The 144179-nt window shown below is 45.7% G+C and overlaps 1 protein-coding gene across 1 annotated transcript; it reads left to right on the forward strand.

Annotated features, from left to right (window-relative positions):
- Nucleotides 1-1580: 1580 nt before the first annotated feature.
- On the forward strand, nt 1581-105378 carry POLR3H (RNA polymerase III subunit H). The gene is made up of 8 exons (XM_086963501.1): nt 1581-1747; nt 22820-22935; nt 31640-31792; nt 32837-32933; nt 61925-62011; nt 78012-78075; nt 78694-78898; nt 103721-105378. The coding sequence occupies exons 3-8, from the start codon at nt 31682-31684 to the stop codon at nt 103772-103774; spliced, it is 618 nt and encodes a 205-aa protein (XP_086819627.1). The 5' UTR covers nt 1581-1747; nt 22820-22935; nt 31640-31681; the 3' UTR covers nt 103775-105378.
- Nucleotides 105379-144179: the final 38801 nt, after the last annotated feature.

A 144179-nucleotide genomic window follows, 5' to 3' on the forward strand; every position in this document is an offset into this window, starting at 1 on the left:
TATCACTCTCACTCTGTCGCCCTCACTCTATATGTCGCCCTCACTCTATATGTCGCCCTCACTCTATATGTCGCCCTCACTCTATCTGTCATCCTCACTCTATCGCCCTCACTCTATCTATCTATTGCCCTCACGCTATCTATCTATCGGCCTCCCTCTATCTATCAATCAATCTATCTATCTATCTATCGCCCTCACTCTATCGCCCTTACTCTATCTATCCATTGCCCTCACTCTATCTATCTATTGCCCTCACTATCTATCGCCCGCACTCTAACGCCCTCACTCCATCTGTCGCCCTCACTCTATATGTCGCCCTCACTCTATATGTCGCCCTCACTCTATATGTCGCCCTCACTCTATATGTCGCCCTCACTCTATCTATCTATTGCCCTCACGCTATCTATCGCCTTCACTCTATCTACCGATCTATCGCCCTCACTCTATCTATCTATCGCCCTCACCCTATCTATCGCCCTCACCTTATCTATCTATCGCCCTCACCCTATCTATCTATATATTGATCGCCATTACTCTATCTGTCTATCTATCGCCCTCACTCTATCTATCTCCCTCACTCTATCTTTCTATCTATCGCCCTCACTCTATCGCCCTCCCTCTATTTATCTATCGCCCTCACTCTATCTATGTATCACACTCACTCTATCTATTTATCACACTCACTCTATCGCATCACCACAGCATCACTCAGCACCACCACTGTATCAATCTGTGCAACCATTCAACAACAACTGGTTCAAATATGTTCTCTCAATGTTTCAAGCTTTAATAGAAATGTCACAAAAAGAGGTTAATATTTCACTTCTGTTCTTGGATTTTCGTCACAATAAAATGCACTGAACATAATCTTCACAAATGTTATTTGCAAAAGTTTAAGCTATTGCCATTATAAATTACAATAACTTTTATTTAAGTATTATTAAAAAAATTAAAAGCCATTGTTATTTGTAATATCAATACATCTAAGTCACATAAATACAACACATATTGCATTACATATGCTATAGGAGTCACATTTGCGAAAGTTATAACTATTGGCATTGTAAATGACAAAGCTATTAATTTTGCTATTTTCAAAACCAACACATAAATAAAAAATGTGTCATTTACAATACCAATAGCTCAAACTTTCCTAATGCGAGACCTATTGCATTGCAAATGCTTGTTGTAGGAAGTCATAGGTTAAACTGCCCAATGAGAGAGAGCGAATAGATAGTCTTTCTGAATGCAAAGGCAAACATGTCTGTTAATGGGCTAACATTAACACACATTCGAAAATTAGCATGCTATATAAAAACTAAAAAAAAAAAAAAGGTCGTAGTTACCAGAACACGCAGGCGGCTGAACATTTGTGAAGAATCATTAGAACATTTAAACGGTGCGGCCACCCCAAGTTCCATAGGGGTTTTGTTGGAATTAACTTGACATTTTTGCATCACAACTGTGACGCGCCCTGCCCTGAAGACTTACTGCTCTTCGAAGACCGCAAGTACGTCTAACTTTCCTCATATTAGTAACGATGTGACTGGCGTATTACATTTTTTTTCTCTTTTCCATTTCTACTGAACAGTCCGTCTTCTACGTCTAGTGGTGACCCTTATTGGCTGGTCCGCGCGCACAGTAGACGGAGACAACACAGATCCGCCCTTCGAATTTTACCAGCTCTGTCGTCCTGTATTTGTGCAGCACGTGGGGGATTTGTACCTAGTGTTACCCTTACGAAAAGGTAAGTCATTCCGTAAGTGCCTGCCTCGTGGTTAGAGGCAACGATCAGCGCTGACTCCCCATGCCTTTAGATGTTTCTAATGCGCATGCCCTTACTTTTGCATATTGCGCACGCGGAAACAGAAAACACTTTCTTTGGGCGGACAGTACTGGCTGATTTGCAGATATATACTGTGGCGATTAGATGTCGGTTAATAACATTCATGTTGCAATTTACTTTTGCCGCTAGATATTTTTTCTTCAAGAAAATTAAATAAACAGTAATTAATCTTACAATGCATTAGTTGGGGCATGCATGTTAAAGACACGATAGAATATATGTTACTTATTGTTAAGAAATAGTGTTCAGCCCATAATGCATCTGATCAGATTAATTTATTTTAGGGAGGCCTAGGTTCATTTTAACAACTTCACTAAACTTTAAACCCCCTTATGCCGCATTTCCTGCTTTGAGGTTGAAATTGAGTTAAGTTTGGACGTGATCTCTATTCCTGTTGTGTGTTAGTTTTAGCGAGGCATTTCTCAGATTTCTTTTTAGATTTATCTAGTGCAGTGCTTTAAATGGGAAAAAATAAGTGCAGGTACTCATTAAAATGAGCTAGAAGTGTGTCGAGGGGGCGGGGCTAAGGGCAGGACATGATGATACATATGATATAGAGCAGTAAATAAAAATTATAAATCATTCAATCACTTCAAAAGTGCCAAAGTATTTCCGTACAATACATTTATATATTCATAAACAATAATGAAAGTTAACAAGAAATACAGCAGATTTTGAACTCTGCACTAATTTGTGTTAAAATGTAATTTTTAAGCCCCAATTTCAGAACTGAACAACTATCTGATACTTTTAACTGGGAAAAAAGTGCCAATCCTAACTTCAGCTGTCACCTCACCTTTTTACATCCCTCCCCTCCCTTTTATGTTCATCATCTCGTCCCCCCCCAGCCAGATCCATTGCTAGTTATCACAGGAGCTCCTTTCTGGAGTTTTGCACTGTTCCCTGTTATGCTTTACTCTTTGGGCAGGGCTACTTTCACACCCACAGAACCCTCGCTGTTATGTAAATGCAGCGATTAGTTGATGGGGCACACAAAGGGAAGCAGCTTCTGTGATGTGAAAAACAAATATTAAAACAAAAGGTTGATGATTGTGTTGAACTGCCACTCACTTAAGTGTGGCCAGTGCAGCACTAGCCCAGGCGATTTCATGCACCTGACGGAGGGGGGGGGGGGGCTAAAGCATTTGTAGCTGATGGTCGCTACACGCTTAATCAACAGTGCAAGGTCTGGCTCTGTTAATCACAGCGTGTGAATCAAGCCCTCTCAAACCCCTGCAGTGTGAGGAATTGCAGGGGGCCGCCTCTGGACTTTGCCAGTCTCTCAGTGTGAATGTGAGATCTGGAAGCGGGCGGCATCTGTCCTACGTTGTAGGGGATACGGAACCGGAGCCTGCTGTGCCACCAATCAGGGTACCGGTACTCTCCCTGACAAAAGAAAAGTGCCGGCACTGAGGGCTAGAAAATTTGGAAGTGCCGGTACTCAGTACCGGTGAGTGCCGGCCCATTTAAAGCACTGATCTAGTGCGATCTCGACCCAAAGGTATTAGAGCACTTTATATGAGCACCAGTCACGTTACACAAGGACACGTTCACTTTTAGGTCTCGTCTGAGCCAATGCGTTTGCGCATTGCTCCGGCGAGATTATAGTAAGCGGAAAAGAAGATCGCATACAGTTCATGTGATCTATGCGCGTGCACACCATCGCCAGCCACATAACACACCACCATTTGTCTGTGCCTCGGCATCAGACTTCAAAGGCTGCCGCTCCTCCGCCCCCCGCGTGCACATAGCGCACCACCATTTGTCTGTGCCTCGGCATCAGACTTCAAAGCAAGCCGCTCACCCGGCCCCTCCCCCATTAGACTTATAGGAATGCGCTCCCGAACTTGCTGGCCTCGCTCTCGTGAACCTTTTATTTACTTTTTTTCATGGTCTGTTCTCTCTCTCTCTCTCTCTCTCCTTACCTCTGTTTTTTCCCCTCTCTCTCGCTTTCAACCTTGTTGTTTCATATTGTTTGCCCTGGCTCTTCTCTTCCATACAGGCTCCCTTCTGTTGCTCGCTGCTTTTGCTCCTATGAATTTTGGCCTATCTCCAACCTCCTCCCTCGCTGATCTTGGATCTCGGCCCCCTCCTCCTCTTTCCTCTCTCCCGCGCTTACTGTTCCTGTCTTCTATTTATTCATCTTCCTCTTCCAATTTACCACCCTCTCTTCATCTCGCAGACACTTCCATTCTTGGCTAAGAAAATCATTGCAGTATTGATCTGTGCCTACTCGTCTCTCTTCATAACACATCCCATGCTTTGTTAATCAATGTTATATACATAACAAGGGTTTTGTTTACAGGTCTATTAAGAGGATACTTCACTCTGGGACACCACCACATCACTCGGGGACACCACCACATCACTCGGGGACACCACCACATCACTCGGGGACGCCACCACATCACTCTGGGACACCACCACATCACTCTGGGACACCACCACATCACTCAGGGACACCACCACATCACTCAGGGACAGCACCACACCACTCAGGGACACCACCACATCACTCGGGGACACCACCACATTACTCGGGGACACCACCACATCACTCGGGGACACCACCACATCACTCGGGGGCACCACCACATCACTCGGGGGCACCACCACATCACTCGGGGGCACCACCACATCACTCGGGGACACCACCACATCACTCAGGGGCACCACCACATCACTCAGGGGCACCACCACATCACTCAGGGGCGGCACCACCACATCACTCAGGGGCGGCACCACCACATCACTCAGGGGCGGCACCACCACATCACTCAGGGGCGGGACCACCAAATCACTCAGGGGCGGCACCACCACATCACTCAGGGACACCACCACATCACTCAGGGGCGGCACCACCACATCACTCAGGGACACTACCACATCACTCAGGGACACCACTACATCATTCTAATATACCACCACATCACTCAGCCCAACCACATCATCACTCGACCCCACAACAGCACTGTCCTTTCTTGCTACCAACAAGCATTGCCATAGCCAATAGGACTCGCATTAGGAAAGTGTAAGGTATTGGCTTCGTGAATAACAATGTTATTAATTTAGATATTTTCAAAGCCAACACATAATAAAAAAATGTGTCATTTACAATACCAATAGCTCACACATTCCTAATGTGAGACCTATTGTATTGCAAATGCTTGTTTTGGTAGGCACAATGTGATTAAGTGATTTTCCCAGAATCACAGGATATGGAGAGGACCCCAAGGTTCGATCCTTGGTGTCCTAGCTTTAAAGTCGGCAGTCTAACCGTGAAACCACACCCTCTCCCTATGACACTGATTACGTTAGTACTGGACTGGGAATATGGTGCCTTAACCTTAAGTGTTATGAACTCGTCTGGTTATTTTACTGGCAGCAGAGTTATGAAATGGTCTTTCACATCAGTGTATACATACCAAGATTTGGGAACAGGAAAAGGTAAGATTTTGGGGAAAAAGTGGTAATTTATTTACCAGTTGATTTCCATTGAAGTAGATACACTACTTAGGCTGGAGACAGGTAAAATACAGCAGGTTTGGCTTAGAAAATCAGTAGTCGCCTGTCGGTAACAGCTGTTTTCTGATATATGTATCAAGTAGTGCACCTTTTTACTTTGAAGCTGCGAAGTGGCCACAGGTTCTGTTTGAAATGTTTTGGACTTTAGATTTTAAACCATCAGCATGTTGCATGTTGAGATCTGTAGTTTCGCTTTTAACCTTGTAAGTTTGGCCTAAAAAAATCACATTATGCAAAGTACTGTAATCAGACAGTCTTTACTTAGGACAGTTTGTAAAGTATTTATGCAGTAACAAAACGGGCGAAATGTTAAACAAAAATACCATACTGAATTACCAAAAGAGATAGAGTAAATTGTAATTAAAAAATGTACACCAAAACGCTAAAAACAATAAAGGGAACCAGAATGATCATTTTTTTAAACTAGAAATAGCGCCAAAAAGCACAAACAGCCAGTGATAGTCAGTGGTCATGGTAGACCAGGACATAGGTGCAGTTTGAGGCTGGCTGCCATGGAGCCCGGATCTACTTCTTCAGCCAGGGTCATCTGGGTCAAAAATGTTACCTTCTTACTTAGGGCCAATTTAGAGTTTGGCGGAAAGAGTATTCCGTAGCAAAAGTGAACCCTCTCTGCCAAACTGAAGGTCTACCCACGTCATTTAGAGATGGGCAAACCTTCATTGTGCTGGCAGAGCAGATTTCTCCATCTCCGCCACTGACATAAACCTCCCGACAGAGTAAGGGCTGTCGAAGATTTGGCTATGGGTCTACCCACCCAGTTCAGATCAGGCCAACACATGGCCATTTTTTAATTTTCATCACCGCCAAGAAAAACCTGGCAGCAAGAGGCATTGAAAAACGCAAATTGCCCCCCTCTTCATGGGAGAGAACTCCCATGCTGAGAGAGGCATTTTTTCCCAAAACAAAATCCCCCTTTGCGTTTTTTGCTTTGGAAGATAAAAAAACATTGTAAGTTAGCCATGCGGCTCTGTCCTGTTGACTGCGGATCCTGCCACTGCTCTGGGCTAGGGTACATCTCAGAATTTGGCAGACTGGGACACCGCCAGGGCGACAAAGTCCAGTCAAGGTCAATTAGTTGTTTGATAGAATATTGAAGCTAAAAATATTGTGTAGGTTCAAGTTTGTGTCAATTATTTCAAGGACCAAAATATCGATAAGTGCAAATAGTTAAGTATAGCTTTACTTACCTTGAAGATATGTAGTCAAGATATATATATATATATATATATATATATATATATATATATATATATATATATATATATATATATATATATAGTTAAGCATAGTAAAACTTTGCTTACTCATAAAAACTTACAGTCACTATTTTTTTGTCCTCGATTTTCTTGACTCGATATTTTGTCCACACTCTATTTTTAACTTAATATTTTGTCCAAACACTGATCCAGTAGCAACTGATTATCTGGATACTTCCAGGAAAAGGCCTATTGCAGCTTGTTGTCTCCATGTCCGACACAGAAGATCAGCCAATTTACCCTTGGAGTCCACTTCTTTGCAGATCCAGTTTTTCAGGTCACAGACAGCAGGTCCAGACCTCTTTTGATGTTCCACTAGTCCAGAAAGTGTTCTGAAGTGGTTGTCTAGGGATGCCAAATTTATGGCTGGCACGAGCTGGGGTGACACCTGGGTATGCGCTAACCAATGGGGTAAAAGTTACCAGGGCCAACCCGACTCCCTTTTTCTGTAGATCCTTTTTTGCCATACTGCTATCAAAAACAAAACACAAAATGTCTGGGCATTTTGAAGATGTTAAAAGTCTTTGGTTACACAAAAAATGGGCTCTGTGGGTTGGGCATGGTTGGCTCAATGTTCTATTGTAATTCTAGTGTTCTCCCACATCTAACATTATAAAATCAAGTTTGGAGGAGGTACTGTACCCAAAACAAACCGCAAGCCGTAAGTCTGGTAGGACAAAAGTTTAGTCCTACAGCAACTAGATAGTGGATACACAAGAATTTCCTTAGCATCCTGTTCTCTCCCTTTCAAGTGTGCCCCTGGTGTTATTTATGTACCCAGCAGATTAGTCAAGCAGAATTTGACACTTAAGCATGATGTGACACTGTAGTTTTAAACAGGATGCCCATACCCCCCACCCTGCATGTTGTGTAGGCTTAAGAGGCATTATCTCAGTCCATTTAGGTCAGCTTATTGCTCCTGGGTAGAATTTCCCACCTATTCAAGGATAATCACTCGGAGAAGCTAGAGAGCAAATGACTCCAGTCAAGGAAAAGGTAACTTTCTAAAAGTTAAGTTTCCTTAATATTTATTAACAACTTGACTTCACCATTAAATTGAATTTTTTTTTGGTAACTATAAAAAATGGTTGATTAATTATTTTTCTAGCTGATCGCATTCCCCAGATACATTATTAGTAATTTGATTGGTACTCTTATTCTCTACAAAGGGCAGCTAGGCCTGCCACACTGAAAATAACTTTTGTGTGCTAGTCACTGTGAGGCAATGTTAACATTAGATGTTTACAAGTCCTTCTTTTAAATGCCCTACCATCCGGGCTACAAGGCCTACATAAGGGTGACTTTAGTCAGGCTACAGTGGTAGCCCTGAATCCATGTTTGCACTGCTAGTGTAGTGGAAGGCACAATAAGTACAGTAGTCCACTAGTGACATTTAACTTCCAGGCTTTCGGTACACCTTGTACCACATACAAGAGACTTAAGTTAGTTAAATATATCAATTAGAATTATGCAAAATTCAACCTTGTTTAAAGGGGGAGTGTAGACACCTTACTACAATTAGCTGGAGTACAGTGCAGAGAGTTCTAAATCCAGCAAAAGGTAAAAAAAAACGGGGTGATTGAGCAGAAACTACTGGGTGTCTTTGCTCAATCTAATAAAAGACATAAGTGGAATTGCTCTCCCACTTGATCCATTCATAGTTCTGTTGGGCCACCAGGGTTAAGGATAGGATTTATCCCCTGTACTTACATATGGACACTTCATTGCAGGGTACTGTTTATCAGGAAAATGAATCGAGACCCACTGCTGGAGCAAAAAAAAAACACCACCTCTATAGGCTTCTGGTGGACAGAGTTCTAACACTTTCATGCCATGGAGAAACTGACTATGTTATTGGCAGATGAAATGTTCATATTTGAAAGGACTTGGAAGTTTTTCAAGACTTCTAAAAAAAACTCCTATTGGAGTTTGGAAAATGTCATAACACGCTCGATCTGGTGAATGAGGCCTGGTGCCATAGAATGTCTGGTTATTCAGAACATAATGTCAAAGATCCTGGCGACCAATAAAGAAAGACACCTATGATTCAAAGCCCCACACCTCGACCCCAGCTGTTGATGTTTAATATTTGCTTTCCCCTCTTGTGACGAGAAGACTCCTCCCTCCCCTCCCTTGTTCTTCCTCCGCATCCATTCTCATATGAACCCATCGCAGTGCACCAAAGCCAGATTGCACGTATTTTGTTATGTAACGCAAAACTTTGAGAAAAAAGAGTGGATAAAATATTACATTGCACAAAAGGAATTCATTTATATAATTTATCTCATAATGTGTACATAATTGTTGTGTAATACTTGGGGTAAAGTATCACTCTTAGGCCCTCTCTATGAGTGTTCTGTGTTGTATGTGAAATAACTCCTTTTACTGCACATATCAGAATTATGAGTTTTGGGCATTTTATCACACACTATAAATGCCAGATGCAATAAAATCCACATCCCCCACATAAATTTAAGCATGTCAAACCTGTCAATATTGACTGCCAGGAAATGCTTATGACTGTTTTAGCCACTGAGTACCTCATTCACACACTTTCTCATAGAAATATAGTTGGAAATGGTACATATGTGATCATCAAGGCAAAGGATCTACTCCCTGGAGAGGGTCACTAGGCTCTTTCATTCCTTGGAGGCGCCCGCGAGGCCTGCTCCGCTGCTGCTGGCAGTAGTGTACATATGTTACCGCAGGGCCTTATTCCTCACCCGACGGGTTCACACATATGCACCCGCGGTGCCTTTTGGAGGCTTTCATGGGCGGAGATGGAGTCCTTGCGCGGCCGGTTAGTCTGGTTCTGTTAAGGGATAAATGGGAGCATGACTTGGGCAGGCAGCTGTCAGATAAGGAATGGGAAAGGGTCCTTAGGAGTCCGGTGCGAATCCCCAGAAACCTTCGCTTTCGCCAGATACAATTCTATGTTGTCCACAGGACCTACTTCACACCTGCGCTCATTAACAGATATTTCCAGCGCGCAGATGCGTCTTGTCCCAGATGAGGAGAACTCGACGCGGGGGTCCTCCATATACTGTGGAGCTGCCCCAGGCTAGGCTTCTACTGGAGTGTGATTGGTGAGCTGCTACGCAAATTTACTGGGCGCACCAAACCCCTAGATTGGCCGGAGAATATTCTGCATTTATTTAGGAGGCCACCTAAAGATAAAGTGACGTCTAGATTCCTGGACCTAGGGATAGTGGTGGGTACTCGACTGCTCACGAGGCGCTGGAAGGCGTGTGACCCGCCGCATATACAGGCGTGGACCTCCTCCTTTCTGGTGTGGGCCCGAGCAGAGTGGACGGCCCTGCGCAGGGAGGAAACAGTGGGGCTCCGTCTGACACCAATGGCTGACCGCTGGGAAGTCATACTTAGAGCCTTGCGGCCGGTAGGCGAGACTAGGGACACAGGAGGGGTGGGAACCTAATCGGTGCCCACTGAGGGTGGGGTGTGCAATGTGGCGAGCTTCTACCTAACAGTTCTACAGACCGTTGTCGCTACACGTCCAAGATACACAGGCCCAGGGAATGGACCTAGCAATGTTTGGGGGGGTGTGATGCTGGGGGGGAGAGATCGGAACTGCACTATATGATATCTTTATTGGTGCTGATGCCGCTGCTGTTCCTAACGTGCTCACTTTACTGTTGATTTGTAGTTCTTGTATAAATGTCAAAGATGTGCATAACAGTGGTGTAGAGAAGATCCACCCTATATATTTTGCTAAAGTACACCAACTTGGCGTGTGGGCAGTCATGGACTTACCTTGTGGCAGGTTCCCGACAAACTATGATTTGCCAGCAATATGCTGGACAATTCTCCCTCACTTAGATCAGAAACTTGAACGCCTGCATGTATGGTGTATGGACTCTTGAAAGACGCCTGGCATACCTGCTTACTGTCTAATTACTGTTAAACCATAAAATACACTGTTTTGTCTTTATCAAAAAGGACAATAAACAGTTTTGACAAAAAATCAAGGCAAAGGATTGTCTGTCCATGTAATCTGAAAACCCGTAATAGTGAGAAACCAGTACCGTCTTCAGCCTGCCAAGTTATAAACGCCACCCGCAATCTGAAGTCACCCAGACACCTGGAGGTGACTCAGTTCGCCAAATGCCCTATACAACAATCATATGTTGCATGAAACAAAACAATTCAGCTAATACAAAATTATGTTAGATGTAAAATGTAAACAGGTACTGCATCACTGATGTGGATTACCTTGGGTTTTGAGAATTCCAACATTGGTCTTGTCTGTAAAATTAAGGACATCTGTACAGGGCCCAAGAAGGACAAATTTGAAACTCACTTTTTCATTACTGCTGGGTCTGAGAACCGACAGGACCGACTCCCACATAAAGTCCTTGCATGGTGTCTGGGAGCACAGAATTTGGAGCCAAGCCTCCTCGTTGCCACCAAACCCTCAGGTCGCCTTGAATGTATGAACACTTGAAGAAAGACATACAAATATGAGTACATAGGATACAACAAGGGTACTAGAATAGTAAGTCTGATACCAAAGACACAAGTTTGCTATTTTTCATAACGAAGATCTCAGAAATAAGTAGCCTATTTATCAATATGACCCCCCTTGCCACTGCAGTTTTTAAATCTATTTTCCAGCGACTAATTTTATTTAAATAAATAACACAGTTCGGAATTATTTGCCCAAATTTCTTAATTGCAGGGAATTGATATTAGTGGCTTCAGTCAGGTTTGTGTGAACTCGTGTTGGGAAGAGCATGGTGTGCTCAGAGGGGACTTTCAGTTCACCATGCATAAGGGATCTTTTCTGCATAACTGGATTAATTAAGAGCGACTAGCTTTGATGCAATGGAGGTCCCCAGTAGAAGGTGTAAATCTCAGTCTCCACTTCCATGTCACTCGTCCTGCATAGTAATAGTTTGAGAAATACAGTGGAAATGCTGTGGACCAATTACATCATGGATCTCTTAATTCTGGAATGAGGGATTCAGAATTGGTTGAGCATCCCATTGATATTAGTGGACACCTAGAGAAAGTTTAGCAGTGACAAAGAGTATGTGACTTTAGTGAGCTAGAATGAAACTGGCTTGGATATACTTACTGTGGTGAAATGATGACGCAGCCTCCAGAAATGGCAGTATGAAATCAAGGAATTCTAAGCACAGCTAGAAGATGTACAAAGAATTGATGCCACATTTAGAGTAACTGTTGAGACCGAAAGATCTGTCAGGTTATAACAAACTGATTAGTAGAGCGGTGGAGAGTATTCCAAACTGGTCTACAAATGAGATTTGAAACATAAAGAATAATGATCGCTGTGGCAAAAGAAATATTAGACATGGATGAAACAGAAAAGGATCTAAAAAATACAGTCTGTAGGTTAAACAGATGGAAGTTAGCGGGATAACAGTGAAATTAAGTCGGTATCACCATTGACAAATTTTTCAGGCAAAAGAACAAACTGAACGTATAATTTAGTGCAAATTCAAACATGTTTGGATTGAAAAAATTAGCATATCTTTTAAGGCTGTCTATCAAAGATTACAGAGACGGATAAATGAAAGGCTATACAATTGGAAGGAGGAGGGATAATTAGAAGAAGCGGAGTACAGATATCTGAGGGCAACCTATCCTACCTCCCCTTTTATATGCACTTTACCAAAGATCCACAAATCGAAGGTTTACCCACCGGGCAGGCCGATTGTTTCCAACATCGGTGGTCCCACGGAACATTTGTCCGAATTTGTGGACAGCTTCTTAAAACCACTTCCCTCATATATTCGTGACACTATGGAAATTTTAAATAAACTTCAGGATTTTAAATGGGAAGAGGGTATGTTGCTGGTAACATTTGATGTGGTAGGTTTATACACCTGCATCAACAACAACAGAGGCGTAGAGGCATTGAGACACTTCTTGAGTAGTCGTAGTGCGAGCTTAAGACAACATTCCAATATGCTTGTTGAGATGAGTAATTTAATATTAACCAATAATTTTTTCTTGTTTGAGGATAATTGGTATCATCAAATATGGGCTCCAGGTTTGCTCCCTCTTACGCCAACCTATTCATGGGTTGGTTTGAGAGGGAGCACGCCTGGGGTCGCACAGCTACAAAATGGACTGATCTGATCCTTTTTTGGGCAAGATTTATTGATGATATTGTGTTAATATGGAGAGGTTCTATGGCAGACCTACATGAATACTTGGATTTTCTGAACAGCAATGATTTTAATGTCACATTGACGATGAATTGCAGTAAGAAAGAAATTGAGTATCTCGATGTGGTACTGATGGCAGATGCGGATAGGATCACTAGCAGACTATTTAGAAAAACCACGGTCACTAATTCACGGGCTGATAGCTTTCATCCCTCTACCCTAATTTCTGGAATCCCGTACGGGGAAATGGTACGGGTACGAAGAAATTGTAGTGGTGAGGGAGATTTCAACAATGAAATAGGGAAACTGCAGGATAGGTTGAAAAAGAAAGGCTATCAAAATAACAAACTGAATGATGCAAGAGAGAGAATTTGAAATTGGATAGAGGGACAACTCTGATGCAAAAAAAGTAGAATCGAATCTGAACGGAAACTTACATTTGTGACAATTTATTGTTGTCAAAAAGACTTGCTAAGAAAAGCTCTCTTTGTAAAAACTGGAATCTCTTAAAGGGGGTACCAGGTTTGAATGGTCTGGTGTGAGACAAGCCCGTAATGACATACAAAAGGGGGAAGACGATTAAAGAGGAGGTCACTAGGAACTATGTTAGACCAATTAAATCAGCTTCACTAAACTGGCTACCATCACCCCCTAAAGGTTTTTACACTTGCGGATCTTGCAGTGTTTGTGAGATAGGAATGAACAAAACTAAAGAATTTCAATACAACAGCAGTAAACGATACTGGATAAATGACTTCATCAATTGTAAAAGCACTGGCGTGATCTATGCCATAGTCTGTAGCTGTGGGAAGGTATACATAGGCAGCACCAAACGGAATTTGAAAACAAGAATCCAGGAACAAGGGAGAGCAATAATCAATCAAGATAACAGATCGCCTCTTTTTGTACATATAGAGAAACACCATAGTGGAAATAAAGATTTCAGATTAAACAGAGGCCAGATTGATCTGTAGGTGTAGGACGGTAAAGGAGGGATTGAATACTGATTCAGAATTACACAGTTTCTTAATATAATGTCATGTGGCCGTGTTCTTTGTTTGGATATACTGTTATTTTGTGATTGCGACATGGAGGTACTGAATAGAAGACTAGTGGGGGGATACATTGTGTTTTCGCCATCACCTTTCTTGCAGAGGTTTTAATTTTATAGTACAATGTCATGATAAAGAGAGGAGACCCAGCCGACAAAACGGCTGGTAACATGATCCAGGATAGATGATATGAAGGGTGAATTGCCCTGGGTAGCACTTCTGTGAGTTTTTGATTTCAATTGGTGGGATATGATAAGAATTTTAGAAAATCAATCAGTAAGAGGAGTAGAAAATATCAGGAATAGTATTCGCTTGGAGTTTTAGATGATCGTTACTTTATTAGGAGTGCGTGACATTGGGTCAATCAATTATTGTTGATGGCATGTTAAGATATTTATATATGAATCATATGGTATCATATTTAAAATGCTATTCAGAAAAAATAGTAGCAAAAACATGTGGTATATGATTTGACTTGGAGGTAATCGCTATGGCATTAGGCTCAAGATAAGATATTCATTAGTTGTTCGAACAACATCGGGACAACACATATTACAATAATAAATAAAAATGTTTCGTATTTAGATAAGAGACATTTTTGTCCTGGGGCTGGAATACTAGTCACTTTTTATTAAGATTTGTTGAAATCGCATTATAGAAAAAAAATAGTAAAATATATTTTGCACGCAGACGGACCAACAGGGAACCGTGTGAGTATGGTTAATTTTGACGCCGAACCAATAACGAGGAGGTTTTTTATTTGGCAATAACAACGGGGACCAATACTATGTAGGCTAACAGATACATTGGACCAATAGAGCTTTTGGATATGCGTAGAACGGCTGTGACGAAACGGTGTGGAGGAACAGGAAGTGACCGGAAATAATTGATACGGGCGGACCAGAATGGAAGCAGCCCGGGTTATATACGCATAGGGAAAACAGTGAGCGAGGAGTGGTTCGAGTGGTATTAAAGCGGATGGACGGACCAAATGGAGAACCATTTGGTTTCAGTGTACGCAAACCACGTGGTTTTGTTAAGTTAAAAGGGATTGGCTAATTCTTAGTAGAAAAACGATGCTAACGTTTGGTCTGGCGCAGTCCGGATTTATCGGGCCGGGAGCCAGGACCGCAGTGACGATTTATGCAAGATTAAATTCTGGATTAGGTAAGGCCTTTTAGATTCTTTATGGATGATACAAGGGGAGGCCAGGGTGTAGGAATAAGTTAGAGTATGGCCCAGATTTATTTTAGATATATCTATTTTTCTCTCTTTAGTGAATTGGAAAACTAATCAAGGCTATGAACAGTGGACTAGAGATTGACATTTAGATATGAAGATTGACTGTGTATGATTGGACAAACAGCTCGGAATAAATATCATTGGTAAGATAGGATGACATAGATAAATTGAATGCAGGGGTTGGAGGAATCTGTTTGTAATATTGGAATTACATTGAAATATCGCTATTCTCTTTTAGATAGATTCGGGTCAGTACAATAGAGAAAATAAAGAAAAATCAAGTTTGTGCAGAGCTAGGAATAAAGAACTGCTGTGGACCACTATCTTGGTGAGATATTGAGAGGGGATATCAGTCGAAGGATTTATTTGGTTGGATTTATTTGGTCTGTAATGATATACAGAGATGAAACTTATGTGAACTTAGAATTATGTTTCTTTGAATATAGAGTGACTAAGGGGACATTCGTTACTGTGTGGACAGCGCACTACAAGGACGCGCTCACCGGCCTAGGAGACAGGCGACACCGGACCTCGCCGCACCCGCTTCGCGGGTGCCGCATCGTTGTTGGACGCTGCAAGGGGCATCCGCCCAAGTCTTTTGTTGGAAGTTTGCTGGTCAGTGGTAGAGGGCTGCAGGGCTGCGAGCGTCAGGGACTCCATTACCCAGGAGTCCCTGCCAGACCGGCATCAACTTCCGGTCCGCTCTCCCTGGCGGCCGCCCACTGAAGGACCTTTAAAAACTTCAACTTCCCCCAGCACCAGTGGGACATTCGTTACTGTGTGGACAGCGCACTACAAGGACGCGCTCACCGGCCTAGGAGACAGGCGACACCGGACCTCGCCGCACCCGCTTCGCGGGTGCCGCATCGTTGTTGGACGCTGCAAGGGGCATCCGCCCAAGTCTTTTGTTGGAAGTTTGCTGGTCAGTGGTAGAGGGCTGCAGGGCTGCGAGCGTCAGGGACTCCATTACCCAGGAGTCCCTGCCAGACCGGCATCAACTTCCGGTCCGCTCTCCCTGGCGGCCGCCCACTGAAGGACCTTTAAAAACTTCAACTTCCCCCAGCACCAGTGGGACATTCGTTACTGTGTGGACAGCGCACTACAAGGACGCGCTCACCGGCCTAGGAGACAGGCGACACCGGACCTCGCCGCACCCGCTTCGCGGGTGCCGCATCGTTGTTGGACGCTGCAAGGGGCATCCGCCCAAGTCTTTTGTTGGAAGTTTGCTGGTCAGTGGTAGAGGGCTGCAGGGCTGCGAGCGTCAGGGACTCCATTACCCAGGAGTCCTTGCCAGACCGGCATCAACTTCCGGTCCGCTCTCCCTGGCGGCCGCCCACTGAAGGACCTTTAAAAACTTCAACTTCCCCCAGCACCAGTGGGACATTCGTTACTGTGTGGACAGCGCACTACAAGGACGCGCTCACCGGCCTAGGAGACAGGCGACACCGGACCTCGCCGCACCCGCTTCGCGGGTGCCGCATCGTTGTTGGACGCTGCAAGGGGCATCCGCCCAAGTCTTTTGTTGGAAGTTTGCTGGTCAGTGGTAGAGGGCTGCAGGGCTGCGAGCGTCAGGGACTCCATTACCCAGGAGTCCCTGCCAGACCGGCATCAACTTCCGGTCCGCTCTCCCTGGCGGCCGCCCACTGAAGGACCTTTAAAAACTTCAACTTCCCCCAGCACCAGTGGGACATTCGTTACTGTGTGGACAGCGCACTACAAGGACGCGCTCACCGGCCTAGGAGACAGGCGACACCGGACCTCGCCGCACCCGCTTTGCGGGTGCCGCATCGTTGTTGGACGCTGCAAGGGGCATCCGCCCAAGTCTTTTGTTGGAAGTTTGCTGGTCAGTGGTAGAGGGCTGCAGGGCTGCGAGCGTCAGGGACTCCATTACCCAGGAGTCCCTGCCAGACCGGCATCAACTTCCGGTCCGCTCTCCCTGGCGGCCCGCCCACCTCCCAGTACGCGGGTATAACTACGCCCAACCTTCCCGCAGCGCGGGACGCAGCCCGGAGCAAAGACCGGGCTAAGAGCGGGCCGTTTGAGGCCGTTCGAGGACGGCAGCGGACGGCCCCGGCCCATAACCCCTGGACTGCCGTGTTACAAGTAAGATAGGCATAATTGTGTCTGGGTTTCTGAATACTCGTACTCTCTATCTGGGCGGATTATCTAGCGACAATCGCATTTGTATAAAGAGTGTACTCAGGTCCGACTATAGAAGTTGGTGTTAGCCCGGAAATCATGGCTTTGAGATCTGGTAAAACTCGTAATGTCCAAATCCAAACACCCACAGGAGTGGTATCAGGTCCATTAGACTCTTTTATCACACGAGCCACGGGTATCCTTGAAAAGGAAATTGCAATGGTGGAAAAGCGTCTTTCCTTAGATTTGGTCAGTGGAAAACGCTCTTCATTAGGTAGGTTGGCCAAGATCCCCAGCCCCGTGCCACCTGCACAAGCACACGCAGCTTTTAACTGTATACACCTAGACACCACGGAAGCTATTGTTCATATGGATAGCGAGGAGATAGATCCTCCCGCTCACACCACACTCTTTCCCAAACATCCCCTGGACGACCATGAAGTAACAGGAGAACTTGGAACTCAGGATAGTCATAACATCAAACAAAGCTCTGATTCTGTCGATTTATCCCCTGACTCTCCCAAAGTAGATTCTAATGTCCCAGTTCACACAGATTCTACAGGTATCGACAAGGGTTCTAGGAAAAGAAAACAAAACTCCAGTTATAAGGGAGGGAGAGAACCTAAGATGCTGAAACTAAAAGACCCCGTTGGCAATCCTATATTAGGATTAGACCATCCAAGCGGAAAACAATGCACAAATGCACTGACTAACACCTTATGCCCCTCCCTTATCTCTTTAGGTTCCTCAAACCCATGCCCAACATGTCTAAGCAGTGATGATTCCTTGCTGGCAAAGATGGAGGCTCTAATGAAAAACCTCCTTTCACCTGTCTTGGAGAGGACCAGATTAATGACACTGCAAATAAACTCTCTGGAGGCCGTAGTAAACGCGAACTCTGCTATATTATTGTCCTTATCAGACATAGATTCCGGGTCAGCTAAACCTTCCCTATCATCTTTAGCCCCAAAAACAACTAATATTCCATCTAGTCTCGTTGATAACAATCACAATCCACCAGGGCCAGTAATAGACAACCTTAACTCTAATAAAGGGGGTGCTTATAAAAATTCCCCAAATAAGGTATCAAAGGCTGTGCCCCAACGCTCCCATATGACAAAGCCTATGAATAAAACCCCCGCTAGACGTCAATCTACCAAACCACCCCCTCAGGTAAAACCCAATACTGTTTCCCAGAGCCTCCCTCCCCATAGGCCCCCAGCAAATCACGAAAATATTTTAAATCCCCCGGCAAAGAAGCAACCCAGGCTTCCTACGCCGCGGGTTGATATCCCCATAGAGGCAACACCTTATACCATGGTGCTGACTGGTGTTGCCCCACTGCCATCTGGTAAAAGGGAGACTCATGATGACCTGCGCAATAAGGTTATCTTTTGGTTGAATAAAAATAGACCCCTGCCTCCATCCTCGCCAACAGAAATCCTATTTGTAAGAAGGGTTGACTGGGTGGGCCAGAGTCCCAAGGATTTGGAGGGTGATTGCATCTTAATATCGTTCAGGGACTCCTGGGTGGTGGACACAATCTGTCGTGAAGCTAGGTTTGCCAGACAGGGGGACGTTCAAACTTTAGACCTTTCCTATTTCTATCCCCAAAGACAGGCTCACTCCCAAAAGGCCCCCAAACAGGGACGAACCATCACTAGGAACTACCCCATGACACCGCACCTACCAATCTTTCCACCACTACTCAACCGCTTTGGTCCACTGTCTGATTTGGAGGCCATTGATTGACTCCATAAATCACCCCAAACACCCGATCCCGTAGAAAAGGCCGCCCCTGGGGTTGGAGGTAAGAGGCAGGGTCAGGTGCCCACCCAACTTACAGTCATGGCAGAGGAGTGCAAAAGGGTCTCAGTTCCAACAGGGAGGGACACACCATCTTCAAGGGAAGGGGGAACCTCTTGGTTGTTGGTTGAACATAGTCTCATGGGGGGACCAGAAAATGGGCTGGAAGCTGGGATAGGACAGGACAGGCTTGCAGCCTCCGAGGTGGTGGCCTTCTCTAAGGTACCCACACCGGAAACTCTTGCCCTAGTGTCCTGGAACATTGCTGGGATTAAAAGTCGTATCCATTCTGGTGACTGGCTCGAGTTCATGGATAAATACGATGTCATCCTACTCCAGGAAACCTGGGCTGCCGACCCGTATTTTAAGCAGGGCTATGTAAATTTTTATAAAGCAGCCACTCGTAATGTTATTGGGAACACCAAAGGGCGAGCCTCCGGGGGGTTACTGATCTGGGTGAGACAATCCCTGGGTTATTGTATTACGGAGATAAGTGTATCAAACCCGGATCTCCTTATTGTTAGGCTGAGAAAGTCTGGCCATCGGGACTTGATTTTGCTAAACATATATGCACGAGGCCTGCCAGGTGGCCGTATGCCACCATTGTTGGAGGTATTAGAATCTGTTCTGGCAGCCCTTGACTGTACTAATGTTTGCCTGCTTGCTGGGGACCTAAATTGTTGCTTTGAACCCCTGTTAGACCCTGGGGACTGTTGGGGTTCTGTGGAGGACGCAGTTTGGGGCATACCTGAGCTGTTGATTGTTAAACCAGTACCTGCCACAGAGGCAGCGGTGAATTGGACGGCCTTTTGTCTTAACAGTGGCTTTCGGGCCTGTAATGGCCGAACCAAATCAGACCAGGGAGCCAACTGTACTTTTGACAACGGGCTAAGAAGAAGCCGTATCGATTACATCTTGTTGAAAGTAGAAGATTGGTCTCTGATGCTGGATATGGAGGTAATCCCCCGCCCAGAAAGCGACCATAATCCCTTGAGTTTGCAATTAAAGTTGCCAGGTCTAGCAAGATTAGAGGAACCCGGTATCACTCAGACAGGGGACACCTACCTAACTAATGATAGGAAGAGGGTAAAATGGTCCAAAATTGAGGGGGATGAGCTATTGAGAAACAAGATTACTAGTGTGGTTAACAATACTTTTAATAAAATGCTGACCCACGCAGAGTTGGGGGATAACACCAGAGAAGCTGACCTTATCTTAAATCTCCACAATCGTTGCTTTGAGGACTTAAAAATCCTGCTTTCGCAACCTTGCAGACAGGGAAACAATACAGCACCTACTCGTCCCCACAAATGGTATAACAAAAACTGCAGGGAAGCTCATACTGCCCTAGTTAAAGCTGTTAAGTCTCGGAATGCAAGCTTGGTGAAAGCCGCCAGATCATCTTACAGGAAAATACAAGGGGAAGCCAAAAGGGAGTGGGAGGACAAATACTGGTCCGACCTCTTGGAAGCCTCCATGTCTAATAACCCCATCAAATTTTGGGAAATAGTCAAGTGGGGGAAGGATCCGGACGGACGTATCCCCACAAACCACGTGCCCCCCAATGAATGGGTGATCTTCTATGCATCTCAGTTCTGTGCAGTTAACCCTATCCCTTCTATTACATCAGAAGAGACTCCTCACCCCACCACCCAAAGTGAGATTATCACCTTCACAGAAGGAGAGGTCGAGCTCGCATTAAATTGTACCACGCGAGGGAAAGCGCCAGGTATGGATCTTATACCTGCCGACTTGTTTAAAGCTAACCCTGCCCTGTGGATACCATACATTGTCACGGTGGCAAACTCCATAGCCGCAGGTGCAGGCATACCCAAATCTTGGAAGGGGGCGGAGATCCTGCCGATTTACAAAAAGGGCAATAGGTCTGATCCGGGTAATTATCGCCCGATTAGTCTTATTGACTCTATACAAAAACTTATCGCTCGCATGGTCTTGGGCAGGGTCCAAGGATGGATTGAGATGGAGGACATCTTATCCCCAATGCAGGCGGGCTTCGGATCGGGAACCAGCACCATCGACCAGGTGTTCAGATTTTGTCTGATCTACTGGAAGGTGGTGCTGCTTGGCGGCGGTACCATCTATGCAGCGTTCATCGATCTGAAGTCCGCCTTCGATCTCGTACCGAGGGAGAAAATGTGGGGAGTATTGAAGACTTTAGGGATGCCAACAGAACTGCTTGACTTGATAATCAAATTGCATAAGGACAACTTTGCAAGGGTAAGATGGGGTGGACAGGGCCAGGTGACAGAACCCTTCCCAGTCACCCGTGGTGTCCGCCAGGGCTGTGTTTTGGCACCCACTCTTTTCCTGTTGTTCATTGACCAAGTCGTAAAATTCTTTGAATTGACCCCAACTGACGCCCCCATGCTGGCAGGACAGCGATTCCCAATGCTCATCTTTGCTGATGACACTCTACTCCTCTCCAGAACACGCAGCGGACTACAGCGGGCCCTGGACCGCTTTGAGGAGTTCTGTGTCATCAGCGACCTTAAGGTGAATGTTGGGAAAACCAAATTCATGGTGTTAACCAAGAACCACCCTGTCCGGAGTACAGTTAGTATGGGAGGAGTTAAACTGGACCAAGTAGAGAACATGACATACTTGGGGGTTATGCTAGATAGTCGCCTGAAATGGAAATCACAAGTTGATGCTCAACATCTTAAACTTGCCCGACTTACTGGCTGCTTACTCAGTGAGCAAAGGAAATCTATTACAAAGCGGGTCACACCAGCCCTCAAAATCTACGACGCAAAAATCAACCCTGCAATTCTATATGGTGCAGATCTGTGGGGCCACAAGGATCTGACGGGTCTGTTTAAAACACAGTGCAAGTTCCTCCGCAACCTTGTAGGCTTGCCACAGTCGTCCCCCTCTATCCCCCTTTGCTTGGACTTAGGATGCCCTCCAATTAATGAGTTGGCCAGATTTCGACTGGTTGCCTTCTGGAGGCGCCTATGGACCTCGCCTGACCTCATCCTTTTTGCAAATGGGGTAGTAGAAGTAAGGGCAATTAGTGGATCGGAAAAAATTCCCTGGCTCCGAACGGTCAAATCCATCTTGACGGATATGGGCTTAGAGCACCTTTGGACATCCCCAGCAGCTAGTATTTTTCCAACTAAACTGGCATTTAAAGAATTTTACTGGTCCACGCTTCGCCTGAACAGGATAAATGCCTCCTGTTCTACTAGTCTTACTGGTAGGTTTCTCTGTTTTAAGCTGGACCCCATACGTGAACACTATTGGGACACGATTTCCAAATCCTTAGACAGGAAACTTTTCCACCAGTTCCGGGTGGGCACATTGCCGTTGAATACTTTCACGAAAAATTGGTCCTCTAACACCTTGGACCAATGTAAATGGTGCCCAGGCCAGAAGGAAACAGAGGGCCATTTTCTGTTTGCTTGTCCCAAATATCATGAACCAAGGGCCAAATGGCTAAAACCACTCTTTCAGAGCCTGCCCATAAGAAAATCAGAAGAGGCTATCCATGTACTAAAAACTAACACACTTGAAATCATCACTGTCTGTACTGCCAAATATCTGGGCTGGGCGTGGATACTCAGGGCAAAACAATAGCTTAAATCTGCACAGTATGAATTTACTTGAATTTATCTGTAATCTCATTCCCCTTAGGGGAATTTGTTTGTTTCAGGATTGTCTACAAACTATTTAATTCCTTTTTATGTATGTGTATTTATTGTTCATTAATTATTGCTTGTAATATTGTCTTTTATGATTTTTTTAACAATCGAAATAAAGACTTTAAAACCTGAACCTGAAACCTGACTAAGGAGAGTTGCAGAGTATAGGAAGATTTTGGATTCCTTTGAGGATATGAAGATTTTTTGATCAATAATCCCGGTGATTAATTTAAGGTGAGCATCCTTTAATCAATATAGAAGGTTTCACCCCATGGGTGACATATAACTGCTCTAAGTATAGATGAGGGTGAATGAGGGATATTCATGCAAATGATAAAAGTTCTCCATGTCGGAAGCAATATGTGGAATTCACCAATGACCTGTATATTATGATGAAACAACGTGGCTTAAATTTCATGCCAAGATCTATTTTACCAGTGTGTTAAATAGGTAGGGTGATGTCTTTATGTGGTCAATGTATTAGATTTATGAGTTTTTATGTTTACACTGTTTTCTCATTTTACAAAATTGTTATATATGATCAATGTCTTTTGAAAGTAGAATGAAATTGTATTGAGCTTTATTCATTATTTGTTCATTTCTTCTTGTTTACAGCGCTGATGATGTCCCGGATGGGGACGAAACGCGTTGGCTGTTAATTTGGCTGTGAATTTGTCAAAAATAATATTATTTGTACTGTTTATAAGATTGATTGCTACATCTTATGGAAGCTGATTGGATTGCATATACTCTTCAGTATAAAGAAAAAAACAATGATAAAGTTGTGGATTTGTTGAGATTAACATGTGTACAAACTATAGATATTTGCCAACTAAGAGTAGGCAAGAGATACATTAATACCTTAGATTGGACATACTCCCTTCAAGATTTAGGGGGTCATTATGATAGCGGATTTTCCGCATCCTCAGGGCCGGCGGAAGCCACCGCCGGCCCCGAGGATGCGGAAAATCCGCAGCGGACTGACCAAAGACCCACCGCCAGATTAGGATGGCTGGTGGGTCCTGGTTTCCGTCCGCAGCTTTTCCGCCGCGGTCGGCTTACAACCGCGGCGGAAAAGCTCTAATATGGTGACGGTGTCTTCCAGACACCGTCCACCATATTAGGATGGCCAGTAAAGTATGCTTTTCCGCGGCCGTGCAAATTCAAACATGTCTGGATTGAAAAAAATTAGCATATCTTTTAAGGCTGTATATCAAAGATTACAGAGAATTTGGTTCCTACAAAAGGTACTTTGGTCAGCTCTGAAATGTGGCGTAATGGCATAAAAGCCCCTTATGAAATTTATGAAGTTAGCCATTGTTAATTAGTCCTTGACGCTGCAAATTTTTAGCTTTTGATATGGAGTTGTACCATCAGGATGTAGAGGTGGTAGTGAATTGAATAGCTGCTTAAAATTCTCACACGCACAAGGTTCTGATTAGTAACCCATGTAAAATAAAGCAAAATGTGCTACTATGAACAAATGCATTGAAGACACTCCTTGTCTATTTCATATAGAAGTTTGCAATGCAACTGAATGGAAATAAATCCTCCTAAGCCCTATTTTTGTTTTAAAGTCTCTCTACGTTTGCTAAATAGTTACCAACTGATAGCATTATTTGATAGTGCAAGAAATTGTTTACCAAACCTCTCCGTGTGAATCTACACAAAAAAGTGGTTCCTTTGAACCGGTTTCCAGCTAAAGAAATCTAGATATTCAAAAGTAGCTTCTACATAAATAAATACCAAGTGTACTTTGCATTTATTGACTTAAGCAGTACCTTTGACAAAGTGGATACATCATTTCTTTGGCTCAGGTTAAAGGCAGTGGGAGGTCTCAGAACCCCTACTGAAGTTGGTAGTGGAGCAGCTCAAAGACTTGGGTCAGTATTAAAGTAGATACATTCTGTAATAACCTGAATGCACCCCAGCACTGCATTCTTGCCCCTTTACTATTTTCTCTTAAAGTAGCCAATCTGCTGTTTTTCCTGGTCACACTGAGATTTGTCACTTTAGCTTTTTTTATGTTTGTGAATTGCACTGTTTTGACTGACTTAATGTCAATAGGTTTACAATCAAAAGTACTATATATATATATATATATATATATATATATATATATATATATATATATATATATATATATATATATATATATATATATATATAAAACCTTTGAAACTTTTATCAGTCTTGGAAATAGCTGAGCAATGATATTTGTCAAAATGCCAGTTGCCCCCAGAGAAATATTTGTTTCTGAAAGATAAAATTACGGAAAATGTGTGACGTTGCCTTTCCTTGCAGCTGTATTTTGGCTGTTCATTGGTGTGGAAATTGCATGTGGAAAAATATCTGTTGTATCTATGTCTTTAAATATGTGCATTCTTTCTTGAGAATGCAGCCATGTCACCCTGGAATTCCTTATGCCTGTCAGTTGTTCTCCAGGTCTTGGATGTGGATGACTTGCCTCCCTGTTGGGCTAATAAACCTCTTCTAACCTGCTTCCTGTGTATTGCATCTTTACAATACTGGCGACGATGAGCCCAGCAGGCGATCATGAACCCAGCGCTATGAAGATCTCCTTTTAACTAAGATTTCCATTTTTTTTTTTTTTTTTTTATAAAAACCCTTGTTTTTCCCTTTCTACATTGTGCCCTACGAGGAGAATTTGATTGGCGGCGCCGGCACCCAGCGGAAGGTACAATTTCGTTACTTTTGCCAAAATTGGATTATTTGATGAAGTATCCCTACCTCCGTTGCTCGGCATCTTTTAAATCCTGCACGAGCTGTTCTGGTTCCATTGGAGCGTGCCTGCCACGTTTTCTCTTCAACGCAGATTCGTCAAGCCACACGTCACACGCAACGTGTTGCCGTGGTGATAAACAAACGCGTTCCTGCTTCCTAACGCGTAATTCTGTCACCTAGCAACCGCGTGTTTGCCGGCGCGACGCGTCTGTTTCTCGGCCATTTGTGAAACGCGTTGAAGATTTTCCGAAGTACGTTATGGACACGATTTCACATGCCTTTGTTCTTCATTTTACTAAATCTTACACGTCGGATTGAGGCAAGTCATATATTTGTTTAATGCAGTTTGACCTTGGATATATTTACCAGACTGATTGCAGTTTGACCTTTTGATGTGTATATCTGGCTGAAGCAGTTGAAAATCAATTTCGATAGTTGAACTTACCGTTTGGTGATTCAAGTTTAAATCTCCAAGTGGAAATAGCAGTACGCAGTGTGCAGCAGCTGCAGTGAAGTTATTAGAAGTACTCCAGTGAAAGAAAGTAAAGAAGTATTCCAGCTGCAGTGAAGTTATTAAAGAAGTATTCCAGTGAAGCGAAACAGGCATGGCACACTAAGGGAAGTTGTGGAATCTCTTTTGTTGTTATTTTAACTCTTTATTTTGGATTGTTATTTTAGATTGTTGTGTTAGCTTATTTAGTTAACTTGTTGTTTTAGTTTGTTTAGTTGTTTTCTTTCAGCATGTCGTCTTCTACAAGTGGTATGAATCGACCTCCCCAGTTTTTAAGTGAGCAGGGAGAACCTATTTTACTGTGGAAGAAATGGAAACCTATTTTTGATTCTTACTTACTTGCAATTGGCGGAGAGAAGTTTTCTGCTGTCAGGAAACAGGCTGTTTTGCTAAACAACCTTGGAATTGAGGGAAGAAACAATTATGACAGTTTAGATCCGATACCTATTGGCAGAGGTGCTGGTGAACCTTCGGATGTATATGAAATGAGTGTTCTTCTCCTTAAAAATCATTTTGGTGCACGCATTAACGCTGTCATGGAGAGACACACGTTTTTCATGCGTGTTCAAGCTAAGAGTGAGAGATTTGGGAATTACGTTGCAGCACTCAAATCCCTTACACAGACTTGTGAATTTGAACTTTCAACTGACTCCCTTATTCGTGATCAGCTCGTTCGTTGCACAAATGATCTCAAAATCCAAGAGAAACTGCTGTCCAAAAATCCCAATTTAAAAGAGGCTATACTTATTGTTGAGAGTGTTGAACATACCTCTACTTGGGTCAAGGAGATCAGAAAGGGCCCTTCTCAGAATGATCCTGTTTCCAGTGTCGGTCATGAGCATCGACAAATTCTCCAACCGGAGTGTAATGTTGCTGTTGTTAGTAAAATTTCTCCCAAACAAGAGAAAACCACGTTTAAGACTGAAAAGCCTAAACAAAACTATAGCGGTAATAGTTTTAATAGGGAAAATAAATTTAGATGCCCCAGATGTGGTAGTGAGAAACATGGACCGAACTATCCGAATTGTTTTGCTAAAAGTACTGTTTATAGAAATTGTGGGAGGAAGGGTCACTATGCAAGGATGTGTAAAAGTAACAAAGTTAATTGTATCGATGATGATGAAGCTTATTCCCAGGATTCCATTCATTGTATTACGGATGATGTTATCAATGGTGTGAGTCAAGTTGATGATGATATTGTAGTTATGCCCTCTTGTGACATTCAAATTGCCAACAAAGTTGTTCCCGTGCTAGCTGACTCTGGTTCTCTGTTTACCCTTATCAGTGATAAGTTTTGGTTTGCAAATTTTGACGGAGACAAGATTAAACTTATAGCTTCTGATATCAATCCTGTGGGGTATGCTAAACAGAAGATTGAGGTATTAGGATATTCCATCCAAACCATTGCATTCAAAGGCAGGGAAACTGTTGGTAAGGTTTATATTGCAAAGAGGGGAGATAATCTCCTTGGTTGGCGTCACCAAAGGAATCTGGGGATCACGTTGAATCCCAATGCACCGAGCAGGTTATGTTAGTATCTGATGTGGGTGATTTTTCAGATATTCTTGAGAAATTCCCTGAAGTTTTTACTGAATATCTGGGATTACTCAAAGGGTTCAAAGACAGGATAGTTTTGAAAGGTAATGTTAAGCCCGTGGTGCATAAGGTTCGGAAGGTGCCCAACCTCATGTTGAAACCTCTGCAAGTTGAGATTGACAGGCTATTGAAACTTGGTGTTGTTGAGGAGATAGAATCCTCAGAATGGCTTGCGCCGATTGTTTTGGCACCTAAGGACAAGGGCACCAAAATTAGGATGTGTGTGGACCTCAGGAGTCTAAACAGTTCTATTTGGGTGGACAGGCAGCCTTTGCCTAATATCAATGAGATTTTGACCAAGTTAGGTGGTGCTACTCTGTTTAGCGTTATGGATTTGTCAGCAGCTTACCACCAGGTTCTTTTGCATGAGGAGTCAAGACATTTGACTTCCTTTGTTACTCCCATCGGTGCATACAGGTTCATTAGGATGCCTTTCGGTTTAGCCAGCGCTGCTTCCTGCTTTCAGAGAATCATGAAAAATGTTCTTTCTGGTATTGATTGTGTCCTCTTTTTCCAGGATGACATTTTGGTCCACGGTGTTGATGTTAGCAGACATGATGTTGTCCTTTTTGCTGTTTTGTCTAGACTCAGGATGCCGGTCTGACCCTTAAACGAGAGAAATGCAAATTCAGGGTTAGATCGTGTCTTATTTGGGGCACAACATATCTGGGGAGGGCATCAGTCCAAAGATTGATCTTGCAGAGGCCATTCTTCAAGCTCAACCTCCTTCTAACAAGGATCACGTTAAGTCTTTTAATGGGTTATCGGAGTATTATTCAAAGTTTATTCCAAATTTTGCTAGCGTTATGCAACCTATCAGACTTCTCCTCAAAAAGGGTGCTGTTTTCGATTGGAACAATGAGTGTTCTATTGCTTTTGACACAGTCAAGTCAGAGATTGCTAAGATGCCTACTTTGGGGCATTTTGATGTGCACAAAAAAACCATCTTATCCACTGATGCCAGCTTACGTGGTTTGGGGGCTGTGTTGGCACAACTCGTGGATGGTTCGGAAAAAGTTATTGGTTTCGCGTCACGTTCTTTAAAGGGTGCAGAGGAGCATTATTCGGTCATTGAGCGTGAAGCTTTAGCTAGTTTTTGGGCCATCAAACACTTCAGATTTTATCTGTGGGGCCTACCGTTTGTAGTAAGGTCTGACCACAAACCTCTTGTGCAGCTGTTCTCTTGTAGGAATGTCGAATGTACTACCCCCAGAATTAAGAGATGGGTTGAAGGACTCATGGAGTACAATTTCTGTGTTGAGTATTTACCTGGTCCCAAGAATGTTCCCGCTGATTTTCTTTCTAGGTTGCCTGTTGATAAGTTGGTCACGTATGATCCTGATGCTTCCACTGTTTCATGGGTGAGAGAGTCTGCTTTAAATGAAGTAGAATGGAAAGGCTGTTTTCCTGATGATCCAGCTAGGGATTTTATTTTGGAAGCAACGGTCAATGGTTGGCCTGCTTTGAAGGAAGTTCCTGATCCTGCCAAAGTTTTTTGGAATGTAAGGGACGAGTTGAACATTGTTCAGGGTGAATTGTTTAGGGGCGACAGACTGATTCCCCCTTCTGGTATGAGGGAAAAGATAATCAACCTAGCTCATGAGGGACATCTAGGTCGTAGCCTCACCAAAGCAAGGGTTAGAGAATCCTATTGGTGGCCTGAGTTGGACCGTGAAGTTGAATCTGTTGTCAAAGACTGCCACATTTGTGCTGGTAACGACAAATCTAGGAAGGTGAACACCGCACCTCTTTCTCCTGTTGCCATTCCTGAACGACCTTGGTCCAAGGTTGCTATTGATATTGTTGGACCCTTTGTGAACCTCTGACTTTCTGAGAGATTCGTTGTTGTCCTTGTAGATTACACTTCTAAGTGGTTGTCTGCTGCCTGCATGGGAACTGTATTAAGTAGGAATATCATTGAGTTTCTTAAGGATGCTTTTACCTGTGAAGGGGTTCCGGACACTTTGGTTTCCGATAATGGTGTCCAGTTCACCTCCCAGGAAATGTCTGACTTTCTTAAAGATCTTTCCATCACCCATCATAGGACTGCCCTCTATTCTCCACAGGCGAATGGTTTGGTGGAAAGCATGAATAGATTGATTAGAGCGTGTGCCCAGACTGCCTTGGAGAGAGGACTTCCCCTGAAACCCATTCTCAGAGAAAAATTGTGGGCGCACAGGAACACTCCCAATAGTGTGACTGGTATTTCACCTTTCGAGAAACTCAGGGGCCGAGTTGCTGGTTCAAAGCTCAATCCCTTGTGGTTGTCTATTAAAGATAGAGGCGCTGTACTCAACGATTCCAGGTTAAGTAATTACCAGGACGGATACAAGCGCAGATATGATGTATTGAAGGGTGCGAAAGATCCTTTTTAGAAAGTAGGTGATTTTGTTTTTATCAAAAAGGGTGTTTGGTCCCCAAAGGGTGAGTCTAAGTTCTTTGGGCCAAGGCGCATTGTGAAAGTTATGAAGAATGTGGTTATGCTTGCGGGGGGAGATGTTTGGAGCATGTCACGTTTGTCGAGGTGTGTGGAGGGGGGTAATGGTGTTATGGAACCTGCAGCTCCAGTGAGTTTAGCTCCTGGTAAATGTATTAGGAACGAACAGGTTTGCCCATGCCCATCATCTCCCCAAGATGGTTGTGCCTCGTCTCGTGGGACAAACCCTAGAATCAGGAGACCACCCTTGTATCTCCAAGATTACTATTCTGGATAATTTTCTTCTTTTTCAGGTCTTTTGTTTATTGTTCTTGTTCTCTTTTCATTCTCCTTTTATTTTATTTCGGTATTATTATAAGGGAGATGTGTTGTATCTATGTCTTTAAATATGTGCATTCTTTCTTGAGAATGCAGCCATGTCACCCTGGAATTCCTTATGCCTGTCAGTTAATCTCCAGGTCTTGGATGTGGATGACTTGCCTCCCTGTTGGGCTAATAAACCTCTTCTAACCTGCTTCCTGTGTTTTGCATCTTTACAATAATATCGCTAAATTGTCAGTTACAAATAGGAATCTATGTTTGTTCTTTGATATGTACAAGCAAACAATTGATACAATTGCGAAATCTACTAGGCCAAATCTGTGTCATTTTTATTATGTGGGATAGAGAGCACTCTTGGTGATCTTGTCAAGTAAGTAAATGTGTTTGCTGATTTGTAAAAAAAAAATTTTTAAGCGAATTATGATAATGAGACCAAGTCTTGCAGTCGGAACTGGTACTTAATTATAGGCACCAATTACGCTATCAGACATTTAAGTGCTGGTATAACAGCTATATGTCTCCAGAAAATGATCAACTCACTTTGTTAGATGAACTTTTAGTGAATACAGAGAACAGTCTATACTTTCACCGATGGCTACTGAGAAGTTTTTACCCAGGAGGTAGTGTTTTCAAAGAAAGAGTTAATGAAACATCGGTTATGGCTAAACATGTAGGACAATTGTTTGGCAAGAGAGAGCATTGTATGAAAAAGTCTCGTGGTACAGTATCAGTCAAACTTTTTGGAATGCAATTTGTCTGCAGCTACTTTGGACCATACTATAAGATCATTGTTTAGAACTTTTAAAACAGTGTCTTTTGTTAGTAGAGGTCGGGATGTGGAGAAAAGGTTGTCAGCTACGTGGTAACGGTAGGGAGGATATTGCGCACAGCTTATTTGCTTGTAAAGCTTAAAATGTATTGAGTAGAAAACATGAGACCTATTTTTCGAAAGAATTGGGCATGGCCCTTTAATATTGCAATATGTGTGTTGCTTAAGGTGCAAACAGATAATTTATGCGATCATCTTTCTAAAATGTTAGTGTATTTTTTTGAATATCATATTTTTCGTTGTTTTTCTATCTGTACTTAAGTTTTCAGACGCAGCTTAACCTGTAATGCATACAGTGGTTTCATAGCCTCCATTTTCATGTTGAGTATATTGTGTGCGTAGACATTCCTTTGGCATCCATGTCACATTGTTGGCTTACTTTGGGGATCCTTGTAAAATGTATCTCTTGTTTTGTGAGTTGTAATTGCTCACTTGCACTGCTCCTTAGGTTTTGAGCTCCGATTTGATGATGCTGCATTGTGAACCCTTTGTTTTACAGCTCTTTACTTCATGTGTGTGTTCTGGGGGCTTGCTCGCCATCATGTTTGTACTGGTGGAAATGATAGACACTGTGCGAACCCCACCCTGGCAGTTTGAAAGGAGGCTAAATGACTCAATTGCTGAAGAACTCAACAAGAAGTTGGCTAACAAGGTAAGGACATGGTCCTCTCAGCTTGCATGTCTGTGCTTTTCGTTAGAAATGTTCTAAAACTGTTGTTGAAGAAAATCTAAACACATATTTTCGTATGCTCAAACAGAACAGCCACAATCTACTTTGAATCAGAAAAGTCTCTAGGGGCTTTAGTCTGCTGTCCGCTGGTGCATTGTGGAGCTGCAAATATACTGGTCCTCACAGTCCCCTCTGCAGGGCTGAGATGCCATTCTGTACCGTCTTGTGGTCAGACATGGAAGAGAAGGAACTGAAGGAACTGACATCTCAAAGCTCTGAATATATGGAAGTGTCACCGTCCAGTTTTCTTAGCTACATTTTAGGAGTGAGGGTCTGTGAGCATGTTACCATTGATTGCATCTTTCTCTTTAAGAGTGCGATACCTCACGGTGGGTGTTCTGGTTTATACTTCCAGCATGCCTAGGACAGATCTTAGCTAAGAATAGTTTATTAGGAGATGTAGCTATAGTTCTCGAACTGGCCCAAGACTCACAGAAATTGCCTGACCCTACTACTTTGCTTCCTTCAGGCAGACCAAAGATACACTGGTCACAGGGCCTGAAAAATGACATTAAGCCTAGCGGCTCTTAAAAGTCATAGTGCAAGACTGAGATCGATGCAGATGTAGCAGGTGTATTTCTGCAGGTCCTCCACGCTCAGATGGCTTCCAGTGAGAAAACATTGAGGCTTCATAAAGCTCTATACAAAGGATGAGTTGCAATGGTGGGCCATCTGCCATGGAAGTAAGCAGAATAATTTCTACCCTCTCGGACCTCCCTGCTCTGTATAGTTACATCAAAATCCATGGTGTTTTCGAGATCATGGTTGGGCGATCTGTAATGAGTACCGCTACCAACATATGCAGATGTTGATCTAGGTAGTGCAAATATTCTTATATTCTGCACTGGAGTGTTTCACTGGCATCAAATGATTGGATATAAGTACTTCTAATTTAAACTGAGGATCAACAGAGTTTGCGTGGAGTAGCACCTTCAGTCATTGAGATTTCCCTCTTTACCTTCACAGGTGGTGTACAATGTAGGGCTCTGTATCTGCTTATATGACATCACCCAATTGGAGGACTCCTACATCTTTCCTGGGGATGGAGCCTCACACACCAAAGGTAACCTTTCTCCCTCCAATTCATTCTGTACGCAATCCTGGCCACATTTCAAATACTCTGTTACATTCTCTCGCCTGTGATTTGATCTCAGGTACTCTCTGTGTGATATCTCTTTTTTCCTGTTCTCTTCAATTCTTTTGCTTCTGTCTCTCTTAAACTCTATAAGCACCTTTTTTTTTGCCCCTTCTCTTTTTCTCCTATCTTTGTTCCTAAAAGTCTCTTACCAAATGTGTACTTGGCCACGCTGAACTAGAACCAGTTCTAGATGTCTGTGAGTAGACCCTCCAAATCACCAACACATAACTTGGTTGATGTGCGAAGAAATAGCAGCTTCTTCTATATCCGATTCCCCAAGGTAAAAAAAACCTGACTGCCTCTCTACTCCAAAGCAGTTTCAAGCCAAAAGAACTTGTTTGAATTGCAAGATTTCACTGCCTTTACATAAACTATTCTCTAACTAGTTACATTACTTGCAGTTCAGCACTTTTACTGACAGTATGTGTACTCCTGCTAGAGTTACAAAAAAACTGGTAAGTGAGCTCCCAACCGACTCCTTTAAACAAACATCTGAGCCATGGGATCTGGTCAAAGTGCTTGACTTTTTCATGATCTTGTTGATCCTAAACCCTCCATGGGTGTACTGTTGAACCAAGTCACTTTAGAAGTTCCTTGCCTTTCTATGTTACCACTGATCCAAAGGAGATGGATCGTAGACAAGTGTGAAAACCTCCCCAAGGCCCAGGGGTGTAACACAGGCCACGCAGCCCCCGTGTTGCGGGGGGGGGGGGGTGCGGTCCAGGGGCCCCCTTCGCCAAGCAAACAAGCACACATCACTGTGCCCCTGATATTGATAGGTTTAGGTTACGTAACTTCCGCTACGCTTGCCATCATTACACCTCGCCGCGCCTTTTTCGTTAATTACATGGTGCATGGCACGCAGGTGCCTCCGCCCTCCACACACTTCACCCTTAGGGTGGGGCTGGTCATTGTCATGCGCTTTGCACAATTAAAAGTGCGCGCACGGACGGTGGGGCATCAATCAATCCAAGACGGCTGAGAGGGTGCGGTGACTGCATCCATGACTTAATTCTTGCTAGCCCCTGACTAGCTTTGCCTGGTCTTCTGATGCCCGTGCCTTCCACTGAAGCTGCAGGCAAGGCCTCAGGTGAGTCACAGAGGGTGGGGTGGGCTCTGTGCTGGGCAGCATACTGGACATCACATGCCTAATGGGGCAGGGCGTAAAACGTAATATAGGCCCGCAGCCCCCGTGTTCCAGCCTCAAAGTAATGGTAGGGGCCCCATCGGCGCAGTAATTGTAGCCCACACAGGCAGCAGTGCACTACACATGAGGTAAATGGTGCAGCCCACGCCAGCAAGAGACACAGTTGTTGGTTGCACCAGTTACCTCATAACAGTCCTGCCTCCTAAATTAAATGGTGTGCGATGCAGCGAGTGGTGGTTGCAGGTGACCTGAGCTCCCTGGCCCAGCAGCAAAGGGGTTGAAGCCAACTGCCTCGAGGCCAGAGATCTCTACTGAAAGAGGTCAATGTCATCATGTATGTCTTCTCACCACCCTGAGTTTTGCATGAGCCAATGTACAACTTTGGACGTTCGTTAAAATGACCACAAACGGGGTGCAAGACGGAGGCAAAGGCAAATGTACATCACGCTCCTTTCTTTTCCAGTTAGTCAGGGGGGATTTACAGTCTCTGTGCCCAGATTAATAATTCACAGGTGCAGATTAGTGCTACTGCAAGGGGTTTGTTCTGCACAATATTTGCCTTTAAGTCTGTCAAAACCCTGTTAACTTTTTTTAGGAGCAGCCCCATGGTTTTAATTTTGTCATCTTTATTTACCACTCATGTACTTGGTCTGTGTGTTTTTCAACCAGAGCTATTTTTTTTAATTGCCCCCATTTCTGTGGTAAGGTATGATGTGATAGACCGTGTTGCTTGGAGGGCATTTGAAGGAACACCTTTTGCAGAACCAGCTTTCCTTTTTCCATTCTCGCTCGTTGCTGACAGGGCTATTGCACTAAAGGTACACAGGTGAACATGATAGCCAGGGACCGCCTCCTGGGGCCCTGGGAATGTTGGTCTTGGCAGTCTGTCTCTCACAACACAGTCGCTGAGCTTCCTCATCTGAATGGATTTACTGAGAAACTACATCAGTGTTGGAGAGATGGATACTCCTAGAACCAGCTGTAGGAAAGACAGAGGACAACAGGTGAGTATGATATGCAGCTGGAGTGAAGTCATATAAAGTACAAGCTTTGAGAGGCTTACCAGTTTGGACAGTAGGTGTTGCTGTGCTGAGCCTTATGCAGAACGGAATACTAGCTGAGGGTCCCAAGAGCCAGTGCAAACCAAGGCAGTCCTCACCAGAAGCATGGGCGCAACAAAGGTCCCCGCAGTGCGGGAGGGGGCAAGCGCCAGGGGCTGCCCAGCGCACAGTCCCTCGGGCGGGCAGAGAAGGAAAACTGGTTATTTTTTCTGTCCTTCTTGTCCAAAGAAGACAATGGCAGTGTCCACTTCTCTTGCTCTGCTGCTGTCAGCTGCTCCCCTCCCTTTCTTCCCCTTCTTCTTATTCCCTCTCTTTCTGTCTCTGTCTCGCTCCTCCTTACTTGCTGAAAATCATTAATTCAACAAACGGCTTTTACCCTCTCTTTTCTCTCCCTTCCTATGTTTCTTCCCCTGTGAAATAAATAGATCCAAAAAAGAAAAACACTTGCTGGAAATGTCGTCTTTTTCTGACATTTTTCAATTCCAAAGTGCAGCCTCAGAACGGGGGGAAAAAAAGGTTCAAAATACAAAAAAGAAAAACCTAAATAAAGCAAGACATAATGGTCGCAAAGTGGCCAGATGTGGTTTTATTCACACTCGCACACTTTTGCGCCACTTTACAGTGTTTATCAGTGAAGCGCTACTTTCGTTTTCTCGTCTTTCTTTGAACAGCTTTGTTTTCCTTAGTTGGGGAAGTGCAGCATTCCTGAAGGTCCTGCAATACCTACTTAATGTGTTGAGTGGGAAAGTTTAATGTGATCATTATTACCTGTTTTCCTTTCTTTAGTTTATCTGCGTCCAGGGTTGTGGTCTTTATAAACCATACTGCTTATGTTTTGTAGAGATATAAGCAATTGACATTGAAACAGGTCCCTTCTGGGCCCTGTAATCACGTCCTTAACTTTTCTAGCAAAAACACAAATTGATTTCTGAATAATGATTGTATAAACGTTAAGGTAACCATGCTATTCCTGCTTACATTTCACTTGCTTTATTAAAGCTTACATCCCCCTATGAGTGTTTGCTTTTTCCAGGATATCGTTACTTATTTTTTCAGGCAGTATATTACTCTTGTGTTGAGCATTATTTGAATTGAGTCACATACAGGTGTTTATAGCATGGCACAATTTGATTGTAGCTGAAGGCAGTGCGAGTTTCTCTCAGTGGCGGAGTATGGTGTTCCGTGGGGGAGAAGATGTGGCACTATGGCCAGAGAAATTCTATTGATTTCAAATGAACTTTCTATTGGAAATGATGACAATTTCTAAAGACATGCTTTATGAATTAAAATAATTGCCATGTTCACAAAAACTTAGTGAAAACTTCTTCTTTTGAATAGGTTGATAAAACAGCTGAATTTGAAAAAACCAATAAGGTTGAAGTTGAAAGTGCGCGTCCTTTGTGTTCAAGAGACCACACTCTATCCACTATGGCCAGAGCTGCCAAATTTGGAACTGGGGAACCAGGTTCAGCCTTCATGACCAGTTCACCAGACCACTCTTCTGAGGGAGCACTTTCCCATGCTAGTCCTTAGAAGGCTCCGCAAGACCTTAGAGGCCGTGGTGTCATGGTACCAGCAGGTTGGCCCTAGTGCTAAGAAGTGTGCGTTAACCATGAAGACCCGGCCACCACAATCCATACTGAACTTCACCTTCAGTCTTGTGGGCAGGGATATGAAGCAGCACACCCTAGAGCAACAGTGACTCTGTCCTTGAGGTCACAGGACCACTAAAACCAGCCTGCATCACCCATTCGTACCTCCATTGGCCTTTTACAACAGTAGTAGCTGAAACTCAGCAGGGATCGGCAATGCAGGACTTGTACGTACATAAAACTAAGTTCGCAAACTTCACTCCCCCTCTGCTTCATGCAGAAGCACTTTTAACATGTGCTGCCTGCTTTGGGGCCACTGGAAATATATATAGCACTGGAGGACAGAATTGTGCCGCAGTGTTGACTAAATTATGCAACAAAAAAATGACTGCAGCGTAATGCGGTATATTTTTTGATACTTTATTATTTTGACTTTTTACACATACTAACAGTCTTTGCAAAGATTTTGTCTCATTAGTACCACTGTAACGTACAAAGAAGCAGTGAGAAAGATGACCAGTCAACCTTTGCAAAGGGCCCTCCACTTCGCTTCAACACCGGTCACATTTTTTAGTAACTTTTGATCCGTTTAAGCTACAAACAATTTATTTGTTAAAATTGTCAAATTATGCAGCAGATGATGTATTATGGGAAAAATATGGCAGAGCCATAATTATGTGAAATACATTTGCAAACTAGGATATTTCGCTATTCATGAAATGAAATACCAGCATTTGTAAAGCGCACAACTACCTCTGGAGAGGTGTCCTGGCGCTGGGGGCCGTCGGAAAGATTAAGCAAGCTATTGCCCAGAGTCACATGGTGTGGAGCTAACCTGCCGCCAGCATTGGGAATCGAACCGTGAACACCGTGGTCCGGAATTTAAACTGCTCTTGTGGAAAAGGGCAAGAGAAGTTTTGATGACAGATACTGCATGGCTTGAAGACAGATAGCTTGTGATTTCACTTTTGAGCATATGTGGGACATTCTGTGATTGGAAATATATCCCTCTTTGTGAATGTATTTTAATGTCAATAGCTCATATTAAACCTTTAATAACCATGTTCATCAATTGGTTGAATTAAATGTAATAAGCTGTAACTGGTCAGTGAAATGCCAAACAATACTAGAAGTTAAGATGTATTGCTCTTTCTGACTACACTTTTAACTCTGCGCTCTGACCCAATCCTCTGGTTATTCCCGCCCTCTGATTCTCCGCCCACAGTTCCCCTACATTTTTTTCCCCAACTTCAACCTCTGGTTGAGTTCAGTTATGTTCTCTCTTCAATTCTCTGCAGTGGGGGCTGCTTTTATTCAGGGCCCTGGGTTCGCTTGCATGCCGTTTGTGCAACTCTAGCCACCATGAGCCTTACACCCATCATAAAATACTTACTTTTGCAAAATTTTGCAATTGTCAGCCTGCGGCCCTGCCAGGGTATTTGATTTATTGGTGCTTACTTATTGGAGGGTCCGGTGTCTCCGGATGGGGTGTAACACAAGAAAACCTTGACAAATGGCTTTTTCAACAGCCATTCTCCCTTTCACCCTGGGTGGGAACTATGAAAGCCGGCAAACGCAAGACCCAAATGTCTTCAATCCCATGTTTCCTCTGGAAGAGCAGGGTTCTGTTAATATGGCAATGTTAATTTTTCATTGTGCTGAAAATACCCAATCGTGTAAACTGTGCATGCCCCTATTTCTTTTTTAGGTCTCGGCTACCATAGGCTGCGCATGCGCAGTCTCGCTTGCAAGATCTTATGTTTTTGGGTAGATTTCACTAGCAGTCTTTAAGCCCCGCCCCTCTTTTCCATTGGCCGGCATCACCGTTTAGGCGAAACGGTGGCCAGCCATTGGAAAAAGCTTCTAATGACGTATTCTTTTCTCTCTTTGAGCCATCCTACTTGGGGTGGCTCGCCTGACTTACTGCTGGCGTAAAAGGTTTCTTATGTTCTTTATGGGGTGAAAGAGATGGCCCCATAAAGAAGATCATAAACCTTTTACGCCTGCAGCCGAGCCCGTCCAAGTGGGACGGCTCAAAAAGAGAAAAGAACACGTCACACACAAATCCGTACATGCAAAGCGATGCTGGCTCGCGCTGAGCAGCAGCCAGGATGCTTTAAAAGTGCCTATGTATATCTAGTCTGAAAACAGAAAACAGAAGAGTGTCAGCAACTCGCACACACACGCCTCCGTGTGAGGTGAGGTATGCAGAGCTCACTAAAGGGTCAGGTCATTCCCACGCAGAGGAACGCACCATGAGGACTAAAGGGGTACAGCGAGCAGGCTGCGGAGTTCTCACTTATATATGCAGACCTTTCCTTTTAAAGACAGACGCACCCGAATATATACAAAGGCAATTTTTGTTTTTACTGGTTTACTTTCTCCTTCTTAAACTAATCCTCACTCCAATGCGATTTAATAGATCAAATAAATAAACAGTAGGCGCCAGTACAGCGGGCGCACACGGGTTCACTTGAACACGCGCAGCACCAAAAAGATCCAATACTGATTTCTGAGGCCTCACAAGGCACTGGGGGAAGGGGGGGGCTTATTTACAAGCCCCATCCACCGTCAATACGTCACTTGTCGAGATTTTTAAATCCGTTTTTTCGCCGCTAAATTAAGGAAATGTAGAAAATCTGAATACAAACGGGGATGTAAACATAATTTTAGATGTCATTCTTTATTTATCCGAGGTAGATGAGGCGAGCAAGGTTACTCAGAGCAGCAGTGATATGAGAAACAGGCCAGGTGGACAGAATGACGGGCCTCATGGCGCCTCTTGCAGGGTATCATAACTCATCCAGCTCAATGCGTTGTGGGACTCGTCCTGTAGGGAATACTGGCCAGTAACACCCGGCAATGGGCCTCTTCAATGAATTCTATGACTTGCAGTCCTACACTTACGCTCTGAGACTGAAGCTGTAGTTCACAAAGCACAAGTCTCAAGGGCCGGTTTTGCTGAACTTACGGCCACTCAAAATACCAATATTTCCCGAGGTTCTCCTTCACTTTCCACTCTCCCTAACCCAGGAAATGGTGCACTCGCTCGTATAACCTGTTAGCCCCGAGGCCCGGTGGGTGCCTGCGTCCTCCCAGGGAGGAATGCCTGCACACAGGGTCACAGCAGGTGCCTCTGCCCGCCGCCTTTTCCTCATTCCAGCTGCGTCGAGCACCCGCAGGAACCCCGCCGGCCTCACCCCCCAAGGAGGAAGAATGCGCTCAGCTCCGTGCCCGGGGTGGAGGGACGCTTTCTGACAGCTCAGCTCGGGGATCAGTGGGGAGAGACTGACTGCCACTGGGCCCAAAGGCTAGAGGCTGGGACCCGCGAAGAATAACCTGGCCACCCTCTGTCTGCTAAAGGGCAGGAGATGATATTTTCTAAAACAGAGTCCCACACTTGACTATACCGTGTGATCGTGAGCGATTACTAGGGGGAAATGCGGGAGGCCACGTCCATTCTGTTGAAATTGGAGAGACCCATATGACAGGCTCGACGCCAGCATACAGCTGTAGTGAAGTCATGGCTACTGGAGGCTGTCACTGTCTGATCTTGGGCAAAGTGCTTTATACCACCAAGATCAGGTAGCCAGTTGACTCACGGTGCAACGGTTTAGCCTCAAGGGCACACGTCTTAATCCTAGTGGGGACACGCAGATGTTTATCCCCTAACTGGGATGGGTATAAATAAACATCTGTTATTTGGTGCCCAGGTGTCCACGGGTGAATGTGCACTTTACAAGTACATGTTCTATTATAGCTTTCACAATTCAAAGCGTTTGAAAACCGTAATTGTAGTTAGGAAATAAAAAATAATTTATATTCAACCACTTCCTATTGATAGACTCTGGATTGGTTGCAGTTCCTTACAAGGATTCTGAAGGATGAAAAGGTCATCGGATTTGCAGCCGCTCTCGGCCTTTCCTCAAGGTGCGTCTAGGCCTCGGGCATGGGGGGCTCTCATTCTCCATCATTCTGATGACTGTCCCTCCCCGAGTGAGACACAGGGGGGCAGATTTACAAGCCCCTTGCGTCATACGCAGTAGCGTAAAAATGCGGGTCATTTGCAACGTGACGCATCTAGAGAGATGTGTCACTTTGTAAAGCTCTGCGTCTCATTATACCTCCGTCAGGTATAATGTATGCAGGGTGGGCGTTCAAAGCAAAAAAACCTTGTAGAAGTGACGCAGTGAAATTACAAGATTTCACTGCACCACTTCTAGGTCGCCACTGATCAAATTCTTACGCCTACTTCAAGCAGGCCAGGCATAAGGAGTGACGCAGCACAATGAGGATAGACCTCCCACTGTATTGCTGGAGCTGCGTCGTGCTTGGGTATTCACATTACTAAGACACATTACTGATTTTAAAGATTGCACTTTAATGTATTATCGTGAGCAAAACCAGTGCATTTACTTATTCTACAAACAGTGCACATACCTTTTTAACAAAATGTGCTATCCTTCCTACAGCATTTCATCAGCATACTAAAACCAATCTGAAAATGCGGTATACAGTCATAATATCGAATAAAAAATATCGACTGCCCAAAATATCGAGTTAAAAATATAGAATGGACACAATATCGAAAGGACAGAATATAGACTACAAAAATATCGAATAGAATAGCAAAATATTGAATAGAATTGCATTAATATCTAATCGAAAATATAGAATGGACAAAATATCGAATGGACAGAATATAGACAACAAAAATATCGAATTTGAGGTGAGTAAGTTAATATGAATTTTTTTGAGTGTTTTTCATGTTACTATATGTGTGAAAAGTGTATATTTATTTTATAATGCATTTTAATTAATTAATTTAATTGTATTAAATTTTTGCGTAGTATAATTCTGTAGCGGGTTGTGGGTTTATAGGGGAATAGGGTGGGTAGTAATTTAAATATAATTAATTGAATATGTTTATTTATTGCTATTTATTTTGAATTAATTGTTAATTATTAGTTGGTAATTCATTAAAATATAATTGGACAATAGTTTTAATTGATTAATTGATAATTATGTTAATTGTATTAATTTCTTTTCAGTAGTGGGTTGTGCGTTTGTAGGGGAATAGTGTGGGAAGTAATTGAATTATAAATTTAATTTTTAAATGTATTTATTGCTTATTTTTGTTATATTTAATTTTGTATTAATTGTTAAATAATTTAGTGTTAATTGGTAAATAATTTGTATTATTTAATTTTTTTAATAATTAAATTTCATTTGTATTTTTAATTGATTAATATATTATATAAAATTGTTAATTATTTTATATTATTTGTAATTGGTATTAATATTTAATTTAATTCATATACGAAGTATTTACTTTCCCTACTGTTGCACTCACTGGAGTGGAAATAGTAATTTTTACCCCTACGCTATCCAATGCGTTCCCTACTGTTGCACTCTCTGGAGTGGGAATAGTAATTTTTACCTCTACGGTCTACGCTATCCAATGCTTTCCCTACTGTTGCACTCACTGGAGTGGGAATAGTAATTTTTATCCTCCCGCTATCCAACGCTTTCCATACTGTTGCACTCACTGGAGTGGGAATAGTAATTTTTACCCCTACGCTATCCAACGCTTTCCCTACTGTTGCACTCTCTGGAGTGGGAATAGTAATTATTACCCCTACGCTATCCAACGCTTTCCCTACTGTTGCACTCTCTGGAGTTGGAATAGTAATTATTACCTCTACGCTATCCAATGCTTTCCCTACTGTTGCACTCTCTGGAGTTGGAATAGTAATTTTTACCCTCCCGCTATCCAATGCTTTCCCTAGTGTTGCACTCACTGGAGTGGGAATAGTAAATTGTATGCCTACGCTATCCAACGCTTTCCCTACTGTTGCACTCTCTGGAGTGGGAATAGTAATTTTTACCCCTACGCTATCCAATGCTTTCCCTACTGTTGCACTCACTGGAGTGGGAATAGTAATTTTTAATCTCCCGCTATCCAACGCTTTCCCTACTGTTGCACTCACTGGAGTGGGAATAGTAATTTTTACCCCTACGCTATCCAATGCCTTCCCCACTGTTGTACTCACTGGAGTGGGAATAGTAATTTTTACCCCTACGCTATCCAACGCTTTCCCTACTGTTGCACTCACTCGAGTGGGAATAGTAATTTTTACCTCTACGCTATCCAATGCTTTCCTTACTGTTGCACTCTCTGGAGTGGGAATAGTAATTTTTACCCCTACGCTATCCAATGTTTTCTCTACTGTTGCACTCACTGGAGTGGTAATAGTAAATTTAACCCTCTCGCTATCCTACGTTGAAAATATTGTATATGTTTTGTTAATAATATGTATATATTTATACTAGCAGCCCGTCCAGACGTTGTTCGGGTATGAATTGCTGCCGGCCAGTAGTATATTGTTTTGTAGGATTTCGTTTAGATAGCATTTCTTATCTGTGACAGGCCTGTGAAACGCTCCGATTCACAGTGCACTGCTGATGCACTTAAGAGTGCGCATTCAGTAGTGTGTGAACTCGAGTTTCCCTACTTTATTTTTCTTTGCAATATTATATAGCGCGAACTCGACAACATGGCATGAGCACAATTTACATTACAGAAGAACACATTCATTTGTGGTAGGCACGGGGAGACAAAGCGATTTGCCTGGAATCACAGGATGTTGAGCTGATGCCGAGATTCGAACGTAGCTCCCCATCTCTAAAGTTCGCAATTCTAGAACTTGTGGCGGGAGGTGTGTCTAAAAGTGTATGTCGGTGCTGGCCATCAATGAGAGAGACCTGTGCATTTTTCAAATGGGTGGTGAAAAAATATGAGTTAGTTGCTGGAGATGTGGGCCGCCGTGCCACCAATGAATTTACCAGGGGAGGGTAAAGACCCATTATTCCGCAACTTTCTTTCCGCATACCTTCACTCTGCATACTTTCATTACGAAAGAAACGTGACTCCGCAATGCCATTATAACGCTTGGCATTACATTTTAATATGCTTTCACCACGCAATAATTTACAACGAAATTCGTTGTAAATGCATGAATGGTTAAAGCATGTTATTTTTTAATGTTTGGATAAGGTAAGTATGGGTATAGGGGTATATGTTTTTGGGTACTGAGGTATATGTTTTGGGGTGTTTGGGTATTTTAATGGTTCAGATATAGTTTTGGGTTATGGGGTACAGGGGTAGTTTTAGGGTTTAGGGATAGGTATGGGTTTTAGGGTACAGGGGTATTTTTAGGGTTCAGGGCTAGGTTTGGGTTTTGGGGTATAGGGGTATTTTTAGGGTTCAGGGGTAGGTTTTGGGGTATAGGGGTATTTTAAGGGTTCAGGGGTAGGTTTGGGTTTTGAGGTACAGGGGTATTTATAGGGTTCAGGGCTAGGTTTGGGTTTTGGGGTATAGGGGTATTTTTAGGGTTTAGGGATAGGTTTGGGTTTTGGGGTACAGGGTATATTTATAGGGTTAAGATGGGTTAGTGTTTAAGGGTGTTGGGGTATTTTAAGGAGTAAGGGTGGGTTATGATTATGGGGTGCAGGGGCATTTAAAGGAAGCAGGGTGGGATTAGCACACGATATGAGACATGGCATGAAGGGCGGAACGTACAACACGCCCCCAGCGTTTGTCACGGCCCCAGCACACACCCACAGCACCACGCACACACGCCCACAAGGGACTATTTTGATGGCACGGTTCTTTTACCTTTTAAATGTATATGGTGGGCGTCTGCATAGTCAGTCAGTCAAATTATCTTTATTCGATTTAGTTAAAAATCATACAAAGAGCATAAAAACATATTATATACAAGTAAAATACAATTAAACAATTTCATTTCAATAGAATACATGTGACAGGGTGTTAAAGTAAAAACAAAATTTAAAAGATCTATAAAAGCAATTTATACAGGGAAGTTTACTAAATTCTTGCGTGTTCTTGATCTAGCTGCCGCCACTAAAAAATTTGCCATGCAAAATGTAATGCGGATATTTTTCAATGATTGTAGATAAAACATGGCTGGTCTCACCTGGGAGAAGCCAGCTTCTCTTAAAACAGGTAACAAATGTTTTTTTCTCTGTTCAGAAAAGAGATTGCAAAACATAATAAAGTGCTGGTATCTTGTGCAGAAAAATTATCACAAGTACAGGGTGGTGCTAACTCGGGTTTTGTCCAAGTATTAAAACTTCCCAAATAAAAGTGAATAAGATTAAACCTGAATTTCGTTAAAAGAAACCTGTGAAATGAATTGGTGACAAAACATAAGTAAGGTTCAAGTGCAGGTGAATTAACTAACAGATAATGACGTCTAACTGTAGGCTTTGACAATTCAGTTTCTTCTCTGCTCATTTTTGCCCTTAGCATAAATTGTTTTTTTATGGTATCTACGTCTTGGTTTGTTATGCCAGAAGGGTCAGTAAATAGATCTGGCCGTCCCAGGTCCATAAAGGTTTTTTTAAAATAGGCCAACCATGGGATTGCACTACTATGCTCCAAACACATGACATCTTTCATAATCAGATGGCTAAGGGTTAATTCTGTGTTTAACCATGTCTTGAGCCAGTATATTAGGGGCGCCAGTTTTAACCTATCATGGACATAGTCCATTCCTACCTCCACGTGAATGGAAAAAGTCGGTGTCGATTGGGGAAGGCACAAAAGAGAGCGTAAGAATCTATTTTCTGCCTTCTGGATGTTTTCCAAACGTACGTAACCCCATAAAGGCGCGCCATATAGTGCCACAGAGAAGCATTTGCTGTTATACACCTTTAAGATGGCTTCCATCGGTCTGTGGTCCAACCTTTTGGCAAAACCCAAGAGGGCCGTTGATGTCCTTGTCACCGCTAGGCTTTTGGCCCTTACCTGGGGTCCCCAGGTACCCTTATTGTCAAAGAGCACACCAAGGTAGGGAAAAACGGGTACTCTAGAGACTACTTCTCCTTTACATCTAAATGTTTTTACCATTTGCACCTGGAACCCAATCACCACTGAAGACACCATCCGCCTGATGAACTCCATCCACTCAGGCTCACCAACAGACCCATGTCCCCACCACATCTTCAACAAAGCTGACTCCATCCTCGCACCCCATCCGCGATGTCATCAACTGTTCCTTCAACACTGCTACCTTCCCGGAAAGCTGGAAACATGCCGAACTCAGCGCCCTTCTGAAGAAACCCACAGCAGACCGCTCTGAACTTAAGAACTACCGCCCCATCTCACTCCTTCCCTTCCCGGCCAAAGTCATCGAAAAAGCTGTCAATAGTCAACTCGCCACCTTCCTTGAATCCAACAACTCCCTCGACCCATTGTATTTATTTGTATTTGTATTTATTTTATTTGTAAAGCGCTAACATTCATCCTGAAAGGACATCACGGCGCTGAGGAAAAGTTGCAGGTGATTTGACGGCAGCACTAGTTGAGAATTATTGATCTGACCTGGGGAAGAGGAATGTTTTTAGTTGTTTCCTAAATGAGAGAAAGCAGTCAGTTGTTCTGAGTTTGGGGGGTAACTCATTCCACTTTGTTGCGGCAATGTGAGAGAAGGCCCGTTCTCCCATCCTGACACTCCGAGCTCGGGTGATGGATGCTCTTCCTGACGTCATAGATCGTAGGTTTCTAGAGGGTTTATGAAATCTGATCATGTCATGTAGGATGATGGGGCCTGTATCGTGGAGTACTTTGTGTGAAATACACATCAGTTTAAAAATGTCTCGTTGTCGCATTGGAAGCCAATGAAGCTCACGCATGCAGTTTTTGGCTGAGTCGTATTTTCTTTTATTACAGATGGCTTTGGCAGCGGCATTCTGAACCATCTGTAATTTGGAGAAGAGGTAATCTGCCATTCCCACAAACAGTGAATTACCGTAGTCCAACCTACTCATCAATAGTGATTGGACTAGTGTTTTCCTGCAATCTGTCGGAACCCAAGGGAAGACTCGTCTAAGCATCTTCAGAAGGCCGAAGCCTCTGCCGCAAACTATGGAAACATGGGATTTCATGGATAAGTCCCTATCCAGTGTTATTCCTAGATTATTGGCTTTTGCAGTAGGATTGGGAGGCAAGCCCAAGTCGCTCGGCCACCAGCTGTTGTCCCAGGCCTGTGTGCCTCTGCCGAACAATAGAATTTCTGATTTGTCAGCATTTAGTCTGAGACAGTGGTCCTGCATCCAAATTGCCAGCTCGGTCAAGCAGTTCGTCAATCTAGTTTTAGAGTCATCATTTTCATCAATGGTGACCATCAGCTGGGTGTCATCCGCATAGGAGCACATTTCGACACCCCACTTTTTGCCGATGGTTGCCAATGAGGAGACGAACACGTTGAACAGGGTTGGGCTCAACGACGCCCCCTGGGGAACTCCGTATTTTATAGGTCGCGGAGGGGATGTGTAGTCGCCCAGGCGAACTGATTTGGGTTCGATCCGCTAGGAACGATTGTAACCATCCTAATGCTTTGTCTTGAATTCCTTTCTCTGCCAGGGTGTTCAATAATTGATTGTGGGGTACGGTATCAAAAGCCGCTGATAAATCAAGGAGTATCAGAGCGACTGTTCTACCTTGATCCACCTTGGTTCTAATACAGTCTGTCACCGCTAAGAGTGTAGTTTCGGTGCTATTGTTTGTCCGGAACCCTGTCTGTGAAGCGTCCAGCAAACCGGTGACTTCCAAAAATGTGGAAAGTCGTCTGTTGACCAACTTCTCCAGGACCTTTGATAAATAAGGTAACTGGGATATTGGTCTGTAATTGGCCGGATTGTTTACGTCTGCTACAGCCTTCTTTACTAAAGGGGTAACTAGGGCCTGTTTCCATGATTTTGGGAATTCGGCAGAACTAAGGGAGAGATTAAGTGCTCTAGTGACTACTGGACATATTACAGGGGTTAGCTGGGAGAAAATGTGATGTGGGCATGGGTCAAGTGGTGAACCAGACTTGACCTCAAGCATGACTTTTTCTACCTCCTCTTCTGTAAAAGGGCCAAAACTGTGACAGATGGTATGTGCACAGTCACAGTCCGGATTCCGAGCCAAACACAGCACCGAAACCGCCCTCATCGCAGCTACAGACGACATTCAAACGTTACTGGACAACGGAGAAACAGTTGCCCTCATCCTACTTGACCTCTCCGCTGCCTTCGAAACAGTCTGTCATAGCACCCTTCTACAACGCCTCAGCAACGTTGGAATACAAGAAAAAGCTCTGGACTGGATCATCTCATTCCTCGCCGGAAGAACCCAGAGAGTCCTCCTCCCCCCATTCAAATCAGAGGCCACCGAAGTCATCTGCGGCGTACCACAAGGATCATCTCTCAGTCCCACCCTCTTCAACGTTTACATGAGTCCCCTTGCATCCATCGCGCGACAACACAACCTCAACATCATCTCCTACGCAGACGACACCCAGTTGATCCTCTCCCTCACCAAAGACCCAAACACCGCCAAAACCAATCTACACGAAGGAATGAAAGAAGTAGCCGAGTGGATGAAGAACAGCCATTTAAAACTAAACTCGGACAAAACGGAAGTCCTCATTTTAGGTTCATCCCCCTCTTCCTGGGACGACTCATGGTGGCCACCGGCCCTGAGTACAGCACCCATACCTACAGACCACGCACGGAACTTGGGCTTCATCCTAGACTCCTCCCTATCGATGACCAGTCAATGCCGTCTCATCTTCATGCTTCAACATTCTACGCTTGCTCAAAAAAATCTTCCATTGGATCCCCACCGAAACAAGAAAGACAGTCACCCACACACTGGGCACTAGCCGACTGGACTATGGAAATACCCTTTACGCCGGAACCACAGCCAAACTACAGAAAAAACTCCAACGCATCCAAAACGCCTCAGCCAGACTCATACTGGACATTCCCCGTCAAGCTCACATCTCCGGTCACCTGAAAGACCTCCACTGGCTCCCCGTCAACAAGAGAATAACGTTCCGTCTCCTCACCCACACACACAAGGCCCTCTACGACCTAGGACCCGAGTGCATCAACACAAGACTGTCCTTCTACACACCCACCCGCCAACTACGATCATCCAATCAAGACCTCGTCGCAATTCCGCGCATCCATAGATCCACCATGGGAGGAAGATCCTTCTATTACTTAGCGGCCAAAACCTGGAATTCTCTCCCCACTCACCTCCGCCTTATACAGAACCACCTCTATTCAGAAAGCAGCTTAAAACCTGGCTATTTGATAAGTAATGCTCCCACCCTCCCTCTAGCGCCTTGAGACCCTCTGGGTGAGTAGTGTGCTATACAAATTCCTGAACTTGAACATGGCTCTTTTCTTTTGCGGGCCAACAACCATAGTGTGTGATTTATTTGAATTAACCTTCAAGTCTAGGTGGTCCACGAAGGTACTGAATGCATCCAAAAGCTGTTGAAGACAGACGCCAGTACGAGCTATAAGCACTGCATCGTCCGCGTATAGGAGAGCAGGGATCTTAACTTCTCCTACACGCGGAACGTCTCTCGCAGCCTCCTCTAAGTGGTTACCTAGGCCATTGATGTAAATTGTGAATAGCAGGGGTGCTAGTATGCAACCCTGCCTGACACCCCGCTTCGAGTTAAGACGGGACGTACATCTACCTTCTTTTGTGACCCTCACCACGGCAAAGAGCTCTTGGTGGAGTGAGGCCATGAACCTGACCAGAGCCTCGTCAATCCCTATCCTCAAGAGGGTGTCCCAGAGCTTAGACCTATTGACCAAATCGAAGGCCGAGGAGAGGTCCATGAACGCTAGGTACAGTGACCCCTCCTTGGCCACCGTGTACTTTGAGATCAACAGGTGTAAGTTAGAGCACTGCTCAATCGTGCCTCTTTTCTCTCTGAAACCGTACTGGATGTCGGCCAAACCACCACAGCCTTCCAGACTATCCCTTAGCCTAGCCAAAAGGACTCTACCCAAGATTTTTATTGCAGAGTCCAAAAGGGATATAGGCCGGTAGCACCCCGGGTCGTCCCTTTGCCCCTTTTTAAATATAGGGACTATTGTGGAAGTCGCCCATGTGGTTGGGGGGGGAGTTCTGTTTGCAGCTGTAAATACATTTGCTAGAATACCGGCCCGTAGTTCTGGTGAGTGTATATAAAAGTCAGCCGGTACCCCATCCGGGCAGGGGCTTTATTCCTGGTAGTGGCACGGATTGCTTTCTCAACCGCGGCCCTGTTGAAGTGCATGGGAGTACCCTCAGGGAAGGTCGTGCTAAGTGGTTGGGTGATGGTACCATTATCTCCATAAACTGAACTAAAATGTGCCAACCACTTATCATCCGGGATGACACAGTCCGTATCTAAGTTAGGTGAGTCAGAGAAATAAGGCTGGTTGATTACGGACCAGAATTGCCTGCTGTCCCGCAAGATATCGATAGAGATTAGATTCTCCCAAGCCTCGTGTTTGATTTTATCCTGTCTGTTCTTAATGGCTCTTTTGAAATCTTTTCTTAGAATTGCAACCACTGCCCTGTCCCTAGGGTTTGCTTTAAACGCATGCGCGCTAGCGGGTTTTCCCACTGCGCGCTGAAATTTCAATAAACCTGCGTTACGTGACAAAGCCAGCTCGTCAAGCGCGCAGCGCAGGTAACGCCCATGACGAGCTGGCTTTGTCACCAGCATCGAAGGGGTTTAGAGCCAGTTTTAGGGATTTGTGGGCTTTTGAACAAGGAGCATCAAACCATCGGCAGTGTTTATTTTCTCCCTTCCTCAGTTTGACCATGAGTTTAGACAAAACTTTACTACAGATCGTTTGAAAGGCATCCACGATGTCATGTCCTTGCGAGGATGGATTGTGGCAAATCATGATCTGGTCATTTATTTTCGGACCAATGTCAGCATAAAAATCACTAGGGACCACATTTGCCCACTTCAGCCGTCTACCCTGGTCTATTGAGCGTAGGGCAGGTCCAGGAATGACCTGTCCCGGCTTAGGGCCTATAGAATCCCTCCATGCCACCACCAAGAGGACGGGATTATGGTCACTAAGGGGGGAAGGAACTGTGCAATAAGAAATAGTTCGGTTAAGAATGGCTGGAGTCACAAAAATGTAATCAATAATTGTTCCAGGCATTGTCCCCTTGAAGGTAGGTGTTCTGGACTCCCCCTTCCTAATCCCTAATTCAAAGAAGTTGAAATTGGCCAAAAATTCTTCCAGTTCTTCACCTGCTTTAGTGTGCTCAAAGTGAGGCTCCTCCTGTCCCGTAGTCTCCATACAATCAATTGGGCCACAACCATAATCACAGGGATGAATATTAAATCACCCATTAACACATATTCATAGTTAGTATGGGTATTATGACTGACTAGGTTTAAAAACGAATCCAGTGCGCCAATATTGTCGCCACCACAATCCTTATTACCGGAGTTATAAAAATTGATAAACAGGGTGCTCTTGGAAGGACTAATTTCCCTTTCTACAATCAGACAATTCGGGGAGTCATATTTAATCTGTTTCAGCGACCCTTTAAGATCAAGTGAAAAAAGAGTCAAAAGGCCCCCCCTAGCTCTACCTGCATGACTTGGACTTGCAGCTACAGCGAAACCTACGAAACCATCCAACCAAAAGCGGGATGAAGTGTCCCAGGTTTCCTGTAGAGCAATAACATTATGTTCTGAAATAAAGCTAACCCAATCAGTGTCGCTCATTTTAGATCTAATACCTGCGACATTCCAGCTAAGGATTTTACATCCTGCTGCTCCATTTGGCATAGCCTATGTCCTTCTGCTGCAACTGCCCTTTCCAACGCTGTATTGGGTGTTGTGATTGGTGCTGTGGTTCCTGAGATTACCCGCCTCAAAGGTTTGGGCTCTCTCATATATATATATATATATATATATATATATATATATATATATATATATATATATATATATATATATATATATATATATATTACATTAATTATTTAATAATTTTAAGTTTTTTAGGTATGTTTAAATTATATTTATTATATTAATTTTAAATGACTTTTAAGACATTAAAAAAAATCGATATTTTGACTGTCTATTTTTTTTACAACGCTATTTTGGAGTCGATATTTTTGTACTTACCTGTTTGAAGATAGAAAATCGATATTCTGGCATTCTATATTTTCTCCACGATATTTTGGCAGGTCGATATTTTGCTCCTCGATATTATGTCGATGATCCTGAAAATGCATTATGTTCTATTGAGTTTAAAATTCCTTGTGTCCGTAACACACTGAACAAGGATCTCTTCTTTGCTTATGTGCGTCTGACGGGTGTGAACAGGAAGCCTAAGGGGGTACAGAAAAGCCCTTTTTAAAGCTTCGCAGGCATCACACTTTTATTTTGGTGGCTGTAGCAGCACACAGAAGCATTCCTGAAATAATTTGAAAGGGGCAAGACTGAGTAGCTTTACAGGTTATACCTGAATGTTTTACCACCAGTCTTTCATTATCCTAATTTTGCTAAAAGGGGTTACTTTGGCTAGAAATACAATCTTATTAGTAAAGCCAACTCAAACCAATGTGGTGCATTTTTAATCCTGAGTTTGTCTTTCTCCAGACCAGACACTCTTAAAATATACTGCCTACTGGTTTAGATGGCACGTTATGCTCATGCCTACACCTTGTAATCCTCATTGTTTTATATAACATTTGCTAGACCTAATTACACACAAACAATTCATTATCTCTGTATAATGTGGGTGTGTTGTGAAGTGCTCTAACTCTCTGCACTGGTATGAGCAGTGCTATAAAACAATGTAACTGCATGTGAGAAAGGCCCCTTGAAGAAATGAGGGGTACTCATGGAGGGTGGTGGTAAGGGAATCCATTAAAAAGGAGGCCCTTGGGGAGCCAAAAAAAATGTTGCACTGAGAACCACCTATGCTAATGCTGGATCTGAAAGAGTGAGTCTGTGATGTCTGTCAATGTGCTGTTTGACGTTAATAGTTGTGTCCAGTTGGGAAGGTGTGGAACTCAGTCTTGACTGTATGGACCTATGGCCTTTAATAGTACATTGCTTATTTTACAATGTCAGTGCCAATCTGTTGCAGTTTGTATTTTTTTTAATGTAATTGTGTGTGTGTCTGCATCTACGCAAAACGCTAATAACGTACGGTCTCCGAAAGACGTGTTTGTTTAATATCATAATTACACAATTGTTTTACAGTACAATGAGATTATCAGGGCACTACCAAGTGCGTTTCCATTTGAGCTCCTTTGCAGCAGTGTCAAGATCTTAGAGTTTCTTGTTGCTCAAATGGGTGTGACTTCTGATATTTAACTGCACTAAGTCTCGCCTTTGATTAAGTTAAATCCATTTGCTTTGCTAATAGTATTGTATAGCAAAGCAAATGACTTTAACTTAATTAAAGGGGAGACCTATTTTAATGCTTGTCTGTAACGTTTGTATGTATATTAGGCAAAACTTCAGTGATTATTTTTCTTCAACAGTGGCGTAATATAAGTTTCCCCAGTTCAGGGGTGCAGAGCTCCAGGGGGCCCCCTCAGCAAAGGTGGCAGGTGGTGAGGAGGGGGCCCCCTCTGTGTACTTTGCAGGGGGCCTCCTCCAGTTTCGATACGCCTCAGCCCAGGCCACCTCCAAAAAATCTATGTGCATATAGGTCTTCCCACACACTCCTATGGAGATAATTTTCATTTATTAACAGGAACATATAGAAACAAAATACTGCTTGTAGCAACAAGATAACAGTGTTTACGTACATTGATATCGTCTGTTGCGGGTAACATCGAGAGAAAGTGACAGGTATGATATATGGTACCTGAACAATGATAAAACAATAAACACATGAATGTATTTTATACAGGAAGACATAATGTCGATAGTCATTCTTGCCGTTTTGTAAAAGGTTGTTTTAAGAGCAATTTTGAACATGTTGAACATTCAGAAGTGGGTGCCATTGGAGATGTCCGAGTATATTGAAGGATGGAACCTCGGTGCAACACAGATGTTTATTTGTGATTCAGAAATTCTACAGGCTGCATGAAAGGTGCTTGAAGAGACATATTGAATGAAGGTTTTAGAGGGATATTATGGGAGCTGCCAATAATGGTTTAATTCTTAGGATCACAGGTTGCATAGGACGACTCTGTTTGTCAAACAACGAGCCAACCCCGTGGTGATTGCACTGGGTTGGGGTGTTCTTAGCGAGCCTTATTATGCCATTTTCCCTGAAACAGAACCCTCGTCAAGGACAGTCAAATGGAAAAGTGTCTCCACTGCACAATGCACATTAACACACAGTTAAGTTTAATTGTGCTGGACATTCATTTCTATATCTGCATATCTGTGACCAGTGTACTGGGAAGGGAGAGGGTTAGATAAATGACCGTAGCTTAAAGAGGTTTGAGTACCTGGCTAGACCAGATCAGAGCACAAAACAAACTATGCATATACTAACTGCACTGGAGAAGTGCAGTGTTGCGCCGCTACCCCAGAAAACCCCCTTTTACATGTGCATTTCTACACTCCTTCCGACTGTTTTTTTTTGTGTAGGGAATGCCTCCCCGAATCCCAGAATAAAGGCAGCACCCTTTTAGCTATTCGGCTGACCTAGCTTTCAGTGAGTTTCAGCAGAGCTGTCATTTTTAAAAATGTGTCTGTGTGACATTTTTCTTTGTTTTCATTGAGTTTCCATGAGGCATTTCAGTGCTCTTATGTGTGGCACTGTGGCTTTCATTACAGGTGGCCTATTTTCTATGCTACATTTATTGCACTCAATCAAATCTGACAGCAAGGTGTTCATACTTTATTGGGTGCAATAATCATGGGCTAATATGAGCTTTGTCTGCAAAAAAGGGGAATAAAATGCAGATTGTAGTACATACTGAATCAAAATTCGCATTTTTTTTATTTTCCAGGCATCCCACTGCCCTTAGCAATATCGACCAGTGTGACCTGCTGAAATTTATATTGGGGATACTGATTTAATTACATCTGGCATTTACTGTGTGCGAACAAACTACCAAAGCTGATAATTCCAATGTTTGCAGTAACCGGAGTTGTCGCACATACTGTAATTATTCAGGTCACTCAAAGGCAGCCCCTTCACTGAGGCGAATGAGCGTCGCCCTACTGCTTTTTCGCAGTGAAATAAAGGAATAATAAAATGAAAATAACTTGACGTTATGATCCTTGTATTTGTTCCTGATGCGGTATCCTTGAAGCGTGGGGCCGAGCTACCCTGACGGCAGGAGCAGGGGGAGTGGTGAGAACACTTTGTAAGTGCGCATGAATTTGTACCCGGCCATCTCGGGCCGGCCAAACATTCATGCGCACTGTGCATGTTCTCCACCCAGCTCTTTTACAGCCTGGGTGGAGAACATGCCCAGGCTCCCACTGCCTATCTGAGCACCGAACCACAGCACTCGGACCAGTCACAATGCTTGTGATTGGCAAAAAACCAGATAGGTAGTAGTGTTCCCTGACTGGGAAATGTCCGCACATTCGTTAAACAGTCTACAGTAACAATGTAGTAGAAGCGTGAAATATAAGTATCCTACTTGGAGTATTGAGTACGGGTGCTAAATTCACCCTAAACACCTACTACCTAACGGTGTTGTGAGCATACCTAGATGTGCATCAATACAAGAAAAGAAATAGGGCTTTAACAGCACACCACTTATTGTTATTCAGTCATTTACATGTATGTTACGTCTATGGGTATGAATAACCCCATTAACTCAACTTTAGAGACATTTTCAACAATATTAATCCAAAATAGAAAATCCAGGACAGTTAGTCATCTTGCTGTTAGATAGCCTTTATTCCAAAATCATTTTCTCCGTAAATAAAACTCCCAGCACATGACTTGCCGACACGTGTTTCGTCTTATCAAAAGACTTTTTCAAGGCTGGAAATGTCAAGATATACACCAATAAATAAACTGTACATGCGCGTATATATATATCCGAACGTAGAACATGGCGAAATCCGAGCCACTTTCACGGCGGGCAGCACGGCAGGGACGCCCCTTCCAAAATACACCAACAAATCCAGCAATACGAATTTCAATAACTCACTGGAGCCGCGGCCACAATTCAAAAGGGTTTTTATTTTCGCAACAGGCACCCGTTGCGAAAATAAACACCCTTTTGAATTGTGGCCGCGGCTCCAGTGAGTTACTGAAATTCGTATTGCTGGATTTGTTGGTATATATATATATATATATTTTTTTACCAGGACCAACTTTTTCTTTAAGAGCATTGTGATACTCTACTAAGGCTTGTCTAAACTTACGCCTCCGCCAGAACAGGGCAACTGTAAACTGTGCTTTGTGGGTAATCAGTTTGTCACCCAGATCCCACAGTAAAGGTAGCAAGAGTATACTTTTCGGGCGACTTACCAAGGATCTTAAAAAGTTGTTTCAGCTATGCCCAAATTAGACAGTCCTGCTTAGCCCCACAGCTCTGCTCCATAGAGGACGCTAGCTTTAGCCTTCATGCTGTAAAACCTAAGTGCTGGGGGAAATCTGCCTAGTCTTCGAGTCCCATTGCATTCTCTAGAATGACATACATTCATACTGCTTTTCTTGACCTGGAAAGAATTATTCTACTCTGTCTAGGTTTCTCCCCTCAAGGGTGAAGAATCCCTGAAAGACTTATGTGGGTTGATGGTCATAGATTTCGTTTTTGCATGGCCTTCTGTCCACACAGAAGACTGCAAAACGATCAACCAAAGTCTGCAGATCATCAGGTCTTAGTTAGACATCAACAAGATGTCATCTGCAAACAAGAACAGGGGAATCTTCCTGCCCACAATCCTTGGTGCGCCTTTCCAAAATCCTGCAGGTAGGCCACCATATCCTTGAGATGCAGAGAAAATAAAGTTGGGGTGAGCACACGTTCCTGTCGCATCCCTTTGTGTATCTCTATACGTCTTGTTAGTTCCCCCAGAGAAACTTGTGCATATGTAACTTGGTGTAAATGTATCAAAATGCTCAATAGTTCAAGGGTAACTCCATTATGTTTAAAACCTCCTAGAGTTTGTTGCCAGGGACCAGGTCAAAGGCAGATTTAAAGTCCACAAAGACAAAATATAAATGGGATTCCTGGAGTACCACTGCCTTCCAGTAAATTGTCATAAATATGAAGACCTGGTCAATAGAATTTGTCACTCCGACAGCCTGCTTGAAGAATCGATAGGGCTTCATGCTCATCTATCCAATTGTTTAGCTTGTTTAGAATTTGCCTGCAAAAAATCTTCTGAATAACATCTATCAGGCTTGTTTGTCTGTAATTTAGGGGTGAGACCCTCAAGCCCTTTTTGTAAACATGGACAAACTCAGCTGCCTTCCCGCTAGGTAGGACCTCTGCGCCCTGAGTAGTGCATTCAACAGTTTGTAAATATATGTGACCCAATTCTCTGGGTTTGATGAGTGAACAAGATCTCCCGGGACCCCTTTCGGCCCTCCTCATTAGCCAGGGTGACGCAATTAATCGCTCTGAAGGTCTCACTCCATTCAAAGCTTAAACATAACAGTTCTATCCACGCGTGCTCTCGTTTGAAGAAATTTTGAATATTGATGATAAAAATTTTGGATTACTGTTGAAAATGTGGAAAAAAGGCTCGAATACAGGTACAGCCCACAATGGCGGTTTAGCTGTGCGTTTCTGGGGACTGGAGACAGTCCCACTTCTGACGATAAATTACAGAAGGCCATTACCTACTTGGTGCCGGGTGCGGTCATACTGCTGTGAGTATCCAAACTCAGCTTGTGCCCATCCACAGTCATCCAGACCCGATGAGACCTACTGGAGTCTCCACTGCTTAGCGAGAGCCCTTGGGGTGCGTGTGGGGGCTGATTGGCACCATTTGCCCTGCAGAAACATGGGCACTGGCCTCACTGACGAGACAGAGGTGGGACAGCCTGCATGTCTCCCCGGGTTACGACCTAGAGGCTACCCTGAGGAGACAGGAAGAAGGAAGGCGACTTGGGGATTGCTCCTGCGCTGGCTTGCAACTGCCACGAGAGAGGCAATGGTGAGGGGTTCTGATGGGTGGTAGGCCTTGGTGCCCTGTAGCAATGCCTGGACGGTAGTCTCTGCAGGCCTCTGGCCGTTGGACGAGCAGTGGCACCCTCGAGGCATCCTTGGGCTGTGCAGGCACCTCTGCAGGTTGAACGTACATGGAGGGGGCTCAGGATTTGGTAGCATCAAAACTGCGGCAACAATGAGCCACGACATACAGAGGACATACAGAGGCCCACATTGCTCTGACTAAGTCGTTGGAGTCTAGTGTTTGCTGAAGGTGCCTATTGAAACTTATGGCTGGCAAAAGTGTAGCACCCATTACACAACCCCTCCCACCACCGCGCAAACCTGCGGACTCCTGCTGTCTGTTCATGGTCCGACATAAGGACATTAAATCCGGCCCCAAAATCCATCATGGACATACTGACCACCTCCTCTACGCCGATGGACCTGATCCGCCTATGGAAACGTCCTTGGAGAGAAACACAGGGATGTGTGACAACATTTTACAAGCAATTCACAACTCAAACTGCCATGGAGCCCCAACTAGGGACGATACAAGTAGAAACTGGTCTGCTACAAGTGGCCCACGCCAAACTGGTGGATAGAATAGACGAAGCAGAAACCTCCTTGACATCATTGTGGCATGCCATGACTTCTATGCTGGACCACTACTTGAAAGACCATACAGGTGGGGATGCAGAAGCTAAAGGCTCAAGCAGAGGGTGCAGAAGGGCGCTCCTGGCGTAACAATATCCACTTTCTGGGTTTCCCTTAGAGGTTGGAGAGCTCTAATATGGAACTATATGTATAGGACTAACTAACTCCACGGTACTGGTGGATTTTGATGTGACCTACTTCCTTTCCACACCTGAGGAAGGCCTGGGTGTGGTTGAGATCCAAGTGTGTTGAGAATCTGCCTGGACCAGAAGAGAGCGATCTGCTGGGCTGGTGTAAGGGTGAGCTTTGTCGCCCTTGCCTTCTCTGTCTGCGGACTCGCCCCTCAGAAGAGCAGGCGGCTACAGAGCGGGCTCAGGTGGTGGCAGTGGTTTCCGTGCTTAGTACAAATCGATATGATATCCTAGCCTGAGAGACCGATCTGAAGTTGGTGGTGGGGACGCCCAGTACGCAGGCCTTGGAGGAGGAGAACTCTGTCACACCAGTAGGCTCGTCATGACAATAGCTGGCAGAACTGTGACTGAGCTTAGGTGGTGTGTGCCCAGGAGGAGCCCTTGCTTCATCTTGTTGGGGGCGGCTCGGGGGGACCCGGATAGAACCAAGAGAGGGACTCTACCAACCGTATTAGATCTTTCCGACATGGGCCTGGTGGAGCCTATCTTGTGACTTTGAATGGTTTTCTTGGCTTGCTCTCCATTAGACTTACCGAAAGGACACTGTTTGCGCACTTCGTCAATGTGTAATTGTTTGACACTCTCAGAAGGTTGTGGAACGATGCCAAGGGTGTGGAAGTTATTGTTCTTTTGCAGTTTAGTGTGTGTCTGTTGGCCTAAACAATGGTGTTGTTCTGAGATCAAACTTTAATCTAGTTTCTGTCCTATCACCAAACAAATGTCAGGATTGTCATGCAATGTGGGGACACCGAACTTTAAGGGTCTCACACAGCAAAACTATTCTAAAGCTTACACAGAACCACAAACTCTTGCTATACACAGCTGAACTCCGTCACAGGCTATACGGACTCAAAAGCTTTGTCTTAGTCACCAGGGCTTGGTTCAAGTCACCAAATGATACACACGTTAAACAGTCCAGCTATCTCTGAAGCTTCCGTTTTTTCTGGTGGTCGCATTAGACACAAAGTTACTCTGATCTTGCAGGCAATCACATTTTAACAATTGAACTGCAGCTAAGGTTTCACAAAACTGACAGGAAAAGTTATACTTCAAGTTGCACAGACCTGACGATCAGTGTCCTTGGACAGTAATACTGTTTTTAGGATAGGCTGCTTCTAAGTCATAATTGATTAAATGAAACTAATCAACCAGGTAAGTAACTCAGGTTAAAATTATTTGACAGTACAAACAAAGCAAGTCTCCACTTGCGTCCAGTGCCTGGTCTTCCCGCTGTCCTCTCCATTGGTTCTCCTGTGCCTCATTTGGGATTGTAGAGTGTTCACCAAAGTCAATCAATCAATCATTCAGTAATCTTATAAAATGCAACTATTTACCTGTGGGGTTTTCAAGGCGCTAAGTGTGGGGGAAAGTGGGTCTGCAGTTCAGTCGTATAGCCAGGTCTTGACGTGCTTCCTGAATTGCGGACATGATGGTGATTGCCTGAGTAATTTTCATTACTTGGATAATACTTTAGACTTGTTGTGGCAGGTGAGCCGAAAACCATCCATGCCCTAGTCATTCAGGCCATGTCAAACTCCACTGTCCATGCTCTTACTGAATCACCCCTTCCGGCCCCCAGGAGATACAGTGGAAGAGGTAAAGGGAGATAGAACTGAGAAGTTTGACTCCGTCATCCTTCTCTTCACAGTAATGCCTAAATTCTGATTGGATTCCCAAATACTTTCAATATGCAAACCAGACTGCAAAACAATTGCATTCTGTGAGATCAATATTATTCTGTACACACTCTGGGATTGCTATATGCTCTGTTTCCCAGTAATACAATTTGAGTAGGATTTATCCACTTTCTTGCGACTCATATGCGCTGCTACTTGCATTCCTCAACTTGCATCTCACCCTTGTTGATTTTGGTCATTCGCTTTCATAGCACAGGGCTGCAGATTTTGGAATTCAACAGGTATAGGAGCCGCAGGCACAGAGAAGTCAGGTGCCCTGCAAACACTCTGGTTTTGAGGTGCTGCAGAGCATACTACAGGATCAGGTCGTTTTATGAAATACTGCAGATTCATAGCAACAAAGGTGCTGCAGGATCCCAGGTGTTTAGTTGTGGCAGGGTTCTTTCATGTGTGTAAGAACCTGTGTTGTTGTTATTGTTACACCATGCACCTCTGCTTTGATCAGTACAGGGACACATTAAATTGAAGGCCATTGCGATGCTATGGGTTGGGTAAAGCCAAACCTCTCCAATGTAAGGGGGTGCTAGTGCTGTGACATTACCTGCTCATTTTCTCAGTGTTAAGGCATTGTTTGATTACAGTAACTATTGCTTAATTATATTAGGGTATGTTTATCTAACTGTGAAAATTGGATTACCATCCAAATTTACTTGGAAAATATATGAACAGTGAGCAGCAGTGACTACTGTAATTGTTTTCATCATGGTGGGCCAACCATCACTGCTCTGCAATGCACATCCACTGTATAGCCCCGTATTAGTGACATAGCAGTCAGGCCATGGGCAGTTGCACTTCTATACACTGCAGAGAAGCAACACATATTCAAGCATGATGATAAAGATCTATGTTTAGCATACTTTGACAGGCAGGGACTTGCATAAACTTTGTATCTTACTTACTTTGCTGGAAAAATTAAGTGCCTTTGTGGTGTGAGGTGATTCTGACAGCGGTTCTTGGGACGTGAAGAGAGTATTTTGCACCAACATTGAAAGGTTGCGGCATGTGTTGTAACAGACAGGAAAATTGGCAGAGGGATGCACTAGATCATCAGCAAGTGGGGTAAAAGTAGATTCACTCGAGCTTGAGTTACCCAATCAGGGCCAGAAAGAGAGCCAGCCACCAGCGCCCCCCCACCTCCACCCCCCCCCCCCCCCCGGTTAATTAGTAACGCCAGGAGAGTGAAGTTTAGTTCCTCAGAAACTGAGCTCTCAGTCATTGTGACAAAAAACCTACCACCTTGCAAACAGGCCCAGGAGCAGTCATTTTCCACTGCATGTGGCCAAGCGGAAGAAATTATTCCAGCAGCCAGAGCGAGGCAAAAAGACTCAACACACAGCTCAGATTTAATTGCATGACAAAGGTGGCTGCTTGCGATGGTGCAAAACAAATGTCCAAATGCATTAGTCCAAACTAAGAAGCATGGCACTTGGCATAGCTGGTCAACTTGTATGTATATCACGTTATAAAAGTGAAGGAAATCAAGTTTTAATATAGAAGAAATGTGACCAAGCGATATTCAAAGCATTGATAAAGTGTTGCAGGGAAGGTGCTGTTGTTGCATTCACTGGACGCATGCCTCTTTTTATCCTTGGATCTGTTAGGTCTTGTTCACCCATGACCTATATATTTTTTTTTGCAGTTCACTTTCGCTATGTGGTATTTCACCCATTTCTGGATGAGATTCTCATTGGGAAGATAAAGGGCTGCAGCCAGGATGGCGTACATGGTAGGTGACAAGTGGCCCACTACTTCCCTGTTCCTCTGTTCACCGGTGGCCCAGTCAGCACAGAAGAAAAAGGTACTTAGTTATGGTAACACTTTTTCTGGTAGCGACTCTAACCTCCGATTGTGAATTTCCTGGGCGCTAGACTAGATCTGAAAACTTTCATAGCAATTCCCCTGTATGTCAATAGGTGGCGTTGTGAGGCCCTGCGTCAGATCCGTCCCGGATACTTGCCTTGATGATGAGGAGACTGATTGATCAGCTGTGCATCAGTTCGAAGGGAGTGCACGTCAGGTAGGTACAAATCAGGTTTAAATTCCCACTGCAGTATCATGAAAGGAGTTGGTGGAACATGTTTTTCATGAAGGGACTGATCCAAATCACAACAGATAGTTGAAAAGTGATAGCTGATCTGGCAAACATAGGAAGGAAGAACGGTAACCATTAACTGTTGCCATATCAAGGTGTTGGTGGGTTAAAAATATATCCAACAACTGTGCGTTCTACGGATGGAACGCAAAACTTTTCCCAGTATCTTGCGTAAATGTATTTATTAGATGCACACCTGGCTTCCAAAATAACACTAATCCTTCAGGAGGCATGTTGAAGACCATCAACTGTCACTTTTCAATCTACACCCATAGTGGTGTAGGTTGTGCAGGTTCAGGTGTAGGTCTCAGCCCTGCTTCTGCGACAGGAGGTCCACCAGAAGGGGCAGCCTGATCAGAGGACAAATGCTCATGGCCAGAATTTCCCGGTACCATACTCTCCTCGCCCAGTCTGAGGCCACTATGATGACTTGCGCCCTGTTTTGATCTTTTCAGCACTCTGGTCATGAGAGATGGGTCAGAAAGGCAAATAGGAGTCCTGAGCTCCAGTTGAGCTGGGAAGTGTCTCCAAGGAAGTACTGCAGTGGGAACAGCAACACTCACAATTCTTGACACACTGCACTCTCTTCAGTGGTGAATAGATTGAACCAGGGTTCCCCACATTGCTGGAATATGCCCTATTCCACCTTCAGGTGTAACTGCCAATGCTGATCTGCTAGGCACTTGCAGCTAAGTTCTTCTGCCCTGACATTTAAAGATCCTGCAAGGTGCTGGGCAATCAGGGAAATGTCCCTTAATGTTCAGCCACTTCCAGAGACCCAGATCCTCCGGAAATAGGACCTGCTCTGCCCTGTTTGTTGCTGTACCACATACCAGTAGTGTTGTCATTGATGACCTGCACCTGTTCCCCCCTTGGAGGAACACCATAAATGGCAAGCAAATCGCTCACAGCTGCAGCAGGTTGATGTGGAGGTGAGTTTCCCTCAAAGACGAGTCCTTTGATCATCACCTTTCCCGGGTGGCCTCCTCCATCATGCAACGATGCATCCAGCAGGGGTGTTCCGTCTGGTTGGGGTAGAGAGAGAGGTCTGCCCCTGGATCAGTTGGGGACAAGCAGCCACCACTGCAGGTCTTTCTCAATCTCCTACAGCACCTGGATGGACTCCTATAGATTTCCATGGCGCTAAGCACACTTAAGAGCCCACTGCAGAGCCTGTGTGTGCCACCTGGTGTGGTTCAGGAGTAGGATGAAGGAGGCCAAAAGGCCCAGAAGCCTCAGAGCTGCTATCACTGAGACCCTGGCCAAAGGTTGAAACATCTGGATCATATTCCTAATGTCCCATACTCATTGAGGTATAAGAAAAGCTCTGAAAAGCACTGTGTCCACAACAGCTCAATTGAGAGAAGTGGTTGTGAAGGAGTCAGATGTTACTTTGGCTAGTTGGTGGAAAATCCTAACAATGTTACCAGGTCGTCTGGTGGTGACTTACGACTGCTTGAGGTAGGCACTGATAAGGCCAAAAGGGAGTATGGAGAATTAAAAATGCTCATGGCCTACTTGAAACCACAGGTAATGCCTCTATGATTGCATAATGGGAGTGTGAAAATAGGTGTCCAGCAGATCCAAGGCCACTTTCCAGTCTCCTGGATCAAGGGCCGACAAAACTTGGGCCGAGGTGAGATCTCAAACTTGTCCTTCCAGAGGAAAAAGTTCAGAGGGTGCAGATCTAGAATAGAACAAAGGCCTCAGTCCTTTTTCAGCACCAGAAAATAACGTGAGTAACTATCAGTCCCGCTGTCTGATGCCGGCATTCTCTCTATGGCTCCCTTGGCCAAGATAGTCTGAACTTTGCCGCATATTAGGACAAGAGGTACTCCGGGAGTTATTGTGGTGTGGGTGGCATGCCCTGGGGATATTAAAGGAAGTGTAAGGAGTAACTGTGTTCCAAGATCTGAAGCACCCTTTGGGCGAATGTGAAGCCGCTCCATCCAGGGAGGTAGAAGGTTATACGTCCTCCCACTAAGTGATCATGAGCTGCTGAGTGTGAATTAAAGGGGGTTTGCAGCAGCTGTGGGACAGGGGGCTGAGGTTTGGATAGATTGCTGCTCCACGGGGCCTGGATGCTGTCTGCTGGACCCCATGTCTACCCCGAAAGGGCTGAGATTCCTGTTGCTGCTGAATCTCGCATGGGTCGTGCCTCTGTTGGTGTCTCTGCTGAAGCATCGAGAGAGTGAAATTGCTGGTGGGACAGCCATACCGGCAGAGCTAGGCCTGGAGAGCAAGCAGTAGTCTTGCTCTCTTTGAACTCTTGTAGGGTTGTGTCCGCCTGCTCTCCAAACAGCCAAGATCCATCAAGGGGCATACCCAGCAAGGATTGTTGGGCGTCCTATGAGAAGCCCATGGGGTAAATTCATGCATAGCACCGAAGTACCACTCTGGTCTTGACTGCCCTACCCAAACTGTCAGCTGTGTCCAAGCCTGAGCGAATTGAGTATTTTCCTGTGTCCTCACCATCCGTGATAAGGCCCTGTCACTGTAGGCTTGGTCAAATGTAATCTAGGACAGCCAGCAAGATGTCAGCCACCCTGTCCCACAACGCATGTGAGTACCTGCCCAAGAGGCAGGTACTCACATTCAGACCTCGGTGCAAGGCTGGCAGAAGAAAGTATTCCCTTGGGAAATATCTCCATCTGTTTTGGGAATCGCAGGGAAGCTTTGGAGGACCTCAGTGAGGATATTCACTTTAACTTCCTGTGGGCAGAGTAAGGTTCAAAATCTTTGCCGACCTCCTAATCACCGGGGCGAAGGCGGCAGATTCATCTATTCACAGAGCTGAGTTTGGAGATGAAAGGCCAATATCTGTAGAGGTGTCCAGACCACTGGCATCCTGTAAGTCATCAAAGCTCTTGCCTTCATCATAAGTGGCATTGTCCTCTCCAGTGTCGTCCTCATCATCATATGGATTTTATGTCTCTGGGTGTGATGGTGTCATGTTTGGGTCCTTGGTATTAGTGGAAGATGGGTCCCAGGGTAACAGTATTGGCCCTCTTTCAGCATCAGTGATGTCGGTGCCAGCGTTGAGACATGTGCTTGTAGCATCAATCGCAGAGCTGAGCTTGGTTTGGGATGTTGTGCTGGGGCTGGTGTTGGGAGATCCGAGCTTGAAGCAGATGCCAGCCTCCGGTTGAGTTTGAGTAGCACAACCTGCAACAAATCTGCTGGCACTAACCCAACTGGGGACCACCTCGGACACTAAGGGCCCGAAGGTGCTCCAGATGGACCCAGAGGCGTACTGCCGATTTTATCCATGGCTTCTCTCCACTCGCAGAGCTGCTGTGGCATCACTGATCCAATGGTATCGGGAGAGATCAGGAGCTCAATCATTTCCGATGCGAGGAAACAACTGCAGCCTCAAGGTACCCAGGGCATTGCATGACTCCCAATGATGGCGGTATGACAACGGATACTCATGCTTGGATTACCTGTGGTTTTTATTTTAATTAACTTCCCTGACCCCTGGCGAATCCAATGGTGACCAGTCGTGAGATCGGCCTTAGGAGCCAGAGCGCGTCTGCACGCATTGACTTTGACTGGGACCCTTTTCTCTACTACTTGCAGAGTTCAGCGATTTTGGCTTTTCCAGTTGTGGATGGGCTTACAGTTCAACTTTGTGCAGCAGTCACTCAACACCAACTCATGTTTGGAGTTGAGGCACCAAAGAACAAGTGACTTGCCTTCAGTAACGCTTTTTCTGGTGGATACAGTATCTGCCAGTGGATTTCTCACCTTATGAATATCCCCTGCGCCAGCATTCCGTGGAAATTTTTACCCAGCTCTCCACGCCTACGAGGTCGTCACAATGCCATGGCTTCGCACGCGGCTGCACATGACGTCACCGGAGCCATAAGAGGACCACATCGGTGTGATGACGTCAGTTCCACCCATTTTTTTCCGTGCCACCGAGGCAAAACGGGCAGACCGACCATAGAGACAATGCATACATAGTACACAAAATCCACACTAATACACTCCGTGTAAATTGAAATAAGAAAGCAAAGAACGCTCACATCTCAAATAAGTCCACATATAGACATAATAATAAAGTATGACTACATAAAATCATCAAAATAACCAATAACTCCTTTTTAAGGTATAAAATGGTGGACAACGGGGAGGTGGGTGGGTCAGTGAGGAATCCACAGGCAGATACTGTATCCACCAGAAAAAGCGTTACCGAAGGTAAGTAACTTGTTCTTCTGATGGATACATCTGCCTGTGGATTCCGCACCTTATGAATAGATTCCCACAGCAGTCCAACACCCGGAGGAGGGTGTCCACCCTTCTATACCAAAAAGAATTGCACAACAGAGCGTGCAAAATGGCCGTCCCTCCTCACCTCCGAATTCAGGCAGTAATGCTTCGCGAAAGTGTGGAGAGAGGCCCAAGTTGCGGCTTTACAGATGTCCAACACAGGAACACCCTCGGACAAAGCAGAAGTAGATGAGTTAGCCCTGGTGGAATGAGCTTTAATGCCTACAGGAGGCTCCTTACCCGCCAGGGAGTAGCATAGCTTGATGTACAAGATGATCCACCTGGATAAAGTGGGCTTGTGCACTTCCTTGCCCTTCATACGACCAGCATATCGAACAAAGAGCTGATCATCTTGACGGAAGTCCTTTGTTCTATCCAAATAGAAACTAATCGCCCTCTTTGGATCCAAACTATGAAGCCTCTCCTCCTCCTTGGAAATGGGGAGGATAGAAAGTAGGAATGGTAATGGACTGATCTAGGTGGAAGGGAGTCACCAACTTAGGCAGAAAAGCAGCCCTGGTCCTGAGAACCATCCTTTCAGCATGTATGGTCAGAAAAGGAGGCTTTGAACTCAAAGCCTGGAGCTCACTCACCCTCCTAGCCGAAGTGATAGCCACTAGAAAGACCGTTTTGAATGTCAGTAGTCTCAAAGGACAACTATGCATAGGTTCAAAAGTGGAACCCATTAAAAAATGTAACACCAGATTTAAATCCCATTGGGGCCTAATAAAAGGAGTGGGTGGAAACATGTTAGTAAGTCCCTTGATGAACCTTAAGACTGTTGGAGACTTAAAAAGAGAAGGCTGGTCGGGCAAACAAAGAAATGCGGACAAAGCAGACAAATATCCGTTAACAGTGCACAACCCTGCTGGGCCAAATGAAGTGAAAAACAAAGAACATCAGAAAGATGCGCTTTCAAAGGATCAATAGATTTCTCTCCACACCATCTAACAAATTTCGACCACCTGTAGGAGTAGATGGACTTGGTGGAGTGTCGCCTGGCTGATAAAATAACATACACCACGTCAGGCGGGAGAGAAAATAAATTCAGGTTGCCCCGTTCAATCTCCAGGCATGAAGGTGCAGGCTCTGGAGGTGGGGGTGTAGACCCTGCCCCTCCATCTGAGAGAGGAGGTCTGCCCTGAGAGGGAGACGGAGCGGAGGGTGCGACGAGAGGTGAATAAGGTCCGTGTACCACACCCTTCTTAATCAATCCGGGGCGATCAATATAACTTGGGTCCGGTCTTGGCGGATCTTCCTCAGAACCCGAGGAATCAAGGGTATGGGAGGAAACGCTTAAAGGAGTTGCAAGCTCCAACTCAACTGAAACGCGTCCCCCAACGCTCCCTGCCTCTGAAACTGGAGACTGCAGAATGACTGGCAGTGCTCGTTCTTGAGAGTGGCAAACCGGTCCACCCGGGGAGTTCCCCACGTCTGGAAGATGTGTCTACCTCCGGTTGGAGCCTCCACTCGTGGTCGGCGGAGAACTGCCGACTGAGACTTTCTGCACACACGTTCAACACCCCGGCCAGATGATTTGCCAGCAAGCAACTCAGATTGTCCTGATCCCAGGACCAGAGCCGCAATGCCTCTTGGCAGAGACGGTACAACCCTACTCCTCCCTGCTTGTTGACATACCACATCACGGCAGTGTTGTCCGTCAGGACTTTAACCGACTGAACGCGGAGGGAAGGGAGAAAGGCCTTGTGCGCAAAACGTATCGCCCGCAATTCCAAAAGGTTGATGTGAAGCAACCCTTCCTCTGGAAACCAAAGACCCTTGATCTCCAGATCCTCCAGATGAGCACCCCACCCTAGGGTAGAGGCATCCGTAATCACTGTGGCCACCGAATGAGGAAGATGGAAGGGTTTTCCTTGAGACAGATTGGCCTCCACACTCCACCGAGACAGATCCCCTGCAGCCTCTCTGGAGATCCTGACTGACTCCCTCAGATCTCCGTTGTGTTGATACCACTGCCTGCGGAGACAACACTTTAGCGCCCTCATGTGCCAGCGTGCATGGTTAACCAATAGTATGCAGGAAGCGAACAGACCGAGCAGTCGGAGGACCTATAGAACCGGAACAACCGCTACATTGTAAAACAAGGGAATCATTTCCTGAATGTCGAGAATCCTTTGCAGAGGAGGGAATGCCTGACACACAGTGGTATCAAGTACTGCACCTATGAACAGGTTGCGCTGAGAGGGCACCAGGTGAAACTTGGGTACATTTATCGAAAAACCCAACTTGTACAACAACTGGGTTGTAACCTGCAGATGATGACTCACCATCTCTGGAGACTCTACCTTCAACAGCCAGTCGTCCAGGTAGGGGAAAACTGGAATCTCCGACCTCCCGAGATGGGCAGCCACCACTGCCATCACCTTGGTGACTCGAGATGCGGTAGCAAGACCAAACGGAAGGACCACAAACTGGTAGTGTTGCGACCCAACCATAAAACGGAGATACTTCCTGTGCGACTTCAGGATTGGGATGTGGAAATACGCATCCTGCATGTCGATGGAACCATCCAGTCCTCTTGCTGCAGCGCCTGAAGAACCTGCGCTAGAGTGAACATGTTGAACCTCTCCTGCTTGAGAAACAGATTCCAGATTCTGAGGTCCAGGATAAGACTTAACCTGCCATCCTTCTTGGGGATCAGGAAATACTGGGAGTAGCAACCCTGACCCCTATCCTGCTCCGGAACCACCTCTATTGCACCTTTTTGTAACATGGTAAGAACCTCCTTCTGAAGGAGAAGCAAATGATCCTCTGTGCAAAACCCCTGGCAAGGAGGGTAAGGAGGAGGTAATTCCCTGAAGGGAAGGGCACACCCATTTTCATCCAGATCTAGAACCCAAAGTTCCCGAAGTGATTAATTTCGAATCTTGTAGAAAATGGGTAAGCCGGCCTCCCTCGAGACCCATATGATCCAGGATATCGGATCTAAGGCTGCTCTCCTGCATTACCAGGAGGAGTTGGGGAGGAAGAGGAAGAAGGTTGACGCCCAGTTCCACGAAGGTGACCTCTGCCTTTACCCATGTAGCTCTTATACAAGGGGTTCTGCTGCTGCTGAGACTGTTTGGACCAACGAAAGGAAGACCTCCCAATGCCATGGTAACATTTATAGCCATAGCCTCTTGTCTGAGTCTGCAGACCCAAAGACCTTGCCGTTGCTTTACTGTCCTTAAATCTTTGTAGGGCAGAGTTTGCCTTTTCAACAAAAAGCTTGGACCCATCAAATGGCCAATCAATAAGAGCAGCCTACATGTCAGGAGAGAACCCAGAAGATCTTAACCATGCCTGCCTCCTTGTCGCAACGGATGAACCCATTACTCTGGCAACAGAATCCGCCGTATCCAGACCAGATTGGATAACCTGGCGAGCTGCAGCTTGAGAATCCACCAATACCTCACTCAGATTCCCTGTCCTCCTGAGACAACTTAGGAAGAAGCTGTTTCGAGACATATGGGCTGCAGATCACACACTAGTGCATAGATCGCCATCTGGTGGTGGGCCCGGATGATTACACTTTGTTGTTGTCCTGGAAGAGTCTTTGTGTGGTAGATGACTCCACCTCTGGAGCATAGTGCGCATGGGAATCGACTCCATCTTCAAAAAAAAATTTCCGCCATCAGGTTCAGATGTGTTTGTTGCTCAGTCTCGTTACCGATCTCCTATAGACGACCATTCTTTCATTTCTACCGTCGGTCTAGTCTTCGATCGCGCTTATCTTCATACTCGCGTCGAAGAATCCTGCACTTCTCGATTCCGGCGATCATTGGGCCCAACTCCGCCATTGGGCCTTTGGCTCATGGAAAGAACACCCATCAAGAAGTGCCCTCAGTGTGGACACAAATTTCCCCACACTGATCTACATGAGGTGTGCAGTCTGTGCTTGTCCCCAGAGCATGAGAGCCGAGATTGCCAGGCCTGCGCTTCGTTCTGGTCCAAGAAAACTATCAGGGACCGTCGAGCTCGAAGAGTCATGGCGCAATCCTCTTCATCAACCCCAGATCTCATCATAGACGTAACTCCAATCGATCTAGAGTCTGAAGAACAACAGCAGGAAGATGTCATCGTTTCCGAAGCAGAGGATTCAGCTTCCGGAGCCGAAGAACAAGCAGACGATGACGATCCCATTCCAGCTGGTCAACAGGTCGTGAGTACAAATGTCGACCCTTCTCACACCCCTATACTGGCCAGGCTTCGGTTCCACCTCCACCTTTGGGTCCAGGTGCACACCAATCATAAACTTTTGACGCCCCGCCTTCGGGTTCGGCAACGAAAAATACCAAGAAGCCTCTAGGCGACTCGTGCTCGAGTCAGCCTGTCAGTCCTGAAAAACAAAAAGTCCTTAAACCAAAACTAACTCCGGCACCGAAGCAAACCTCGGTACCCAAATCGGTCGAGCCGAAAACAAGCTCTGCACCGAAACCAATTTCCACACCGAAAACTGTCAAACCGAAACCGATCCAACCAAAGGCCACTTCGGCACCGAAACATACTTTGGCTCCTAAAGTCGTCAACCCAAAACACAGTTCAGAACCAATAACTCCTGATCCGAATAACATCCGATCCAAACAGAAAACATGAGCCGAAGAAAGCTTCTGAACACAAGTCTTCGGAACCAAAACCAAAATCTGCTCCAAAGACTGTAATAGACGCTGCTAAACCTTCTAAACAACTCGGCCCCAGGCAAGACAAGTCGGTGCCGAAAAAGGATGCTTCTACAGAAGAGCTTTTCCATCCAGATCCAAAACAAAAGACTCTTCTTATTCATCCAAAGACTGGACATGTCATTACTGTGCCTGCTAAAAGAAAATAGGACCCTCCCCCTCCCCCCCACACCTCCAGTCCCTCTCAAAAAGCATGCTCAAACTTCTCCTATCAGGGTAACTTCACCACTTTGACATTTCCCCTGCACATTCACCATTCATCCCACACAGCCCTGCACCAGCAGAGGATGGTGAGGATGATTACTCAGGGGGGATAGAAGATGAGCAACCCCTAGATGACCCAGATAATCTTCTTAGGCCATCCGAGGATCCTTGGGAGGATTACAATGCACCAGATGCCCCAGATCTACCGCAAGATGACGCATACCCTTCTAGGCCATCTCCTCCAGATGACACTATTGGGTTCACACAACTCATTCATAGAGCAGCAACTTTTCTTGGGGTCGATCTACACACTGACCCAGTGGAGGACGACTTCCTCATGGACACATTATTGCCTTCACATAAAACCACAACCATTTTACCAATGCTTAATGGGGTTGTAAAACATGCACCTGAGGTATTTAAAGACCCCTTTAGGGCCAGGGTAATTAATCCCAGGTTAGAGAAAAAGTATAAAGCTGTTTCAACGGAACCAGCCTATATTAAAGGCCAGTTACTTTTAGACTCATTAGTGGTCTCAAATGCCAGAAAAAGAGCTAATTCACAGACATCAGTGGATGCTCCACCCCCTGATAAAGGAGATGCTTCAGGTAAACGCATAACATCTCAGGCTGCCAATGTCTGGAGAATTGCCAACACCCAAGCTCTCTTGGCAAGATATGATAGGGCTCACTACGATGAGCTTGAAACCCTTATGCAACATTTGCCAGACAAATATAAGACCAGGGCTTCTGACTTAATACAAGAGGGTAAGGTAATCACTAATACTTCCATCCGTTGTGCTTTGGATGCTGCTGATACAGCCTCAAGGGCAATAAATACTGGCATACTGTTACGTAGACAAGCCTGGCTGCGCATTTCTGGTTTTAAACCAGGGGTACAAACCAGTATTCTTAATCAACCTTTTGACCAGCAACATCTTTTTGGTCCTACAGTTGATACTTCACTAGAAAGAATTAAGAAGGATACTGACACTGCAAAGTCCATGGGAGCTTTCTAAAGTCAAACTCCCAGAGCGTCCTTTCGTCGCTCCTCTTACAGGGGCGCCTCCAGAAATTTTCCAACGGATAACGCCTCCTCTTCTTACAAAGCACCCACCCAATCCTCCCCCAATAGAGGCTATTAGAGAGGGGGATACAGAGGCAACAACACTAAAGGTAGAGGCAACAACACCCGTACTGCCTCCACTCCCAAACAGTGATTTCCCTCCCCTTCCCCAAGACCATTTAACTCCCGTCGGGGGGAGATTACTACAGTTCCTACCTGTCATGAATTCCATCACAACAGACATGTGGGTGAGACAAATAGTTCAATCAGGTTATTGCCTGAAGCTCACTTCCACTCCTCCAACAATACCACCCAGACAGCGTCCTATGTCACAAGAACATCTCACACTCCTAAAACAAGAAGTGGCCACTCTAATGCAGAAAAATGCAATAGAACCAGTTCCAGTACACCATCAAAACACAGGAGTTTACTCCATATATTTCCTTATTCCCAAAAAGGACGGCTCCCTCAGACCTGAGACCCCTAAATCTTTACATACAGTCCGACCACTTCCATATGGTCACATTACAGCAGGTCCTTCCTCTGTTAAAACAAGGCGACTCCCTTGCTACCGTAGATCTCAAGGACGCCTACTTCCGCATTCTCATCCATCAAGCTCACAGGAAATACCTTCGATTTGTACTGGACGGGCAGCATTACCCATTCAAGGTCCTTCCTTTCGCAGTAACTACAGCACCTCGAGTTTTCACAAAGTGTCTTGCCTTAGTAGCAGCACACTTGAGAATGTAGATCATCTATGTCTTCCCATATCTCGACAACTGGCTAATAAAAGCCAAGTCATACTGCCAGTGCGTGCAGCACACGCACCAGACCATTCACTTGTTACACAAGCTCGGGGTCCGTGTAAACCACACAAAGTGACATCTCCAACCATTCCTGTCTCAACAGTATCTAGGTGCCACAATAGATACATCCAAAGCACTTGCATCCCCCGATCTAGCAAGAAAGCAAAGTATGCAAGCTCTTATACAAAAATTCCAACCGCAACACTCACTGCCAGCTCGAGTGTTAATGCAACTAACTGGAATGATGGGGTCTTGCATCTTCGTAGTACCGTATGTAAGACTCCAAATGCGCCCCCTGCAAGAGTGCTTAGCAAGCCAATGGAACCAGCCTCAAGGTCAATTAACAGATCTGGTGGTGGTGGACGGCCAGACATATCGCTCTCTGCAGTGGTGGAATACCAAAAACCTTTCCAAGGGTCGGACGTTCATAGAGCCAGTTCCACAGGTGGCGCTAACCACGGATGCATCCCTCACCGGCTGGGGAGCTCATTTGGCACAGCACAAAGTACAGGGCAGGTGGACACCGCAGCAAAAGCTACTCCACATAAACCATCTGATGTTGCTAGCCATTTTTCTAGCTCTAAAATCTTTCAAACATTACCTATCAGGCAAGGCTGTGTTAGTCCTCACCGACAATATGACAGGGAGGAACACACTCCTTACAGCTCTCCTGGCAGGTGCAGAGCCTATTGAGGTGGAATATTCCTAAAAAAAATCTTCATATTGGCAGAACATCTATCGGGAGTTCACAATCAGGTTGCGGATCTGTTAAGTCGTTCAGAGACAACAGATTCACGAGTGGGAACTTCACCTGCAAGTTCTTCAACCTTTCTTTAAACAGTGGGGACAGCCAGAAATTGATCTGTTCACCACACACCTCAACTCCAAATGCCCAAGGTTCACCGCCTGGTATCCACACCCATTGTCCAAAGGCAATGCAATATGGAAGAGTTGCTCTTTCTTGGAAAGTTGCTTTTTTAATTGCTATTACTTCACTCAGAAGAGTTAGTGAGTTCCAGGCATTAAGAGTTAGTGAGATCCAGGCATTAACAATTCAAGAACACTTGTTGAAACTCCATCACAACAAGGTTGTTCTAAAGACAAATCCCAAATTCCTTCCAAAAGTCACTTAAGCGTTCCATCTCAATCAGTCTATTGAGTTGCCAGTATTCTTCTCCCAACCTCGAACAGTTGCTGAAAGAGCCTTACATTAGATGTCAAAAGAGCCCTCCTCTATATTGATAGGACAAAGCCATTTCGTAAAACAAAACAGCTTTTTGTGTCCTTTTGTCCTCTACATAAGGGTAATCCCATTTCAAAAACTGGGATTGCAAGGTGGTTTGTTAAATGCATTCAAACCAAAAAGCAAAACACACTCTGTCCATTCCCCCTAGGGCTCACTCCACCCGTAAACTAGGGCCATCTACGGCATTTTTAGGGTACATTCCCTTAGATGATATCTGCAAAGCAGCTACATGGTCTACACCGCATACATTCACAAAACACTACTGTGTAGATGTGCAAGCAAAACAACAAGCTGCTGTGGGCCAGGCTGTACTCAAATCACTATTCCAAACCACTGTAACAGATACTGGGACTAGCTGCTAAGGGAGAGAACTGCTATGCAATCAATGCACTAGTGTGTGATCTGCAGCCTTTATGCCTCGAACGGAAAATGCTACTTACCAGTATGCACCTGTTCTTGGCATGTAGGGCTGCAGATTCACACACGCCCACCCGCCTCCCCGGCTACCTCTATCTGTTCCAGTATTCTCTTAATTACATACACCATACATGGACATCTCTTTCTGTTCTCACTCAACTCCATCATTTTCCCTAATGGCGAAAAACAATCTGAAGATGGAGTCGATGCCCATGCGCACTATGCTACTATACAAAGACTCTTCCAGGACAACAACGAAGTATAATCATCCGGGCCCACCACCAGATGCCAATTGTACTGGTGTGTGAATCTGCTGCCCTACATGCCAAGAACAGATGCATACTGGTAAGTAGCATTTTCCTTTTGCAGAGTCCATCAGGGCATGAATATACCTGCCCAAGAGACAAGTGGCGTTGGTAGACTTCAGTGCCATACTGGCTGATGAAAAGACCTTTTTCGCAGATTCCTCCAACTTCTTGGAATCCCTGTCTGCGGGAGCCTGAGAAAACGCCCCTGTACATTGCTTTTAACAAGAAGCCTGCACCACCATACTTTCAGGAGAGGGGTGAGAAGAAAGGAAAACCGGATCTCCAGGAGCAGGTCTATACCTTCTTGAGACTGACCTCGATACCGCAGGAGCCGAAAGAGGGTTGCGCCACACATCAAGGATTGGCTCAGTCAGAGCATCATTAAATGGCAAAAGTGGTTCAACCACCGAAGATGGAGAATGTAGCACTTCAGTGAGAAGATTAGGCTTATACTTCGCCACAGGAAGCTGCAAATCCAAAAGTTCTGCAGCCTTCCTAAAAACCGTATGATAAGGAGCAACATCCTTCGAGGGAGAAGCCTTTTGAGAAGCAAAGTTCCACTCCAGAGAAGTGTCAATCCCACTTGCTTCACACAAGTCCTCAAACACATCTTCTGTGTCATACACATCTCCTTCCTCCCTTTCTTCAGCCTGGTACTGCTCCTCTTCCAATAATCTCTGCGCCTCTCTCCTCAAGCGCATCTTCGGTTGCTGCGTCGGTGGTGCCACACGCGGCGTCGACGGCTCCGGGAGCGGCATGGATGGTGGATCTACTACCGTAGTCGGCGCTGATCGAATCCGAGAAGCTTCACGGGATGGAGCCAGGGACTGACCATACGGCGTCTACATCCTCTGAGCCGGAAAGGTCCAGGACGGCGTCGCTGGCATGAACCGCATAAAGGGGGCTTGAGGATACTGGTGAGGCACACCCGAATTATATGCCAACGTATCCATGGGACCCGAAGGTGCTCCAGAGGGGTTCGAGGCCCTGGTGAACACCTCGAACCCGGGTGCGGAAACTGAGGGTATGAAGCCGGTTTGAGATCCGAACGAAGTACCTCTGAGTCGTATCCGCTGGAGCCACAGGTGGAACAGCCCGGGCCGAAGGAACCTCTGTGTCAGCCAGATTCGACACACCCTCTGGAGTCGGTGAGAATCTTGGCGTCGTCACCTGCTCTGGAGTCTCCTTATATGAAGGAGATTGAGCCGGAATCACCTGAGTAGACACTGAAGAAGAAACCAAGTCCTTTTCTCGACGTCGAGCAGGAGAAGGCGACCTTGATACCACAGACTTCGAGAATCGGCGCCAAGAAGCATGTCTCCTCTTCTTCTTATGTTTCCTCTTGGAGTCGTGCAACGTCGAAGACTTGGACTTTGACCTTTCCCGACCCCTTTTTTCTTTTCTTGCCTTGACCATGTAAAGCTTTGCTTCTCGCTCCTTCAACGTCTTAGGATTCAACTTCCTGCACGAAGAACATCCCTCAACGTGGTGGTCTGAAGATAAACACCAAAGGCAATCTTCATGCGGGTCAGTAATTGACATATGTCCACCGCACTCCCTACAGGGCTTAAAACCTGACTTCCTATGGACAGACATGTCAAAAGAGAAAGAGATACAAACGAAATACAAAGTTTCTAGTCGAAGTATGGAGAGTCCCAGAAACAAATGTTAGCATCGACAGCGTGGAAAAAAGGGAACTGACGTCATCACACTGACGTGGTCCTCTTATGGCTCCAGTGACATCATGCGGAGCCGTGGCATTGTGATGACCTCGTCGGCGTAGAGAGCTGCAGAAAAATTTCCGGGGAATTCTGGCGCATGGGATAATCATAAAGTGAGGAATCCACAGGCAGATGTATCTATCCTAAGGCAGACGTAGTGGATGTGTGTCACCAGAATAAGTGATGACAGTCTCGACTTTTGCTAGTGGAAGCCATGTCTGCACACTGAGAAACATTTTTGAGGGATAACTTCTGTCAAAGTAACAGAATTTGAAAAGCTCCAGATCCGCTGTGGAAGGTGCTGAAAGAAAGGAACTGACCTCAGTATGCAGAGGTGGCACAGAGATAGGGATCCCGACGCACATCCATAGCGGGACGGTTTCGATGCAGAGTCACACAACACCACATACTGAGGCACAGGGGAATTGCTTCTACAAACATTTCTTGATCCATTATGGTGCATGGGGAGATTCACAAAGTGAGGAATCTGCAGTTAGAAGTCCCTATCAGAAATCAGACATTTTCACATTCAGTTTTATGTGAACACTGCGGCAGAAGCAGTAACATGTGACAGTCTGGTTTGTTAGCCTTTGAAAGATGTCAAGTTGTGTAAAAATCTCCTGATTTCCTTTAGTACAGAGCCTCCTCTTGCTTGCTTTGCAGGCTTGTGTCTGCCTATATTTGTGTAACATCTTTGTACTTCCATTTGTTTCTTTGAAACTGTGGCTTTGGATCTCCACTATTTAAGGCTAGTTTTGTGCCCATGTAGAGCCAATAAAGTGGTGTTTTGGGGGATGGAGGCATTATGGGTTTTCTGTTCCAAGTCCGGCCCTGCGTGTCTGTGATCTCTTTTGTAAATCCTTTCTTTTTGTAAGGTCCAGTATCCCTCACTGACTTTCTCTGCTTCTCTCTGTAGTCACCCTGGGCTTCTTCGATGATATAGTCATTCCCCCGGAGTCTTTACAGCAGCCTGGCAAGTTGTATCCTTTACAAATAAGTATCTTCAGTTGCAAGTAGCAAGTAGTAGATAGGATTACTTTTGAGAAGTGATGTTGTTTTAACTACAGTACTGAAAAATGAATTGCTGACTTTCAGCTATTCTTACACTGCTCAAATTATTTTTTCAGGGGGTGGGGATTTTGGGAGGCTATAGCCTATAATGTTGCTTCATCCATAATAAGAATCAACGCTACATGTAGGTTGCACGACCACTGACTTGTCTTTTTGTTCACTAATAGCACCTCATCTGGGCAGGGGCTGGAATGTTTCTCAGTTCATGTTTTAAACCGCTCACTTTTAATAAATACTTCTCAAATAATTTGATGTACTAAAATGAAACGTGCCATGTGTTAAAGATATACACTTTTTGGATTTTTTATGAGGTTTATCATATTTTTACATGATGTTTGCTGCTTGATTTACATGCCAAATAATTTCAAGGCTCAGTTCATGCATGAGCTCTTACTGCCAGAGCCGACCCTTGGCCCAGCTCTCTGGGTTATTTTGTTGGCTCGCCCACCTCCATTGTTAAGGGTGCATGTATTTTACCGTCATCCTCCACTTGCTTATGCTGTTTTCTTGACCTGTAATCCCATCAGTGATGAAGGAGAGCAGGTATGGGTATGGGAGTATGAAACAGAGGAAGGGGCTCATGATCTGTACATGGACATTGGAGAAGAGATTCGCTTCCGGGTGGTTGATGAGACTTTCTTGGATACGTCGCCAACAGGACCCAGCACAGCTGATGCATCTACCTCTGCCCCAGACGAGGTGCAGAAGAAGGAGGCACCCTACACACTAGTGGTAAGTCCTAGCCCATTTAATCGAGGAGGATATCCTGGTACTGGACACACACAATAAGACATATAGCCATTGTATTCTCTTCGGGTGGTGACTTCTGACCTAGGGATGCTGTTTCACACAAGAACACCAGTAGCTATTCAGGTTTATAAGGACAGTTAGGCACTGACCCTAATATGCAGATGTGGTTGTTTTGTATCACTTAATACACATTTACAGCTCTAATCGAACCGCTGTAACTATTTTGCATTCAATTCTGATTTTGATGTGCTTGCCACACATTCAACCATCTGCTGCGTAATTTTCTAATTTCAACAAGCAACTATTGGCTATTGGCACATGACCTCTCCTTGTCTGGAAAGGTCATGTGGCACAAATTATGAATGACCTTGCTGGTGAAAGCTTGGACCACCAAACTCTCAGGCATAAGATCCCCTATTTTCATGGATATTCAGTTTTCCCAATGTAGCCGCTTTATTGTTCTAAACAGAAAAGGCACAATCCACAGCTTGTTGAACTGATTGCACACTTTGGCTTGATACATCTTATCAAAAGCAGATGAGTATTTGAGGAAGCAGGCGCAGAGCCTACTGATTGCTCAACACACTTTGTGCCATTATAAGTACTGCCTGGACCCCACGCACGCCACAAGGCCAGACTGCACTACGACTCAAGCACCCTCCACGCACTCGACACCGGACGACCCCATCCCTGCTACCAGGCCATCCCGAAGCACACTCAAGGGCCTTTCAGCTGCCGGAACTGCAGATACACCAGCATCCAGCCCGCCAAACCACCAACCAGAGAATCCAACCCCCTCAGATATCATCCTCCTCAAAACCCGCTCCGCTCGCAAGCACGCCATCGAACTTTGGGACCTCCTACACTCTACAGCCCCCGACGTCGCCTTCCGGACGGAGACCTGGCTGAACGCCACTTCAGCACCAGACATCACCATAGCCATCCCACACGGCTACAAGATCTCCCGCAGAGACTGCGCAAACGGAGTTGGAGGGGGAATCGCCATTGTCCACAAAGAAACCCTCAGAGTCTCGACCAACACAGACAACACCCTCACCACTGCCGAACACATGCACTTCGGGATCCACACCGACCCCAACACGACCCTCAGAGGAACACTCGTCTACGGACCACCCGGACCACGACCACAGTTCAACGACACCATTGCCGACCTCTTCAGCACGCATGCCCTCGCCTCCACGGACTACATCCTCCTTGGGGACCTTAACTTCCACCTCGAGAACAACTTCGCCAACTCCTCCGCCCTGATCGACAATCTTGCCAACCTCGGACTTAAACAGCTCGTGACGACCCCCACCCACGCCGCCGGACACACGCTGGACCCCATCTTTTCCGCAAGCCCCTACGTCTCCTTCAACCACACCACCGAACCACCTTGGACCGACCAAAGATGCGTCCACTTCACCTTCCGGAAACCAACCACACACCACCGCACCCAACAGTTTGTATTTGTATTTGAATTTGTATAGCACGTAAATCACCCATAGGTCTCATGGCGCTTGCAGAAATTCGTGAGAAGATTGGGTAGGAGGTTGACCGAGGTTTAAAAGAGCCAGGTTTTCAAATTCTTGCGAAATGTTTTATGATTTGGGTCGGTTCTAATTGATAGTGGTAGAGAGTTCCATGTTGCTGGGCCGATTTTAGAGAAACATCTGTCCCCGTTTCTAACCGTGCAGACTTTTATGGACTGTTTGTCCGAGGATCTGAGGGTTCTAGTCGGACAGTATTCACAGAGTTTTCTTTCCAGGTATTTTGGTCCTTGGCCGTTGATGGATTTGTGGACCAAGCAGCATATTTTGAATTTGATATGTTTCTTTATGGCGAGCCAGTGTAGTTTCCTAAGACAAGGGGCCGATGAAGTGCGGGGCGGGAGATCAAGGACCAGTCTGGCCGCTGTATTTTGAAGGGTCTGGAGTTTGGTCAAGAGACTTTCATTGATGTCAGCGAGCAGTGCATTTCCGTAGTCCAGGCGGCTTATAATTAGGCCATGGACTAGGGGCATACGGGATGATATAGGGATCCACTTAAAGATCTTTCTGAGGCTGCAAATTAGTCCTATGCTAGTGTGTACTACTTTGTTAACATGGGATGACATGGATAGTTTGTTATCAATAGTAACTCCAAGATTCCTAACTGAGTTTTTAGGGACAGGGCAGAGGCCAAGTGTGGGTGGCCACCATTCACTTGACCAGTATTTCTGCGCATTTACAAACCACATCATTTCAGTCTTTCCAGCATTAAGCATCAGATAGTTGTTAGTCATCCATTCTTTTATAGAGGTCATGCATTGTTAGAATCTGGATTTCGTGTCTGTGGGGTTTGGGCCTAAGGTGATTAACAGCTGAGTGTCATCAGCCTAGGACACAGTTTGAAAGCCGTAAGCTCTAATTACCTTAGCCAGTGGGGATAAGTATAGATTAAAAAGGGTGGGGCTCAGTATTGATCCCTGAGGAACACCCTTGTCGTTTTCACGTTCGCTGAAGAAAATGGTCCAAGTTTGACCCTCGATTGCCTACCGGTCAGGTAGCTCTGGATCCAGAGTAGGGCTGAGCCCTCGACACCAATCTCAGCAAGGCGCTCTAACAGAATGCTATGTGAGATGGTGTCGAAGGCTGCCGACAGATCGAGTAGGATCAGGATGGCTGATTGTTTTGCGTCGATATACAGACGGATGTTATCCACAATCTCAACTACGGCAGTCTCAGTGCTGTGGAAAGCTCTGAAGCCTGACTGGGATGGGTCCAGTAACTTGTTTTCTTCCGGGTGTTTAACTAACTGTTTGTTTATTAATGACTAGCAGCCCGTCCCGACGTTGTCCGGGTATGATTGCTGCCGGCCTGTAGTATATTGTTTTGTAGGATTTCGTTTAGATAGCATTTCTTATCTGTGACAGGCCTGTGAAACGCTCCGATTCACAGTGCACTGCTGATGCACTTAATAGTGCGCGTTCAGTAGTGTGTGAACTCGAGTTTCCCTACATTATTTTTCCTTGCAATATTATATAGCGCGAACTCGACAACATGGCATGAGCACAATTTACATTACAGAAGAACACATTCATTTGTGGTAGGCACGGGGAGACAAAGCGATTTGCCTGGAATCACAGGATGTAGAGCTGATGCCGAGATTCGAACGTAGCTCCCCATCTCTAAAGTTCGCAATTCTAGAACTTGTGGCGGGAGGTGTGTCTAAAAGTGTATGTCGGTGCTGGCCATCAATGAGAGAGACCTGTGCATTTTTCAAATGGGTGGTGAAAAAAATATGAGTTTGTTGCTGGAGATGAGGGCCGCCGTGCCACCAATGTACTTACCGGGGGAGGGTAAAGACCCATTATTCCGCAACTTTCTTTCCGCATACCATCACTCTGCATACTTTCATTACGAAAGTACCATGACTCCACAGTGCCTTTATTACGCATGGCATTACATTTTATATGCTTTTACTACGCATACATTTACAACTAAATTCGTTGTAAATGCATGAATGGTAAAAGCATGTTTTTTTTAAATGTTTGGATAAGGTAAGTATGGGTAAAGGGGTATATGTTTTGGTGTACTGAGGTATATGTTTTGGGGTGTTTGGGTATTTTAAGGGAATAGATATAGTTTTGGCTAATGAGGTACAGGGGTAGTTTTAGGGTTTAGGGATAGGTATGGGTTTTGGGGTACAGGGGTATTTTTAGGGTTCAGGGCTCGGTTTGGGTTTTGGGGTACAGGGGTATTTTAAGGGTTCAGGGCTAGGTTTGGGTTTTGGGGTACAGGGGTATTTTTAGGGTTCAGGGTTAGGTTTGGGTTTTGGCGTACAGGGGTATTTTAGGGTTCAGGGGTAGGTTTGGGTTTTGGGATACAGGGTTTTTTTTTGAGTTCATGGCTAGGTTTGGGGGTACAGGGGAATTTTTAGGGTTCAGGGGTAGGTTTGGGTTTTGGGGTAAAGGGGTATTTTAAGGGTTCAGGGCTAGGTTTGGGTTTTGGGGTACAGGGCTATTTTAGGGTTCAGGGGTAGGTTTGGGTTTTGGGGTACAGTGGTATTTTTAGGGTTCAGGGCTAGGTTTGGGTTTTGGGGTACTGGGGTATTTTTAGGGTTCAGGGGTAGGTTTGGGTTTTGAGGTACAGGGGTATTTATAGGGTTCAGGGCTAGGTTTGGGTTTTGTGGTACAGGGGTATTTTTAGGGTTTAGGGATAGGTTTGGGTTTTGGGGTACAGGGTACAACGCAGACACGCCCGCAAGGGACTACTTTGCTGGCACGATTCTTTTACCTTTTAAATGTATATGGTGGGCGTCTGCATAGCCTATGTCCTTCTGCTGCAACACCCCTTTCCAACGCTGTATTGGGTGTTGTGATTGGTGCTGTGGTTCCGGAGATTACCCGCCTCAAAGGTTTGGGCTCTCTCTTTATTGTATTAGTATGGATTCCATGATTTTCCCGAAGAGGGGTAGAAGGGAGATCGGGCGATAATGTAGGGGTTGTTTTGGGTCGGCGTTGTTCTTTTTTAATATCTGTCTGATTATGGCCTCTTTCCATTGAGTGGGAAACGTAGAATGGGCTAGTGAAAGATTCAGAGTTGCCGTCAGTTCAGTGATCATTGCCGGAGCGATTTTAGTCAGAATTTGGGCAGACGCTGGGTCTGCTGGGGACCCTGATTTGTTTTTTTTATTGTGACGCCTACTTCTTCCTCTGAAAATATGTGAAATTCTTTTAGGGTGTTATAAAGGGGAGGTTGTTCTTTGTGTGATAGGTCGCTTAACCTTTTGCCTGTAGCGGGTACAGTCGGTTTGGGAAATAGTTTGTGTATGTCATTTATTTTGTCCATGAAATAGGTGGAAAGGACATTAACCCATTCCTGGGACTCCATGATTGGAGGATGGCAAGATGGGGGGGGGGGGGGGGGGGGGGGTTTGTAAATTCTTTTACTATAGAATACAATTCTTTATGTGAGTTCCCTGCTTGGTTAATCCTGGTTCCAAGGTAGACTTTCTTTGCTGATGCTATCTTGTTCATGTAATCTTTGTGTAAGGCTTTGTACTGTTGTTTATCAGTTGTGTTTTTTGTTTTTCGCCATTTTCGTTTGGCTGTTCTAGTTGCCTGTTTAGCTGTTTTTAGATTGGATGTGAACCAGGGGGATCGTTTGTTGGGGCATTTGGTTGCCTGTTTCGGGGCTATAATTTCTAAAGCTGTAGTGATGGCCAGGTCTAGATTGGCTGCCGCCTTATTGGGGTCAGTAAATTGAGTCATTTGAGGGGAGATGAAGTGAGTAGAAAATGAATCCAGGTTGATCTTGTTCCAAGGGCGGCTCATTTTCACTTCCTTTGTATGACATGGTTGGATGAGGCTCACAGCGATGTTAAACTTAATTATGGTGTGATCTGACCATATGACAGGGAAGAGCTTGTTGATCTGAATTCCCTGGGAGTTTGTGGATATGAGGTCAAGATTGTGTCCTGCGTTGTGTGTAGGACCGGTCTCTAATATAGTCAGACCTAACGAGTTGATACTGGTTATCAGCTCAATCGTGTGGGGGTCCTGTAGCAGTCGCGGCTGGTGACATTTGAAATAGGCGGGGCGTAAAATTGGCGGTGGCTGGACAATAATAACAGACCGCCTCATAATAATAAAATAATAAAATAAATGTTAAAAAAAAACTTACCTTGGCTTGGCTTCCCGCTCTGGCTCTCGACTCGAGTCCTGTCCCGAGGGCCGAGACTGCAGACTCCCGCGCGCCATCCTGGATTTTTTTTAATGCCTCGTCGTCACTGAAGGCTGCAGGCAGCCTCCCTCCCCTCCATGGCAGCCGGCGCTGATTGGTTCGGCCGGCTGCCCTAAACACGTCATTCCTCTTGGTCTGCATGCAGCAGAACGGAGAGTGGGAGGAGGCTTGGGGGAGCGGCTTGCCCACTGTTGCTAATACTGTCTGTTTGGACAGCCTCTCAGGCTGTCCAAACAGTCCGTATTCACAATAGTGGGCAAGCCACTCCCCCAAGCCACTCCCCCCTGCCCTGAGGCTCGAGCTCGAGGAAGTTTGCTGACTGATTTCTCGCCGTGCGAGAAGGGCAGGCAGAAACAAATTGTAGTTATAAATAAATAACTACCATTTGTTTCTGCCTTCAGCATCACTCTAGGCGCAGCACTTTAAAACGCTGTATTTTCTGTATTACACTCCATCCAGGTTGGCGCAGTGGGGAGGAGTAGCTGGCATTACGTGTCCGAGATGTGACAGTACTCAGGCTGATTTAGTCCATATGTTTGCTGCTTGTCCACACTTAAAAACAACCCAAGAGGAAATTGAAGTATTCCTTAAAAGATCGTTAACAATAGAAATCTCTCTAACACCATCACTTATACTGTTAGGAATAGAGGATAGAATAGGTAAGACTAATTACCAGTATTTTATTTTTTTGTGGCTATTGCTGTTTTAAGACTCTGTATTGCTACAGCATGGCTAGACCGATTGCCACCTACTTTCCATCAGTGGTTAAAGAAATTATTAGCTGTATTTAACCTTGAGAAAGCGATCTACGCAAGGAGGGGCAGAATAAGTAAACAAGCATTTACAATGCAATGGTTTCGCCCTTGGAAAAGTTCGAGCTATTGGCATTGCTCATGACATTTTTTTTTTTTTACTTATAAATAAATGGCATTGTTATTTACATTGCCAACGGCTGACACTACAGGTGCAGGCACACCCGTCCAATGGCAGAAGAACTGAGGCTGCCATGAATCTAGAGTTCTGTACTGCCATTTACCAACCTGTGTTGAGAGTTGAGAGGTTAGATTTCTAAAAGTGAAAGTTGAAATTGCATTGCGCTTAGAGCAGCAGGGTGTCCGGCAGCTTTAGCCTGGGAGCCGCCCCCTCTCACCCCTCAGCGCCAGTACACAGAGTGACGCAAACACATTGTACTACTGAAAAGGGAGGGCTTGGAGTTATTAAAGAAATGGATATGCCCAAGTCTATCAAAGATGTGTGAATAAATTGTGGCTTGCAGTATAACGAGATCGCAAATTGTTGGTCTGTGCGTGGAAGCTTTCTCTGATGCTTTTCCTGCCTGTCAGGTTGGCACAGCTTTCGAACGCCACTAATCTGCGTGAATATTAAATGGGTAAACATGATCATCCTTTAATATTTGTTTGGATTGAGTCCTTCTGTTGTTTTAATAAGTGGAGTCTTCTAGAATGCTTGTTATCTGTCTGCTATGCAAACAGGATTTATTATTCACATCGAGCGGATTTTCCTTAGTGTTGTAGCTCCTGGCAGTGTGCTTTCGAGTTACGGGAACTGACTTTTTTTTTTTTTTAAATAAAATAGCTGCACTATCATAGGATATTGATTAACAGCCCTTTCACTGCAGACCTCGTTATCTAGACAGTTTATTGCGGTTTGTTTCTGCATCCAGTCACAAACCAAGAATAGGCCATGGGGCATTACCGCTCCATACATCTATCGAAGCGCTTGGAAGAGAGCTGCCTGTCACAACAGAGTGATCATGAACCCAGGCAATCTCTGCCTTACACACACTCGTGTTCATCATCTACGCATTCTCACGCGCACGCACTCTTCCACTTACCCACCCAAGCACGCCAACATACTTTCATTGATGTAAACACTCGTTCACCCATGCGCTCTCACTCACATCCACAGTCACGCACTCGCACTCACTCATGCATCCAGACACTCACTCGTTCACAGCAGGGCACTCACTCAAATGCGGACATGATCGTACACTCGCACTCTAGGGTTGACAGACACTGGCACAAGCTACCTCACGGGGGGGGGCGGGAAAGACACGGAAGCGGGAGGGGGGCGGGAAAGACCCGGACAGCGGGGGGGGGGGGGGGAGGAACGCACTCACCTGGACTTCTTCCGGCCACTCTAGGGCCGACAGACACTGGCACAAGCTACCTCGCGGGGGGTGGGGCGGGAAAGACACGGAAGCGGGAGGGGGGAGCGGGAAAGACACGGACAGCGGGGGGCGGGAAAGACACGGACAGCGGGGGGGCAGGAAAGACACGGACAGCGGGGGGGGGGGGGGGAACGCACTCTCCTGGACTTCTTCCGGCGGCCGTGGTCGGCATGAAATGAGGAACCCTTATATTTGGGACCAAGGTGCACAGTAATGGATGAATGGTTTAAGTGCAACGGTTACTACGAGAGTGCCCCAGCACAGAGTGAGGCGGCCAGTAGCCAATATGTTTTGCAGGTTCCAGGGATGAGATGCTTTATTGCAAGCCTATGTAGAGTCACACCTCGAGAGAGCAGAAGGTGCTAAAAGTAGTGTTTTTGTAAAATGGCAGAAAAGGCACTTAGAACTAAAGATCGCATTTAAGAGGGCTTGCAGGCTGCTTTAGGCCCATTACTTGCAAGCAGAGGGCCGTAGGTCAGGGCTGGATGCATTAACACAACATGAGGAGTTGCTGTAGAAACACCCTAGAATATATACTTATTAGATCACAATAACAAACTCACTGCCGACTTGGATATTACATTTAGTAAAAGGTTACAATGCAGCATGCTGAGTAAGTGTTTAGTCATACCTTGGCTGGCCTACCAAAAGGTAGTATGCTGCCCAAACAAATGAAAGATTGAGCGTATACAAGTGTGAATCAACAATAAACAGTAAAACGTTATGAAAGTAGATATCCTCCAGTAAAATGGAAGCCCGTTCTTCATTGAGTTCTTAACGGTCCCAACAATGCATGCATCACTGTTCAGGGCATAATATGTAGCACGTTGACTTCCACCTAAACTGTAAAGATAGGTCAGAATCAGGGGAGTGGAGTGAGCGCATCACTACCCGAAGTCCAAAATAGTAATTTGTGTAGGCCAGGGTTCTTTCCTTTGGTGGTAGCGTCCCAGAGAGCACAGTACCAGAAACAGAAAGGCATGACTTCTGTGTGTTAATGGTGTTTTCAGAGTCATTAGCAATATTGCCCGTTTCCCACTGCATCCCCCAGCCCCCATTTGTATATATGCCTGTATATAGTATTTACATAGCACGAACCTTGCCAAGAGTGCCTTAATCCAATCACCACAGTACCACATGAAAACCAAATGACAATTATAGCAGGACTGGCCTGTAAACAGAAGCAGCCAGGGGTAGTGTAGCATTTTAACTGGTATGTGGAGAATAAAAAAATAAGTAGCACTGACAGAGCCACAGGCAATCAGCAGTGCAATCCAGTTCTTTACATAGTAGCACAAGAGTTGGGGGGGGAACCACGGTCAGGAAAGGGGTGCAGTGGTAGAGACGTGCAGCACCCTGAACTGCATTCATACGGACTGCTTTAGGGCAGCACTCCGTGTTTTAAGAAGGGCAATGTAGTTCTGCGCCCACTGCAGGGCAGTACGAGGCTGGCCTGCATTTCAGGTAAACACGTTCAGAGACGAGAATACATTCTGGCACGCTCTCGGCTCAAAGAAGCAAGGAGGCTTGTTTTGCTGTCTTCTGGTGGTATTATTGAGTGTGAGAGAATACTACACATAACCGCTCTGGAAAGCACAGGGGGCCCTGACTCTGGGACAGGAGCAGTGAGGCCGAGCAAACCCAAACACAACGTGATAGAGCCCCCGCATGCCCTCCGGAAAGCTCAAAGTGCTACGAGGCTACAACAACTGCATAACGACGCTATATAAAAGCAAGGAATCATAACATGTTGCAAAATCGCATAAGGTTTCTTTCTTTCCGTTAAATGTGTTCTGCTTTACAACATTATTACAGTTGTAATCTAGGCACCCATTGGGGTCCTATGCATTGTTGAGTAATCTGTGTAGGTCTGTCTCTCCAGATTGGACTGACAACGTTCTTTAAACGTGCCCCTTAAAGGCTGATTATTCCTGTATTTTTGTTAACTGCCACTTTCACAGCGCACAGTCTGCAATTAGAATTGCATCGTAGCACCTTAATAACTATCTGTGTATCCCGGTCGCGCTAGCCAGTGATCCTGAATGGGGCGCTCAGTGGAAATGGTTCACGTGCTCTATGTTGAAACTGATTCTATTCCTAGACTGTCTGCTCTGGTAGAATATGCTTAGTCACATGCTCATATTTCAGACACAGAGATATCTGTCTTGGTTTGTCTTTTCACGCTCATCTGAAACCTTGACACACCGTTTTGTGACCGAAGGAGCATTCCAGCTTATATCCAGTTTCAGGGACTCAAAGGTCGTTTCTAGTGCAGCTCTCACTTCTGACCAGTCATCCATTGCTGCAGCTCGGAGTTAGACGCTGCTCATAGCGTCTTGCGTGGCTCGAGCCCTTCACGCGCTCCCTGTGTCCTCCCGCTACGCACCCATGCTTGCTTGGTACATTCACACTCTATTCTCGAGGCAGTGTCCATGGTTTTGCGCAGTGAAGAAGGCAGGAGCACGCAGAGAAGGTATCTAAGCGATCTGGCTGCTCAGTCTTGTGACATTACAAGAACCAGCAGCAGCCATTTCGGCAACCCCGCCCACGGCCGCGGTAATCATGAAGCACACGGACAGGGGGGAGGGGAGGGCGGGAACGGACAGCGGGAGGGGGGTCGGGAAGGCTTCCTCCGTTGGCGGGGGAGTGGGGGTCGGGAAGGCTTCCTCCGTTGGCGCGAGAGGGGCAGGAACGGGAGGGGGGGGGAAACCGAAAAAATACATTAAGAGCGAAAACGTCAAAATACGTAAACTTACAAAGTGAAAACACATTTATAAACAAAATGCTCCTTACCTGATCGCCTTGTGGGAACTCGAATCTTGCAGCCAACTCCAACAACAGACACTTTGAAAAGGAACAAAACAGGCCCACTTGAAAAAAAAAATACGACACACCCACCACCGTGATGACGAACAGAAGTGGGTGGAGAGGGAAAAATGTCAGGAACGCCCCCGAATCTGGTCTGTGATTGACGGACAGATCTCTGTTCCAATGGCTAGCCTCCATTTATGGAGCTAGCCAATGGATCAGAGGGCGTATTCAAGGCACCCCATACTGAAGACAAGAGATTTCTCCTGGGGGCGGAGCTAACGCTCCGTGCCCCAGGCGAAACCTAAAAACTTGGAAATTAGATATGGGATCATATACAGAAGTGGAAAGAGAGAGATCCAGGGTAGATTAGAAAATAAATTGTGTTAAACTGTTGTTTTATTGTAACTATATGTCTTGTTTTGCCTTCACTTATAGTTTATCTCCTATGCTTGATTTATTTGTATAATTTTTTCTATGATTTGTGATAAGTCCTGCATGGTAAAATGTAATGAACTTTCTTGTGTGTTCTGTACAACGAAAATGGGGGGGGACTCAAATAAAAATATTTTTTTTTTTAAAAGGAGTTCTGCGTGATAATTGAAATCCCCTAGTAGGAGGAAATTACTGCATGCCAGGACATGGGGGCTATGATATCCATCAGCTGTGTAGCAAAATTAGTTTTGTTGCCTGGAGGTCTGTAAACGAGGGCTCCTTTCCATGACTCTTTATTATTTAGGTATAGCGAGAAGATGAGCAGTTCGCCCCAAGTTGCTGTGTGGGTATTGCTTATGTGGATTTTGATATGTGATTTATGAATGATTGCTGTGCCCCCGCCCCTCTTACCAGTCCTGTCCAGTTTGGAGATGTTATAATCGGTGGGAAGGGCTACAGCTATGTCCGGGGTAGATGATTCTTGGAGCCAAGTTTCCGTGATGAAGAAGAGATCAGGATCAAGAGAACAGTTGCCACGCCGCTGCTGGGGCAAGGTCACCAAGGACCAGCTGACAACCACCCTCGCCCTGAAACCACCCATCGACCCCGACACCGCTGCGACCAACCTCAAACAGTGGATCAACGACTGCGCCAACGCCCTCGCCCCTCTCAAGGCTTCCACATCCAACCACACCAACAAGAAAGCCGCCTGGTTCACCGAAGTCCTCCGGACATCCAAGCGCACCTGCCGGACGCTGGAGAAGAAATGGCTCCACGACCGAACCCCAGACAGCCACACAGCCCACAAGAACGCCACCCGCAGTCACCACCAACTCATCAGGACCACCAAGAGGACCACCTAGACAACAACGCACACAACACCAAAGAGCTCTTCAGCATCGTGAAAGAACTCTCCAACCCCAGCTCCAACAACAACGACATTCCTCCATCTCAGGTCCTGTGCGACTCCCTGGCCACCTTCTTTCACCACAAGATCACCTACATCCACGACAGCTTCAACTCCGACACCCCCGCGCCCACCACCGAGACTATGACCCCCGCGACCCCCACCCGCACCAGCCGCCTGGACCTCTGTCAGCGACGAAGACACCATCAAAACCATGAACTCCATCCACTCCGGATCCCCATCCGACCTCCTGCCCTCACCACGTGTTCAACAAAGCCAGCACAACCATCGCACCCCACCTCCGGAAAACAATCAACATTTCCTTCGAGACAGCAACCTTCCCGGAAAGCTGGAAGCACGCCGAGATCAACGCCTCACTGAAGAAACCCAAGGCGGACCCCAAGGACCTCAAGAACCTCCGGCCCATCTCCCTGCTCCCTTTCCCGGCAAAAGTGACAGAGAAGATCGACAACAAACAGCTAACCCGATGCCTCGAAGACAACAACATCCTGGACCCTTCCCAATCCGGTTTTCGCAGCAACCACAACACCGAGACCCCCCTCATCGCCGCCACCGACGACATCAGGATCCTGATGGACAAGGTAGAAACAGCCGCCCTCATCCTCCTAGACCTATCAGCAGCCTTCCACGCGGTCTGCCACCGCACCTTATCAGCCCGCCTCCATGACGCCGGAATCCAAGAGAAGGCCCTGGCCTGGACCACATCCTTCCTCTCCGGCAGAACCCAGAGCGTCCGCCTCCCACCCTTCCGCTCAAAAACCACCGAGATCATCTGCGGCGTCCCTCAGGGATCCTCACTCAGCCCAACGCTGTTCAATGTTTACATGGCACCACTCGCCCACGTCGCACGACAACATAGCCTCAACATCATCTCCTACGCCGACGACACCCAGCTGATCATCTCCCTCTCCAATGACCCCCACACAGCCAAAGCCAACCTCCACAGAGGAATGAAGGCCATCGCCGACTGAATGAAGGACAGCAGACTGAAGCTGAATTCAGACAGGACGGAGGTCCTCATCCTCTGACCCACCCCATCAGCCTGGGACGATTCCTGGTGGCCCACATCGCTAGGCACTGCCCCGAAACCCACCACCACGCAAGCAACCTGGGGGTCATCCTCAACTCCGCCCTCTCCATGACCAAGCAAGTCAACGCCGTCTCCGCGTCCTGCTTCAACACCCTCCGAATGCTGCGCAGGATCTTCAAATGATCCAGTTTATGCCTCTGCATGAATCAGGTAGAGTTTTTAGGTTTCACCTGCACCAGTGGTCGAGGTGCCTCACACTGTGTGCTGAAGAGTGGGGAAGCAAAACATGAACATCAGTTGATTAGACCCAGTGACGTAGTATATTTATGTAGTTTTTAGGTTTCGCCTGCACAGCGCTCGCACTGTGCTTGTGAAATCTCTTGTATGTAATATATCTTAAAAGGGGGCTCTTATCAGTTCCGATCTCTCATTTACTGTGTCCATTGGATTTTGTGTGGAACTTTTTTTTTGTTAAGCTCCCCTGGCTGCGCACATTTACTATACATGTACTGAAGCTGTTCCCACTGTTAAAGCCCCATTTACTGTCTAGATTGACTCTCTTCCCACGGAAAAGGCAGTCTGCTTCAAAAAGTATGCTTGCTTTTTTATTACTTAGCTGTGTAAAGCAGATGCTTTAACCTTAGAACGTTTGTGACCTTTCCTATTCATGCCTCAGTACCTTTCTTTGCACTTTGTGGGCATTATCAAGTTGATTTTTTCCACTTAATCTATTTGGTCTTCATGATCAAATGTAAATGTTGTAATAAACATTGCACGTTAAAAAGAAAGTTAATATACAAGAGCTATGCTATTTTTTAATGCTAACCAAGTAAACACAACTGCAGTTACCTTGCAGACAACGGGGTCATGATTTGAATGGTGCAGCAGGTGCAACAGCCCAGGCCCAAAAGCTGTCAGAAAGGAAGTCACAATTGCAGTTACATTGCAGTCAAAAGGGGCTTGATTTAAATGGTGCAGAATGTGCAGTGGCTCCGGGGCCAAAAGTTGTGATATCTCCACTAAACACCACATATTGGCCATATTTTCCAACTAAACAGGCAGTAACAAGTGCAGTTATCCTGCAGGCAACAAGGTCATTATTTGAATGGTGCAGCAGGTGAAGTGGCACCAGGCCCAAAAGCTCCAGGCACCCGACTAAACAACTAATATTTCTATATTTTACTACTAAACAGGCAGTCACAATCGCAGTTACCTTGCAGTTAAAAGGGACTTGATTTGAATTTGTAGCAAGTGCAGTGGCACTGGGGCCAAAAGCTCCAAGGACCCCACTAAACCCAGATTATTGCTAAATTGATCTTCTAAACAAGAGTCAGAAGTGAAGTTACCTAGCAGGCAATAGGAGGATGGTGGGCGCACACTGCCTCACATCCCAGCACTCAGTTTGCCTCGATTCATCATAGTAAATGCAGTGCATGATAACACCTACTTCGGTGTTAGGCTTCAGTGTTTCACTTTTGTTGGTGCAGCCAGTGCTGTGTATCTCTAGACATGTGTTTCAGAATAGTTGTCCTTCTTCAGTAGAGAGTAACACATTCTTTTTGGGGGTGCTGGAAATGCTGCTCAAAGTCTTCTCAGGTATCTGTACCACTCTCTGAGCGCAGGTGCATCAACCAGAACTCGTCAGCTCATTAGCTTAGGGAGCCTTTTCAAACAGGAAGAGGGCGTATTCTACCTCAAATCCCAGCACTCAGTATGACCCGATGCATCATAGTAAATGCAGTGCATGATAACACTTACTTCGGTGTCAAACTTTAGTTTTCTAGCAGGCAATAGGGTCATGATTTGATTGGTGCACCGGATGCAATAGCGCCAGGGCCAAAAGCTAAAGGCACCCCACTAAAAACCTAATATTGCTATATTTTACTACTAAACAGGCAGTCACAAGTGCAGTCACCTTGCAGACAACGGGGTCATGATTAGAGTGGTGCAGCTGGAATACTGGCACCGGGCCCAAAAGTTGGCAGAATTCTACTAAACACCAAATACTGCTATATTTTACTACTATACAGGCAGACACAATTGCAGTTACCTTGCAGTTAAAAGGGGCTTGATTTGAATGGTGCAGCAGGTGTGGTGGCACCGGGGCCAAAAGCTTTAGGGACCCCACTAAACGCAGAATATTGCTAAATTTTACTACTAAACAGGTATCTAGCAGGCGCTAGGGCGATGATTTCAATGGTTCTGCGGTGCAGTGGCACCAGGGTCAAAAGTAGGCAAAAGACCGAAAAATCAGAACTCCTCTTAACACATAATATTACCATTTCATCAATTAATTCTATTATTTCCCACTTTCATTGCATTTTTCAAAGTTTTGCTATTACTTACCCGCACTATACCACTAGCAACAGTAAAATATATTGCCTTTTTGTACATAAACAAACTTATATTGTACAGCTACTCAACTAGCTACAATTTACAACAAAAAACAACTTATTATTAAATCACATAGGCAAAACCTAATACATTTTTCAATGCATGTTAGTTGTACTGCTGAGCATTAGGTCTGTTCTAATGGGGCTTGCAAAACCAATCACACTAGTGAGAATTTCTTGCTGTATCTTAAAAATGCCCATGTCTGGTTGGGTCAGTAAATTACATTTGTTGTATAAATTTGATTTCCCAATAGCTCTTTCATTGAAGTAGGTTACATTTTGACACATGGGTCCAATTGAGATGTTTCAAATAACCCCTCCCAGGGTCTCCATTGTTTTAAAGCTACAAGTAATGAAGGGTTATTCTTTTTTGGCCAACGTCCCTATCTTTATACTGTATTAAGAAAGGCAACCATCTGAAATGACCCCGGTATCAATATAGTGACGGCTAGGATAATAATTGTGTTTGTTTGATATGTTGCGGAATATCTAGGAACATAACTTGATAGCTGTCATCTTTTCCCAAAAACTACCATTATCATAAATCCAGTTTCTAAAACGTGAAAGCATACCTGGAATATGCTGAAAGTTATTTCTGCCTGTGTCCTCCACGGTTATTTGTGATTTATCCATTATATTGTTAAAATCCACTCTAACCATCAAATTTGTCCCGTTATCTTTTTTAATTTGAACTTGAATGCTCGTCTAGAGCATTTTTGTAACATTATTTTTGTATAACGCATCTGAGGTGGTAAATACATAATACAGCAGCCCGCTCAGTGAGCACTGTGCTTGATAGTCAGGAATTCTATTTTTAAAGCTAATATATAATGTTGTTCAGTTATACATGATTCAAGCATAATGTTCCCTTTTGCTGAGATTAACTTGATGAGACCACCTGATAAATTATCTTCACCCTCATTTTAATAGTGGGTAAATCCAAATTCAAAAATCCCAGAAGTGCAGCGTTGCACAAAATGCTCTAAAAAAGTCATCTGTTTTGAGAGGGAAAATTACTATATTGCTTGAGGAGGGTTGTCTAAAGTTTTGATCTCCAACTAAGATTTGGACCTACAATTCGATCTTAATGCAGAGGCCACATATGTCCAATCAATAAGGGGAATTGTAAGCGTGCTACTAACCTTGCACAATCTCAAGGCGCGGGGGGGCGGTGAGCCGCTCTTTATCAGTCGAAAAGCCAGGTCTTGAGCGACTTCCTGAAGATGTTCAGGGAGGGGGTGCGTCTAATGTTGAGCGGGAGCTCTTTCCAGGTCTGTGATGTAAGAGCAGGTTCTTCCACCTGTTCTGGCTCTGTGGATGCGTGGGGTTTCGCCGAAGGCAATGGTCGGCGGATCAGAAATTTCTCTGGGGTACGTGGAAGGAGATTCTCTTGTTGAGGTACTGGGGTCCAGTGTTGTGGAGGCATTTGTAGGCGTGGGTGAGTATCTTGAAAGTGACTCTCTTCTCAACGGGGAGCCAGGGGAGGTTCCCAAGGTGTTGGGTGGAGCGTTTGTGTTGAGGATGCCGAGGACGAGTCTGGCTGCGGTTTTCTGTATAGCCCGGAGCTTGCGGAGTAGAAACTTGTTGATCCCGGCGTAGAGGGCATATCCGTAGTCCAGTCTGCTGGTTATGAGTGCGTGGGTGGCGAGCGGCCTTCCTTGACTCGTGTGGGATCCACTTTTAGGTCTTTCGGAGGATTCGGAGGGTGTTGAAACAGCTGGCGACAGCGTTGACCTGTCCAATCTCCCTCCATACTACTTTCTTTCAAGAGGCTTTTCCTGCCCCCCCCAAAAATATATATTCTTATATTCTGTGTATAGGAACACTGTGTGTGTGGTGTGTCCTATACCCTAATATGGGTTTTCACCCCGTCCTCTTGGGTTTTTTCAGAAGGATGTGCTTGCTTGTTTTTTTATTGTTGCCAGATGCCACCATCTGCTGCATGATTTGCAGATTTCAACAAATTATTTTCTACCAATAGTGAACGAAACATGATGCTTGTATTTTAATGTAGTAGCACACTCTTACCAAAAGTTAAGTGGTAACTTCAGTTTTTGACTGCTGTATTAAGGGGTTCTTCTGGTAAGGTAAAAATGTAGTGCAGAGAATATTGATGTCCCCAGTTGATTGGTGGGGAAGATTTTATGTCTGCTTGACAAGAAAATTACATAGTTAAATAGAATAGAAACGGTAAATAATTCTGCCTTTTGCTTGAAAATATGTTCTTCTATAAGGCATGTACATTCCTGTAGCATCAATGACACTTCTCGGAGCAGCAGTTATTTAAAAACGACAATTCATAACAAAACAGCTCAAACATTGTACTCTAATGTATGCAGTCTTACATTTCCCTCCAGCAAGGCAATTTTAAAGGTGCTTCTAAAGCCCCATGTACAGGCAAAGTGCAAATCAAAACCTCCAATGCGGACCTGAAATATAAATAGTCACACCTTTTTAGTATACTAAGTATGCTTTTTTTATTGCTGTATGCAGAAACAGTGATGCGTGCAGCATTGCATGCTTCTTTTAACATAGTATCTATTTTTCTTAACATTTGTTTATTTAACAGTTTTATATTGCTCTGAGCACCACCATGTATGAGAGCATTTCACAAAGAACAGCATTGACTTTAAGATCATGCAGATAACAAAGTAACACAAATCCGATGGCCAATGAAATAATCATAGAATTAGTAAATATTACAACGTAGCAAATTATGGGAGGGGAACTAGGGAAGAGGGCAATGAGAACTAGAAAGACGTACGGAGTAGGGCATAATGAGTAAAAGTGGGCTAGTCAAGGGGAGAAGGAGAAGGAAGGCAGGACTAGAGAGTAGGAGAAAGGGATGCAGAGAGGGGTTTAGTAGGAAGTAAGAGAGATGGAAGGAGGTGAGTTAGAACAGGACAAGAGCTATGGGTAGGGTGGTGGAGGGAGGGCAAGGGGGAAGAGAAGGACGTAGAAGGGAGTGAGTTGGAGAGAAAAGGAGAGGGTAAGAACTGTAGGCAGATGGCAAGGACACATTAGTGTGAGAAAGCAAAAGGGAGAGGAAGGATCATAGCACACAAGAAAGTGAACAAGCATTGGTAAATGCGTTAGGTTTCGGCTATGGGATTAATAATAAGCTAAAAGGTCTGGGAGCAGAGTATGAGTGCAGGGAGAATGGTGCGAGTGCCCTCTGTGCAGGGTGAGCGGTGCATGAATGAAGGTTGATTAGTGTCTGAGTGCAGAGCGAAAGTGCCTCAATGTATGGTGATTGATGTGCGTTCAGTGCAAAATGAGAAATGTGTGAGTGTACAGAGTGAGAGAGGTTACCCTGTTCAAGTTAAGAGTTGTGCGAGTGTAGGGTGAGCGGTATGTCAATAGTATAAATGCAGGATGTGTGATTTGAGTACAGGGTGAGAGGTGTGGGTGGACGGTGAGAGGTATGTCAATGGTGTATGAGTGCAGAGTCAGCACTATGTGAGTGGCGGATGAGCAGTATCTGACTGCCAGCGCAATGTCAGGGTGATTGCAGAGTAAATGGTGGGTGATTGTGCAGGGTGATCAGTGTCTAAGAGTGGGAGAAATATATGGAGGTGTGGTTCAAAGTTACAAAATGAGGCAAAACCATGCTGTGTCCTGATATGCCGGAGACAGCTGCCTAGGTACTGCTCACCTCACCCAGGTCCTGGCGAGACACAGCCGGTCTGTTCTACCACACGTGGCATCTGCACAGTGCAGTGCAGGAAAGAGAGACAAAGGAAAGAAAATCAATCATGGAAAGCAAGATAGAAGAAGAGGCTGAGGAAGGAAGCAAGAAGATAAGGTTTTAGGAGAAAAGAAAGAGGGGTCACCGAGCAAGGACAATATTAAAGGTAAAAGGAATGTATGAGATCTAGGTAGTGAAAAGAAAGAACAGAAATATGGAGTTTTGGATGAATCAATAAAGGTTTAGAATGTGAAGTTTCGAATGAATCAAATAGGTTTTGGGATGTTCTGGTCACAGCTATTGGCTGTGTCAATGTTTTATTTAGCCACGTGGTACAGCTGCCCTGCTTCTGTGCCACATATCTGAATGGCAGGTTCTGCACATCACAGCTTTTCTTTGGTTAATTTCAGCAATGCTGCACAGCAGCTGCGTAGCTGTACACCATGTTAAAACACAACGACAAAGTCAATGAGACACTGACAACCATGTTCCCTGCACAGTATCATTCATAAAAGAGCAGCTCAACCGTGTACATGTCAAACATACAACAAGAAAGGGGGTTGCAAAGACTAGTGTATTTGCATATTTCCAAAGCACTGTCTTTTTTAGGTGCCCTTTCGTGTCTGTAGGATGGAGGGAGCTTGCTTTTTTGGCCTGAATGTGTTACGGTGGACAAGAAGAGACTTGGGACAGAGAAGACCGCAAGTGCTAATCCTCTACATTCAGTGGTGTAATCAAAGGGTCTCAATTCATACTTTTTGCATGTGGCATGATGTGCCTTCCATTGACATAGGGATCTTCTGCACACATATACAAGACGGATGCAAAAGAAATGTGGGCAGGGGGAAATGTCAGGTGAAAACTGATGGGACTTGCAGGGCGATGTGCACTACAGCTGCTTGGGGGGATGTGAAGCTGCTCTAACTTCTCACCTGTACAGGAGCATCGGTACAAATGTCAGCGTTGCTAACAAGCAAAAAGGGAAATTGCATGTTTAAAAGTGGATGAAGTAATACTTGATATTCAATAGGCGATTCACATTAAAGTATTTTTTTACAGGCCAATGCAAATTGTGCACATTAATATAGAACACACGAGCACAATGTAGATGGCCCGCTACTTTGTAGTGACAGTTTTAACATATGTTAATAGATCGGGCAAAGACGAGTTCCATGCTCACTGGTAGTGCAGACACCATCTATGTGGCTCATCCCAGCAGACCTTTAAAAGACTTTAAAAGTTGTTATTATGGCCTATGATGTACAACAGCTACATAGAACCAAGTGATCTAATAAGGTGGGCCCAAATGATTTGCAGAAGAGAAAATTTGTGGCTCCTGGCAATTCACCAACAAACTTCGCTACCCTCCTGAACCAGCTCATGCAGTCGCCAACACATACTTTCTGAAGCTGCTGCTAGGAGTCATTTCACTTTTGATCCCAAGTCTACTGCCCAGACAAAAGCTCCTCATACTTGTTATAGCCAGGGACACAGGGATGAAGTGACTATTCCCAGCCCATCCCACTATTCACACTTCTAAAACATTTTTTAAGGAACAGTAGTCGTTGGCCAGGGACAGCATACGCACATTGCCTGCAAGCGAGACCTAATAATCAGCATAAGTAAATGAAGCAATGCCGTTTTCAGAGAGACACAAATGAACTTAAAGTTCTGCAGACAGCATTTAAATTCCTGAAGTAGAGTTGCTGGCGAAACGGATGGGTGCCAATAATATAGAGTGGGGGAGGGGTTATTATTTGTTTAGATGGGAAGGCAGGTTGCTCTCTTTTGAGTTATGATTTCAATATTTATTATTAAAAGTGTTTTTGTTATTTATATTGATTGTATATATTTTATGAGGTGTTTCACGACGACGGGCAAGGTGGGAGGCCTTCCTGCTTGTGCAGAGGAGCGCTGCTCTGGTCGTAGTGACTAAGGGATGGGACAGAGCTTGGCAAGAGGTACCCACAAGGTAGAGCATGTGACGAGGAGGCGAGAGCTGGCGTCTTATATATATATATATATATATATATATATATATTTTTTTTTAGAGTTTAATATAGCACGGACTAAACCCGAGACATCGGGTCCTTAGAACCTGGGATCCAGGTTTGAGACTTAGCATCTGCTTCCATCCTGTGATTCTGGGCAATTCACCTACTCTCCTCATATTTAAAAATAGAACTAGGAAAGCACTGGTTTTGACAAACACACACTAGGGTTGGAAACGTACTATTCACTGTGACCCGGGGCAAAAAAAATGTTAACTCTGATGCAAAACTTACTTCTGGTTCATACAGGCAATCAATTTCCCTGAAGTAAAGTGAAGAGGTAGATTAAATCCCAGGCTTCAAATCCACATTTTGACTTCAAGATGACAAGGCAGTCTAAACCGAATATAAACAAGGACTGTCTCCTGGGATAACGACCCATCCCCTAATTTTCCAAGCACCCATGCAGCAGTCGGGCATGCAGCACCCCCTTTGTGTGTGTCTGGGGGATATGTGCAGACTGACTGCCTCTCTGGGACTCGAACTGCTCTCAGGCGATCCCCTACCTAACACCGGTTTCCTTCAAGGAACAAATGCTAGTCTTCTAAGAAGAAATGGCAAGGCTGAAGTGTGCTATATGAACCCACTTAACAGGATTAAAGTGTTTTCCTCGTTTGGTTGTATTTGGATTGCAGTCGTCACAAGTGCATCAAAAAATAGGGAATAGGGGTCAAGAAACAGTAGTAATTTGAATGTGTAGAACTAAGGCAAAAATGACGGAGGGAGCAACAAAAAAAAATACAAGAGAGGAAACTCGGAGATAGAGAAGCTAGAACTGCAAGAGAACAGAAGGGGCACTGCAACGGGTGTGATAAGGCACATGAGGAATGAAGAGCAGCGGAAAATAGATCCAGTAAAAGGGGGGCAAATTGGTGTGTCCATACAGAGGAGGGAGAGAGAGAGAGAGAGAGACTATTGTTAAGTGACATTTGAGGGCTTCATCAGTCTTCAGAAGCCAGCTTTTTAACAATATAAGCTGCAACAAAAGCTTTAAGTGTTAAATGTGTGCAGTGGTCGTCAGACAGGCAACAAAATGCTGCGCTTAAAGAACATGCAACAATGGCTGCGACACGGTTTCAATGTGTGCTGCCAAGGAAAGTACACCAAAAAAAGTTCTACACAAAAGTAAATGGACACAGTACTTCGGCAATGGGAACTGATATAATAGCCCATTTTAAGATGTATTAAATACATGAGATTTCACAAGCACAGCACAAGCGCTGTGCAGGCGAAACCTAAAACGAGGGTTAGGGGAGAGAACAGAACTGGAGAAAGAGCAAAGGACTCAGTGTAAAGTAGGGGAAGGGGGAGAGGAAGGTATATTGGGAGCGATGTAAAAGATATGGAGGGAAAGAAATATAGGATGAGCAGAGGGGGAAGTGAAAAAGGGGAATAGATAAGAACAAAGGGAATGTAAGAAGAGGATTGGAAAGGTGTGGTGAAAATTAAATAGAAGAAAGGGGAGGGGAGTGAAAGTAGAAGAGGAAATGAGAATGGAGAAGGCGGTAAGGGCAAATAGGGATGAAGTTGAAAGAAGATCAGGGGTGTGAGAACTGTAAAAAATGATGGAAAAATAGAATAGATAACAAAAATAAATGGAACAAAGGGGGAGAATTTTGAAACGTAAGTGGGACAGGGAACAGCTCCACCCCAGCTATCCTGGCAGACTGGACACATCCTGCCAACAGTTAGTCCTGTTTTGTCTCACTGTGTGGGAGAAACACACAAAGCCCAACAGCCAAGTAATTAAAAGTCAAGTGACCCAGACCACTGGCAGCAGGTACCAAATGGCTAGGAGAAGAAAATGACAAGTTTCTAAAAGTGATATTTTCAGAATTGTGACTTAAAATCCAACTTTTCATGCTTGATTTATTCAGTCAACAGTCCCATATCATTTAAAACCTCCAGTGCCACATTATTTTTGTTGCCCTAAACATTTACTGCCTTTAGTCTTAGCTGACATCTATCATAAAAAGAGCATGTCTGCATCAAAAGTACTGTGTGTAAATATTTCCATTCACGATTTCCATCTTTCCTCATGATAAAACCTTCAAAGTTGGGGTGACAGTAATAAAATGTGCTCCAGTGTGTTGGATTGTAGCACGTGGTTACCCCCAAAGTACAATGTAGGTAAGATTTTAACATTCTTAGTTTCCTGCTGGTCTGTGATCTGCAGCTGAAGGAGCTCTCAAGACCCAGGTTCTCAAGCCTGTATATTGATTGGCTAGCAGGAGGACAGCAGGCCTAGGATCCCCATATGTAACCAGTCATTAAAATAACATATCTTAAAGAAACAAGGAAACCCTAGCCGGGGTAATACGCCGTTTCTCACAGGCTGAATATGGTCCGACTTTCATATTGTTTTGAAATTGAACATCCAAAACTAGGACATCACCACATCTTCTTCCAATCGGATCTGGATCTAGCTACCAGTATATAGCATTCTCCCACATTTCCTTCCCGATTGTACCATGAGACTTGATGTATAATTTTGCGACCTTCCATTTAAATTGACCTTGGTTGGCCCTCCATTACATTGCATTTTTTTCAGGCATCACTTCTGTCCTGATGCTAATCCTATTTTACGTTAGGAATCGAAACGTCATTGACCTCAGCACCTCGACACATACTTGTTTATATCTATATCATAAAAATGTGAATGGTGCTACCTACATGCTTGTGGCCTAACTATTGATTGTATTCTGGCCAATGTTTACAATGACTGAGTTTAACTCACTTATTCGTTCAAAACTGTCCCACTTTCATGATTTCTTTATTTTTCAAATAAATTATAAGACCCATTGGGATTTATATAAACAAAAGCATCATTGTATTTCTTTGTTAATTACGGTCCTTGAATTTATGTTGGGAGGGACCTTTGTTCCTTTATAAATATTTTTTACTTTTTTTCCTTTATAATATTTTTTAAAAACCCAGCATACCACTGTACAGGCATACAATCAGTGAAGGTTATCCACTGACTCCACTTAGCATTTATAAAAATCCTATTTTACTGTAGGACAGTCCACATGTTCAAAATATTGCTGCAATTCTTTTTTTAAACTCCCTCTATAGTGGGGAACACAGTTACCTTTTGGAACAGCTCATTTTCTGGTATAGAAAGGCATGAGTCTATTGTTTTGAGCATTTTACTTCTCTATTTCAGGGAGTAAATTCCATATTGACTGTTTTTTTCCTCTTGAAACGTCGTAAGTTGGTAATACCTTCTCTATTGTAGATCTATTCTTCACAGCGAGGCTTCTGTTGTGAATATTGCTCCTTCCCACCATGACTTTATTCCAGGTACAGCCGTAATGTCCTGAGACACTGGTAGCAATAGCCTATATCTCTGGTTCACCTTCATTTATACTTGTTCCTCTAGTGGTGTGAGGACTGGAGTAGAAAATGCTCTCTCCTGGTGGCCTCTGCCAAGAACATTGGTATTTTGTTTATGATTAACTTAGCCAGCTATCCCACCCTAGTGGAGTATTGACATTCTTAAGTTGCTTTTATGGGGATTCCCTATTTAACGTTCTATTTTTCTTGTTTTTCAGGGTTCCATCAGCGAGCCAGGCCTGGGTCTCCTTTCCTGGTGGACCAGCAGCTAGCTACTAGAACATCACTTGTGCCAGCAAGGTGTTATTAGTCACAACTATTTTGTTCAGCCTCAAGTTCCAGATTCCTTGAACCAACAATTTGAGGGCCTAATGGGAACCGTATGACCATAAATGAATGTTCAGTACCCTGCTCAACACTGCCATTTTCCCAGCCTTCATCTGTTGTAAGGTCTTGCACAAGAGTGTGTGAAGGAAACGCGAGAATTGTGGCTACCTGTTAAGTAGATTCTGCTTCAAGAACAAGCAGTACATCATTTACATTCCTGTATGCTTATAGAAATGGTGTGGGCTATGTTTCAACGTCATACCATCAAGACGCAGCCATTGAAACTGGCTTTTTTTTGGGGGGGGGAGGGGCAGTAGTGAAAAACGGTTCACTTCCTCTTAAGCCCTTGATATTTGCTCTTTAATTTATGACAAATTAAAAAATAAATGTTTCTTATATAATATTCACTTAATGTGCATAGATTATTTTGTCATGGCAAGCAACATGCATCTTTGTGACACTGAGTGACTTTACGTAATAACAGACTATCTTGCTTTGCCTGTGAGGCAGAGGCCTTAAAGGAGAAACTATTTTGCAGTATTAAAAATATTTGGTGATTGAAATGTTTTAAGATTTCCAATGATCAGCCTGTAGTACTTCAGTTTCCTTCAAAATTCAACATGGATGATCCCTTATCCCCTTACACACCACCTGAGAGTGTATCAGCCCAAATGGCGACATTGATTTTAGTTGAGTTTCGGAAAATGTACTTTTTTCTTTACATGTCCTGTTGGCAACTACTCTTGTGCGTACAGCTGTTGCAGACCAAGAGCAAGGAGTTTTTTTCTTGTTATTATTTTTTTTTTAATGTTTAACACCCAATGATTTGCAGTGATTTCTATCCAACCATTGCTGCCTACCTCATCTAATAGGGAGTTCAACCCTACATCGGTCACTAGGATTCTCTTCTTAACCCCTTAAGCGCTGCCGTCGGCCAACGGTTGTCGCGAGCACTACCTTGCCAGTGCTGCGCACGACCGTTGGCCGACGGGCCAGCGCTCGTTATTCGAACGTTCAGCACTGGGTGCTGAACGTTCTACGCAGCAAAGGGGTTAAGTGTACCAGAGAGGAGTGAGACTCCTCTTTTGAATACATAGAAAAGAAAAAAAAAACTATAATAGGTGTTACCATATCCTACAGTTATAGAGAACGTTGGAAAACTAAGCATTTTCAGCATTACCAGTGTTTACTTCTCTGAAATGGACTGGTAATTCAAGTGTGACTGCAATTCAGGAGGATATATGCCATGCGTGTTTGGTCTTTTAATGTATAGTGCCACAAGGACAACCGTCTATGCCCACAGGGACATGGGTCAGGATTGTTATGCTAACAGAATACACTATGGGACTCTTGTAAACCTCCTGGAATCCTCTTTGTATAAATCAGGGGAAACCCCTCATCAAATGTTTTTTTAAAGTGTCCCAAAGGAAGGTTTTCATTTGGGTTGCAAGAAACAAACAATGTGACTGGAAAGGTTTCTGTTGCTGTAATGTATTCTCCAATACAGATGCAAATAACTGTGTGACTTAAAAACAAGTGCAGACACAGTGCTTAACCCGTTCGATGCTGATGACGGAACCGCTCCGTTATCAGCTGCGGTTGGGCTGTGCTGATGACGGAGCGGTTCCGTCATGGCCCGGCCGCACCTGCGCGGCGCGTTCTATTGAGCGGGGCGGGCCATGACGGTACCGCTCCGTCACGAGCACAGCCCAACCGCGGCTGGTGACGGAGCGGTTCTGTCACCAGCATGCGGCCGCCCCGCCCTGTTAGCGCTGCGGCGGAAAAGCCGCAGCAGCGAACGAGTTAAGTGTGTGTGTATAAATATTAAGAAAGGCACCATAAATCATCCTTGGTTTGTGTGCCAACTTTTTACTAATTATCATGTGCATGTAATATACCACAATGCAGATCAACAGTCATCTAAGAGATATTGAGATGTATGTTGACGTTTCAACCCCTTGTGAATGGGAAGGTCTCTTCAGGACAAATCGGCTGGCTCAATATCAGCTTAGATATATCCAGTTGGCACCGATTCATTGTTGAGGTTTCCACCCTTGTCCGTCTGTCATAGATCTTTGAGCATGGGCAAGTTCTGTTTGGCCTTCACTGACAACCATATAGCTTCCATACTATCGGGCCGTCTTTATTACCCAACGCCCCTTTAAGCGGGACTTCAACAGCCCATTATGATTGGTAGAAGTTGTCCAACAGTAAAAAGCGCCAGAATGACTGAGTATCTACGGGCAGGAGCAGCACCAGCGAGCCTCTTGGTCTGCATTGAGCCAAAAAAAAATCTGGAGGATAAGAGGTTCTGGGTGGACTGGAGCTACATAGCCAATAAGTGCACCCAGGACTGGCTTATCCCGATTATTAATATGGCCAAGAGGTTGAGTAAAGAACTTCTTAAGGAGATATTAGAGTTATAGGAAGCCATTAAGGCTGCCACCACCATCAAAGACACTAAAGAACAACTGGCTAAGATTCAAAGTGACCTTGGGGAATATCAAACTTACATGGTCAACCAAAAGATTAAAGGATTAAGAAGGAATCTAGATAGATTCAGCCACGAGTGGGCATTCCCGTACGTGGAAGATCAATATTACCAACAAGCCTCAAAATGGACACTACATCACAGGGCCCCAGGGGTGGGCGACGTCAAGGCAGGAGGACTCCAAAAAATTGGACCCTTTGGAAACACAAGTAGTAAGGACTACAACTACAGTGCCCAGTCATCTTCCTCTAATCAAAGGGTGAGATTTAATCCCCAAGAAAGAGCAAAATAGGATCTAGGAGCTTTGTTCTGGGCTTTTTTAGGACAACATCCTCCAGACCAAAGAGGGACCAGCCACAGAGGGAGAGGACGGGCACGACAGAATTTAAATTCAACATGGCATATGTTCTCTCCCAGAATTGCATACAGTCTGGGCTGAACACCCCTCTAGCCATGAGTGATAGGAACATAGTGGTCAATCTATCAAAATACCAACTGACTGAGGACGAACTTAGGGTTCTTTACAAGGGCCTTGGGTACGTCTCCAAAACATGACAGTTTTTAGACTTCGAGGGGAACTATATGTCCTTATGAGAAAGATCAAACTCAAGAAGTTTTTTGAGGGCAACGAACAGGACACCGCTCAGTCTTTTCAACCAACCTGCGATGCCCCTCACAATTTTGTCCTCCAAATAACCTAGTAGGCCCGGAGGTCTAAGTCTTTGAGCAGACAATCCTGCAAGATATTTCTAATTTGGAACAAAACATGAATAGCACCACCCACAGCAACATGAGTAGCCGAGATTGACAGGCTGTGAAGTCCATTCAAAATAATTCCACCATCAAACTGCTCGGGCGGTGGGGGTGATGGGCACCCAGGACTATGAGGCCGAAGTGGCCAGGCTGTTGGGAGTCGAACAGAATTATAGACTACTCATGAGGGACCTGACCAAAGAACTACAGTCAACCATTACCAAGATGGTCACGGAGGCAAAGGAAAAGAAATGGCTCACGTACAAAGAGGCAGAATTTCTCATTAATATGAAACCCAGGGTTCCGGCATTCTACATTGTGCCTAAAATACACAAGGCCCAGCGACCACCGCCTGGGCGCCCGATTGTTTTGGGTATCCAATCATTATTGGAACCCATGTCGCAGTTTTCAGACTTCTTTTTGAGAGAATGTGTTATTACACAACCCTCTTACTTTCAAGACACCACCGACGTTCTGAGAATACTGGATGACGTTATATTTGACCCGGACCATCAGTTTTTAGTCCCCATTGACATCATATCACTGTACACCAGCATCCCCCAGGAGGCAACACTGGTGGCAGCAGCACACGCCCTGGGGGAATGCGAGTGATTTTATGACATTTCACTGACATTTGTTTTACAATGTATAGAAATCGCTTTTACTCAAAATTTCTTTGCCTTTAAAGACCAGATGTACCTTCGGGTATCTAGTACCTCGATGGGGGTCACATTCACTCCCAGTCTGGCCTGCATCTATGTAGGCCAGTTTGAGTCCAACCACATCAATCTGACACCAATCTCTTCCAGAGGAACATTGTCATCTGGAAGAGATATATAGATGATGTGCTGTGCAAATGATCTGTTACAGAAACAGAGCTTAATGAGTTTTTAGAATGGTTAAATAACCTTGATGAATGTTTGGAGTTTACATGGACGGTCAATAGATCAACAGCGACTTAACTTGACCTTGACATTCAGGCCGAAAATAACAAGCTTGTGACTAATGTGCACCATAGAACATACAAGTCCAGGTAAATCTATGTAGATTTTGGAAACGCTTAGGATCAGGAGAGCAGGAGAAAGTGTCTTGCTGGTGCAGGAGGGAGATACAACAGAGTCAATTAACCTGGGCAAAAGCTTCCAGAAAGACTCTCCTCTCCATTTGTGAATCAGTAACCCCTTCGACGCTCATGACGAGCTGGGCTCGTCATGGCGTAGCCTCCTCGCACGCTGATGAACATGCGCTTTTGAATATCTCAGCGCAGGAGCAGAATTCCGCTAGCGCGGATGCGGTTAAAAGTAAAAATTGACCCAGTGTCACTATGTATTAAAGAACGGAAGAGTGTTTTAAAATTCCTTGGAAACGAAAAATCTAAACAAATCGACATGAATTACCTGAAACAAAAAGAGTCTGTGCAGTTTAGCTGGAGTAATGATAAATGGTATACCGTACCGAACCACTGGTTGAGACTGGAATTACTAAAGGTGAGAATAGGTATCAATCTTGCACGGTCAAATGAGAAAATAAAAAATATATTAATGGATAATACTGGTAAATGTACATGCAGGATTGGTTTAAAATGTACTTGTGTTCATATCTTAATGGATTGTCAAAAATTGTTATCTGTGCGATGATTGATTTTATGCCCAGTTTTTCTAAAATATGATATAAGGTCAAGGATTCAAGCAATTGAGCTTCTTATGGATATGCAGTTCTTGGACATTGCAATTGCTTTGGCCAAGTTTGTCCAAGAAGCCAAAAGACTTCCTATGAATTAAGGAAATGGTAAGAAGGGCCCAAGGAGGGACAATCCGAGTTAAATTGAATGGTTGGAATTTTAATACGTAAGTGTTTTTTTATATTAAAATTTTAAGTAGATTGGTTGGAGTCCAGTATGATTTCATAAAAATAAGTTTTATGTGAAATAATGAATTTTGGTTTTAGGTTGTTTTAAAATATTAATTGTATTTTTATCTGTGCAACGTTGGTATGTGTAGTTTAAAGACCAATTGGTCCTAATAAACTTATTTTTGAACTGAACTAATGTGCACCAAAAACCGACGGACAAAAACTCATTGCTTCACTACAGGTCCTATCACCCTAGGGCCCTTCAAGACAATTTACCTGTAGGGCAATTCCTGTGATACCGCAGGAATTGTTCGTCCATCCAGACACTCGGAACAGGCAGAGGATCTCTCTAGAAAATTGGAGGACCGTGCATACCCCAAAAAGGTCATCAAACAGGCAAGAAATTTAGGTTTAAATACCCAGTGTGCCGCACTTCTTTAAAGGACATCAAAGAACAGTGGAGACTGTATACCAGTGGTCACTACTTTTGGACCACTATCGACTAAAATCAGACAAATTATCAGGAGGCATTGGCATTTGCTTAGCACCTCCAGCATGAAAATGCCCCAACCAAGATTCGCCTTCAAGTGGTCAGCGAATTTACGTGACCTCCTGGTACACACCCGGCCCATTCAAGAATCCAGAGAGACTGGAGTGTCCCATGGACACTATCCATGTGGGAGCTGTTCGGTGTGCGAGCTCACTGCCCCTGTCAAGAGTGTGACTCTTGCAAGTAAAAAAAACCTGGGACCTGAACAGGTTTACTAATTGTAACACCGTAAACGTCATCTATAGACTCACGTGTCTGTGTGGTCTCCCATTACATCGGACTCACGACAAGGAGAGTCAAAGTTAGGATACAAGAACAACGGATCACACTGAGAACAGGTAAATTGACCACTAAAACTTGTGCAGCATTTCCATACATTCAAGCACAATCCCAAGGACATTTGATGGGTTGCGATGGAAAGGGTAGTGGGTGATCATTACAGCATTGAGACTAGATTGAGCTCTTGAGAGGCATGTTGGATTTATCAGGAGGGGGTGGATCAGCATGGGTTGAATGACCTCATTGAATGGAACAGAGCAAATGTGCATTATAATCACATAATGCCATAGTTCCGGTTTTAATTCGCCTCCCCTAGATACATGAACAGGGAAACTGTCTGGGTGTGAGCGTAGGATTTACATTAAAGAATGGCTAGGCATAAAAGTATGGTTATGTATTACACCCTTGGCAGTGCAGAGCAGCATACCATATAACGGACACCCTTACTTGACAAGACAAAGCCTATGATGGGATACCTTGTGTATAAATAAACCTAGAGGGATGGTGGAAACCGAGTGAGATCTCTGTAATACATGTATTTAATGTCATATTTTCACCCCAATTCAGACTGCTGTGGATAATGGGTTTGCGTAGAAATTTACCATTTTGAATCATTTTTTAAAAAAGAAAACTTGTAAATAATTTGTTGTAATTTTAGGTGTTTCATCTTGCAATTTGCGAGGACGGTGAATATCATGATACATTGTACAGCGCAGGTCACTTGCATCAAAGTAGTCTGGGTGCCAGGACGAGAACCTAGGACAAATGCAATCCGTATCAGGCACAGAACTTATATATTAGGATTGCATCGCTGTATGTCATATTGTACGCTGCACATTAGTGAAGTGTTGCCGTTTAAAAAAAAAATCTTGCACAATATGGCGTCCACACTGGCCCTTCAATCCGGTAGAATAATGAGATGCCGGAGAGAGGGGCGGGTCACGCACGCGATGACGTAGTGCGCCATGTTTTTAAAATCCAGTCCGCTCACCGAATCAACGAGGTGCTGAGAGAACGCCAGACACCAAAGTGGTTACAGTGAGCGGGTCTCAAACAGGTGGGGGTGGCAGGATTTCGCCCCAGTGGAGCCAGCGTTAAATATAACGTTCCACAGAACTGGCGTGCGCGGCGGTCCCTCTAGCTAACCTCCGCATTTAAGGTTACGAAACCTGGTCACAACAGTGGAGACTTTAGGCACGCCAATGGCTTGAGGCCGATAGCGGTTATATTGACAAACTGGGGGCGGGTTCTTCCTGTTCACAGTGGAGGGCACATGCACTCTTCGGATATCAGAGTAAGTTAGAAACACTTTCGCATGTACTATACGACATCGGCTTCTCTTAACCCCCACAATTTACATCTTTTACAACTGTTTTACAGATTGATGTTTGCAGCAACCATGACAGCCAGTGAGATAGTGGACGTGCTTAGACATGCTAAGAGGGTTACAGGTATGCCCATACGGGGCAATAACCCTGTAAATACATTGACGCAATGAGGGTGGTATTAGAATTGGGGGTCTCTAGTTGGCACAGGTAGGACTTGTGACAAATAGGAACCCTCTCCTCTAGTCAGGGTAAGCGGGTACACTCCTAAAGTAACCCCTGCTCACCCCCTTGGTAGCTTGGCACAAGCAGGCAGGCTTATCTCAGCGGCAGTGTGTAAAGCATTTGTGAACACATAACAGTAATCAAGTGACAACACTACAAATGGACACCACACAGGTTGTATATTTATAAAAATAAGTATCTTTTATATAGACTTACCACAAGACCATAAACAACAAAAATAATCCACAATACTTTTAGAAATCAAGAGTTCTTGTTAAAAAGGCTTAAATCAAAGTTATGTGCGAGTCGGTAGCCCTGTCCGGCTACAGCGTTGCTGAAATCACCCAGAGTCTAACAAATCCAGCGGACCGCGTCGGTCCAGGTCCACTCAAGTGTTGACAGACTCGGTCACAGTACCTTTACTTGATGCGGCAGGCACGGGCGTGTGAGCCGGTTCTGGCGTTCCTCGCGTTGCAGGAAAGAAAGCGTTGCAGGACGTGTTGTCCCTCGATGCAGTGCAGGCAACGGCCCGTTGACAGCGTCAGTGGGTCTGAGGCATATGTGGCAGGGTGAGACGGTGCTTCGTTGCAGTGCTCGCAGCGGCGGACAGCAACAGAGCCGGATTGTGGGAGCGGATGTCGATCAGTCCGGACAGCGGTATGAGTTGGGCGGTGCGTCGCGAAGTGTGCGAGCGGTGCCCAGCTCCGATGCGTTCACAGGACTCGAATTCAGCAACAGTGACCGTGTCGGTCAGACCAGTTCGATTTGGTGTAGCGAGGCATTGCACGTCGTGGTGTCCACAAGTCGCGGTGCAGGCAACATCTCGGTGACGGCGTTAGGACCGAGTCGGTGAGCTCAGAACTTGCGTTGTTCGATGCAGACGTTGTTCGATGCGGTGCCTACAGGACAACGGGCCGGTCGTGAGAGTCGGTCACAGCTCCCTGCCTCTGTAGCCACTGAAGCAGCGTTTCCAGTAGCAATCTACAAAGGCTTGTGAAGTCTACTGGTCCTGAGACTTCGGTCAGGGGGCAAGCCCTTTGAGATCCTTCACAAGTTGAAATAAAGCACACAAAGTCACTTTCTCCTTCCTTTGGCAGTCAGGCAACCACTGTAGGCCAATCCCCCTAGCAGCACTTCAGCTTAGGGACAGTCTCTCCTCAGTTTCTACAGGTTCCTCTCCTCAGCAAAGGTTTCTTCTTGTAGTCCAAAAGTCATCTAATTTCTTGGAATCAGGGTCCCAATATTTATACCCCAAAATCCTTTGTCCTCAGTGCAGAGGGCCTTTTGCCCAGTCCAAACGAGTTCTGGAGCACTCTGTTTACATGACTCCTTCTTTCCTTTCACAGTGCAGGGCAGAAACATCAGATGCACCACAGGGGGTGGAGCCGGCATTATGGAGGGAAGGCACAGCCCTATTCAGGTCTCAGGTGCAACTCCTCCCTCCCATCTAGATGCAGATCTCTCTATTCACCACTGGGCTGACTCATCCTGTCTCTTGGAATCCCCCAGCCATGTCACTCAAACTCCAGACAAGGAATACACAACATAGAAGAGGCAGGCCTGGATAGTTAGACAAGAAAATACCTACTTTCTAAAAGTGGTATTTTGAAACACAGAATGTTAAAACCAACTTCACTAAAAGATGTATTTTATCATTCTGAATTCCGGCATACTAAACTCTAATTTCTACCATGTTACCTGAGTCAGTTAGGATTATAAAATGTAATAATCCAACTGCCCATTCTGGCCTATAGAGAACGGGTAGCCTTGCAATAGTGAAAAAACGAAAATGGCTGTAATTCACTATTAGGACATGCCACACACACCATGGCATGTCCTACCTTATACTTACAATGCACCCTTTCCTTGGGCCTATCATAGGGGTGTCTGATATGAAGAAAAGGGTAGGTTTAGGGACTGGCAAGTGGGTGCACTTGCCCAGTCAGCATGGCAGTACCAGACTGCACACAGGCTCTACAATGGCAGGCCTTAGACACACTTTTACAAGCTGCTTCTGTGGGTGGCACAACCAGTGCTACAAGCCCACCAGCAGCATTTGGTTTACAGGCCCTGGGCACTCCTGGTTCACTGTACTAGGGTCTGACAGGTAAAACAAACCAGCCAATCATGATATCACTAATTCATACATCAATTTATATTAGGGAGAGCATATGCACTTTAGCACTTATCTGCAGGGGTAAAGTGCCCAGAGTCATAAAACAACAAAAACAGGTCAGACAAAATACAGGAGGAAGGCAAAAAGTTCAGGGATGACCCTGCAAAAAGGGCCAAGTCCAACAGGAGGGTTCCATAACAATGATTGTTCATGGTAGATTGGGTGCCAACTGATGATATTGTGTTGTTCTGTTTCTATCTCCCTTAGGAATATATAAAATAGACAACCATTGGTGCAGTGTGGAGAAATTGACCTAGGCCCTGATGAAATTGCCGTGAGTTCCCCCTGGCAATGAAACATGTCAGCTTTTAAATGAGCAGACACACAGCACGGAATAAATTTACATAGCCAGTGTGGTCTAGCTCGGTTTTAAATTAGGAAGGGCAGTGTTTCAGTTCGGATCCCGCTATTCCTTATAGGGTTGATACTGCTGCACACTTGGATAAGCTAACTGGTGCACAGGCAGCACTTGATACCACACCTAGCACTTTGTCTTTTGCCTTTTTTCTTCTTTGTCTTACTTTATCACAGTTTGTGTTATGGGTTGGTGGCTGCTGCTGATGAGAACCTGAGGATGCAGGCGAGTACCTGCCTGCTTACTCCCATGGTGTTACTTCAGTGAGGCACCGCCAACCTTTGCTTACCTTTTTTTACTTTTTCTCTTGTTCACATGAGTTCGGTCATATCACACCAGAGAGTGGGTTTGACCGTGGGAGACTTAACGAATTAACACAACTGATTTTTATAACAGAATGGTGATCCAGGTCCCTCCAGTACAGACGGTATAAGGTTATCCGCTGGTCCAACACATAACGTTTATAGACTGCAATGGATTGGAAGGGTTTGAGTAATATATTCACTGTGTGAACAGGCCTATTGTTGTTTTTGTTTTTAATATCTGCATGTACCTGGAAACAGAAACCAGACCACCTATCTTTCTGCATCGGACTACATTGTTGAATATGTATTATCTGATGTGTGTATTGCTAAATGAATCACCAATATACACCAGAGGACTGTCTTAGTGAAAAACCATAAATAATATTAGTGTGACCACTGTACAGTTGCCAAAAAGAGTATCACTTGAATGACCATAATGTCTGTTGGAGAAAGTATCTCCTTCCTAGGGGGCACAATCTCAACATGCCATGTAAATCCATATAATTCAACCTGGACTACCGGTATCTGAACCAATGTACATATACACCATTGTCAATCTGTGTTATAGTACATCTGTATATACATGTAGCCCCATATCAGGGCAAGGTTAAGGATATAACTGCATATGATGAGTGAACATGAGTCATACGCATATAATGTTTGATAAGGTCACCAGTCAATGTCATCCATAGGGGCAAGTAGTGGTGCCCTTGTAATTCAGCCATTTTTGTAATTGGAGTACCAGTCGTTGTTGCTGTCGCGCCGATCTCCCAGCTCCTCGAATGCGATGTGCTTCTGCTGGGAGGGCGGCGTCGCTTAAATCCTCCTGAGCCCTCCATGCAGGCCTCAGGTGAGTCCCCCTGATTGGGGGGTTCAAACAAAGCCAGGTTGACCATTGGACGTCCTTTGGGGGGCGCCAGGTCAACAGGTCACTTCCGGTCGGGTGGCTGGTGCGCACCCCGTTTCCGCTGGTTCCTGTGCGCATCGAAGCGCCCAGAACCAGTTTTTCCCGCTGGTGGCACCACGAGGGTTATGGCGCCGGCCTTCGAGCCTCCCCCACCCTTCGGGCGGGTGCGGCGGCCTCTGCAATAACCCTCGCATGTGCCTATTCTGCGGAGACCCGTACTCACCATACTTACCGGCCCCCGCATACTGCTGCTGCCGAAGGTGGGAAATAATGTCAGCCAACAAAGCCTGGTATCCGTAGTGGTCGTTGTTGGCCGCAGTTTATTAATAACCAAAGACATATTAATAACACAAACTGGTATCAAGCAATCTTCCATTTTTGAACATTACTCATCAATCATAATTGGCATATTACACATTATGACACCCTCTTCTAGTAGCAGGTGTCAGTCTCTTTGTGCCCTCCTTAGTTCGAAAATGGGGCTTGTACACAACCAGTTTGTTGTCAGTCTATTGGTGCTCCAGTGGTTGGTTGCCCACGCCTTCTGCGTGTTGTGGAGGGGAGCTTTACGCTTTCCAGTCGGGAGTTAGGTCCCCAGCTCGCTACCAAATTGCGCCCTGCCGTCCGGCCGGGTCTGGGCCGCGAGTGCCGTCTCCTCCTGCTACTCCCCTCCTTTATGCCGCCACGTCACCCTGCCGTGCGGCATTCAAAAGTGAGTGGCCATCCTCTTACACACCGCCCGCCGGTGTGTTTTCTTAGCCAACCAGTGTAGGATTTCCGCCACGCCGCAGGGAGGCGCACGTCTCACTGCGGCTCCCCCCCTGCACCTGGTTCGTGGCTCCCACCTTTCTCCATCTTTCATTTTTTTTTTTTTTTTTTTTAGTTGCAACCTGCGAGTGACATTGCACCCCACAAGTTATCCCAAAACACCTTCATCCCTTTTCCGGATAGGTGTACCCCGTCTTGCCCATAGAGCTCTGGGCGGCCCGGGTGGATGAGGCCGTGCCGAATTGATTCCAGGCCATTGGCGAGGCAGAACTTGTGCATTGCCACGTTTAGCTTCCTCCTTGCGTTGTCGACGGCCTTGTTGGAATCGGCACCTCTCCAATGTTTCCTGCTGATCATTTCGGACCAGACCACCGTCGTGGGTCCCAGCCACGCAGCTGTCTTGGTGAGATCCCTTTGGATGGCTTGCCCGACAGCTTTTCGCCCTAGCCATTGTCATGGTCAGGTCATTGCCCCCTAGGTGGATGATCAGGACGTCAGGCAACCAGGCCGAATCTGCCATGAGGCCGTCCAGCGTCGGCAGTAGCTGCTCCCATCTCATGCCTGGCTGCCCTATCCACCTGATGTACGTCGCTTTGGGCCTGCGTATGCTGCTGTCCCCCTGCCGCCACCAAGACTCCATCCGGGACACGAATGAGTGCCCCACCACCCAGACCAGCTGCGGGCGTCCCCCTGTCGAGAGAAAGCATTCCGTTAGGTGGCTTTTACTGCGCACCGTGTGCATTCAAGAGAGGGCGGGGGTGTGTTGTCACCCTGCCGTGCGGCATCCCAAGGCAACTCCCACTCCTTCCCCCCCTCCCACCTTCGGGGCTTTCTCTCCCTTTTGTCCTTTTTTTTTTTTTTTTTTTTTTGTCTTTCCTCTTCACCCCCTTTTTTTTTTTTTTTTTATACGAGGTGAGGGCGTATGTACGACTTGTACGCCCTGGAGCGCCATCTGCCCACTGCCTGGATCCTGTCCTCTGGCATGCCATGCTGCGATGCCGAGGTTGCTGCGCCGATCCTGAAAGAGTGAGAGGCGAACGAAGCCGCGCAATACCCGGCTTTACCAAGGCCCTGGCGCATTATGGCTGTAAACTGGAACTTGCTCAGGTTCCTCCCGTCCTTATGTATGAAGAGAGGGCCATCGCCAGCTGGTCGAGCCCCCATGTACCTGAACAACCAGCATACCGCGCAGAGCCCCGACTCTGGTATGCAATGGAGACGTATCGTCGTCCCCCTCCTTGCCCTGTCTGTTTTGGACTGTCTCAGCGTTAACTCCACTGCCCTCTCCATTGGTTTAATGTCTCTTGCCTGCAGGCATTGCTGCGCTGGGCCCGACTTGCTGGGGGCTACCAATTCGCTGACACGGAATGCTCCAAAGAACGCCGTCGTGAAAGCCGCCCTAAATAGCAGCAGCTCGTACTCATCCGATATTAAGCCTGTGAGGGCTTCAAGGAGCTGACCCAGTTTGGCAAAATCGATGGGACGCCTGTTGTCCTTCTTTTTTCCTTCAACCCTCCTCCAGCCTTTTAAGGCCGTCTTTAGATAGGCCGAGGTAGTGGGGTCCTCGCCTGTGTAAAGCCTCGCAAAATGGGCAATGGCGGACAGATGCGCCTGGGCCCATGATCTCGTTTTTTTCGACTCGAATGCCCATTGCACGAATTTCTCGACCGCCGTGCGAGTCTTTGCCCCGTTTTCCAGCGATTTTAGGCCCCCAACTTTCATAACTGTGCCCGCGTATGTCCTGTATCTTCTGCTAGCTTCCGCGGTGAGTGATTGGCCTACTAGCCATGATAAGTCTACTCCCCCAGGTCCCAAAGGGACGATGGAAAGGGGGTCATCTCCTTGTCCGCCCCGGGCACCAGTTCCCTGAAGCGCTTCATTTGGGACCGTGAGAGTGCGTCTGCTGCCGAGTTCTCTGCCCCTGGCACGTGGCGTGCTTTCAGCTCCAGGTTCCCTTCCAGCTGTAATTTAATTAACCGTCGCATTAGCCTCAGTATGTCCGGGCATCTCGCTGCGCCTCTGTTAATGGCCTGCACCACTCCCATGTTATCTGACCAAAGGGTGAGTTTCAGGTTTTTTATTTTCTCGCTCCAAATGGTCATTGCCACAATGATTGGGAACAGCTCGAGAAACGTGATGTTCCTGGTGAGCCCCTGCGCATGCCACTCGTCTGGCCACTGGCTGGCGCACCAGCTGTTTCCCAGGACTGCGCCGAAGCCAAGGCTTCCAGCCGCGTCCGTGTACAGGGCTATCTGTTCGGCCGTTACCCAACCTGCTCTCCAAATCAGCACCCCGTTGAAGTTCTGTAGGAACTCGTCCCACACCCGCAGGTCCTGTTTCACGCCTGCGCTCAGTCTGATGTGGTGGTGCTTGTGGGTGACGCCGGCCGTTAGTCCTGTTAGGCGCCTTGAAAATACCCTGGCGGGCGGGATTACCCGAGCCGCGAAGTTGAGTCTACCTATTACTCGCTGGATCTCCCTCAGGGTGGCCTTGTCCCGACCCCGTAGCTTCGATACTTCCTCGCGAAATTCCTTTACTTTGCCTGGAGGCAACCTGGCCGTTCCCGCTATAGAGTCCAATTCTATGCCCAGGAACGTGAGACTTGTGGTCGGGCTTGTAGTTTTTTCTTTTGCGAGGGGGACCCCTAGAGACCTGGCTAGCTCCTCGAAGGCTGCCAATGTGCTTGCGCACACTGAGGAACCTGCCGGGCCCGTGAACAGAAAATCGTCTAAGTAGTGCAGTTTCCCCCCTTCCTGGTGCCGGTCATGCAGCGCCCATTCTAAGAAGGTGGCGAACTGCTCAAAGTATGCGCATGATATCGCGCATCCCATGGGCATGGCTTTGTCAATGAACACGTCCTCTCCCCATTGGAAACCCAGTAAGTGGAAACTGGAAGGGTGGACCGGCAGTAGTCGGAACGCGGATTCAATATCGGCTTTCGCCATAAGAGCCCCTCTGCCTGTCGCCTTCACCAGCTCGATTGCGTCGTCGACTGACGCATATCCCACTGAGCAAGCTTCGGGGTCGATACCGTCGTTCACGGAGGAACCTTCCGGAAACGAAAGGTGGTGTATCAGCCTGAATTGACCTTGTTCTTTCTTGGGGACCACGCCTAGCGGGGAGATGACTATGTCTCCTTGTAATTCCTTTGGGATAGGGCCCTCAACTCTGCCCAGCTTCACTTCTTTCTCAATCTTGGCGCTAACCACTTCGGGGTGCTGGCTTGCCGACTTCAGGTTGTTCGCCCCCGCCGAGGGGAGCGGGCCATGAAATGGAATAACGAAGCCTTGCTCGAAGCCCTCTACCAGTGACCTGGCCTCTGCTTTGTTCGGGTATTTGTTTGTTAGTCTGCGCAGCTGTTGTGTAATAATGGGGGATCTGGCCAGCTGGCGCCTACGAATGTCCACCAGTCCCCTTTTTTCCTCTGCGTTGGGGCTAATGCTTCTTGCTCTTTTCTCTCTTCTCCCTTTTCGCTTCACGTTTGGAACCTTTGCATGCGGAGGTGGCATGCTTGCCCCCGCAGGTCGCGCATGCGTGTTGAAACTTACAAGACGAGCCCCATGAGCAGTCCCCCGCCTCGTATCTCCAACAGATCGCCTTGGTTGCGGTTGGGGAGTCTGATCTCCCGTTCGACCGCCTTTGATAAGAACCACTCTTCCCTTTTTGGTATGAGCTCCGAAAGGGCTGGTCGCCTTTTCCGGCCCAGGTCCTAACGTCTTTGGCTGTGAGCATCTTGTGGATGAAGCCGGAGACATCCTCCTCATTCCACTCCATTTCGGGGTGCCTCTGCATTTTTAATCGAAACCCTTTATCGTATTCTAGCCAGGCATCCCCTGGGAACTGCCTCTGTGCTAGGTGGATATTGGCCTCGTACAGCCACAAGTCAGCCGCGCAATGGGGGAACCTCTCCACTATAATGCACGCCATGATTCTGAAGGCGTCTAACCAATTTTCGAAACTGCGCTCTTTTCTGGCCCCACGCCTTTCTCTCCTGTCCTCTTCTTTCCTGTCGCACGTGGTTAGATCGAGCCCTTCCAGCTGTATTTCAAGCAGCGAAAATATGTCAATGAATTCTTTGCGCCATATCCTCTCTTTTACCGCTAGGGGGATGAGGCATGCCAGGCCGGTGGCTTTCGTAGTCAAGGACGCCGGGCCGGGGGATGGCCTGATGTAATGATCGTTGACTACCCCACTCGGAGGTGGGCTTCCTGCAACGGGGCCGTAACCCCAACCGGGTAGCGGGGAAATCTGTTCCCCCTGGGCGGACAAGCTTACCTGCTCCTGCACTCTTGTCTGACGGGCCCACCCCGGGTCGACCATATGCCACGTGAGACCTGCCGCTTCCTCCGCGCGCTGCTCCCTAGGCCCTGGTCCCCCCTGCCCTACGCCATTAAGTAGCCCCGGCGCTAGCGATTTCAGACATTCCCTCACGATGTTGCTAATATGCTCACCCTTTTTCTTTTTGTCGGTCGTCTCGCCCTGCTCACTGCCCTCCGGCCTCGGCGTAAGGGGTTTCTGCCGCACCTTCCTCGGAGGGTTCCTCTTCGCTGTTCTCTTCATCGGCGTGTTTTTCAGCTTCTTGGGTGCGGAAGGCCCTGGTTCTTCGTCCGCCTGTTCAACCGGTCTGTTCTCCTTCCCCTTGCCCAGGTGGGGGTGAAGCCAGTCGTCGCCGTGGATGGCCGATAACTCGCGGATCTTCAACAGTACCTCCGCCATCTCGTCCGGCTGGCCTTCTGACATGTCGTGATTCTCTGCGCACTTGTGTGTGGCTTCTTAGTTTCCCGCGTCTGCGTCAGGCCGTCTGCCGGGGGCACAGCTGACTGCGTGTGCTTATCCCGAGCCCTGAGCTTGCCGCGGTCTTTACCTGATGTTGTTTCGGGGGAGCTGGCACGGCGCGCCGCGCTCCGTAAGGCGTCCTCGGTGATGATGACCTGGGTCTTCTACCGGAGTCCCACCGTCTTCCTGTCTCGTCCTTCGCCGCGTCGCCTCTCTTCTTCAGTCGTTGTTGCTGTCGCGCCGATCTCCCAGCTCCTCGAATGCGATGTGCTTCTGCTGGGAGGGCGGCGTCGCTTAAATCCTCCTGAGCCCTCCATGCAGGCCTCAGGTGAGTCCCCCTGATTGGGGGGTTCAAACAAAGCCAGGTTGACCATTGGACGTCCTTTGGGGGGCGCCAGGTCAACAGGTCACTTCCGGTCGGGTGGCTGGTGCGCACCCCGTTTCCGCTGGTTCCTGTGCGCATCGAAGCGCCCAGAACCAGTTTTTCCCGCTGGTGGCACCACGAGGGTTATGGCGCCGGCCTTCGAGCCTCCCCCACCCTTCGGGCGGGTGCGGCGGCCTCTGCAATTGCATTCATTCTTGTGAAGGGCACAGGGACACATCTGAAAGAAAGCAGCCCTGCGTCTTCTCCTTAAAAAAGCCTCACTAGACCAGAAAGACCCAACTAACTATGTCCCCATTTCCCCCCTCTCTCTGCTGGCCAAAATAGCTGAAAAAGTTATTAGCAACCAGCTTGTGGCTTTTATTGAATCTAATAAACTGTTGGACAACACCCAATTTGGCTTTCAAAACGCGCATAGCACTGAGAGGGCACTGATCAAGTCAACTGAAGAGATCAGAGAGGTATTGGATCAGGGAAAAGGGGCAGCCCTAATCCTGCCTAATCTCTTGGCTGTCTTTGACACTGTCAGTCACAAGCTACTCGTAAGACAACTAGCTAAGTATGAGATCGTGGGATCAGCCTGGGACTTGCTAAAATCTAATTTGCCAGATGTAAATAGTTAAATTGGAGAATTATACCTCTCTCCTTTTCTCCCTCCCTTGTGGGGTCCCCAAGAGTTCTCGTTGAACCTTTCCCTTTTTAATATTTATGTTTCTCCTCTAGGCAATCTGATAAGAAGATTTGGATTCTCTCTGACCTCCTATGCAGATGACACCCAAATTGTCATATCTAATGGAAATAGCGTGGCGAGCACTGGGGTCAGATTTCACAACTGCATGTGGGCTGTCTACGAGTGGATGAATTCAAACTGCCTCAAACTAAATGCAGGAAAACTGAAGTCCTACTTTTGGGATTCAGTTTGCTTGACCGTCTAGTGTGGGTTCTACCCCTATGCCAGTAGAAGAGATCACTTCCCTGATCCTGTCTATTGCAAGAGCCTACTTGTAACTACCTGTAAATACTACATCAATAAAATCTACAAGTCCTGTAAAATGCTGCAGCTAGACTTCTGTTAAAAATGCCAAAATTTAGCTCAGTATCCCAGATATTAAAAACCTGTATTGGCTACTCATCAAGCAAAGAGTTACCTCCAAGGCGCTCTGTCTAGCTTATAAGACACTTAAAGATCTTAGCCCTGATGTTTCTGAATCAGAGTTTCAAATGGTGTCTTCCCAACAGAAATGTACGCTCTGCTAATGCTAAATTAGCTGTACTATCCATGTTCAAACGAGTCAGGTAGGGTGGCAAGAGCTTCATGCTGGAAGCATCTAAGGCATGGAATGCCCTACCTCTTTTTATCAAAACTGCACATAGCCTTCTCGCTTTCAGGAAAGCTCTAAAGACCTCGCCGTTTAGGTCCTGGTATTTCTGTCGTCTCTGCTCTTTTACTGGAACTGAACAGCGCTTAGACACCTCCGGGCAGTGGTGCGCTTTACAAATCCCGCTATCGTAACAGTGTCCAAACGTGCATGATGCACAGTCATGCAACCCAAACCCAATTATATTGCTTGCAGCAGTTTCTCCGAGACCAAGGCCCATCTGGAATAGTATGTAAACTGAACCACAGGATAGCAAGCGGCATGTATAGCGAGCTATGCCAACTCAACAGAGTCTATAATGAGCAGGCGAAGGTGAAAACGTACAAGTTCGAGCTGCATGTAAAAAGCGCTTAGCCACCTTGACATGGTCTTAAATTAAATGGGTGTCATACAGCCTATATTGTGCCTGGGATGACGCAACCCATGTGCCGTGTTGGCATAATCCCCCGTGCCATATTGTGGGGCCCTAACGTTGACAGGGGCACACTGTCAGCACTTTCGTCTCTACAGTAGATGTAATACGTAGTTTTACTATGTCTGTGAAAACATGCTCCTGTCAAACCACAATCAATCACATGCCATTATACTCTTCACCGTACTGTATGCACTTATCTTTACAAAAGTGCCCATGTTGTTGAGCGTAACTTACTGTTTGACCGATGCTACATTAATACTCTATCAAGTCTGTGATCTTGTGCATGAATTTAAAAGTAGGGAAACAGGGATGTTGAGTACTTGCAGCTGGTGTTGTACTGCTAACATTCTCCTGAGGTGTGTAAAATCTTACTTGTTACAGTGTGCTTCTGTCCACACCCGACTCCAGAGTCTGGCGATCTCCTTGTGCAGCCTATGGGAAGCCGGCAGAAGCCGCTTCTTCTATATGGACTGTTATTAACCACTAGACAGCCTAGTGCGGCCTCCATATTGGGCCTGAAACTAGCCCATGTTTTTTTATTTCTTTATTGGGTATTTACATGCATTACAGCAATTGTCAATGACAAATATGCACATCCATCACTTACTTAATTACTTCATATTTCAAATTGTTAATGACTTTACATCGTATGCAATTAGTATAGCATGCAAAATGTGCACTACCAATCATGTCAGCAAGACGTCCTATCGGAGCGCGTTCTACTAATTGTATTTATGGTATCTACATGGCAACATGCCAGGTTCAACTTCTTGCAGACCTACTCCCCTTCTAGGGTCTCAGCAGGTACTCCCCTCCTCCAAAGACCACCACCAGGGGCTGATACTCTAACTTGCTGACTGTGCTTTTCACTGGTGCTGAGAGAGGGACTCGAGGCCTGAAATCCCTCCACTTTATTGAGAGTTAGTGGCCATGCCCTTGAGGGGATAGTTCACGGGAAAAGCTTCCGCCTGGAACTACAAGTCCCAGAACCCCAGTGAGCCTGCACCGGTAGCCACTCAATAATCAAGAAGCGCTACAAAATGCCACTGCAGTGCCACAGCGCGGGACGCTCCCGGGCAAAGCCCGGGCCAAGGGCAGGCCCGTCCACGCCTGTGGGATCCCCGAGGAGGCTGACCTAAGACTCCCATCTTTCTTCAAACATCCTGTGCTGTAATGATACGTCAACTGTTGCAGCTACTAACAATGTCCGTGTACTCCAGCAATGGAATGTCAGGTACTGTTCACTTGCGCCCCACGAAAGTATGTGAAGATATACAGGAGTCTCCTTGAGGGGTTCTTTTCTAACCAACATTGAGAGACGCTGACGCACAAGTTACTTACCTTCGGTAACGATCTATCTGTAAGAAACAGTAGTTAGTATTAGATTCCTTACCTTAGAATATCCCCAGGCATCAGACTGGATCCGGAAACGTTTGCGTAGCAGTACCCTTGCGCGTCGGTAGGCGTTGCCTGCGGCTCCGCGTCCATCGTCGGCGTCGTTGGCGCCGGGATGACGTCGCCGGAGTACTTAGACGCCGCCCTCGCGCGCTGACGTCCGTTCTTATATATAGATTTTCCGCGCCAGAAATGCAGAGCCATGATAAAAACCAACACTGGTGCCATGAAACTAGGGCCCTGAAAGGGGATGACTTTAACCCTAGATATCGGTTCGCAGAACGGGGAGGATGGGTGGGGCGGTAAGGAATCTAATATTAACTACTATTTCTTACAGATATATCGTTACCGAAGGTAAGTAACTTGTGCATCTTAAAGAAACAGGTTAGTATTAGATTCCTTACTTTAGAATAGATACCCCAGCAATACCAACCCTGGTGGTGGGTCTGCAAACCAATGATCACACCAGAAAGTCCTGGAGAACGGAACGGCCAAAAAAGCCATCTCTCCGGACTTGGCTGTCCAGGCTGTAGTGACTTGCAAACGTGTGCAGCGAGGCCCACGTAGCTGCCTGACAGATGTCCTGCAAGGGGACTCCCCGACCCAGGGCAGTAGAAGCCACCGTGGCCGGAGTGGAATGGGCCCTCAGCCCAACAGGAGGCTCCTTTTTAGCCAAAGAGTAGCATACCTTGATGCACAACACGACTCACCGAGAGATGGTCCGCTTGTGCACTGCCCGACCTTTCCTAGTCCCCACGTGACCAACAAAGAGTTGGTCATCCACCCGGAACTGGCGTGTGCGATCCAAATAGAATGAGAGCACACTTTTTGGGTCCAGACGGTGGAGCCTCTCTTCCTCTTTCGAGGGATAAGGAGGCGGAAAGAAGGTGGGCAAGGTGATGGACTGCCCGATGTGGAAGGCTGTGACTACTTTGGGCAGGAAAGAGGGTCGCGTCCGCAACACAACTTTGTCCGGATGGACAGAAAGGAAGGGAGGTTTAGAGGAAAGAGCCTGGAGCTCACTCACCCTTCTGGCAGAGGTGATGGCAACCAGGAATGCAGTCTTCAGAGTAAGGAGACGTAGAGGACAGTTTGAAGTGGCTCGAAAGGAACACACATCAGATAGGTCAGAACAAGGTTCAAGTCCCACTGAGGCATCACGAAAGGAACAGGAGGAAACATATGAGTGATGCCCTTCAAAAACCTATTTACAACTGGGGAATTGAACAAAGAGGGCTGATCAGGGAGCCGGAAGAAGGCGGAAATAGCAGAGAGGTAGCCCTTGACAGTGCCCAGAGCAGAGCCCTGCTGGGCAAGAGAGAGAAGGAAGAGGGGAACCTCTGAAAGAGGGGCAGAAAGGAGATCCACAGCCTTTGCTGTGCACCATGCCACAAATTTGTTCCACCTGCAGGCGTATACCGATTTTGTGGAGGGGCGCCTGGCTGCCAGAATCACATTACAGACTTCAGGAGGCAAGTCAAATGGCCTCAACTGCTGCCGCTCAATCTCCACACATGTAAGTGGAGACTGGACAGGTTCGGGTGGAGGACCGTCCCCTGCGGCTGCGACAGAAAGTCCTCCTGAAGAGGCAGACGAATCGGGGGATCGACAGACATGCTGACTAGCTCGGGATACCAGTATCTTCGTGCCCAGTCCGGAGCCACAAGGATAACTTGGGCCAGGTCTCGTCTGATCTTCTTCAGCACTCTGGGCAGAAGTGGTATAGGCGGAACGGCGTACAACAGACCGCAGCTCCACTCACGACGAAAAGCATCTCCGAGCGAGTGCCGCCTTGGAAATTCCAACGTGCAGAACTGATTACGCACATTCTCTTCTGTGGAGAATAGATCTAGCCAAGGCTCTCCCCACTGCTGAAAGAGGCCTTGCGCCACGTCCGAGTTCAGACTCCATTCGTGATCCATCATGCACCAACGGCTGAGTTCGTCCGCCCTGGCGTTCAGGGAACCTGCCAGGTGTTGAACCATCAGGGTCACGCCCTCATGTTCCAGCCACTGCCAGAGGCGCAGAGCCTCCTGGCATAGGGTCCACGACCCCACCCCGCCCTGTTTGTTGAGTAGCACATGGCGGTGGTGTCGTCCGTGAACACCTGCACCACACTCCCCCGGACAGAGGGGGGGAATGCCTTCAGTGCAAGCCTGATCTCCTGCAGCTCCAGAAGGTTGATGTGGAGCCGGGACTCCGCCGGAGACCAGAGGCCTCTTATCTTCGCCTCTGCCATGAGGCCCCACCAGCCCTGGAGGGACGCGTCCGTCACAACTACGTGCTTCGGTTGGGGTAAGGAGAGGGATCTGCCGCTGACACAATCGCGGTCCGTGAGCCACCACTGCAACTGTCTTGCAGTGCCCTCCGAGATCAAGACATGGTCGGACAAGTTGCCCTGATGCTGGGCCCACGGAAACCTCAGGTCCCACTGCAGAGCCCGCATCCGCCACCTGGCATTGTGCACCAGAAGGTTGCAGGAGACCATCAGCCCCAGAAGCTGCAGCGTCAACCTGACTCGGGATAAGGGCTGAAAGATCGGAATCAGACCCCGAATATCTCGAACCCGCTGTTTGGGAGGATAAACCCTGTTAGACCTGACATCATTGGCTTGAGTCTCTCCTCCATTTTTTTCTGTTTGCCTCCACTGTTTACGATGTTTTTGCTGGTATACTGCTTTGGGCACTGTGCCACTGCTGATCAGTGCCACAGTGCAAGTGCTCCCTATGTTAAATTGCTGTATTGATTGAATTCCATGTTTGGCTTATTTGGTTTACTGTCAGTCCCTAGTCTAGTGCACCAGGAGTGCCAGGGCTTGTAAAAACAAATGCTGCTCGGGGGCCTGCAGCACATGTTGTGCCACCCACAAGAGCGGCCTAGTAAAAGTATGTCTACAGGTCTGCCATTGCTAGACCTACGTGCAGTCTGGTACTGTCACGCTGACTGCGCAAGTACACCTACTTGCCAGTCCCCAAACCTTCCCTTAACTTCATGTTAGTCACCCCTATGGTAGGCCTGAGGGCAGGGTGCATTGTAAGCATAAGGTAGGACAAGCCTGACCAGGTTGGCATGTCCTAATAGTGAATTACAGCCATATTCGTTTTTCACTATTGTAAGGTAACCTGCTCTCCATTAGTTAGAATGGGCTGCCTGGGTTATTAATGCTATAATCCTAGCTGGCTCGGGGAGCATGGTGCAATGTCGAGTTTGGTATCCCTGAACTCGGGGTTTAATTACGCATCCGTTGGTGTGGATGGTTTTTGGACTCTGGGTTTGAAAATAGCACTTTTAGAAAGTGGCTATTTTCTTGTCTAACTATTTCTGGTTTCTGCTGGTTTGGTGTGTGTGTGTGACAGGAGCTGGGTGGCTCCAGAGATCTGCTGAGTCAGTGTGGGATGAGTGGGACATTTGCATTGAGAGTAGGGGGAGAGTAGCTTCTGATAGCCTGCCCTGCCTGATACAATGCTGGCTCCACCTCCTGCCAGGCGACTGATGGCTCTGTGCCTGCCAGGGACGATCCTGGCCCCACCTCCTGCCGGGAGGCTGATAGCTCTGCTCCTGCCAGTGACAATACTGGCTCCACCTCCTACTGGGCGGCTGAGGACTCTGCCCTGCTCAGTGAATAGGCCAGGTGCCTCTGCCTGGCTACACCCACAACAGACCCAGGATGTTGGGAAATTCCCCTGCATGGACAAAGGGATCAAAGCCAAAAAGAAAAAACCCTGAAACCAAGGACAAGAAGCCTGCTGATCCAAGGACTTGCCTACCCCTTCTGCCAGTGTGCTGTTTGCTGGGGGGAATCCTGCATTGCTTCTTTATTTTTGCCAAGGAACCAGGAGAGAGGAACTGTGTGTGTACTCTCACGCTTTGCTAAGAAAATCTCCAAGGACTGGAAGAGTGCCAGTCTCCTGCTGAAGTCACAGGGCTAAAGGACTTCATTTGCTAAAAGTGCTTGTTGCTGGAACTTGTGAATCCAGCACCTCTGAAAGAAACCAGCAATCTCGACGCCGACGGACGCTGCCGAATCCAGCTCGACATCGTGAGTAACGGCTCCAGTGTCCCGCTTCCTCGCCGCCGGCCGCCGGGCCCGATCGACGCCAGCAGCAACGCCAGTGAGTAGCGAGTTCGGCTCCAGCTCCAAGTGACCCCGTGTCTGCACCGCTGCTGATCGCATCGACTTCGAGCCCTCTCGACGCCGTGAGTGCTGCTCACTCTTGCAACATCATCGACATCGACGACGACGCCGTATCCTGCTTCGCCTCGTGAGCGCTGCTCCTGCCCGACATCGATCGACGCCGCTGCATGTCGCCCAGACTCCGAGGTCGGATCGACGCCGAAGACGCGACGCTGGACATCTCGACGCCGCTGATCATTGTGTGCTTCGCTTTTCCAAGGTACTGTGTTGTGGGGGTCCGTCTGACTCCGAGCTCGACGTAGCGCTCCTCGCGGTCGACACCGAACCCTTTGGATTAACTTTGCCTCGACGTCGTGTGACTCCCGTGTGGGTTACATTGTTGCCAAGAACTGTGTTTTAAAGAAGTAGAGTTGCTTTTGATACTAAAGACTTTGTGCTAAGAAGAAACTACATTTGAACTATTATTTTTCCTTCCAAGATTATTTATTAAGACTGTGGTATATTTTTGTCGTTATTTGGTCTTGTGCTAAGCCTTATATAAAAATCCTTATTTTTATAATACTACTGTGTCGTGTCCATTTGTAGTGTATTCACTTTATTACTGTATGTGGTCATAAATGCTTAACCAACAGCCTCTGAGATAAGCCTGTCTGCTCTGCCAAGCTACCAAGGGGGTGAGCAGGGGTTATCTAAGTGTGTGGTCCCCTTGCCCTGACTAGAAAAGGTGTGTCCCTATTTGTCAGAAGTACATACCTCTGCCAACTAGAGACAGCCGGTTCTAACAAACCCGAACCTGCGCCGAGTCTAGAACTGCTCCGATGAAGAGGAGCTTCTGAGAGGGACACAGGTGTGACTTCGGCACATTGACGGAAACCCCAGCAGGTGCAGGAGGTCAGCCGTAGTCTGGAGATGGCTGACGACTGTCTGGGGTGAGCCCGCCTTCAACAACCAGTCGTCGAGGTAGGGGAAGACTGAAACCCCTAACCTGCACAGATGAGCTGCAACCACTGCCATCACTTTCGTGAACACCTGTGGGGCGCTGGTAAGGCCGAAGGGGATCACGGTAAACTGAAAGTGCTCGTGGCCTACTGTGAACCGCAGGTAACGCCGGTGGGCCGGCAGGACGGGGATGTGAAAATATGGGTCCTGCAAGTCCAACGCTACCATCCAGTCTCCAGGGTCCAGGGCAGCTAAGACCTGAGCCAAAGTTAGCATCTTGAACTTCTCATTCCGGAGGAAGCCGTTGATGTTCCGCAGGTCCAAAATAGGGCGTAGGCCCCCTTTGCCCTTCTTGGGAACCAGAAAGTAGTGGGAGTAACAACCACACCCTACTTCTGGCCCAGGAACGCGCTCAATGGCCCCCTTGGCCAATAGGGCAGTAACTTTCTCTCGCAGAAGACTCACGTGATCCCCCGACACGCGGTGGTACTGCGGTGACATGGCTGGAGGGGTTTCCTCGAAGGGGAGGGAGTAGCCCCTTTGGACGATTTGCAGCACCCACCTGTCCGATGTGACAGTTTGCCAGTGGAGGAGGTGATGGCGAACCCTGCCCCCCCACTGGCGTCACATGGGCCTGAAAGCTCGGACTAGGAGGGTTTTAAGGCGGATGCTGCAGGGGTAGGTGTGGACTGACCTCGCCGTTGTCCCCCACGGCGGTTACCAGGTCCGCCACCGCGCTGGATGTTAGTCTGTGGCCCGTGGCTGGCAGTACGTGTTGGGGCGCCCCTTCCTTGGCCGCGAAAGGCAGCAGGTTGCTGGCGTGGGGTCGACAGGCCCAAGGACTTGGCCGTAGCCCTGGAGTCCTTAAAGCGCTCAAGCGCACTGTCTGCCTTGTCGCCAAAGAGGCGACGGCCATCAAACGGCATGTCCACAAGGGTGTTTTGGACATCAGCCGAAAAGTAGGTGGACCTCAGCCAGGCGTGGTGACGAATCGCCACCGTCGTTGCCATTGCTCTGCCCAACGAGTCCGTGGTATCCAGCCCACACCGGATGGTATACCGTGCCGCATCTCGACCCTCCACAAGGACTTTGGTGAGTTTAGTCTGGACCCCCTCCGGACATTGTGGCAGCACGTCCGCGACCGTGTCCCACAGAGAGTGGGTGTAATGGCCCAAGAGGCACGCAGTGTTGACTGACCGCAACCCCAAACTAAGTGAGGAGAACATCTTTTTACCATACTGTTCGTACCTCTTGGATTCCCGATCGGAGGGAGCCGTCGGGAATGCGGTCTGGGAGTTAGAAGCCTGGTGACCAGGCTCTCGGGGGTGGGGTGGGTGGACAGGAAGCAAGGGTCGCCCGGAGCCGGGCGGAGGCGCCTGTCCACGTTCCTATCTACAGGCAGACCTGTAGCGGGCTTGGACCAAGTGCCCAGAAGAACGTCTGACAAGGCCTCGTTAAACGGCAGCAGAGGCTCAGCCGAGCTTGCCTGCGGTTTAAGGACTTCAGTGAAGAGGTTAGTCTTCACGGCCGCGACGGGGAGCTGAAGGCTAAAGGCCTTGGCAGCCCGCGTCAGCACCACACTATAGGCAGCCCCCTCCTCCGTAGCCACAGTAGGAGGGGAGACAAAACCAGTGTCTGGCGAAGTGTCCAGACCACTGGCCTCCCCTAGCTCACCTGCCCAGTCCTGAGAAGACTGGCACTCACGTGCCAGTGGGTCCTTGGACCCCTCCTAATCCTCCTCGCCACCCATTTCCTGATACTCAGGGTCAAAGGATGGGGCCAGGTCGTAGAAGTAAAAATCTCCTAGCGGCGTCAAATACGGCGCCGTACTGGGGCCGAAGCACCCGACGGCGCCGGGGCCGAAGCACCCGGCCCACTTGGGGACCCAGTCGGGCCGCTTGGCCCGGAGGCTCCGCGGAACCTGACGGAGGAGTGAGCGACCTCATGGCCATGAGGAAGGCCTCGATCTCCTCCGGCGTCGCGTTCTGCCTAGGGACTGGCGGGTATGGAGCAGGCCGCGATGCCTGCAGCTCCGGCGGAGCCGCCCGAACCCCCGGCCATGTCGCGCGAGCGTCGGGGGGAGTCAGAAGAGTGATGTCGCCTCTTCGACTTCTTGTGCCTCTTACCTGAGGACTTCGAGCCCGAAGACTGATGACGACTCCCGGAACTTTGGTGACTCGGGCCCCGCGACTGGTCCCTCGACCTCCTTCCGGACCGGGACCTCGAGCGGCGCGGGGCTGACTGCCGGAGCTCGAGTCGCTTGCGGGACCGCTCCCATCTAGCTTTGGACGTCAGAGCCCGGCAGTCGGAGCAGGACTTGTTGTCGTGGTCGGGGCCCAGACAATGAAAGCACCGGCGATGGGGGTCGGTAACCGACATCAGTTGACTGCAATCGACGCAGGTTTTCAACCCGGGCATCCCTACCGACACCGTCGGAGTCGAGTGTCTTCGAAAGATGATCAAAAATGATCGAAAAAGTTAGTGAAAAATTGACTAAGGGTACTACTTTTTCCGGATCAGCGCTTGCTGGCGCGGAAATAAGAAGAACTGAAGTCAGCGCGCGAGGGCGGCGTCTAAGTATTCCGGTGACACCTACCGACGCGCAAAGGTACTGCTACGCAAAAGTTTCCGGATCCAGTATGACGCCTGGGGATATTCTAAGGTAAGGAATCTAATACTAACCTGTTTCTTTCAGATTACACATGCTACAGTGGCGGCCCCACTTATAGACAGAGGTCCTGAATAGCACTAGCTTCTGATTTTGGTTTTATATGTTTTGAGATTTAAACGGAACTCCTAATCGCTTCCCTTGTTTAGCTCATACGATAAGACTGAGTATTTTGGGCTAGCGAATGAAACTAAAACCTATTGGGGAAACGAAAGGTAGCAGAAGTGCCCCAGGGGAAAACTGCAAAGATAATGCGAAGTGCAGGAGATAATTGTTCAATGGCAGAAATAGAAGATCTAACAGAGGAGGTTGAATGCATGCTGGGGGACAAGGTACAACATGCTAAAGCACAGAAGGAGAAAATAAAAAAACCTCCTATTACACCACAAATGGAAGGATGAAACAAAAGGGGAAATTGGGCGATAAACTAGCAGAAACTGGCAAGACAGGGAATCACGAATCTACATCCCAGGTAGTAGAACCAGTTGATGCAAATGACATAGCAATGAGACAGGCACATGAGCACTTGGTAAAAGAAACTCACCTTGATGTAGATAAGGGTGAAGAGCAGAAGAGGCTGGCCAGTGCAGTTATTTGCACAACTAGTTTTGCACCGCTGTTAAATGAAGAACCAGCCCCAAACACTAGCAAAATCTGGACGTTTCCAAACGTTTAGATAAACCACCCACAACACCCAGGGGAGCCCAAATAGAAGTAAAGCCAATACAATCATCAGGAACTAAATACAATAGATGCAGTGGCAGTAAAGTAAAAATACTCTTAGCAAAAATAAAGGAATTAACCAATGAAGTGCTGGGCTTAAAAGAGTCAATAAAAACACTGACTACAAGTGAACGATTATAAAGGCACAACATCAAAAAGTAGCAGAGATGCCTAGGCCATTAAAGTACCCAACCCCTATGCCTCAACCTGTGCAAGTGAGAATAGAATTGATTGCTACACAAACACCATGATACCAACACAAGAACCAAATATAATGAAGGGGAAATATTAAAAAGACCCAGAGACCACAGAATCTACCTACTCACCTAGCAAATGTCCCAAAGTTAAACAAATGGGGCAGAGGGGGAAAGCTTTGAAAAATAAGGTTACCCATTGAATCAGGCATCCCCGACGATGCTTGTCGGTAGAAGGTTAAAAATAGTGGGAGCTGAACGCCTGCAAGATGGGGAGAACGGTTCTGAGACCATCGCCCTTATAGTCATGGACAAAATCATTGTGGATGCATTAATTGCCATGGACCTAAGAACAGAATCATTGTCAAAATCAATACGTTTTAAGCTTGTTAAGCTGTGCTCTGGTTGACCATAAAACATGCAAAACCATTATGCAATAGATTGACTAACAACATATAGGATAGTTGGACAAAAAAGTACAAACCAAACTCCAGAAGATGGTCAGGACATGGAGACAGCACAAGCAGAACATTTAAACAGGGCAGCACACCAAGAAACCCAAGTAGACAAAAGCAGGGAGGAAAATAATTTTGCAAATGTGGAGATAAGGCGGGAGGAATGCCTGAATATTTCCAACATTTCTAGGACAATGGGCAAGGAGATTGTAGCAATTACCTAATGGAATGTAGCAGGGCTAAAAAGTAGGCTATTATATCCTGATTGGCACAAATACATAGAGCTGTCCTATCTCTGCCTCTTCCAGGAGACATGGCTGCTAGACCCACCCTATAAACAAGGGTATAACACCTTTTACAAAAATGCAATTCCCTCACAGAATGGTAGACCATTAGGAGGCTTGGTGATATGGACAAAAATTGCACCCGAGACATTCTGACATCTATTACATTGGTTAATTAGACATGCTTGGAATCAAAAGAACTATGAGCAATAATAAAACTGCTACATGTGTTCAATATCTACATACAACCGAGTGATCCAATATTGAATCAGATAATAAAATCACTAGACACCATTCTTGAACGAATAGATCCCAGTGATACAATTATTGTACAAGTAGATTTTAATTGTACTTACGAGGCCCTCATAGGTCTGGGTTTGATCTTTGAGGAGGAGGATATGGCAAGAGGTGTCCTCGAATTAGATGCAGGTAACCATGTACTATTGGAGCCATGAAAATAGCCTCTTTAACAACATAGCATGGTTTAGGGGCATACAATAAATGAAAGGATCAAGGAGGGTAATGAAAGGGATACCCTTTTGTATACAGTCAGAATGGGCAATGCTTGCACAAGTATTGATGACATATTGCATAGCACAATAACATGGTACAAAATTCAGAATAGACAGGGAAAGAGAAGATAGCGACCATTATCCCTTATGCATATAGTGGACAGGCCGTGATATTAAAGCACTAAAAATGTATCCAGATCCTTTGCTGAATCAACCTATGATAGGAAACAACTGTAATGGCCCTGCATTGTGAATGACCTATAGATCATGACTAACATCCACAACATCTTTTCAGAGGGGCTTGAGAAATTCCAAAAGAGCAATTGCTCAAGAGTCCTGTCCATTGATACTCGCCCAACTTTTATTTCGGAATTAACACCATTATTAACAAAACCATCTGTTAGCAAAGAAGCCAAGGAGTGAGGAGGGAGGACCTATGTAATCCATGGTAAACAACTAATTGCAAAGAAGCTAAGCAGTCCTTACGCCATAGCCTCAAGAGCTGGAACGCATCTCTGGTAAGGGAGGCTAAGTCAAATGATAAAAAAAACATTGGTTAATGCACAAATAATCTGGTAAGACACGAATTGGTGTGACTTACTCCAAGCAGCCAAAATTGATTGGACTCTGCATTATTCTGGAAAATAATTGCACATGGACCCCATCTGGACCCTGATATCCTGGTTCGGCACTTTACTAACCTTGACTCTTCTCCTAAGCACTTTGAGCAAAGGTTCCTGAGAAGCTTGAAAAATAAAAGCAAGGAACAATTACTGCACCTTAGTCTAGCAGAAACAGAGCGGGCCATTGATGCTATAAAATCCTGGAAAGCTTCCGGATCGGACAGACTCCTGGGACCTTCTGAAACATGAAAAAGATGTGTGGGTACCCTATGTACACCCGATAAGCAATACAGTTGTATTAGGGGCACCAGTCCCCTCAACATGGAATGGGGCTGAAATAGTACAGATCCACAAAAAAGGTACCAACTGTGAACCAAGCCGGTAAGTCTTATAGGAGTGATGCAAAAAACTTACGCTCACCAAATCTTGACTAGATTAAACAAGTAGTTCACTGATAACTATATATTTATACCTTTTCAAGCAGGGATTAGGACCCGCACCAGCACTATTGACCAGGTGTTTAGGCTAATGTGTATTTTATGGACGTATATATCAGAGACGGCTTTAGCGCTGGTGGCGCCCGTTGCGACAATCATTTATGGTGCCCCACATCCCATGACCACTTCCTTGGATTCTTTCACTACCACAGGGCGAAAGTGCCCCACATCTCTCCAATAATAAGTTATTCGTAAACACAGCGCCCCCCCCGCCCCCCCAGGACAGGCCCAGTGCGACCGCACCCGTTGCACTGCCCTAAAGCCGGACCTGGTATATAAAAATAAAGGGAGGACATGCATTCATAGACCTTAAGGCGGCATTTGATTATGTCCCGAGAGAACTTTTATGGGCAACACTAAAGAGTCAAGGTGTCCCAGATGAAATCCTGACTGAGATAATTTGGCTTCACCAAAACAATTTAGCTAGAGTTTGCTGGGGGGAACAAGGTGACCTTACACAACAAATATCAATTTGGAGAGGAGTTGAACAGGGGTGCGTGCTGGCGTGAACCCTGTTCTCCCTTTATAGTGCTGCTGTTGTTGATCACCTAAAGCAATGCAGTCATGATTCATCAAAGCTCTGCGGTATCCCGGTTCCTGCCTTGCTTTTCACGGACGACACCATCTTGATTTCACAGACACCAACGGGACTCCAAAATTCACTCAATAGCTTCAATGCCTACTGCACAAAAAAGGACTAGAAATAAATGTAAGTAAGACCAGATATAAGACAGTGAAACCTCATAGGTCTTTTAGGAAAAATATCACAGTGGGAGAGCAAGAATTGGAGCATGTAGCCAATTTTAAATATCTGGGTGTAATATTAGATTCTAGATTATCATGGGTAGCCCAAATAACCCACATAAAGAAGGTCATCATACAAGGCATGAGGACAATACTGAAAAAGTACAATAACACTAGTACCAAGGTCTTAACACCAGCCCTGGATGTTTATAGACATAAGGCCCAGGCAGCTGCATTATACGGGGCCGAATTATGGGGCACAGAAAAAGTAAAACTGCTCGCATCTACAGAAAACAAGTTCCTGCAGCGATCACTACGGCTCCCAGTAGGGGCACCATTGACACCAATGTACTTTGATTTAAATTGTAAATGGAAAGAACATATAGCAGCATTAGGGCCTATCCTCTATTGGATTAGAGTATGGACAACAGAGGAATTGGGTCACTATAGAGAAGGCCTTAAATAGATCTTAGAATTAAACGAAATACAAATTTCCCTTGGCTGCTACATGTCAAAACATGGCTTGTTAGACTTGGCCTACCTTTATATAGGACTGAGCCATGAACATTATCAGTTAACTCAAAGGAACATCTTAAGTCAATTTACTGGGAGCATGTTGCAAACAGCTATCACTGTAACCCAAATTCAGGCCGATTGCCATCACAATTTCATACCATTAAGCCAAACCCTGCTTTTGAGGGTTTTCTAGTTGGGAACCAAACCCACTTGGCGAAGATACTGTATTAAAAAAGTTCTGCTATGAAATTCTCCAAATAAAAACGTATACTTCCAAATTGGAGACAGGTGATATGCCAGAGAATGAACTTTATACTTTATGCACTCTAGGCCATCCAGAAAATATTGCACACATCATGTTCTTCTGTAGTGCCTACAATAAGAAAAGGTCTAAATGGACTTGTTCACTCTGTAGGAATTTGGGCTTCAGGAGATTTGAAGATGCTCGAAGAGTATTTATATCACCTCATACTATTTTCATTATTAGTAGATATTTACCTGCAGTCAGATTTATATGTAAAAAGATAGGCCTGAAATTTTAATAGATTAAAACTGCTTGTGAACTGTTTTTATAAAACTACACTGTTCGGCCAAGTAGAATGTTTTAGAATCTTTTAATCGATTATTTAAACATAATAGTTTGGTAGAAAAAGATTTTATATGTCTTCATATAGTTTGACGTGTGTTAAAATACAAATCCCCCGAGATCATTGTGGTAAATATAAAAAACTCGATCGCTTTATTGTGAGATTCCCCATTATACATATAATTGGTCATTTTAATCTGCTGGGGAGAATATGTGCGGTTACAACGCGGTCGTTAGACCGCGGTACGTTACATCGCAGTTATTACAATGTCAGTCGTTACAACGACTAGCGCTGGACTTAGTATGATTTACTATTCCAACTCCAGCCTATGTAACAGTAGGGAAGGTGTTGGAATAGTAGATCATACTATTCCTTAGTGTATAGCGCCATCCAGCACAAGTCGTTGTAACGACTTGCGCTGTAATGACAGCAATATAAACATACTGCGCTGTAACAACCGCATTATAAAGGTCGTTCGCTGCTGGCGAATATGTGCACTAAAGATAAGGTGTAAACTATTTGCAGAATTATTCCTTTACTTTTTAAAGTAATATTGCACAGGACAAACGTTGGAAATGTCTGTATGCACAAAACACATTTTGCACTAATAACAATATGACATTTCTTTTTGTTTTACTGTGACTTTTATGGCCCATGGCCGAAATAAAGTTATACAATACAATACCACGAGGTCCCTAAGAAGCTCTCCAAGAAGAACACAATCATCTTCTGCAAGGAGATCCTGATCCAGAATGCCTCTCAGGCGAACACCGTCTAGATCTCGCTGCTCTCATTCATCTAGATCTCAGAGATGCTGCCATAGATCTCACTCATGGTCCACAGACACCTTTCATTCCTCTGTACGAGAATAATCTCCAATGCTAACAGCTACCCCTCCAGTAAGGATCTTACCGGTGGAAAACATCATCACCTTTATTAAGGTCCTAATCAGAGGGGCCACGAAATTAAATATTGAGGTGCCTGCTCAAGCCCATCGGCTTCTATGATATTTGAAACATTACATCACAGTATCTCATCCAGGCTGATGCTTTTGCTGGTCCCTGGTGTGTTGTACATTCCTAATGCCAGCTTCGATAGGGTCTGCACCTTCACGCATTACAACAGCATAAGGCACCAGATCAGGACCCTCTCTTTCTTAGAACTGATCCACCACCTGATTCTGTTATAGTAGCAGTGGCTAGGAAAGCACAACCAGGGACATCTTCATCTATAGTGCCCCACGATATGGACAGTATGCATATTAGCTCGCTCAGAAAGAAAATGTGCAAAACCTCTTACATGAAGGTCGCCAGTGCGGAGCGCTATGGAACTGCCTGTCCAGGTTTACTGAAAAACTGCCAAAGGAGGATCAGCAGGATTCTCAGGAGATTCTCCAGGAGGGTCGCTTAGTGGCAAACCAAGTAATCATCGCAGCAGCTGATGCGTTGGACTTAGCAACCCGCAGCTACTCAAACGGAATCTGTGCAAGGCATTCCTCCTCGCTATGACTTATCTGGCTGAAATCTGAGGCTCATCACACAATTTTAAATCTACTTTTCCGTGGCAACTCATTGTTCGGTACTCATGCAGACGATGAAATGGTGAAGATGAAATCCAAGCTAGATACCCTCAAAGCAGTCGGTCTGGAGATGCACAAGGACTTCCGTTGCAAGTTCAGCTCCAATGATCGTCGCCATTACCAGCAGAGGGTTCAAGCCCCTCACTGGACAACTCAGTAGCAACACCAGGCCAGGTTATCCTACTGTCTGCGCCAGCCGGTCCGAGGAAGAGGAGCTCTCCGTCCATCAGCCTACGCTGCTAAAAGACTAGCAAAACAATAAGCGTCTCCTTCCCCTTTCTCAGTTTTCTAATTCGGTAGCGGGAGTGTTGTCACACACCTGGAGGCCTGGCAGAGAGTAACAAAAGACAAATTGGTGCTCAATAGTGTACAGATTGGTGAATCCATCGGGTTCAAATCTCTTCCTCCTGCTGTTCTATCTTGGTGAACTTCCGGTCATCAACAAGACTTGCTGCAAGCAGAAGTAGCCATTCTGCTACAAAAAGAAGCCATTGAAAAGGTCACAGTTTCTCAACAAGACCAAGGAATATACTCATGTTATTTCCTAGTTCAAAAAAGGGTCCAAATAAGGAGTACAAACCCATTCTAGACTTAAGACTCGTAAACAAGTTCAGCCGCAAGTAGAAATTCAGGATGCTTGCCCTTCACCAGATCTACCCCCATCTCTATCAGAGGGACTGTCAGATTATTTCATATTGAGTCCATATCGAAGAGATGAATGTGATTCTTTCTTAAGCGCTTTTATTTTTCTTTATATTTAAGCCACAGCCGACGCCTTTCGTTCTGCGAACAGAACTTCTTCAGGGCTGTAAGGTGATGTACAAACTCAATTGGTATCCTATTTCATTATTTCACTTAAGTTGTTTAACATGAATTCACAATAGTCCATATTTTTATTTCATGAAATATATCTTTATTCACATTAAATCCAAGTGTACAGCCAGCCCACATGCTGTTTCCTGAAACACACCCTAGTCCTCAGAGCTTAAATGCTGTTAATGACATCAATTCATTTGAATAACTCTGGAGAGCTCATATAAACCACAACATTATTCAAGTTGCCCCATAATGATATCAGCCACATAACTCACACTGCCACTTCCTCTGATGGGTGCCTGATGGGTGCCTAAAGTGCACACACCAACCAAATGTCACCACCATAGCATATGATACTAACACAGACTGGATTTACCCCCACAAACTTGAGCAAGCAATAAAGCTGCGTCACTGGGTCTGTTGCTGAGAAATGTTCCTAAGCTGCAATTTCTGGCATTGTGCTCTACCCTTGGCTGTACATAATTAATTTCGTTTCGTCAACAGCCTTTCTCAATGCCATTCACATGTTCATATTTTCATGGCCACAATGTAAACACCCTGCCCTCCTTCCCATTGGACAGATGGAGTCTGGTGACAGAAGGCGGACTCGAACCTCCTTTATTTACATAGTATGTCAGCCATTGTTAAATATGTATTTTAAGTATTCTCTCAGTGAGGGTGGCTGCACGCTCTTAAATGCATATAATTCTGTCTCTTTAGTAGAAAGGAGTCGTGCAGCCATACTATTTAAAGTACATTCTCCCACCAATTGTGGCTCATAAAATTATGTCAGTTCCTCGCTCTGTCGTGCTCCGGCTCTTCCCAGGTAGGTGGCCGCAGGTACTGGTTTAGTAACCAAAAATCCTTACATTTGGTAATGACAACTTCGTTCAACAGGCTCCAATATCCTTAGAGTCGGCGGCGGTTCAGGCAATCCCATCATACTTTCCACCAAATTGCCACTCTGTATGGCCGAACTGCTTGCTGGTGGGTGCTCCCGTTATGGTAGTGGCTCCCATGCAAAACATAAACACCAAACAATTGGTGCCCTCCACTGTGTCTGAACATCATTTATTTCATTTTGGAAGACGCCTTTCAGCTACACAGCCTTACTCAATGCCATTCATGTTCATATTTTCAAGGCCACAATGTAAACAACCTGCCCTCCTTCCAACTGGACAGATGGAGTCTGGTGACAAAAGATGCAATTTAACACCTGGAGAGAAGTCAAATGTTAGGGAATCCGCGGCTAGATGTCTTTATCAGATATGGCTTGGCAGAGGCTGAAGAGACTTGCTGCTGGTAATAGCCTCTGCCATCACCATTCCTCTGGAGCCACAAAAAGTATAGACCGGTTGTGAATTCTGCCTCTGTTGATAGAAAAGCCCCCCCTGAAATAGCTCTCAAACTTTCAATCCTAGTGGAACTGTGAGAGGGGTACAGCAGGGTCTTGATAGCACAGTGGCCCAGTTGTGTTCAAAGTGCTCTTGAACAGAGTCTGCATTTTCACCTAAGAGCCTGGCTCCATTGAATGGCATTTCCGTTAAGGAAGCTTGGACGTGACTGGAAAAGCTGGTAGTGTGCATCTCGGAATAGTGATGTATAACTATGATGATGCCCATGGCACAAGCAACACAATCTGTGGTGTCCAGGCTGAGTTGGAAAATATATTTGCCTACATCCTGCACCATCTGTGCATGAAATAAATTCTGAAATCCTAAGAAAAGACAAGCAAAATCTGACTCGCTATGTCCTAAAGAACATGAGTAAAACCACCCAAGATGCATAATGCATTCACAGCAAGGGAGCGCTATCCTCCATGGTGAGTCTCAGAGGCGAATCGCCCTTAGTCTCAGGACAAGTGTCAAAGCCACTACCACTTTAAAGATCCAACTAGAGGCCTTCATCAGGGTAGTGAGGTAAGATAAGCAGACCTGCCTCCTCTCTGCCATCATCGTCATGGGGTACTGTGTTGAGACCCTGGACGTCGTTCGAACCAAAATAAAATAAGGTCTTCAAACCCTGGTAATATGGACTTCAAGGCAAGACAGCAGTAAGGCAGTGACCCGAAACCACAAACTGCTTTTTTAGGAGTTACAGTAAATATCATTATCAACACTGATAAATGTCTTAGTTAAATAGAGGTTACATATTGCACAGGTTTGATCGATAGGCTCCTTCGTAGACATAGGAATAAAAAATGAAAACCTTTAAAGGATTACTTTTATAAAGTGCAAAAATACAATAGCTTTAAACAAACATATGACTTATTGATAAGCATTCATTTACGACAAAAAGAAACTGACGGTTTAATGGACTGTCTATGTTAAGAGCTAGAAGACAGAGTGCAATAATACTCCTCATAATCACATGTTATCAAAACTTATAGAAACACCTGATCCAACAGTTTTAAGGACTTTTGAGTGGCCTCAACCCCTTTGGCATGCAACCCTTCACATTGTCGTACTTTGCAATGTTTGTTAACCAATCCACAAAGGAGAAGAGAATTAGGTCCTCCATTTCGGTTGTATTAATAACATTGCTGCCACTATTCAAATACATTTAAGTTTTTGAACTCTACAAACAATTCCCTGTGTTAGATAATAACCCAGCAAACCTATAATCGGAACTCGGTAAATTTGAATCTTTAGTTAGACACTCAAATACATAGGGGCAGATTTACAAGCCCTTTGCGACACTTTTGTGCCGCCTTTGCGTCACTTTTGTGACGCAGCTGACCAATGCTGCCAATTTACAACGTGACGCATCTAGGGATATGCGTCACGTTGTAAAGCCCTGTGCCACAATATACCTGCGTCAGGTATAATGTATGCAGGGCGGGCGTTCCCATGCAGGAAAGCCTTGTAGAAGTGACGCATTTGAATCTACAAGATTTCACTGAGTCGCTTCTAGGATGCCACTGCCTCAAAACTTTACGCCTTCTTGAAGTAAGCATAAGGAGTGACGCAGTACAATGAGTATAGGCCTCCCCATGCATTGCTGGAGTTGTGTCGTACTTGCGACACAACTCTAGCAATGCGCGATTTTTGGGTCAACAGATAAGTCAAATTCTGACGCATCAGTCAATCCTTGTGCCATTGTGAGCTGTATTGTAAAAACAGCGCATTCATGGTGGCGCAAGGGTATCGCAGGGAAACTGATCCATGGTACGCAAATTTGTGTAATTTGGGACAACGCCATACAATATGAGACCTGCTTGCAACTTCTGTATGTTCACATAAAACATTTTGCAGAACTATAGAGTACAATAAATAAACAATTTCAAGAAAAAAATGGTATTTTGTGGAAAGTTGGCACTTCTCAGATCAGAGACATTCAACTCATTACCTTACTTCCAAATTTCCAGCGAAAAAGCAATATCTTTCTGCTTCTTCTATTTGCTGGAACATTTTGCAAATATATCTACATCTATCAGATTTTTATTCCCATTTCCTTATCATGGAATTTTCACTTAGATTGATTACTAATTCCTCATTACAATAAATCAGAGCAGAGGGAATCTTCTTAAGAGCGAGATAAATAGCATTGTATGAGCACTGTAACTGGTTTTAGTTATACTTTTTCATACCTCCATTTCTCCCCACATTTTCCACCTGCACTGGTTGAGTTGCTACATTAATATGCAGAAAAGAAATGTTTTTATTAAATTGACTTTCCCTTTTCAGAAACCATTTTAATACCTTACAGCACACTTTTTTCTTTAGGGGATTTTATTAATCTAAGAATGTCCTTAACCCGTTTACCGCGGCGGCAATTCCGCTGCGGTGCGGACGTTTGATTGCACGGGCGGGTCCTCATTGGCCAACGGATGTGCGCAGTACTACCGAGGTAGTGCTCGCGACAGCCATTGGCCGACCAACGCACACAAGGGGTTATTATTAATAATTTTTAACATGATATTGGTTAACTCGTTGACAAAATATAAATATGAATGACGACAACGCATTTTTCTTCATCTTATTAAGAGGTTGGGCCAAGGTGGTAGCAGCATAGGCCACTTTCCTCACTCTTCTGCCAGTCCCTCCACCATTTGCATTGTACATCAGTGCATCCAGGGCCCTGTTACAGCTCACCACTGAGCAGCACCCTCCCCCGGCTGGGTCTTAGGGACGGGCACAGTTTTGGCCCAGGGATCACTACCAGACATCCAGAGCGAAGGGCCTGTGACGTGGGTGGGGAGCCACAACCATCAAGATGGCAGTCAGCCTGTGGCCCCCACATGGCATCCACAAGGGAAGCATTCACCTTCCCCAGAGGCCTCTTCAACTGCATTAACCCAGTGAGTCGCTCTTCTTGATTGTATATATATTGGTTCCAGCTGAGACTTTCTTTTTGTTCTCACCTTTTTCCATCTCACCTTTGTTTATATCTTCTTTTCTTTTTTTTCCGTTCTTTATCATTCAAACAAAATGTTGATTCATCACATTTTGGACTTGAAATATAGTGATGATGACAATTCTGAAAAATATCACGTACACATTGTAACGTAAAGATATCCTACAAATGAAGATGTATGCTATGCACTTTGGCTGTCATGTATTGTTCAAAAGTGATAATAACAATAAAAACAAATTTAAACAAAAAAGAAAGGCTGCAGGAGCTCGGAAGAGGCCGCTGCTGGTTAAAGCACCTCCGTCAGGAGATTCGTCCTGACCTCAACCGTAGGTAGCTCGAGGTTGAGGGCCTTGGCCTCCTTACTCAACACCACTGCGTATGAAGCACCCT

Source organism: Lissotriton vulgaris, chromosome 1_1 (genome assembly GCF_964263255.1).
Source record: "Lissotriton vulgaris chromosome 1_1, aLisVul1.2, whole genome shotgun sequence".
In the NCBI taxonomy this organism is placed as follows: Eukaryota; Metazoa; Chordata; class Amphibia; order Caudata; family Salamandridae; genus Lissotriton; species Lissotriton vulgaris.

What these genes read in the sequence shown, in the direction of transcription:
- POLR3H (XM_086963501.1), top strand. Translation starts at nt 31,682, where the DNA reads ATGTTTGTACTGGTGGAAATGATAGACACTGTGCGAACCCCACCCTGG. An exon ending in TGGAGCCTCACACACCAAAG is followed by an intron (nt 32,934 to 61,924) that starts GTAACCTTTCTC and finishes TTTTTTTTGCAG; the next exon opens with TTCACTTTCGCTATGTGGTA. An exon ending in AGGCACCCTACACACTAGTG is followed by an intron (nt 78,899 to 103,720) that starts GTAAGTCCTAGC and finishes CTTGTTTTTCAG; the next exon opens with GGTTCCATCAGCGAGCCAGG.